This window comes from Emys orbicularis, chromosome 11, assembly GCF_028017835.1.
Source record: "Emys orbicularis isolate rEmyOrb1 chromosome 11, rEmyOrb1.hap1, whole genome shotgun sequence".
Classification (NCBI taxonomy): domain Eukaryota; kingdom Metazoa; phylum Chordata; order Testudines; family Emydidae; genus Emys; species Emys orbicularis.
The window spans coordinates 44717936-44825759 of record NC_088693.1 but is presented as its reverse complement, the minus strand read 5'-3'; the positions used below and the strand labels follow the sequence as shown (position 1 = coordinate 44825759).

The 107824-nt window shown below is 41.5% G+C and overlaps 1 protein-coding gene across 1 annotated transcript; it reads left to right on the top strand.

The window, feature by feature from the left end:
- Nucleotides 1–1991: 1991 nt before the first annotated feature.
- Nucleotides 1992–106180, top strand: CCDC141 (coiled-coil domain containing 141). Its single transcript, XM_065412914.1, has 12 exons — nucleotides 1992–2093; nucleotides 4183–4305; nucleotides 31500–31691; nucleotides 36219–36327; nucleotides 43096–43349; nucleotides 64763–64882; nucleotides 80389–80583; nucleotides 94014–94186; nucleotides 99658–99799; nucleotides 101616–101735; nucleotides 104178–104369; nucleotides 105992–106180. Exons 1-12 carry the CDS (start codon nucleotides 1992–1994, stop codon nucleotides 106178–106180), a joined length of 1911 nt encoding a protein of 636 aa, XP_065268986.1.
- Nucleotides 106181–107824: the final 1644 nt, after the last annotated feature.

The window sequence follows — 107824 nt, the reverse complement described above, 5'->3', positions numbered from 1 at the left end:
ATTTTACTTGGCCACACCTGTTACACAAGTACCCATTTAATCTAAAGTGTTGTAGACTTTTTCTCTTCTCTGAGCCTCATGAGTTTCTATAGAAAGTGTTTGTTTTACTGAGGAGAGTCACTGCAAGGTATGTCAAGGGGTGTTGGGAATGAGTGAAAAGATGTGATATATGCTCTTTTTGGCTCTCTGCATCACATAGCTGAAGAGTTACTGCTTCGTGATTTGTTTTTGGCTTTGGGCCTGGGTATTCTTTTAAAAGAATTGTCATTGATGCCCTCCTCAGACCAGTTAGCTCAAGACTGCTTGCTATCCATAGTTACAAGCGGGCACAATGTTTCAAGTGCTTTAGCACAGAGGGCCAGGGGTCACCACATCAGCTCTTTCACTGTAGCTCTGCCCTCCTCTTCCTTCAATACAAAATATTTTATCACTTTCTTTCAGATTTTAGCTTCACTGCTGTCTGAATTGTTGGTTATAATAATTAATAATCTCACAAATAAAATTCAGCCAGTCTATGGTGGAGCCAGCATTGCACTCTGCTCCTATCTGTCTGTACTGATGGAACTTCTGAGACACGTTTCACGATGTCCATTGGCATCAGTTCACACATCAGCAGGAAGCTTCCATGTGAGGAGAAACTGAGAGAGACACTTCCTGGTCAGAGAATTGCAGAGCTTTTTTGCAGAGTGCTTGAGTAGCCAGAATTTTTGCTGAATACAAAAGTAATTTTTTTCTTTTGATTTTTATCTTTGAATACTTGACTACATGGATAACTTAATACTCATAGTTCTCTAATGCTATCAAGTTTTGAGCCTGGATTATCTTCTAAATTGATCTAAACTGTTACACAGTTTTAAAGAAATAAAGCAAGCAGATGCTTATAAGCCTATTAAGTCTGAGGTTTCTCCAATGTGCTTGTGGCATCTGCGCAACCTGTGTACACTCCAGTGTCACTTTCTCAGCTGTTCTGTCACAGGGAATCAAATAGCAGCTGTCTAATACCACAGTCTCTCTGTGCTTGCTCTGCGTTTCTAGCAGTAGAATTAATGTACTGACCTGTGCCACAATTTAAAACTGTCTGTGATTTCCCTGCATTGAATAAAAGCTAATGTGCAGTGCAGCATTTTAATGAGTTGGGAAGTGTGCCTCTTACAAGCATATTACTAAAGAGGGATTACTTAAGATTAAACAGAATATAGGAACAATTTGCTATGAAGTGGAGTACTGAATAAAAATCCCAACAATACTAAGTGATAAAATGTCTTTCAAAAGCCTACACAGGATATTTGGATTCCTTTCTTAGTTAATAGGGTCGCTATACATTTTAATGTTTTCGGTAAGAAATCCATTGTCTGGTTCCATTCACAGGGTTTTCTTATATATGTCCTACTGTTTTTATACATATATATATATATATATTTATTTATATATATTTATTTATATATATATAATAGTGCTTTATAATGTACACTGACTCGGAGAAAAAATTATATTAAATTTATGTAGCTCATTAATAACTAATAAATGGGGAGAATAACAAGAAGTTGTACAAGTTGAATATTTAGATCAGCTATTTGCTTGTTTTAAAGCCTTATAATATTTGTATCTATCTGTACAGCATTAGTTTTGAAACTGATTCCAGGTATTTTGATTTGTCTTTTTTCCATTTGCTTATCCAGAGTCAGATGATGTTCACAGAGGCAGCCCTTTACACTTCAGATAATGACAAAAAAGAACAGGCAGCTTAATGCTTCCAAACTAGGGGTGTGTCAAATCTCTCTCTCTCTCTCTCTCGTTCTCTCAAGAATGATAAACTCAATGGGGTTGTCTATTTTTAACTCCTGTTCTTTCCTTTTGGCAGAGTAATCAGTGTTAGCTGAGCTCTTTTGCTGAATGAATCCAAGTAACCCTGTTTGTTGCCTTCCGAAATGACCAGCGCACAGAAGTGTATTGAGGCTGTGGTAATGTATGAAGTCCAATTCTGAAACACCATGTCAAATGAAGGCAGCTCTGGTGAGCACCTTTCTACAACAACAGTCAGTTCAGTTGCTGTTCAGGCTGGAGATTCCAGGATTGTTATCGCTATACTTAAGGTAAGACAACATTTGCTAACAGTTATGCTCTTAGCTCTGTGGCTTGGTCTGCATAGTATTTAGTAACAGTCTATTCCAAATTCTACTCATATTAGCATCTATTCAGCATAAAATGTCGACCAGGCAAGTACATTTATTTTATTGCTTAAGTTAGTATGTAGAAAACCGTCTAAGAAGTTCATGCTACTTATAGTATATCACTTTTTTTCTTTTTTTACATGAACCAAAACTATTCAGCTAAACTATGTAAGTTCTTAGGGGTCAAGAATATGTCTGAGTCTAAAACGTGGCAGTGTAAATTTAGGGCGCTGTAAAAATGTTGATCATAATACATGTGAACATCTCTTTGGGGAGTTTAGTCTTTTTTTTTTTTTTTTTTAAATAAATGTATTTATCCACTCTGTTCACTGTACGATTTTCATTCGTGACAAATGCACAAAGAACCATTTCAGATAGCCACATCTTGTTCAGAGTGTTAGCTGAAAAAAATACCAATTAAAATTGTAGTCATACTTTAAAAACCAAAAGTTAGTTGCCTTTGTCGTATATTTTTAGTAGTAGCTCTTGTGTATGTCCTGGTGTTTATAAAGACCTGAAGGACCATTTCAGCAACTAGTTCCAGCTCACGCAACCTGCATGCAGTTTGGGATGCTAAATTAAGCTGGGGTTTTCAAAGCTGCCTAAGGGAGTTAGACACCAGCCACCAATTGGAATGCAATGGAAGTTGGGCACCTCACTCCCTTAGATACCTCTAATCTCTCAGGCTGGGATTTTTTTAGCATTTGATAACTTTAAAGCAGATTAAAGATAGTGACTGTGTGTGTACTGACATCAGTGGGGGTCAGATTTTGCATTTAGAACAGCAGAGGGCTTTTTCCTCCCAGGAAAATTTTTTCCCTCCTCCTTAGCAGATGTAGAAAGACCCATCTGCAGCAGAAGTGTTGCAAGGAAGGGCAGGACTTTGGAGAGGCCACATACTGCCCCCCTGTGCACCATGGAACATCTAGTCATGAGTGGCTCTGCAGTTTAGTGGGGATTTGGAAGTGCTGGTGGGAACAAGCTAGTGGGTTTGCTACTGTGCTAATCCACATGGCATTTCTCCCAGCATGGCACCAGGTGCCTTGGAGTCTACTCCAACCCTGAGGCTGAAGTAGCTGTTATACAGTGGCAGCCCAGCCTGTTGTTCAAGATTCCTGGCTCCTCGTTGTGGAGGTTCACTCCAATACATAGCCTGGCTCATGAGCTATCTGCTGCAGACATGATTGTGGGTTAAGTGCTTAGTAACATTGTATATTTATATCAGATGCGTTAAACAAATCTTGAACAAATGAATGTTGCTAGTATCTTCATATAGGGTTGGAAATCTCTCAATTCAGTAAGAAACAAAATGAGCCATACTTGCAGGATTGGGCCCATCACTTTCTAATGTTTATGTTCCTTTCCTCATTTTCTCCCCCAGCTATGTAAAGGCCTTTTGGTTGTTCCTTTATAAAAAAATTAACCACTTGTTAGAGAAAATGCTGTGATGGATTACTTGGCACTAGCAGAACTCTGGGTGCTGAGGACAGCTGGGTTATGTAAAAATGACAGCCCTCATGTCTGCCTTAATTTGTTTCTGCTGTGAGAGAAATAGGAAATCAGTTCACCATGCCCCTTAGCTGAGAGAGATCTATGCAAACTGCAGCTAAAAATATGTTCTCAATTCCCAGGACAGAGAAGGGAAAAATGTTATTTTTAGTCCCTGGTATGATTTTCTTTCCTTTTTAAATACCATCTCAACGACTGTATGGGTAGAGATTGGACGAAGCAAGAATTTGGGGCCTGGGTATGTTGCCTCAAATGACACTTGATTTACTATTCTTTATGGCATCCCATTATTGAAGTTTGTATTCACTGGATTTTGTATACTTTGGGGCCTGATTGTGCAATTGGATACATGTAAGTGGATCCCTGTGCCCATTGGATACAGGGGTCTGCCTGCAAAGATTCATTTGGGCCTTAACTGGTATGTTTTGGGGTAGGGGATTTAAAGAGCCCTTGTGTTTGCTGGATGACACACACTGGGTGTTTGCCTGTGTTTGCATTTTAGTGTGGGAAATGGGTGCAGCTTCAGCTGACTGAGTCAATTCCAAATGTATTAGAAATTGGCAGCAATCAAGATGAGACCAAAAAACTACTACAAGATCATGAACTCCTCCTGGCTAAACTTAAGGTAAGGTGTGTGATATGGACTCATACAGATTTTTCTGGTCTCCTTACAGCTCTGATATAGACAATGAGCCTCTAGGTTCACAGGCCTGTTGTTGTGATCTGTTTGTCAGCAAAAGGCCAGAGTGAAAAAACATGTCCAACCTTTGTTGTTGTAATGAATGAAAATAAGACAGACACACACACACCCCTCCAATAGTTCTGCAATGGAAAACTAAGTTCACTAGTAATTGTTTTTCTGGCAGAACCAGTAAAAATATCATATTTTCCAACTTTATGCATTATTGTCAAATAAAATAAAAACTAGCAGTACCTGCTAGAGACAGAGGAATTTCAAGGTTTTCATTTGTTTTGCTGGGCTGTGAGACATTAGAATGGTTCATAACTATGGTAACAACTACAAAAACAATCAAGTGTTTTGTAAATGTGAAATTAACATTCCAGTCACTTTTTTACTGTTATGATTGATGTATGTTAAGGTAGGAATAAGGTGATAACATTCAGCAAGTGATTGGCTTGAGGTGGGAAGATAACAGTTAAATCATAGAGCTATAACCAGTGTTAGGAAATAAAGGGCATTCTTAGGAGCAGAATATGATTCAGGGACATTTCAGAGACAAGAAGGTAGTACAGTAACATACTGTCACATTAAATTATTCCTATTTTGCTGACATGAGACAGCCTAAAATAAACTGAGATGAGCATTCACTTTCCTGATCTGAAGGGATGGATGCATCTTGCATATAGGCTTAAGTAAATGAATTTCTCTAGATTCTTGTGGGTGCCCAAGACCATTGTACTTTGTCAGGTTCCATTCAAGTTTCTTAATGTTATTATGTATTTTATTAAATTCAGATTTTGTTCATATTTTAAGACAGCGCAAATATGAACTGGAAAAGATGTTTTCTCCTTTTAATATTAGTTTTCAGGTGCTGCACCGCTCATATTAAGGTATGTCTCAACCATATGTGAAGTAATAAAATAAGGTATATGCAGAGTGTAATCTAATATGGTGTATGCAGTGGAATTTGGATATCACAAATGGTAACATTTAAAGAAAAACACATCAAGGGATTAATCCTGCTTTTCTTGACCATCCAAATGTCATATCACCATTGACTTCAATGGGAGTTTTGGGTATTCAGGAAAATGTAGTTTAGTCCAGTCATCCAACCCAAATATTTAGAAGTAATTAGGAGCTAATATACTGGCATGATAAACTGAATTTCACCCTCCAATAATAAGAATTAATATTAAATCCGAGAAGCAGAAAACATCATAATCCAAAACTCTAGCAAGTGAAAATAAAGTTGAAGATTTTAAACCCCATCTGCCAACACAAACCGACCCGATATTACATATATCATATATTAAATATTTTCATTGCTTGGAATGTCCATCCACAAGAGATCTTACGGATTTCACCTGATATTTACAGTGATAAATGTAAGGAATAAAAATGGTCTCTTTGCAGGCAGCAGCATGTACTAAACAAAATCAAGTGCAACAGTCTCTCTCTCTCTCTCTCTCTCTCTCTCTCTCTCTCTCTCTCTCTCACACATATATCCTGGAGCATCTTTGCAGACAAGGTCAGCAGCACAATGTCACGCTACATTGCTCTCCATGGCTTGTTCCTCCATTAATCCCAGCATGGTCAGTCCCTGTGTACAGCAACAATAACTTAAAAAAAAATTCCCTTGGTCCAGTCTCACTGGATTTTCCAACCCAAAATGGATTTTTTTTTAATTTTATGGGCTTTTGACTATAAAATCTCCACAGATACCTCCATTTTTATTGGGCATGGTAAGCAAAATCGAATAATAATCCAAGAGCATCAGCTATTCTGTGATGTTAGCCAAGGTATTTGGCTAGTATTAACTAATATTTCATCCCTCCTACTCTGGGTACATTTGTGTTCCTGGACCCTTTGACTTGTTCTTCACCTGGCTTCACTCAGCTTGCTTAATGCTCATAATAAATAGTCAAATAATAGAAAAGTAATTCAGTACTATTTTCACATTGTAAACACAGTGAGATTACTCATCTCCTATTTGTGGGGAAAATGTTTGCAGATCCCAAAAGTTCACAAATGCTTATACACCTGAAAATTCATATTGTAAGTGAGCAATTTCTTGTTTGCCATTCAATATGCATTATAGTCTCCTATTTAAAAAGTCTGTCATCCAGTCAGGAAGCAGAAACAGTATCATATGACTTAAGTGACCAATCATATACCACTAATAATGAATAGTGAACAGTCAATTGATCCACACATAGTGACTCTTTTTGTGTAAACTCTTGATGAATATTTTGAGTAACAAATATTGTTGCAGAAATCAACATTGAATACTGAACCATCCACAGGAAAAGGGTGAACTCAAAATAGATATTATTCCCCAGGAATAATTTTGCCAGCTCTAATACGTGACCACAAGTGTCATAATTCTGAATGACCCTTCATTCCTTAACAGATGTGAAACTTTCTGCCTGTAATGAGCTGGTAACACTTATCATGGGTAGATATTTATTTATAAATTACCAGACCATGTCATCAAAGGTTTGTATAAGACAATGATTCTCAACCTTTGAAGTACTGATTACAATAATCTTTGGCACTTATTATTTGTTCATGAATTATACCTTTACTCTGTGAAGACAGATAAAGTCAAAGAGCCAGTAATGTTCCACAGACTTTAACATTTAATTCCAAAAATATAACTTATTTACATGAAGATAAAAAAAGGAAAATTAGAAATGTGGAACTGTAAGGACAGAAATCCAATTGTTAGATTGTACTTGTCTTTGTAAAATCATGTATGCACAGTTCTTAGTTAGTTCCTTGTTCTTTTTCCTCTCAATGATCACAGTTAACACCATCCGTTTTGGTAATGGAGGGTTATGCAAGCGCATTAACACAATAGTATACCCCTGCTCATTTTTTTCTTCTTCCAATATAGTGTTTTAGCTGTTCTCTCATGAACTATAAAGCTGACAAACCCATTGGTTGTGTACTTCCTACTGACTCCAATTTGTTGATATAAAGAAAGTTCACTATAGCCCATACTCACATATATTTTTGAAGTTTGATAGATTTTGTAGTCTGGAATGTACTATAAATACACTGAACAAGATAATGGCAAAGCTATGGCCTGATGTGCCCTACAGTTCAAACCATTTGAGCCCGAATCTTGTTTAAATCGTGGCAGCATTCTGCCATTGTATCTCAGATTTTTATTTTTTTAAACTTAATTTTATTTTGTACATAACAGTAGAAATAACATAGAAAATAATCTAATAAAAGCACATTAATAGTAAATCAATAATATCCCTAAAATCCATGAAAACACAGGCACTTGAAGGATACATAGCAAAAGTTCTCATAATTCAAAACACTCTGCATTTTATCATATATTATGTTGAGGTTATGTGAGGTAATATCAGGTTCTACAGATGAACTGTTGTTCAAACTGTCAACTTGTAGAAGTTTTTGAAAGTTACAGAGTAGCAAAAGGAAAAAGCGGGAAAACAAACCAAAAAATATTTTACTGCACACAGTAAACAAGAAAAAAGATAAAAAGGGAAAAATGAATAGTTAAAATTTTGACTGACTTTTTAAAAAACATTTTATGAAAAAAAAAATCCTTTCATACTCCATGAAATGAAAATAACTTTGACATTTTGAATTTTTTGTGAAGTTTTTTCCTGTTTTTGACCAAAACTACTTACATTTTTATGTAACACTGTGAGATTGTTTTGAATTGTCTTTGCATTACATTCTTAAAGAATTTGTTTCACTAGATTTAAGGTTCTAATAGGTCTTTGTTCATGTTAATTATAAATGTTGTTTAATTTGCCATTTTCTCGGTTATTACTGCTGTTCTATTAAATTGGATATTTTAAAACTTTACAATAAAAATCGCACTTCCACATACTAAGCTAAAGGACCTGATCCTACAAACACTTAAACGGGTGCTTCATGAGTAGCAGGGCCGGCTCCAAGGTTTTGGCTGCCCCAAACAGCCAAAAAAAAAAAAAAAAAAAAAAAAAAAAAAGCCGCGATCGCGATCTGTGGCGGCAATTCGGCGGAAGGTCCTTCGCTCCGAGCGGGAGTGAGGGACCGTCCGCCGAATTGCCGCCGAATAGCTGGACCTGCCGCCCCTCTCCTGAGTGGCCGCCCCAAGCACCTGCTTGCCAAGCTGGTGCCTGGAGCCGGTCCTGATGAGTAGTCCCATTGAAATGAAAGTTAAGCACATGTGTAACTGAGTGCAGGATGGGGCCCAACGCCCCAATCTGGCAAAGATTTAAGCACCTGCTTAATGTTAAGCACCTGAGTCATCCCACCTGTTTAAGTCTTTGCAGGATTGGGATCTAACGATCTGTGCAGTATTTGCAGATAGGTTTTTGAATATGGATGTGACCACGCTGGCAAATAAATAGATGGTGTGTTTTTATTTCTAACTGTGCTGAAATCTCAGCCTGAGATTTGAACATCATGCTGTTTGATTTTAGTCTCTTTCTCCTCCCATGATTTGTGCATTGTTAGTCTTAACAAAGATACTGCAAGCTGTATTCTTCCCTCAGTTACATGTGTGGTGGGGTTTCATAGGTGTAACTATGAACAGAATTTGGCATTGCCACTGAAACTCAGTTTACAATACTTTTGATGATGCATGAACAGTTATACAATCCAGTTTGCTGTTCCAGAGACATACTGGCTCTGCAATGCTAACAGGAGTTAAAAAAATAACACCAACCTATTTGTCACTAATGTAAACAGATAAGACTCAAGACACTGAGGAAGCAGATGTCTTGAGCATGAAAGTTTTGATTTTTTTTATATATATATAGCAACTTTTCTAACTATAACCAGCAGTGTCATTTTTCTAATTATAAATCATACAGTAAAAATAATCATTTGTATATTTTAAAACGTCTTAGACAAAAATTATCCGAATATATTTCCTTTGATAGACCATATTGGGCCATATTCACTGCTGGTATAAATTGGCACAGCTCCACTGAAGCTAAGAATGTGGCCCAGTATTATGTTACACTGAAAAACTTGAGTACAGTCATTTTTAAAAGACCCCCATTTTAAACATTAATGGACTATGAAGAGGAACATTTTGTTAACCAGGCTGAAAGACTAAACGGGAAATGATAAACATTAGACTAAACAAAAAATATGAACATGCGTATGATATTAAATCATCTAGTTAAACTTCCTTCTAATATTACTGTACTGTACTGTACCATAGTTGTTGCTTATAGATGAAATATTTACTCTCTGGATTTTGTATTTCTAGCATGGTCATAGAATCTAATAATATGAAAAGATTAATGTGATTTGTGGGGAAACAATGATTTAAGAGATTAGGATATAGTGTGGTTACTTAATTTTGTTTAATGATAGCTAATTGATCATTAAAGCTTGTATATATTTGTCACTTGTGTGTGTGTGTGTGTGTGTGTGTATATATACACACACACACACCAGGGCATGGATCTGTTTTGCATTCAGTACGACATATATTCAGTGTCTGGAAATGCAAAGCCATTGCACATTTTTTATTGGTAAATTCATTTTAAAACATTTGGCCCTGATCCTGCAAACACTCATGCAAATATTTGACCCCAAACACATGAATAATCCCATTAACTTTGACCGAACTTCTCTTCTGAGCAGAGTTAAGCACATGCATAAGTGTTTTCCAGATCGGGGCCTTAACTCTCTTTTTCTGGGATATGACTCGTCAGTAGTCAAGAATTACAGGCCGGCTGCTGATTCATTAAACTAGCCAGAACCAGCAATGGCCAGAAAGTCTTGCTGAAAACTCCACCCCTCCTTCTGTGATGTCATAGACCTCTCCTCCTCATGGTCTCCTACGCCTCAGCTTTGGGCCAACCTGCTTCGGCAAAGGGTTTTTTTTGTTTTTGGTTATTTTTCCCTGGGATGAAAATTTTTTCAAGCTTTACTCTCACTCTAGTTTCTAAAATGGGGGGGAAAGTTCAGCGAAGGCTTCCAAGGGACAAAATTGCACTTATTGCAATGCAGCTCTGCCATCCTCCCTCCACCACAGGTTCCTAATTCAATCACTGTCTGGAGAAAATATTGCCTTTGATCTTATATTTCACAACACTAGTGCTTTGGTTTAGAGTGTGTTGCCAATCTTTGGATTATGACAGTGTTACAGCCCCCAGTAAGACAAACACTGGCATTCTTGATTTGTCTCCAAAGCTCTGTTATTTGTCATGCTAAAGGCCACAGTGAGCTAGAGCAGAGACTGGAAAATATAAATAAATCCATTCTGCAAATTTAACTTTCATTAAAACAAAAGCACCATTAATAATTTGGCCCACGTACCTGTACATTGCTCCTAATTACTATATTTACTCCAATTCACAGAGCATAAAGTGCAAAGTAGTCATTTATATGCAAATATCCAAGAGGAGAAATTAGAAAAATATATTTCTCAAAAAGTAATATGTTCATCTTTTGCATTTGAAATTTTTTAAAATGAGCCTTTTATTTGTTTCATACAAAAATAAATATTTTCATATAATGCTTATTTTTCAGTAAATTAGATATGGGACAAATTATCTGTTAATCTCTGTTTTCTGAGTTATTTACATTTAATTACGGAGATGCTCAGCAATGCCATTAAAAGAATAATGGAAAAGATCAGTTGCGTTTTCCATTATAAAATTTTCTCAGGGGTTTGAAAGTGCAGTTGTAGTCAGAAAAGCGAATGTAAAAGTGACATTGTGAGGTTCTATATTCTCTTTCAGTGGTTTCCTCAGATAACATTAGCTCAGTTCACCGAGCCCTCACACTTGCATACCCTAAATTCCCACTGAAATATTTTGGGGCTCAAATATTAATGGTGGTATTACTATATTTTGGGCTTCAAGATAACAGCTTTATTAGCACTTAACAGTTTCAAAACCGATGTGTAAACATTGATTAATCTTAAAAGTGCCCCAGTGAAGAGTGTAGATAACCACTCAAAAATGTTGGTCCACAAGTCTCCACTGTAGGTTTCTAAGACACAGCATCTAAACCTGGTGAAATCTGAGACTGTTGAGGTATTATGTGAAATATGAGACTGTTGAATTATTTGGAACTCATCTTTGAAGAAGGCAATATACTATGTATTCAGGTTCATTTGCCTGTGAAGAATCTGGGGGAACTGAGAAATGAGAACCATAATGCTTCTGTAATTATTCAGTTGCATTTGAAGAATCTAAGGACTCGATACAATTGTCCAGTACATTGCTGAGGACACGGGGGGGAGGGGTGGGAAACAAGGTGCAAGGGATGTGGTTTAATTAGGCCTCAGCTTTATTATTTAACTCATCTTTCAACTGTCTGGCAATAATTCATACAGTGCAGGTCAAGATTCCTTCAAGTAATTCTTTCTACCTGGTGAAGGGCTGCCAGCAGCCTCCCCATCCCCCAGCTCTACACAATTGGTGCTAGCTTGTTGGTGGGACCCCTCTGCCCTCATATGATGGTTAAGGGGCTGGATAAAGGGGCCAATATCCCCATTTTACCAGACATTCGCATGCCCAAGTCCATTCTCCAGCTTCTTCAGGGGATGCCTTTCCCTAAGTCTACTTCCAATTCTGGTTTATCGCAGAACCAGACTCCCCTACGGACCAAGCACCTGCACTGAATACTTGCCACAAGGAGGTACCAGCAATAAGCTTGACTGCCTCCCACCGGGGGAAAACACCTACACTCACGGTTTGCTCTGGGCCTTGCTGCTTCTCTGGCTGCCTCTGTTGTGATCCTGGGGTGATTCCAGTCTGTCCTCACTGGGACCTTGCTGGTCACCCTGAGGCTCCTAGAGATCCCTAGCCCCACATGGTGGGGGGGGGGGTTTGTCCCTGGCCATGTGTACTGCCTCCTTACAGCTGCTCATCAGGCAAGAGAGGTGACTCAGGCCAGAGTGACAGGGTTTATATGCCCTGCCCCAGGTGTGCAGGGGCCAAAGGCTCACTTGAGCCCCACTGGGCTGCCACAGCTCAGGTGATGCCTTCTCCCCTCCCAAATCCCAAGGGGGGGGACCCTTAAAGGAGCCACTATCTTTTTTTTTTTCCTGCCAGTCCAGACAAAGCCCACCTGCCTTGACTAAATCATTTTGCTGATCTCCTGATCTGTCGCCCTAAAGGGTTGACTACAGTTTTTTCCAGTGAATAGAGCTTCCAGTGGAAGGAATTTTGGACTATACTTTCAACTACATCAGGGATCGGCAACCTTTGCCACGTGGCTCTCCAGGAAAGCCCCTGGCAGGCCGGGCCGGTTTGTTTACCTGCCACGTCCGCAGGTTCAGCCGATCGCAGCTCCCACTGGCCACAGTTTGCCGCTCCAGGCCAATGGGGGCTGCTGGAAGCGGCGCGGGCCGAGGGACATGCTGGCTGCCCTTCCCGCCGCCCCCATTGGCCTGGAGCGGCGAACCGCAGCCAGTGGGAGCCGCGATCGGCCGAACCTGAGGACGCGGCAGGTAAACAAACCGGCCCAGCCCTCCAGGGTGCTTACCCTGGCGGGCTGCGTGCCAAAGGTTGCCGATCCCTGAACTACATATTAGATTGTAGGCACACTTTTGGTGCATATATGCCACATGCAAACTCTGATGGGCATATATGGGTTTCCATGTATCGGAGTTTGAGTGTAACAAAAGAGTTTGCGTATGTGCAAGCTGGGTAAGTGCCCTTTGGCACAAACACTTCAGAACATTTAGGTTTGTAAGCGTGGTGTGGTGTGGTGTGTGTGTGTGTGTGTGTGTGTGTGTATATATATATATATATATATATATGCTTATTTTTTATTATTAATAAAATTGAGGAAATTAAATACAAAAATGTGCTGAAATAACATTAAAGAAATTCAGAGTTTTCATTCTTACCTTAACTGAGAATAAAAATTAAAGGATATATATTCTATACAAGGTCACCCACTGTTCTGAGGGTTCAACAATAATGTTCAATAATTTAATTCTGTATCTTTTGCTTCTGACAGGCTTAAATTAGACTTGTATTGTTTCATTTATTTTTCTATGTAGTATATTATATAGAATTAAGAGTCAGGAGTGGGGTCAGAGGAGTGAAGGTGGTTTATGATCTCCCTGTTGCATCATTTGGTAATTCAACAAGCAGAATAGGGGAAGCTAGTGAAAAGGACATCAATAGTAATGTTCTCTAGTTTTTTAGATATATGATATTACAGACTTAGAGAGGCAAATCTGTGAGGAAGCACAGGGAATGTCGGCTGTGGGGGCTGCAAAATACTTACGGGACCCTAGAGCAAACAATCTAATTAACTCATGTCCCCTATTCAGTGCCTGAACTCAGAATACATGTTCTGCACACTACAAGAGCAGAGGCTCAAACTTGGTACCTTTGGTGTCAACACCAGTCTCCCCAGGGTAGCTGAAAGGAGGCTGCCTTTTGGCCAGGATATGAGGAGCTGTGCTAAGCCCATTTCTGCTAGAGCTGTCTCATTATTATTTTATAATTTGTAGTAGTGCCTAGATAGCCCCAGTCAGATCAGGACCCCATTGTGCTAGGTGCTGTGGAAGCACATAGTAAGTGGTGGTCCCTAACCCGAATAGCTCTTATACTGATAAATGCAACAAAAGCTCCTTTGTACTATTCTGGGTTTCAGGGTAACTACATTTGCATCCTTCCTTTGTGGTGCACTCCAGGAGAGCCCAGTCAGGTCTCAGGATTCCAGTTGTCACCTGTCTGTGGGCAGGGCCCTTGTCCCACTCCCTTCTGATTGGGGGTTTTAAGGCTTCACAGCCCTTCTGCCATACATTGTGATGTCCCAGCAAGCCAGTCTACCTAAAGGCCAGCCTCTGTGTGTTGCCTTCCCTCTGAGGGCTAAGAACAGCAGTTAGAAGTTATCACACAACTCTTTCTCAGCAGAATACATTTATTCTTAGGGTAAAACATCACGGAAAAAACATATAAACCAATAATAGTTCCTACATGCTTACTAATAAACATACCAGGAATTGCCCACCTTCCTTATGGGGCCCTAATAGGCCAACATCTTGTCCACCCCTTCCTCAAGGATTGTGGAAACGTGTCCCCCATATTGATCATCAGCAGGGTTGGGAACTTCAGATCTGCAGCTCCGTCATTAGCCACATGAGCTAATGGAGTAACTGGTAGCAGAAGGTGCTTATCTTTTATGTGGACAGTGCCACTCAAGAGGGATGGAGCCATAGACTTTGCCCATGGGTTTCGTAGCTATTCGCTAGATGGCAAAGGAATAAAACAAGATGCCATAAAATATTTCTTTTTTCCCCTCAAAATAGAATTTCACACTTTGCCGCACTTCCTCCCCCAAATTACACTGGCCTGGGGCCCAAGATTGGTAGTATCTGGTCTTGGATTAATGACAAATTGAAGGTCTGGTATCTCATGAATTGTCAGGATTAGAAATGGCTGCTTTATACAGTATCTCCTTTCCAAAGGTATTTGTTTCTAGCCTGGGTGAATCACAAGGTTTCAGACCTTAAAATCAGATGATATGATTTATATAAAGTGATTTTAGAAGTTTCCAAAATTTGTTATAATTTTTCTCTTCCTATGAGGCCTGAACAGTTGGACTCATGGCACAAAGGGAGCCTGGATTCACAGTTGGAAAGGTATGAAAAATAGAATCAGATATAAACAATAGCAGCCCGCCAGTGAAACTATTCCTAAAATATTTTTTCTGTTGAATAATTTTGGCATATACAGAATACAGAGTACAGTGATGTGATATGATATGGGATGACTAATTTAAATCTTTGCCAATAATGAGTAATTGCGTCATCTCAAACTCATGTCAATAAAACCATAACACAAGACTATCATGTATTCCCACTCTTCCTCTCTAGGTAAAATCTCCTGCAAATGGTTCCTTTAAGTACTATATCTAGTTTAGCCTGTGAAAATAGTACTGTACTCTGTTCCAAGGGAAATGAACAATATCAAACATATTTTGGAGATATATTAGGTGTCTGTAATTGTACAGAAGACACAATTCCAAAAAATGAAAATAGAAATGAGCTAATCTATAGCTTCTTCCTAGAAGTAGTACATATTTAAAGGAGAAAGTTGAAAAAGAAACTGTCAAGATAAATTCTGTAATGTTTAGTACATACAGCACCTTGACCAGTATAAGTTGTTGTCTAGTAGGTTATTAGATTGTTGATCTGACTTGGAGGGCTAGCAGGAAGTTCAGTCCTGCCTGTGTGTACTGGAGTTGGTACTTGTAGTGTTCCAGTAAATTTCTGTGATTCTATAAGTTTGTATTACAACTGGTGGCAGCAGCTTCAAGATGACAAAAGCATTTTTCCTGAGAAGAAATTTGCTGGTCAAGCTGATGAGATTGAAATCTGAGAGTACTTGACAGACTTTGAGCTGTTGCTCTCTGTGAACGAGTGGACTGATGAATAAGCAGCACAGTACTGAGCAGTGTTTTTGGATGGTAATGCCAAAGCGTGTTACCAGCTGCTTCCTTGTGCAGCTCATGCATCATCTAGACAGTTGTGCTAATAGTTACATGACCATTAGGAAGGGGGATTGGCCTTTTTGAAATACTAGAAGGAATGTTAATCCAGGACTGAATTATTTGTGTACACTAAGGAGACTGTTCAGTAGGTCTTTCCCTGAGCCACCATGTCGGGGGTGGCTCAAGTGAAACAGAATTTGTGGTGCCAAATCTAGAACTAGCAGTACAGGGAGGGGCCTATGGCCAATGACAAGTTATGAGAGAATCCTATGTGCAAAGTCAGTTTATAAATGGTTTAGCAAGGGAACATCATAACTTTCTGGTGAAAGAAGATACCTTACTGGATAAACCGATGGACCACATTATACACAGAATTCAAAATGTGGAAGCAGAAATTGGGGTTTCCTTAAAGGTGTCAGCTGTTAATTCCCAGCCTCAGGGTGATTCCTTTATACCAGATGCAGCACTTCAAGCAATTATTGTTAGGGAAGTAGCTAAAAAATTTCAAGGCACGGGTGTAAGCTATTCACAAATGTCTTCTGGGTCATATGAGGGAGACTGTTTCCCGAGTGGGTCCCAGGCAATATGGAGGAAAAGGCCATTGGAGATGGAATTGCTCAAGCAGAAGCCACACCAAGCCAAACTAGAAGCTGTTAATGAAATAAGGCCACCATCTGCAGTTAATAAAATGGCCCCTGTGAAGAGCTGCTCAGTTGCCTGTTGTCGTTTGTCTGGAGACATTGACAGCTGGAAAACCACAATGCTGTTGGACCCAGGATCCGAAATAAGTCTGATCCATGGAGAACAACCCAGTGCTGAAAAAGAAAGAAAAATTGTACTGCAGAGATCAATAGTTGTGAAGGAGCCCAATGAGTAAAAGAGCTAGGGGTTGACTTGACAGAAGCAGCCATAGAAGGCAACAAAAAGAAGCTATTAGAATACCTGGCAGTGTATTCTCCAGTTATAATGAAGAATTTGGGAAATATGATCGGGTGCATGGTGCTGGAGACCAGGTGCCAGCTCTTTCCAAGGCTGTAGGCATCAGCTGAGAACTGACAAATTCATAGCTGGAAACCAGACCAGCTCACCTCTATATTAGTATTGTTCAAGATAAGTGTTAAACTTGTAAGGATGTGTTTAGGTTCTATAAAATGATTGTAAATTGCTGCATGCATTAATCCTACTTGTAATGTCTATACCCCCACGAAGGTAATACGCAAAATAATATGCTATAAAAAGCAAGAAGTCCCCCCTTTGTAGTGAATTGAGAACTGAGGCACAGATTCATTGAAAGAAAGGGGAGGCAAACACTGAGGAAGCTCAATAAGTATCCCAGAGGGATGCAGAAGAGGATTTGGAAGAACCACAACAGGTTTCTGTGGATTGTAAAGGGAGATTGCCTGTGGAGGAGGAATTGCCATGGTATTTTCAGGATCTCACCACACTTCCATCTTCAACAGACTGACTGTCCACAACAGATAGGCTGACATAGAGGACATGAATGCTGCACTCGCTGATAATATCCAACTACGAGTGAAGTGTCCATGACTGAATATAGGACTCAAGTGAGGAGATCAATATGGAAACCTGTGTAGATGGCAGACTACTTGGCTTCCTAGGAGTTATTGTTTAGATTCTTATGTAACTGGGGGAGGCTATAATGTTTAATATAGACAGCACCTCCACCAGCTGATATTTGAGATACATACTGTGGAAACTGATGTTTTAAAAGTGCTGACTGATGCATTTTATGTTTTGGAATAAAACAAGAAAACCTGAAATAAGGGTAGTAGGGCAAGAGGAGGCCTCTCTTTCAGAAGTTTCCTTTATGGTTTTCTCCCTTCCAGTCACGTAAATTGTGTCACCCAGTGGGATTAGAATCAATAGGTAGGACTACAAATAATTGGCTTAATCAGCAGCAAGGGAGATTTAGGTTAGATATTAGGAAACACTTTCTATCTATGAGGATAATTAAGCATCAGAATAGGCTTCCAAGTAGGTGGAATCACCATCAGCAGAGGTTTTTAAGAATAGGTTAGACAAACACCTGTCAGGGATGGTCTAAATATACTTTGTCCTGCCTCCATTCAGGGGGTTGGACTAGATGACCTCTTGAGGTCTCTTCCAGCCCTACATTTCTGTAATTCTATGTATAGTCAACTTGATTTTATGTCAGCCTCAGCATGTTAAAGGGAAGCTCCAAATATTAACAACTTTTCTGATGACTTTAGACAGACAAGGTGAATATTTAGTGTAGGCCCCTTTTTTTCTAAAAAGGCTTTTCACAAATATGTAATTAATAAGCAAGAGGTGACTGCATGGCAAATTTGTTTCATTGTCCGAGTAAAATATGAAAATGTTTGAAAGGGAGAGTATAAATTGTTAAAAGTAAATGAAAAAATTAAAAACAAAAAAACCCTCTCTGATGTTTAAATAACCCAAGGTGGTGTTAGTAACAGAGAAAAAAGTTTTGAAATATATGATAATTTAATACTCACTTATAGAATCAGAGATTTATTGGGACACTGCAAGTACCAATTCCAGCACATACAGGCAGGACTGAACTTTCTGCTAACCTCCCTCTTCCCTGCTCCCAGGTCAGAACAGCAGCATACAAGACAACAACTTAACACTAGAAACCATGAATACCAAATGTTCATTTAATTCTTATTACACTACATTAGTTAGAGAGCTGATCCAGAATGTTAGCAAAACTTCATGCTGGGTAATAAATGCTACCATTCCTAGAAAATGGCTGTGCAGGAGAGCATTTTATGTTGGATAAAAAGGAAATATATAATATTCCCTTCTGTTACTACTTATCTTCCCATAAACTTTTAAAACTAGTAATATCAAACAGCTATTATGAAATCAGAATGTATTTGTTATATATACTAGTATTTAATAACAGCTCTCCACACTTTTCCTGAACTCACCTTCTCCTCCTCCAGCCCTTCCCAAACACACAGTATTGCTAATGCTACTCATAGTGGAAACAAAATGCTCATTACTGCACTACAGCTTGTTTAAAAAAAATACTAGGAACTATCTACATGATTGAGGCATGATATTGCCTCAAGCTACACTGTTTCTTCACATACCCAACTGCTTGCTTTGCTCTAATATATTTAAAGACGTTTAATATATTTAAAGACGTAATACAGAGGCTGGCGAGTAAATATTAGTATACCCGATTGGCTTTGGAATCAGTAGGTAAACCTGGTAACTGAGAACGGGGTACTCCGGTGGCATATGCAGGGGTACACGCTAGGCAAAGATATTTTAATGTCATCCATTCCCCACCTCAGGTGCTGGATCCCTCCCCCCAGATGTCTACTTGAGGTTGTACCTAGGATTTTGATTAATCACTATTCATAGCTACTCCACTAACATGAAGGTGGAAAAGCACCAGGACCAGGTTCAGCCTAGGGTTTTTTCTGGTTTCTTCCAGAGTAAGCTCAGACACAGGTCCCCAGGAGCAGGACGCCTGACAGTGGAAGGCTGTAGTTGTACAAAGTCGCGACTACTTTCTCTCTTTACCCAGGGCAGATGGGGCTGTGCTGACTCATCATATTCCCTGTCAGCAGCCTCCGCCAATTGGGATTTTATGAAGTTAGCCATAATTTTAAACTGCTCCTCATCCCTGTAGAAGCAGCTTATATTTGGTGGGCAACCAGCAATCAAAACTTTCGTGGTGGGAGGGAAAGATTGCTGACAGATGTTTTACAGAAGGAAAATGAATAATCACATGGTTTTAAATGAAGTCATTTACAACTTCTGGGAGCAGTATAGCATTGTCCTATGCATCTCCATTTGTGGCGGATCGCCAGCTGGCTAAATGCTGCAGGGTATTAAAATGCTCTACCATACCTGGAAGTCAGAGACATACAGATCAGACAATGGAGGCACAGGAAGAGTAGTTCCCTTCCACCTTGAGAAGCTTTTTGACTAGATGTTTGGCTGGGCTTGGGCTGCATGCTGACTTGTCAAATAGTGGGGGAGGGATTTGCATGAGCTGCTAAACATTAATTTTTGCTAAATTCGGCAAAGTAAAAATATAGGCTTTTTCAGCCTTATTCACAACATGCAAACAGGAAATGTTTGTGCAATCATTAAATTTCACCTGACTGACCACGTAGCAAAATGGAGGTTTCTGTGCGTGATCACAAGAATTCAGACGGGTTCTTCTTTTAATTCTGTAATATTATTTTAGTAAATTTAGTGCTCATGAAAGATTTTGGACTGAAAGTCCTGGAGACTTAACATCCTCTAAGCAATACTTAGATTATGAGCTTTGCAGTACAGAGACAATCCTCCTTAGTGTTTGGAAAGTGGATACTATTGTAAACAAATAATCCTCTATCAACAGAACAGGTATGGCATAGGCAGCAGCACTGCATATCCTCTCCCACATTGCCCCTCCACTCTGTCCTCAACATTATACTCGTGTGACCAATTTTAGAGGGAATGGGTGGTTTATTCTCCTGCCCATTCCATCTTTGGCCCCTGTGTTAAGGCTACTACTAATTAGCTCCAGAGTGAAATTTTGCCACCCCAAGGAAAGCAAAACTTTCTAGGCTATTTTCGTTATCCAAGATGAGTGAAATGCAATGTATTAAACACCTTTTTTTTTTTTTTACTGCACCTTTATACGTTTGGGTAAAATTGCAAAATATTTTTGACTTGTGTAGCTCTAACACAGACATGCAAACACATGAGAATTGAGAACTCCTGGTCTTGTGGATAGGTTGTTTAGGCAGCTCGAACCAGCTATTCTGACATAGTAAAAGTAATTCAGTTCCTCTTGGATCTAAACAACCTCTTGGTTCGAAAGCAACACATATGTACATTTAAAAATGCATTTAAAATTAACTTTTCATTCCAGTGCTGCTTTGATATATTGGAATGATTTCTCAAATATGCTGTAGAAAGGTTAAAGCAAAGCAGCTCCCTTGGCTGTGGAGCCAGGAAGGAACTTGTCTTCACTTCTATTAGTAGTATATATTATCTGGCAAATATCTCATCAGCTGTGGAAAGAAGCAGAGGAGTTGTCAGCTACAGCATGAGGCCCTTTCACCTAGCCGGAGAGTGTGCTTCTTTAATAGTAGAAAAATAACAGCCCAATCCTACTCCCATTGAATTAAGCAACAAAAAGTCCTATTGACTTTGACTAGAGCAGGATTGGGCCATAATAAGTACATTAATCATGCCAGTTGTGGATCCTAATTATACTGTTGATTCTTTTAAAATTATGTAAATAACTTTTGATATTCTTGGCTGTGTGCATGCAAGTGAAGGGACCCAGATGAACACTTTTGCAAACTGAAATTAATGCAAAAATCTCCAATTGAATCCAGTGTTTGCAAGACCAGGCCTTCTGAGACCTGACAGCAGATAGAGGTTATAGGAGACTGGTAAAAACAGGAGATCTGTGACAAAAGTTCAGGGAAACAAAGGTTCAGACAGATAATCTTGCAGTGGGGGGGGGGGGGGAGGGGGGGAGTGTCTCCAGAACACCTCTTTAGTGTAGTTCAATGAGGCGAAGAGAAATGGGAAGCAGCAAACCCTGTTCCCGCCCAAGCTGTAAGATATGGATAGAAAAAACAAAGCTGGAAGGAGCCTGAAACTACAGGACAATCGGCATGAATGGGGTAGAGGAGTAGTTGTTGACTACACTGCTCTACAGCCAAAATGCTTCTGAAATAAATGTAGTCAAACTTTACTAATTCTGGGTCACTGAGAACGAAAATGATGCTTAAAATTGTTGATTGGCTCTAGTTTTCAAGATATGCTATTGGGTCAGTATATACGACCCTTGACTTGGGAATGGCGGAGGATAAGTGAGTTATAAAGGGAAGGGATCTCAATTTAAACTAGAAATGACTAAAATACATCTTTGACTGGATCTATGAATAAATCTATGACTGGGTTTGGACAGTACTTTCTTTTGAGGCAAAACAATGAATGATGCAATCTGAAGCTGGTATTGCGTCATACATGATATGAATTGCATCATGTTATTCCTAGAAGTCATGGATGATGCAATCATAACGAAGCTTACATCACTCTGCTGAACAAATTGCCCTATATCAGCTCTAGAAATCATACAGTGGCGTGCTCTCTTATTTGTCAGTGTTTGATTTTGCAAAGGGACACATTTCTGTTTAGCCAAAGTGAGCAGAGATGCCTCGTACTTGTGTGAACAGTGCAGATAACTTCTGCTATGTTTGTGGTGAAGTGACTTTTGCATCACAAAAGCGCAGTATAACCACTATGGTTAAGAAAGCCTATCACCTTTATTTTGGCTGCAAAATTGGAGATCAGGACAAGAGGTGGGCCCCACACATATGCTGCAACACTTGTGCAACAAATCTTCGCCAGTGGTTGAACAGGAAAAGGAAATCTATGCCTTTTGCAGTGCCAATGATTTGGAGAGAGCCAACAGATCATACCAGCAATTGTTACTTCTGCATGGTGCCTCCAGTTGGGAAAGGTGTGTCAAAGAAGAAAAAGTGGACTGTGCATTATCCAAACATTGTATCAGCTATACGCCCAGTACCCCACGGAGAAGGACTGCCGGTTCCTGATGTACCAGAATCATTCTCACTTGAGTCAGACGAGGAAGAGGAAGAGGATGAAACTTCTGGTCCTGAACCATCAATGCCACAGGACCCACATTTTCTCCCATCCTCCTCCTCTGAACCACACCTCATAACACAAGGTGAACTGAATGACCTTGTCAGGGATTTGGAACTACCCAAGAGTAAGGCAGAGCTGTTGGGCTCCAGACTACAGCAGTGGAATCTCCTGGCAGGTGATGTTAGGGTTTCCATGTTCCGTGACCGTCAAAAGGATCTTGTCCCATTCTTCTTCATGGAAGGTGATCTTGTAGCCTGCAACAACATCGATGGTGTGATGACAGTCCTCAACATCGTTCACGATCCAGATGAGTGGAGACTGTTCATTGATTCATCGAAGACGAGTCTTAAAGCTGTTTTACTGCATAATGGAAATGTTTTGCCATCAATTCCAGTTGGTCATGCAGTCCATATGAAGGAAACCTATGACAACATGAAACAACTTTTGAGGTGCATAAACTATGACCAACATCAGTGGCAGCTTTGTGGCAATTTGAAGGTTGTTGCTCTCTTGCTTGGTCTGCAGACTGGATACACAAAGTACTGCTGTTTTCTCTGCGAATGGGATAGTCGTGCAAGAGATTCCCACTACATCAAGAAAGATTGGCCACTCCGACAGTCATTGGAGCCTGGGAGGAAAAAAGTGTTCAGCATCCACCACTTGTTGAATCAAGGAAGATTTTGTTACCACCCTTACACCGCAAGCTGGGTATGATGAAATTTGTCAAGGCCATTGACAAAACACAAGCAGCTTTCAAGTACCTCCGTGGAAAATTTCCAAGGTTAAGTGAAGCTAAGATAAAGGAAGGTGTCTTTGTTGGTCCTCAGATTCGTGAACTTCTTCGAGATGATGCATTTGACCATGCACTGCGTGGCAAGGAAAAGACGGCATAGAAAGCCTTCCAGTTAGTGGCAATAAATTTTCTCGGAAACAACAAGGCAGACAACTACAGGTTGTTGGTGGAAAACCTCAAGGCACACAAAAGCCTTGGTTGCAACATGTCACTAAAGATACATTTTTTGCACTCTCATCTAGATTTTTTTCCACCGAACTGCAGAGCAGTGAGCGACGAGCACGGCGAGCGATTTCACCAAGACATTGCAACAATGGAGAAACGCTATCAGGGCAAATGGAGCCCATCAGTGCTTGCAGACTATTGCTGGACAGTGACAAGAGATGCTCCATTTAATGAATACAAGAGACAAGCCAAGAAGCGCCGAGTAGACACTGAATAGGACTAAACTATGTACATAATAGTTTTTTGCCTTTTGTTTCATAATAAATTTTATTTATATAACCCTTTTGCGGATTTTTAAAGTGTTACATAAACAGGACAGGTGAAATATTATCATGTAAAGCAACCATAAACACATGAAAAGACCTAGGTTTACAATTTATGATTAAAACTCTACTATCTACACAATATACATAGACATAAAATGTAAAAACTTAAATATCTTAGAAACAGTAGCCAATCAGTTGTTTTAATTGTCATATTTGAATTCAGCACATCAAAATACATAACAAATAGCACATTTTATCTCTGAAGCAGACGACTTCTCAAAAATTATAGACCAGTGCTATCCAAGAGGTCATGAGGTACAACATGTAGTCATGAGGGAACTTTCAGAGATCTTGTTCTGCACAAGTAGTTTGGTACTTACGATACACATTTTTCTTTAATTTTTTAATAGTTTCCTGAACTGTGATACTGTAACCAGGTCTCCTCCAAAATTTTACCACAAATGTACCGGTCTGTGTATATGCATTCTTTAAATGCAGGAGAAAGGAGAATAGAACATGTTACTAAAGCCACTGTTTGCTACAAAAATATGACTGCATTTTATGTGCAATTTTGCTGAAATCAGATCGTTTTATGCCAGAAAAAAAAACCTTATGTAAAAATCTCAACAACCTTAATGGCATCTTTAATAGAGAGATGTATCCTTTGGAGACTACAGGCCCCATCACATAATGCCTGCTTAGAAATAGGGGAGAAGCTATTTTGCAATATGAAATCTAATTTACAGAAGTAGCAAGGAATCACACAGTTTCATACAATATTTGGCGTAGTAAAAATTTTTGGGGGTGAGTGTCTGTGGTGCATCTTTAAGATGCAGCCCAGAACTCTCAGCCAAGAGGGAGGAGGGCTATGGTGGATTTAAGCCATTTTGCACCTTCCTGGTCCCGGGCCAAGCTGGGGGCTGGAGAGACACCCTCACTCTGAGTAACTTGGACAGCCCTGGGGCCCAGTTACAGCTCCCAGGGCTGCTCTATGAGCTACAGCGCTGCCTAGAACCTCCACAGTGCTTCATGCGATGGCCCTAACCTTGTTACCCCCCTCTCACCCTCAGCATGCCCCACAGGCCAGGGCTTGCAAGGGCATCCTCAGGAAGCAGCCTTAAGGCTTTTTGTCTTCATTCCTGCACTGGGGGAATGCTCCCTTGGTTGGATACAGGGCTCTCAGGGACCTTTTATGCAGCTCCAGCCCTTTTTCCTGTGTAAAGGGAGGAGTGTGAGGATCTCACCCTTGGTATCAAACCCTAAATATTACAGTCCTGCGATTGATTTACCGACTGTGCTGTACTGTACATGGCTCTGTTACTGCTTAAAGAAGCAGAAATCTTTGGGGCAGGGGGAAACACACAATTAACTAGAATCAAATTCTGTAGCATTCTGATTATACGTTTAAACATTTTACAAGGGAAAGTGCACGGTGATATTAGCAGAGAGACTTTTACTTAATTATTGTTAAAACGAAGGTGCTGCACATGGACAATCCAATTACTGTACCTGAATAATCTATTTGTAGGATGCATCAGTTATTTTCTGGTGGCTGGGTTTGAGCTGATAAGAAGGGAGGGATGGACACCAATCCAATCTTTAAATGAAATGTCTCTTTTGGCTGATTTTCCCCTCCTGTGTCCTCCTCACATTTGGTCACTTAGCAGTAACTGAGCCCATGGCAAGGATGAGTAAAAACCATAAACCATTTCCCCCCAGTTTGTTTTCTTATTCATGTCTTATTTTTTGGCTCATGACCCTAGAACCATTCCCCCCCCCCCCCGAATAAAAAAGCTTGAGTGTTAAACCATAGTCTATTATTGCTCTGAATTTGTTGAGTTAGCTGAAAGAGGAGGGCAGTATTTAAACTGTGGCCATAGGCACATCAGTTTCTGGGCATTCAATGTTATGTTACCCTGTATAGTTAGTTTAGGCCCAGATCCTCACAGGTATTTTTGCCCCATTAGGAAATTAGGAACTTAAATACTTTTGGGGCTTTGGGACTAAGCATCTATTATTTAGGTGAAATTTAGCACTACACAGAACAGCAGCACGACATGTATAAGTACTTGCAACTTTCTCTTTAATTTGTGCTAGTCTGAAATAGGAATGAATTGTCCTGGCATGTGTATTCACGGTAACAAAAGGCTCAAAATTTTTATATTATACTTTTACTAGGATGGCCTTGTAAAATCACCATGAGAACAGACCAGCTGTGGTTTCAAGATAGTTTTTGAGAATCAATATCTAGGTCTGTTTTTGAAGGAACATAAATGCCAGATTCTATCTTTACTCTGTCTGTAAAATGTAATGAATGATAACTGGAACAGCTGGCATTAGAAACAAATTGGCAGACTAAAATATATTTATTGAATGCATAAACTGTTCTATCTAAAGAGAGAAGCATATAATAGTCAAGTGTGCCCATTTACCTATTGGCAAATGGTTTCAATTAAAAAAAATTGTCCATTAGTATTCAGCATGCAAAAGCTGAGAAACAAATGTATTAGAATAATTAGCATCATTAGAAAGAAATAAACACAAAATGAATTTAACCACTGATTTTACCAGCATTATATAACACTGGTAAAGTGACTACATTAATAATGCAAGCTTGCCTTCAGTATGCATAATCTTTTACTATGAATACCAGGGATGCCTGAAATTAACCTAACCAAGGACCCACATTGGTAACTGTGAGGGGCTGGATTAGAGCTGCCCTCCTCTTTTGTGTGTGTGTGTGTGTGTGTGTGTGTGTGTGTGTGTATATACATATATATATATATATATATATATATATATATATATAGCTATAGCTATGACCAGTGGAAATTTCCCTGTGATCCACTGCAGTGCTCCATGTAGAACTGAACGTGGTCTGTAAGGGGGACTCAGACCAGTGATCAGTTAAGTGCTTCCCAGTGGGGTTGGATAGAGGACACCAGGGCCCAATAAAGAGACAGGAAGAAGAGAAAGCAGGGAGGGAGTTCCCTGGGAAAAATTTGCAGAATCCCCTGGAGATGGGGAGGCAGGCCAATCTGGCTGAGGAAAAAAGCTGGGGGAGGGGTAGCGGCGTCTCCTGCGGCTAGCCCTGAGGAGGCAGGCAGGCAGCCAAAAGGGAGGAAAAAAACCCCTCCGGATTAACAGCTTGGGGAGGCCTTCAGAGGAGAAAGCCCTGTAAGGCACCACTCTGTAAGGGTGGGAAAGGGACTCCACAGGGCCCAAGTAGGGGTGAATCCTTTGCGGAGGGTTACTTTAGATTTTGGAGTCCAAGTTTGAAGAGGAGCCCAGGTGGGGCAGAAGATTGTGTTCATTATTCTTAATTTGTTGGACACTATTGGTTTGGACTTTCATTTGCACAATAGCATCCTGAAACAAGCCTGGAAGGGTGTTATTGTCATGAGAGAGTTATGGAGTCTCTGTTCAGGAGCTTTAAAGCTGGAGAGTGAGGTGGGACCAGGCAGCAGTGCCATGGATGGCTACATGAGGTGCCCTGTAGGTGCCAACTTAATTACATGTGGGACAGGATTGTGCAGCCATAGAGCCTGCTACCTACTTATTCCAAGGGACTCCCTCACCACCATTTGGAAGCATGGTAAAGTCATAACTGTTTCCAGCCCAGCTGTCAAATGTGGCCTTTTAGAGGGGTTCAGTCTCTGAGCATGCCCCTCTTCAGCATGGTGCACCACTGCCATGCTGTCCGCAGTGTCCCTGCAGCTTGCTGGAAATAATCTACTCACAGCCACAAGTCTTGAAAACAAGACTCCACCTCTCCTGGGATCCAATTTATTCAGCATGGTCCAGCTCCCAAAAGAGCCTCCTTTTTGTTCACCCCTAGGTTTAGGGTTTCTACAGCCCTCCTTTCTGGGATTGCTTGGTTCAAGGCCTGGCCTCCACAGCCCCCAGGCCCACCCCATTAGTTCAGGGTTTCCACAGCCCTTTATCTGTGTGTTTGTCCTGGCAGAGTCCTCCTCTTAGCGAGCTCTCCCTCATTGGGCTTGGAGCCTCCTTTTTGATGTACACACCCAGTCCTCTTCCCAGGTGAGCCTAATAAACAAACACCTGTTGGGGCCAGCTGGGAGAGAGAGGAGCCTTGCCCCTCCCACTCTCCAAGGCTCCTGGGTCCAGGCCCTTAAGGGAACAATAGCCTAGCTTTTTCCTATATCTTCTCCCTCCCAGACACAAACTGTTCCTAGGGACCATCTTCCTCTCACCCAGTGTCCATTTGAATTGTTCTGGACACCTTGAATGGGGTAACTGGCCTCTCAAACTACCTCTTCTTGACTTACAGGCCTGTTCAATGCATTGCCTGACATTTCTCTACTTGAGAGTGAGGGAATTTTAAAGTGGTCCCAGGGTTGTGAGTTCAATCCTTGAGGGGGCTATTTAGGGATCTGGGGCAAAAAAAATTGGTCCTGCTAGTGAAGGCAGGGGACTGGACTTGATGACCTTTCAAGGTCCCTTCCAGTTCTATGAGATAGGTATATCTCCATATATTATGAGTCCCAATGACACTTTGCAGCTGTCACCATGGAGATGCGGAAGGGCCATGTACTATAGTTGGTCAGAAAATTGTTATTTTTCCTGCAGAAAATTTTGACTCTTTGGAGAAAAGTAGGGTGAATATCAGGGGGGAAGGAATAATACTTTTTGTAAACATGGGATTTTTTCAGTAAAAATCTGTTTAAACTGAAAACGAAGGGGCTTATCAATAGAGGAGGAAGAAGTCAAGAGGTTCCTAAGCTACAGGTCTTAGGAGGTAGCATGGCAGCATTTTCAAATCAAAATATTTTTGATTTTGGGTGTTCAGTTTTTCCACAAAAAATCAAAACTTTTTGTAGCAAGCTGACACTTCTCATGAAAAATTTCATTTTGTCAAAAACCCAATTTTCCATCAAAATGTTTTGACAGAAAATGTTCAACCCACCCTACATATACCCTGATGTAAATCTCTTCTCTGACTCTGCCCTTCCAAGTGCTGCTGTCATGGGGTGGAGGATGAGAGCAGGATGTTTCTCTCCAGACCTCGGTCATGAGAACTCTCAAAGCCCTATCAGTAGGAGCAGATGGTATGGTTCCCTGCATAGCAGCAGACCTGATGGGAGGATGCTCTCCACAGCACCCAACTCCAGTGGGAGGGAAGAAACTAATCACTTTGTTCCCAGATAATTAAAGCAGTCACACCACAAGCTTGAGGGTTGAATAGCCTCCGCAGTGAAGAAAGAATATGGAGTTGCGACTCCCACCATTCACATATGTTGTCATCTTCTCCCCTACTCTGGCCTCTCAGTTTCACAAGTTTCTGGTATGGAATTACTCTTTTTCCTTTTGACTTGAAGAACCCAGCTAACTTCTCTTAGACGTATTGGCCTGGCACTTGCCCAGCATCTGTGGCATTCTGGGGTTAACACTCAGAAGATAGCTAATATTTTAGACTGAATAGAACACTTAGGAGTATCTCCTTGACTTTGTACAGATTGTGCATATGCCTAGGCAAATTGAATACATAGACAACATTATTTATATAGCTACGCCACTATAAAAAGATAATGTAGGAAATAATGATGCAAGCCCATAAAAGGAAAACAAAGAAAGCAGTTTAAAAAAAAAAAAAACACACACACTGAAGATTGTCTTGCAAGATTAATTTTCTTTTAAAATTTGCATGAGCTTGGTAATGGCTCATTAAGCCTGACCATTAACATTAGTTTGATGAAGCTGGTTTCTAAATTTCATTTAATCATCCAGCCTTAAAATCTCTGTGGTGTAAAAGTTATCATGAGATGAGCCGGTACTTCTCTTTTTACGACTAATAATAATGGCACTTAACACTTACTGAACACAGAACTTCACAAGTGTTAACTGATTAGTCCCCACAGCACTCCAGTGAGGTAGGTAACTAAGCATTAATGAAATGAAGAGAAAGGAAGTATTATTATGATTAAGTTAAATCCTCAAAGCCTTACTCAATTTTTACTCCAAGCCTGATTCTGATCTCATACCTGTGTCATTAAGGAACCACTCCTTTGATATCAGCAGTGTTACATGTGTAACATTGGTGTAATTGACATCAGGATCTCTGTTCTTACTCAGGCAAAACTCTATTGAAGTCAGTGGGGCTTCTGCTTAGATAAGGAGTAAGTGTGAACTTCAGGGTTTGGTTTTTTATTATCAGTAGATGGAGAAACTAAGGAGAAAAAGATGGGGATTTGCGCAATGGCACAGAAGGAGTCATTTTCAGAGTCAAGATTAGAATGCAGTTCCCAGTACTGTGCTATCATTCAGGAGATAAAATGGGGAATGTAAATAGTTCTTTAAAAGATTGACTTTTTGTATGTCCTTTGAGATGGGTTTGTTACTATAAGGCTAGCACAGATACTGCTGAGAACATAAAGCTATTTACCACACTTGTCTATGTATTGCGCAATATTTGTTTCAAATAATGGGTTTGTTGGATCTATTCCTATGTCTAATAATTTTATTTTTGCAATATCAGATATGTAGTTCCTATTTTGAATACTGAGTAAAAATTACTAATCTTTTCTTTAGTCTGTCTTGTGCTGAGATAGATTAAAATATTTGTTTTTGTTTAAAAAATTTTGAGTCAGGAATAATGGTTCCATTGTGTATTAAAGTGTTTCCCAAAGCCCTGCTTTCAGTGAGGAGAGATTAACACCTGATTCAGACTCAGACTATCACATTCACAGAGAGTATGTGAGTAGCATCTAGGGAGGTTTCTGAGATTATGATCCTGTGCTTAGCACAATAATGAATTAGTTTTCTATTATTTCTGATTCTCAGTTCGATCTCTGTCATGAGAATTTTAAGTTCTCCTATCTTCCATTCTTATTAGTCTGTCATGAGAATGAGTTGTTATAGATTTTAATTTGCCTTGTATAGATTCCTCTTCTCATTATACATTCTTGTGATAATACCTGTAATAACAGCAAAAATTGGCACTTTATTAATCTATTCTCATGATAAAGACCTGAGATGAAAAACATGTATAATACAATCAACTCTCTAGACACACTGAAGATTTTAACATGAACAAGAAATAGCACAGTAGTTATCCTTTCTTATGGTAAAGGGCATGAAACACTCTAGACTTGTTCTTGTGATAACCCGAACATTGTAATTTTGTGGTTCATCTTGAACACTGCGGCAGGCAGAGCTGGAAATATTGCAGGTAATCTATGGCCTTCCTTAGACAATACATATATAGTTTTAATCTATATAGCCCCTGCATTTTAGGTGTGTTGTGAATTAATTACATTTGAGTTGTATGCTATATCTTTAAGGCTCTAATTTGGGTTTGTTTGTTTTACTGGTCTCCAACATTGCAGGAGAATGTGTTGATTGGCTGTATAATGTTCTAACAAATGAATATCCAAAATACATGAGCATGTACTAGCTTCAGTAGAGATTTACATTCAAGTACCTGAGCATATTTGAATGTAAATTTTAAATGTGGAATGATGGATTCCCCCCTAGAACTGTTTCTCACCAAAATTTTATGAAATTGCTTGAGTGTGTCAAAGTACAGAACTGAATTCAAAGGGTAAGTTTTTGATACACTATCTGGGAATAGCCACACTTCCATTATTATTAATAGTTTATGTTGAAAATATGCCAATAGGAGAGTTGTGGATAACAGAAAAGATATCATACTGAAAATGTATCCCAAAGTAGTAATATTGTGCTATTTGGCATTCTGCTTAGAAAAAACAAATTTGTTTATATCTCCCCACCTCCCCCACGTATAGTCTTTGGAAGATCAAGTATGGGACCTGTTACGTGAAGCAGACAAGACTGCAGAGGAAAACAAAGAGCAAAGCCAAGTGTATGATGCCATGGCACAGACTCTGGGGGATGCCTGGGATGCCCTCATCATTATGCTAGAGAAGCGAAGAGCACTTCTGAAACTTACTGCAGTATTTTTTGAAAATGCTCTGGAGGTTTGTATTTAAAATGAAATGCTGCTTAATTTGAAACAAATCCCAATTCCTCCAAGAGTTTGTTGCATTCTATTTCTACTGATGCAAAGGGTCAATTAATTTAAAAAAAAAAAAAAAAAGCTGCATTCCTGTTTTTGGGTATTCCAGGATGAAAATGAGCAGAACATTTAGAATGAATATCTGTAAAAATGTGATGTCTCTTACTAATGTTTTACTTAAAAAAAGTAGTAGTAATGAAAAATAATTAAAAATTAGTCTGTACCTATATACTGCACTGGGCATGGACATGACCTAATTGATCTCTTTCATTGTCTAACATTCAAATTATTTGACTCTTTGAGGGCCAAATTCTTAAACCCATGACTCAAGGCTGTGCATTAAAATGTGTGTGTGTGTAGTTATCATAGTTGTGCTTGCAAATAAGACCATTGCCTGTCTAGCCATCTGCGCACAGACAAATATAAGAACCACATGCAAAAAGCATGCACAGCAGCCAGGGGCGGCTCTAGGCACCAGCAAAGCAAGCACGTGCTTGGGGCAGCCCATTTGCAGGGGCGGCAGGGATCCAGCCTGGGAGCTGAGAACCAACAGGGGGCCCTGGGAGCTGTAGTTCCTTGGTTAGCTCCCTGCCTATAGAGCCAGCCCTGGAGCAGGGAAAGAACTACATTGAATGCCCAGCATTCCCTTGGCCACTACCAACAGGAAAGAGGGGGAGGGAGTGAGGAAGCTGAGACTTCATGCTGCAGCCTGCTGTGAATGGAGAGCTGCACGGGGAAGGGCAGGGATACCATATTTTAACATTCAAAAAATAGGACACTCCACAGGGAGGGAGGGTAGCCCCACCCTGCCACCATCCACTCCCTCCGACTGCCCCCCACAGAAACCCCAACCCACCCAACCCCCCTGCTCCCTGTCCCCTGATCACCCCCTCCCGGGACCCCTGCCCCTAACTGCCCCCCAGGACCCCACCCCCTATCTAAGCGCCGCTGCTCCTTGTCCCCTGATTGCCCCCTCCTGGGACTCCTGCCCCTAACTTCCCCTTGGGACCCCATCTAAGCCTCCCTTCTCCTTGTCCCCAACTTCCGCCCTAGGACCCCACACCCTACCTGTCCCCTGACAAACCCCCGGGACTCCCATGCCTATCCAACTGCTGCCCGTCCCCTGACTGCCCCCCCGAAACCCCTGACCCATCTAACCCCCCTTCTCCCTGCCCCTGACTGCCCCCCCGAACCTCCAACCCCCCAGCCCCCTTACCATGCCACTCAGACCAGCGTGTCTGGCTCCGCGCAGCGCCAGACACACTGCTGCATACATGCTGCCGTGCTCCCCCGCAGAGCCACAGCCCCCTTCCTCCCCGCCCCCCCCCCCAGCACCTGCCTTCCAGATTTGAACACCTCAAAATTCAGGAGTGCTCAAGCTCAGTTTGGGCAGCTGTTACTTCATTTCTTCCAAATCAAATATACTGATCCACTGTAACTTGCTGTAGAAAAAGTAGGATAAAATTGAGCAAGAAATGCTTCCCAGTGGTTATTAGGACTGGAATTGCTATTTTCAACAGCCATTGCGTTTTTGTTTGTTTGTTTTGTTTGTTTAAAAGGAAGACAGTGATATTACATTGGCAAATTCTCCATAGAAAGAAAGAGTGGAACAAAAGAATAATAAAGGCACCTCAACTTTTCCTCATTTATGTAGGACAGTCTTATAATATGCATCCAGATATCCTCCAATCACACAAGCTGAAAATGGTTCCACTTTACTGCAGTTCTGTAACCATATGGGAACCAATCCTGTCTGTGTTCTGTGCATATCTAAAATTCCTGCTGAATGACCTGCCGTGGGAGTGAGTTACCAGTGACCCAGGGCTGCAGCGGAAGAAGGGTGCAGGTGGGGGGGGGGGGAGAGAGCCCAGGGCTGGGGCAGCAGGGGCTATGGGGGAGGGGAGAGCCCAGGGCTGGGGCGGCAGGAGGGTGCGGCGAGGAGCCCAGGGCTGGGACGGGGGGCAGCCAAAATTTTTTTTGCTTGGGGCGGCAAAAAACCTAGAGCCGGCCCTGACAGCAGCACAAAACCGGAGTCCAACTCCTGGAAGATAGGAGATTAGTAACAATTCTCCCAGTCTTATCCCTCTCCCAGCCTGCCCATGCCCCTGTATGTCCCACCCCTACTCACTTCTGCACAGGCAGCTCATGCAGGGTGAGACTCCAAACCCAGCGGTATGTACACTCCCTGCACAGCCCACTGAATTCAACTATCCCTTACCTTTGCATTTGCAGAGGAGTGGGCTGGATTTGCCCCAAAAGTTGAGTGCACAATTACATGGGGCTCTCAAGTCTTTGTTTCAAAGAGTTTACACATGGCACAAGACCAGGAGTGGGAGAACAAGGGTTGTTTTAATCCACCTTCTTGGACCCCAGATCCTGGGGCTGATTCTGTCCTGTCCTGATGCCTGGTAGAAATTAGAACAGCAGCAGGGCTGAGGCAAATTCTGCTGATTCCCAATAGTATCCACAAGCTATTCCAGCAGCCAGGGATCAGCCAGATGCCCAGGCCAAGTCCTAACATCAAGGAGCCAGGAAGAGATTGGCATAGGAGCCACTATGGTAACTCACCACTTCCATAGTGTTCCCCAATGCAGGGGAAATCCTTAACAGACTGGTTGAGCTGCCTTTGAGGCTGCTGTGTGCCATGGGAAAATATAAAGCAACTGGAGCAGGGCCAACGGTCTGGCCCATTATGTTTAGTCATGCCTAGGTTAGACATAAATGTCAATTGTCCTATAGACTTAAACGACAATACTAGAATTTTATTTTTGAAATGTTTTCTTGTAATGACAACATGCAATTCTGTGAAATCTTTGCTTTCTTATGATAAAGCACAAACATTATCTCAAGGATATTCTTTAATGAAAATCAAATTTAGATCCCAAATGTTGAAGCATAATGGATTTGTTGTATAGGATAAAGATCATGAGTAAAAGGGTGGAATGTGAGAATAGGCAAGCAAAGCAGAGAGCTTAATTTTCATCTTCTTTTTAAATTTCATCATAGGTTTCAATATCCTTGATGACGCTGAAGTCCAAGTGTGAACTTTAATGATTTGGTCTTCCTTAATTTAGCAATCCCGTTACTAGAGATGGCACAAAGCTGCAAAATTCAAGTCTAGATTTTGAACAACCCAGTGTTTGATGTGGTCAGGTCTGGGTGCTGGTCACACTTATAGGGATAGAAATCATCTGCAGAATTCAGATTCTGGTCTGGGTTTGGATGCTGATCCAAAGTTCAGGGGTGTTTGGAGTCAGGGTATAGTAATGGCTCTAATAATTACAACTAAGCATTTATCCCACTGAAGGAACAGTATGACACCAGAACTAGAATATACAATTAACCAAAAGAATAACTTGATGTAAGCTGTAATGTTAATTCACTGTCACAAATCTTTGCTAATGCAGTTAAGGTTGACCAGCAGTGCCTCGTACCCTTCCAGAACATCAAAGGCACCTATACAAAACCCCCAAAATACCAACTTAAAGCACACATCAGCATTTTCTATGGTTTGTCAGCTTCGCTTGAGCAACATCGTCATTCTAACTTTTACCCTAAATAACTTTTTAAATATGGCTTCCTGTAGCTGAGATCAGTCCTCAGCAGGTGATTTCAGTTTAGAGAAGTTCAGAGTCATAGTTGACCAACTGTGTACAAAAAGTTATAAGAACTGTAAAATGTTGACATCACAATAGGTGGCTCTATCTCCAGGACCCCTAGATCAAATAACCTCAATTTTGGACCATTAACTCTCCCCTGCAGCCCCAGGAGACCCAGCAATTTTCAGGACAATCTGAGAAAGTATTTGGATTTTAGAGCACTTAGAAAAAACAGCTGTTAAGGTTGAGACTAGCTTACTGCTTAACGATCATGGTGCTATGACCTCACTGTAATTTGCTTATTAATCTTTTACAATAACATTAGTGAGTTTAAATTTACTACCAATTTTTATCTTCAAAAAATGAGATTGAAGATTGTATCTGCCTCCAAAGTTTTCCCCAAAGATGGCTGGAATTTGGATTTTAATATGCCAGAGAGGATATGGAGGGGAGCCTTGAATAAAATCTGATTGTGAGGGGGGGGAAGCTTCATTCAATATCTGATTAGGGGGATTAAAAAAAAAAAACAACAACTTTAAAATTCATAGGGGGCCTTTAAGAGCACTTTATCAATGGACCGGAGGCAGAGAAACCATAAGAGAGAAGCAAAGCCTCATAAAAAGACAAACTGTAATCACAATCCCATCAGAAAACATCCAATAAGACAAGGGAATCGATTCAAATCGGAACCTCATGAAAACAGAGGACAAACAGCTGCTCCCAAAAATGTATACTAGGAAGTTGTAATTGATAGTCACCAGAAATATTTGATACCCTTTTTTGCTAGTCTGAGAATTTGTCCCCAAAGGCATAGGTTAGATGTACTGTGACATTCTGTACTCTAAGGATTGTTGTATTATGCTTTCTCTCTCTTTGTATTCCTAATGTAGTTTGCTATTAAAATTGACCAAGTGGAGGATTTCCTTCAGAATGCCCAGGAGTTTGAGAACACTGAATCTTTGAAAAAGCTCCTTCATCAGCATGAGCATCACACAAAAGGTAAGGAATAGATTCCTTTCTTTGGCCAATAGCTCACAGTCACATAGTTAGCCGGTTGAATTTCTAGGCTTTGAAAGATATTTTTGGTTTTCCCAAATAAATTCTTCTCTCATGAAAATGTAAATGTAAATGAAAATGGAAAATTCCATCAAACGTAGTGAAGTTCTTGGATTTGTTTTAAAAACATTTCCTTACTTAAAAAAAAATAAAAAAAATAAAATAAAAGCGCAACCCTATGGTAGTTTCTTTAATTGCAAAGAGAGCTCAGAGAGTGAGTATTGCTCAGTGCTTGGCAATGTCACACCTGCTAAATACAGATCTGACAAGCATTGTTAATTAATAATGGTTCCCTAAACAACTGTTCCTGCTCTCTCTCTCCTCCCCTCTGCTGCCTCCCTATTGTTTCCTCTGGCTCCTCTAACTCTTCCCCCTCCTGGCTTCCCCACATTACTTCTTCATCCAGCTACCCTTTCCTGTGGGATGAAAGTGGAGGTGGGGAGCATTCTGGGTGGCTACCAGCCAGCCTGCTATAATCCTGTGCCCCAGGGTTGAGCTCTTCTAGAAGGTTGGGGTGGGGAATGATGCATTGGTGCTGATATCTCGTAGCAATCCCACAGCCTCTTGGGTGTGTACACGGGGAAGTACTGTCTGACGTATGCAGCCTCCTACACAACAGTTGAGCTTTTGGAAGTGTATGGGGCAAGAGGAGTGGAGTGGGCTGGGAAATGAGCTACTGCTGGCCTCTAGACAACCTCAGACTCCAGCTGTCTGTATTGGCTTCCCTGATGTGTGCTTCTGGCTTTGTAGAGCTGCACTCTGTATAACTCCCTTGCTGAATTGTCTTGTCCCCGTGTGCAGGGAGGTTCCATTAACAGCCTAAAGTGAAGTTACAGGCAGTCAGATGGCAGCCAGGAAATAAAGTCCTCTACCCCACTTCAAACACCCCCCCCCCCCCCACAACACCTCATGTACCGCTCATTTGCACATCTATGTTTTCTTCGCGATACTAGACAAATTTCTACAAGAAATGCAGCAGATGGGTCATTAATCTTAAAATCAAGATCTTTGTGTGAAGCATTTTCTGCCATGCCAACATACTAATCTTTTAAAAGTGGGGGGCAGGTGCCTTCCCACCGTCTCAGAATCGATCTCTTTGCACAACTAAGTACAATTGCAATCTATTTTAAAAGACTAATCCCATATAAATCTGTTTTTTCCCCCCCACAAATCCATACACTCCAGCCGTGTAATTTTAACTAAATGTTAATGGAAACCTGTTACAGGAAACCTAACAACTGGCAGAAAATATAAACTGCAGTTGATTGTTCAGTAGTAGGGTAGCAACTTGAACATTTTTGCATTGTATAAGAAATCTAGCTGCTTCAAATGCTGGCACTCTGAATCAGATGCAATTCTACTCAAGAGACTTTAGTGAATTGAGCTCAGGTAACTTTAATATGGGCTTGGTGGTCCCAATTCAATCTTTATTGAACTGAAGTGCTCATCACACAGCAATTTTAGCTTGGAATACCTGGCAGTGACCGATTGTCATTGCTGAAAAGAGGGTCCATAATTGAAACAATCAAATGAAATTGTTTTCGAGGGAAGATAGGCTTGAGAAGGATGACTTTTACCTATAGGGATAGAAGAGGTAGCAAATGCTCCCTTTCTTCTTTGTTTATATCTTTCCAAAGTGCTAAGAATTTGGAGGATGGATAATCATAATTAATGAAAATCATGTTTGTATTTGTCTCTATGAGAAAGGCACAGCCTACTTACTCAGCAGTAAAGTTGCTGGAAAGAATGGCCTTCTTTACGAAGTGTTGGAGCTACCAGGCTATGGTGACGAGTCTCTTAAGTTTAAAAAGTAAACTTCGCTGTGTGCCAGGAGCGCACCTGACTGGGGGTGGGGAAAATGAGTAACTTTGCTTTGGAATTATCCCTGTTAAATTCCAAGTTTTTATTCTAACATTTATGGAGAAACCTCCTAAGAAACAAAGCGTTGGTCACTTCATCCAAAAGTAGTAGCAGACTCAGGACCGCTTGTGCAGGATGTCATCTTGTAATAAACGTTTTGTGTACTACTGTCCTCTGCTAGATGGATTGTTTCAGACTTGTTCAGATGCTTATTAGAGCTGGTTGGAAATTTTCTGATGGAACATCTTTCGGTTGGAAAATGCTGATTGGCCTAAATCAAAATGTTCCACAGGTATGTGATGATTTCAGTGCAATACAGATGGAAACAAGGCAGGTTTCCTGATGGCTTGGCAGCCCAAATTTACAGGCTCACAGATCCTTGGTAGCCTCTCAGGTGGCCTGCCAGAATTTCCAGACTCCCAGACACTGGGGCAATCCTTCTAGTGGACTGCTGGGGCTCCAGACAGCTCAGGGAGTCTCAGAAAGATTTTGAAAAGGTCAAAATAAAGTGTCATTTCACCTGTTTTCAAAATAAAATGTTGGAATTTACATTCAATGGAGAATCCTGATTTTTTTAAATTTTTGGATTTTTCCATGGAATTGGAATTTGTTTCCAGACAGTTCTAGTGCTTATATTGAAGGTTCTTTGGGCTCAACTAGAGAGTGGAGTTTCTTCATAGCCAACTATGATTGGCCTTGGAAATGCCTGAGTATTTCTCTCACCACCTCTACTCTGAGGAACTGGACTCTCACCGAGTCCCTCTCAAATACACCCATATTAGTGACAACAAAATCATTTCCATAATACTTAGCCTGTCACTTTGGCCTTGTTCAGACACATTCCAAACCCCTATGCTGGCTTCCCCATATGCGCTACATCAAATTCAAGCTTCCTGTCTTTGACTACGAATCCCTGCATAGTCTGACTTCTGTCCGTCTCTCTGCTCTTGTCTCCGTTCATGCTCTGAACTCTCACTTTCTGCTTTTCACAAGCTGTATGCATAACTACCCCCTGCAGGTACTTTTCCAATGCTCATCTACACACCTTATTGCATGCTTGAGACTCCCTTCCTCAGTCACCACATCACTCTCTCCTTCAAATCCCTCCTGGAAATACCTTTATTCCAAAAAACCTAAAGCCCTAGTCCTGTCCTCATTGAAATGTCTGCTAAGGGTTCTTGTGCTGCTGGACAATAGAAGAAATGCAGCTAGTGGGTCAGTGAAGTATGTTGATCCAACCTGCCGTGTGTGTTGGTGGAGGGCATCGATGGGCAGCGACTCCAGCTACAAATAGTCCATATGGATTATAATAGCAGTTGGAGCTAGGTAGTAGAGGTGCTCCCAATCAGAGGAAGGATTCTGTCCTTCCCAAACATCTGTATAGTTATTGTATACAAAGCCCTTTACTTGGGTTTTGTACAGAAGATCAGAATTTCTAGAGGCTTCTGGTCTACAGAGAAAGCAAGGTAGGCAGTTATTGTTCTGCTTTGCAGTGGTCTGCAGAAACCTCTTACTCCAAATGAAATAAAAGGAACTAAACCTTGAGAAAACAGTGCCACTGTTGAGTTTTCAGGTCAGCTTTCATATCATGAGTCAGAACAGAGAATGTCACCTATGGAATCAATAACTCATTGTTCCTCACAATATGTTTGCTAGTGCTTTGTCTAATCGAATTATGAGGCCTCCCTCAAGTTCCTTGGAAGACTATTTCAATACAGACAAATTTTACAAAATGCACTTTCTGGAAGTCATCACCTTTTATTGCATTCATATGGAAGGTGTATGTACATATACATACACACACACACTCTCTCTTATTCTTATTCTAAAATAAATATACACAGAGAGAGAGAGATGAATGTACACACCCCCCCCCATATGAATGCAGTAAAAGGCGGTGACTTCCAGAAAGTGCTGAGAGAGAGAGATGTAGGGTTAGAATGGACCTCAAGAGGTCATCTAGCCGAGCTCCCTGAGCTGAGGCAGAACCAAGTATACCTAGATGATCCCTGACAAGTGTTTGTTCAACCTGTTCTTAAAAGCCTCCAATGATGGGGATTCTGTGACCTCCTTGGAAGCTTGTTCTAATACTTAACTATAAGGATAGTTAGAAATTTGTTTCTAATATATAACTTAAATCTCCCTTTTTGTAGATTAAGCTGATTACTTCTCATCCTACCTTCAGTGGACAAGATCACCGTCCTTTTTATAACAGCCCTTAACATAGGCCTGGTCTACACCTACAACTTATGTCGACCTAGCTACATCACTGAGGGCTGTGAAAAATTTCATACCCTGTGCGATATAGTTAGGTTGACCTAACCCTCATTGTAAACACAGCTAGGTCAAAGGAAGAATTCTTCTGTCAACCTAGCCACTGCTGTAGACACAGCTAGGTTGAGGGAAGTATTCTTCCATCGACTTAACTACCACATGTGGGAGAGGTGGATTACCTACATTGATGGAAAAACCCCTTCCACCAATGTAGGAAGCATCTACACCACAGCAGCACCATAGCTGTGCTGCTGTAGTATAGACATATCCATATTTAAAGACTGTTATTAATCAGGTCCCCCCTCAATCTTTTTTTCTCAAGACCTCATAGGTCATTTTGTCTAGACCTTTGATTACTTTTGTTGTTCTCCTCTGGACTCTCCAGTTTGTTCACTTCTTTCTTAAAGTGTGGTGCTCAGAACTGGACACAGTACTCCAGCTGGGGCCTCACCAATGCTGAGAAGAGTGGGACAATTACCTCCCTTGTCTTACATATAACACTCCTGTTTATTCATCCCAGAATGATATTAGCCTTTTTTGCAATTGCATCACATGGTTAACCCCCAAATCCTTTTCAGCCTAACTAGTTATTCCCCATTTTGTAGTTGTGCATTTGTTTTTCCCTTCCTGAGTGTAGTATTTTGCACTTATCTTTATTTAATTTCATCTTGTTCATGTCAGACCAATTCTCCAATTTGCTAAGGCCACTTTGCATTTTAATCCTATCCTCCAAATCGATAGCAACCCCTCCCAGCCCCGTGTCATCCGCAAATTTTATAAGAATATTCTCCACTCCATTATCCAAGTCGTTACTGAAAATATTTAGTAGTTCCAGACCCAGGACAGATACACACACACACACCCGTTTGACAGCGAACCATTGATAACTACTCTTAATGTATGGTTTTTCAATCTAACTTATTCTAGATCACATTTCCTTAGTTTGCTTACCAGAATGTAATGCAGGACTATATCGAAAGCTTTACTAAAATCAAGATATCTACTGCTATCCATTAGGTCAGTAACCCTGTCAAAGAGGAAATTACATTGGTTTGGCATGATTTGTTCTTGACAAATCCATGTTGACTGTTACTTACCACCCGACTATCCTCTAGGTGCTTACAAATTGCTTGTTCCAATATCTTCCCACAATTAAAGTTACACTAACTAGTCTAATATTTGCTGGGTCTTCCTTTTCCTCCTTTTTAAATATGGGCCCTTCTCTGGTCCCCTGGGACTCACCTTTGAGTTATCAAAGGAACTCAGTGGTTCCACGGTTGCTTCAGCTAGTTTCTTAGGTACCCTACAGTGAGTTTTATCAGACCCTGCTGACTTGAATACATCTAACTTATCTAAACATCCTTTCCCTATTTTGGCTTTTATTCTTTTCCCCCTTATTAATATTAATTGTATTGATCATCTGGTCACAGTTTACCTTTTTAGTGAAGACTGAAGCAAAACAGGCATTAAATGCCTCACCCTTCTTGATATCATATGTTATTAGCGCTCCTTCCCTGTTAAGTAGAGTACACTTTCCTTCATCTTTCTCTAGTTCCTGAAGTATTTATAGAACCTCCTTGTAGAGCAGCGGACTCACCCCTGCGGCACCTCCTGCTGGTCACTTCTGGGAATTAGCTCTTCCAGCATCCTGGAGTGCCCCCTGCAGGCTAGTGATCCACCTGTCCTCTGGCCCCCATGTCCCTCCCAGACCCCAGTGCCCTTTGCTCTGGGTGCTGCCCCCTGGCAGTACCCACACACACTGGGTCTCCCCTCATAGGGGAACCCCCACCCACTAACCCCACCTCACCTCAGTACCAGGCCACTGCCAGTCACTATCAAGCCCCCGCTCCCTGGGGCAGACTGCAGTATAGGCCACTCATCACAGGCAAGGTTGGGTTTGGACCTGATGCCTTGGCCTACCTCTGGGCTGCCCTCTGCAACCCCCAGTACCTTTGGCCCAATGCTAGGCCCACAGCCTGGGGCTTTCCAGGCTGGAGCTCCCCAGCTCCTCTGCCTCTCCCCAGCCCTGCTCCACTCAGGTACTCTGTCCCAAGCTCCCTGCAGCCAGGCCCTTCTCTCTGAGTGCAGAGAGAGACTGGGTGGGCTCCTGGCTCCCAGCCTTCTTATACAGGCCAGCTGGGGCCTGATTCGGGCGTGGCCCAGCTGTGGCTACTTCCCCAATCAGCCCAGTAGTTTTTCCCTTTGCCCCAGCCCTCTGCCAGGGCTGTTTTAAACCCCTCAGGCAGGAGCCGGGTAACCACCCTGCTACACTCCTATTATTGCCTTTTATGTCCCTGGCTAGGTATAACTCATTTTTGCCTTCACCTTTCTGATTTTGTCTTTACATGCGTATGCTATTCTTTTGTACTTATTATCAGCAATTTGTGCATGATTCTACTTTTTGTAGGATTCCTTTTTGATTTTCAGTTAAAGAGCTCTTGATGAAGCCATATTGATCTCGTACCATTTTTCCAGTATTTAAATATATATATTTAAATATGCTAAAAGAATGCTTTATAGATTGAGTGTATTGATTAAAATTAGCATTTTTTTTCATGTGTAATCTTATTCTTACAGAGCTCTTGGAAAAGTCACTGGCCCTTTTAAACAAAAGCCATGAGCTGACTGAATTCATAGAAGAATTCAAATCTGATGGGTCTAATGTAAACCCTGAGTTGATTCAAGGAGCCCACAGCAGCTGCTTGAAAATTGGTAGTCTCCTTGAACTGTTACAAGACAGGAGAAGGCAACTGGACAAATATCTGAAGCAGCAACGCCAAGGACTAGAGCAGGTTCTGCAAATTTGTCATTGGCATCACCAAGAAAACCAGGTATGATATACAACACTTAGGCCAGCCACAGTAAAATCAGGACACTGTTATATGTGGTGGGGAGAGTTACAGGAGAAGGGATTCCAGTGTATTTGGATGATAGTTTGCCTCACTGATTTGTTTACTTTGATTTATATTTTAAGCATGTCTCCCTACACAACCTTATTTCTGGCCTTTCCTAACTTTTGGCTGCTTGATTTTGCAACCTAAATGCTCTTTTAATGTAGTTTTTTTTGTTTTTTTTTTAAATATAATTTTCTAAGTCAAAAAAACTGAACTCCCCCACAGAAATCCTATCATGTGGAATCATAGTGACCCCTATACACATGGGTTATCCACAGGGTTCAGACCATTAGCTTCACTGCCCTTACCTCTGTCACATGAGTTAATGGAGCAACTGGTGACTGCAGTAGACTGTCATCTTCTTTGTGGACCAGTCAATAGAAGGAGAGAGAGGGAGATACTTTGCCAGTGGTTTCACAGCTATTTGCTAAAAGCAGAGGAATACAGAGACTCGGGACTCCTCAATTCAGTGCCAGCTTCTGGAGGGGAATGTGTTCTAGTGGTACTCTCCTGTCTCTGTGCTCGCTGCCTGTCCCTTTCCCTTCTCTTGCAGTCAACCCACCTCCAGCTCCATTTCCATCCCCCTCTGCTCCTATCCAACTTCCTCCCCCCCACACCCCAGTTCTTGTCCTCCTCCCCCTCTGTGTTTATATACACCCAAGCCACTTTCTTTCTGCTCATCCTGCCTCCTTGGCTTCCTCCCCCCTTCTGTTTCTATCCTCTCACCCCTCTGCATTCAAATTAGGTAGGGCCAAGTCCTGCTCAACTCCCGCATCCCTGGGGTGGAGTTCGCTCAGTGAGGATGCAATCTTTGGGCAATGTGGCTGCCAAACTCTAACAAGTCTCTGAGTCTACTGAGTATTCTGCAAGCAGAGTTTTTTAAAGCCTTGGAACTTGGTCAAATTTGGGTGAATTTTCATAGGAGAAGCAAACAACACATCCTGATACCAGAGCAAGCTCCCTGCCAAATTGCAAACCCTTTCTCCAAAGCACAGGGGTGATAAAGCTTCACAGTAAAACAGTTATAAGACATTTTTTTAAACATGGGCAAAAAAAGTATTTTTCCTGAATCTTGTTCCCTGGGCCTGTCTACACAGTGGGGTTTATTTCACACTAACTGCAGTTTTTTCCAGTTAAAATGGGCTCACATTCACCCAATGCGACTCTTTTTCTGAATCAAGTGGCCAATTAATATGAATTGGATAATCCACTTTGAAAATGGATTAGGTTCATTTCAGAATGAGTTTGTGCAGAAAAAGGAAGCATCTGTATTTTGGATTAACTTTTCAGTCCTCCCACACTGCATTGCTTCACACTAGGACTGCCCTGTCTGTTTACCTGTGTGCCCTCTAGTGCTCTGGGGTCATGTTGGCCAGATGTCACCGCTCTGTTTAAATGCTGGCACACAACTAGGAGGTCCCTATTTGCAATTACACGGTACTGGAGCTGTATATCCTTTTCAGTGTAATCAGCATTGTAGCAGCCATGTCTGGTGGTGCTGCAGTGCAGAAGTCATGGATTTCCTTGCTATCTGGGGTGAGGAGATGGTCCACTCCTGTCTTAACAGCACCTGCCATAATGCAAAAGTACATGAGCATATAGCAAAGTATATGACCAAGAGAGGTCACTCTCAGGACACAGCTCAATGCCGTTGCAAAGGAAAGGACCTTTGGCAGGCTTATAAAAAAGACCAAGGGCAAAAACAGGACTTCTGGCAGTGCTCCACTACTTTGAGGAGCTGGATTGGATTTTTGTCAGGAAGGCCACCACCGAGCCCCAGTATGTTCTGGAAAGTGCTGAAAGCACCAAGGAGGACCCCGACCAGGACTTTGATGAGGAGATTTCCCCTGAAGGCCAGGGGAAATCTAAGAGCCGGAGCCAGACCCAGAGAAACAGACAGCACCTGAAACCCAGATGGACTCCCAGCATGATAGTGCTGAGAAGGGGACCTCTGCCAGTAAGTATTATGTGCTACATTAATATAAAACTGTATAAGTCATTTTAGCAAATGCTTGACCCAAGTGCCTGATGGACATGGCCATTTTGGGCAAATGTGAGCTAGGAGCCTTTCCGAGCCTGCTCAGCTTTACCCCGGCTCCCAGCATGCTCAAGACGGTGGCCACATGGGGAATTCCAGCTCTGCAGGGATTGGTTCCCTGATATTTTCATTTCCCACTGCCCACTACCATGCTCGCATCTACCCCCCCCAACCTCCCTTCCATTCCCCATCAACCACCACAGGTGAGGGGAACATTTTGTCCCCATTGCCTTGATTAAACCAGTGGTGCCACAGTAGTTTTGTAAAACAACATTGTAGTTTACTGAAACATCAGTTTCAGAAAAAATACGGTATAAAAAATACTGTTTTTCACAATGCCCTGAGCTTTCCACTATCTTAGCATTCTATGAGGTATATTTCCCAAAGACAGAGACACTAAATCACAGAGATTGTAAGGCACTCAGCTAGTTGTAATCAGACTCTCAACATCATTAAGCCCTCAGGTTCAGAACACATACAGCAGAGTGGTACTTATTTAGCAGTGCATTTTGTGTATTGAGTGCAGGTAACAGAAAACAGAATTTAAGGCAAAGATAATGCTCTATTTTGGCACAAACACTGCAAGACACAGCAGCCTTCTCAGGGCTACCTTTATAGGTAGAGTGGCCCTTCCTGTCCTGCAGCACTTCTGGAGGGACCATTCTGGTGAATAACATCACTGCATATCTTCCGTCTGCCTGTTCCCCTTTTGAATAAGCCACTTCACTGCTTCTTGGTGACTCAGATCAGAGGAACATCTTCCAATGTAAGGACTGCCTGCATAGTTGCCCATGCAATTACTAACCTGCCCCCCTGCAAGCCCTCACCCACCCACCTACCTCCCAAGCCCTCCAGCCCATCCAACCCCCAAAATCCTTCTGCCTAACTCAGGTGAAGACCAAGCCCAAACCTCCAAACCCTGCTGCCAGTCACCAGCCATGCACCATACCAGCCGCCTTGGATTAGAACAGGGTTCCTAGGCAATGAGCAAGTAATGTGGAAATGTCTTAACATTTGCCCCCTGTCAAGGCTGCTTCCCCACTTTGAACTTTAGGGTACAAATGTGGGGGCCTGCATGAAGACTTCTAAGCTTAACTACCAGCTTAGATCTGGTCCGCTGCCACCATTCCCAAAGCTAATTCCCTTCCCTGGGAAGCCTTGAGAAACCTTTCACCAATTCCCTGGTGAATACAGATCCAAACCCCTTGGATCTTAAGACAAGGAGAAATTAACCACCCCCCCTCCTTCCTTCCACCAACTCCTGGTGAATACAGATCCAACCCCCTTGGATCTTAAAACAAGGAGAAATTAACCATCCCCCCTCCTTCCTTCCACCAACTCCTGGTGAATACAGATCCAACCCCCTTGGATCTAAAAACAAGGAGAAATTAACCATCCCCCCTCCTTCCTTCCACCAACTCCTGGTGAATACAGATCCAACCCCCTTGGATCTAAAAACAAGGAAAAATCAATCAGGTTCTTAAAAAGAAGGCTTTTAATTAAAGAAAAAGGTAAAAATCATCTCTGTAAAATCAGGATGGAAAATAACTTTACAGGGTAATCAAACTTAAAGAGCTCAGAGGACCCCTCTAGCCTCAGGTTCAAAGTACAGCAAACAGAGATAAACACTCTAGTAAAAGGTACATTTACAAGTTGAGAAAACAAAGGAAAACTAACACGCCTTGCCTGGCTGTTTACTTACAAGTTTGAAATATGAGAGACTTGTTTAGAAAGATGTGGAGAACCTGGTTTGATGTCTTTTCCCTCTCAGTCCCAAGAGTGAACAACCCCCAAAACAAAGAACACAAACAAAAGCCTTCCCCCACCCCCCACCCCAAGATTTGAAAGTATCTTGTCCCCTTATTGGTCCTTTGGGTCAGGTGTCAGCCAGGTTACCCGAGCTTCTTAACCCTTTACAGGTAAAAGGATTTTGGAGTCTCTGGCCAGGAGGGATTTTATAGTACTGTACACAGGAGAGCTGTTACCCTTCCCTTTATAGTTATGACACGCCCCCCAAATCACAGATAGTGTTGGACGTCCGGTTCCACACTGGCTGTGATTTCTTCCTGGAGCTCTAGGAGAAAACAGAGTTAATAAGACACATGTACCTTTAGATATACTACTGATTATATAAAAACTAACAATATGTTCCAGTCCAAGAACAATTTTTAACCAGTTGACTCTGGGAAACTTTCCCGGGAGAGTGCATCAGCCACTTTGTTAGAAGCTCCTAAAATGTGTTGTATTTCAAAATCAAAATCTTGGAGAGCTAAACTCCACCGAAGAAGTTTTTTGTTATTCCCCTTGGCGGTATGAAGCCACTGTAGCGCAGCATGGTCTGTTTGTAGTTGGAAACGCCGTCCCCAAACATATGGGTGTAGCTTTTCCAGCGCGTACACAATGGCGTAGCATTCCTTTTCGCTGATTGACCAGTGGCTTTCCCTCTCAGACAGTTTCTTGCTGAGAAACACGACAGGATGGAATTCTTGATCCGGTACTTCCTGCATTAAAACTGCTCCCACGCCCCGCTCGGACGCATCTGTGGTTACTAGGAACGGTTTGTCAAAGTCTGGGGCCCTTAGCACAGGGTCAGACATGAGTGTCGCCTTAAGCTGGTTAAAGGCCTTTTGACACTCATCAGTCCACTGAACTGCATTTGGCTGTTTCTTTCTGGTTAGGTCTGTCAGCGGGGCGGCGATTTGGCTGTAGTGTGGTACAAATCGCCTATAATATCCGGCCAAGCCTAAGAAGGATTGGACCTGTTTCTTTGACTTTGGAACCGGCCACTTTTGGATAGCATCCACTTTGGCCTGTAGGGGATTTATAGTTCCTTGACCCACCTGGTGCCCCGGGTATGTCACTCTGTTTTGGCCTGTTTGACACTTTTTAGCCTTAACAGTTAGTCCTGCCTGCCGGATGCGCTCGAAGGTGTTCTGTCCATGAATCAGAAAAAATGGCCACATCATCGAGGTAGGCAACTGCAGATTCTCCCAATGCCGCTAGGAGACCATCTACAAGTCTTTGGAAGATGGCGGGTGCATTTCGCAACCCGAAAGGGAGTACATTGAATTCATACACCCCTGCCTGGGTGACGAAGGCTGACCTTTCCTTAGCGGGTTCATCTAGTGATACTTGCCGGTACCCTTTTGTTAAGTCTAAAGTAGAGATGAATTGGGCATGTCCCAATTTTTCCAATAGCTCATCTGTGCGTGGCATTGGATAGTTGTCAGGACGAGTTACAGCATTTAGCTTACGGTAGTCCACGCAAAAGCGTATTTCCCCATCTGGTTTGGGAACTAGAACCACTGGAGATGCCCATGCACTGTTAGAGGGGCAGATTATACCCATCTGTAGCATGTCCTGGATCTCCCTTTGTATAGCAGTTTGGGCATGAGGTGACTCCCGGTAAGGTGGGGTTCTAATTGGGTGAGCATTACCTGTGTCAATGGAGTGGTATGCCCGTTCGGTCCGTCCTGGAGTGGCTGAGAAAATTGGTGCAAAGCTTGTGCACAGCTCCTTGATCTGCTGTCGCTGCAGACGTCCAAGGGTCGTGGAGAGGTTCACCTCTTCCACGCCACCATTCTTTTTTCCTTCGTAGTAGACACCTTCAGGCCACTCCGCGTCATCTGTTTCCTGGGCTGTAAACTGGCAAACATTTAATTCTCTGGAATAAAAGGGCTTAAGAGAATTAACATGGTATACTTTAGGCTTTATGTTGGAGGTGGGGGAGGCTATGAGATAGTTAACAGCTCCTAGGCGCTCCTGGACCGTGAATGGTCCTTCCCACGACGCTTCCATTTTATGGGCCTGGAGCGCCTTTAAGACCATGACTTGGTCTCCTACTTTGAAGGACTGTTCTCTGGAATGTTTATCATACCAGGCCTTTTGCTCTTCCTGAGCATCCTTTAGGTTTTCTTTAGCAAGGGCTAAAGAGTGTCGGAGGGTGCTTTGTAGGTTGCTTACAAAGTCTAGAATGTTAGTTCCTGGAGAAGGCGTAAACCCCTCCCATTGCAGTTTCACCAACTGTAATGGCCCCTTAAACCTCGTGGCCATACACAAGTTCAAATGGTGAAAACCCTAAACTGGGATGTGGTACAGCCCTGTAGGCAAAAAGCAACTGCTGCAACACTAGGTCCCAATCATTGGAGTGTTCATTTATGAATTTACGTATCATGGCCCCCAAAGTTCCATTAAACCTCTCCACCAGGCCATTGGTTTGATGGTGGTAAGGGGTGGCAACCAAGTGATTTACCCCATGAGCTTCCCACAGGTTTTTTATGGTCCCTGCCAGGAAATTAGTTCCCGAATCTGTAAGGATGTCGGAGGGCCAACCTACCCTGGCAAAAATGTCTGCTAATGCCTGGCACACACTTTTAGCCCTGGTGTTGCTTAAGGGTGCTGCTTCCGGCCATCGGGTAGCAAAATCCATGAAAGTCAGTATGTACTGCTTTCCTCTGGGTGTCTTCTTTGGAAAAGGACCCAGAATATCCACAGCTACTTGCTGAAATGGGACCTCAATTATGGGTAGTGGCTGGAGAGGGGCTTTAACCTGGTCTTGGGGCTTTCCCACTCGTTGGCATACCTCACAAGACCGGACATAATTAGCAACGTCCTTGCCCATTCCCTCCCAGTGGAAGGACTTCCCCAACCGGTCTTTGGTTCTGTTCACCCCAGAATGGCCACTGGGATGATCATGGGCTAAGCTCAAGAGCTTTACCTGATACTTAGTGGGAACTACCAACTGTCTTTGAGGATGCCAGTCTTCCTGGTGCCCACCAGAAAGAGTCTCCTTGTATAAAAGTCCTTGTTCTACAACAAACCGGGATCGGTTAGAAGAGCTGAGAGGCGGTGGGGTGCTCCGTGCCGCCGCCCAAGCTTTCTGAAGGCTGTCATCTGCTTCCTGCTCGGCCTGGAACTGTTCCCTTAATGCCAGAGACATCAGTTCCTCCTTGGACTGTGGACTGGGGCTTGGTCCCTCTGGAAGCGATGCAGGTGCTGGGGCTGTTTCCATTGACTGTGAACCGCTGTCCGCTGGTGCACTATGTGGTATTTCAGGCTCTGGCTGAGCCTCTTGGGTAGGGTTATCTGCTGCTTCCGCCAGTTCAGGCTTGCTGGTGCCCTCTGGCATTGGAGTTGTAGACGGGTTTGCAAGCGCTGGACTCAGTGCTGGCAATGGTTCTGGTGCTGGTTGCGTTGCCAGTTCCGGTTCTGGGACTGGCTTTGGCTGGGTCTCTGGGATTGGATCCACTACGGCTGTTGCAGTCATTGGCAGGGGATCCGGTTTCACCACCTTTGTTTGGGTCTCTGGTAACACAGATGGGGCCCTGGTGGACGGCTCAGGAACAGGGATGGGGGTGAAAGCTTGCTTAGCCTGGCTGCGGGTGACTATTCCCACCCTCTTGGCTAGCTTCACATGGTTGGCCAAGTCTTCCCCCAGCAGCATGGGAATGGGATAATTGTCATAGACTACAAAAGTCCACATTCCTGACCAGCCCTTGTACTGGACATGCAACTTGGCTGTAGGCAAGGTTACAGACTGTGACACGAAGGGTTGAATTGTCACTGGAGCCTCCGGGCTGATGAGTTTGGGGTCCACTAGGGATTGGTGGATAGTTGACACTTGTGCCCCAGTGTCCCTCCAAGCGATAATCTTCTTTCTGCCCACTCTCAAGGTTTCCCTTTGCTCCGAGGGTATGAGAGAGGCATCTGGGTCTGGGGATCTTTGGTGTGATTGTGGTGTAATGAACTGTAATCGGTTGGGGTTCTTGGGGCAGTGAGCCTTTATATGTCCCAGTTCATTACATTTAAAACATCGCCCTGCTAAGGTATCACCGGGGCGATGTTGGTTGGTGGAGACTGGTGTGGTGGGGTGAGAAGGCGTCTGGGGTTTCCCTTGGGATGTGGGTGGGGCCTTGGGTTGTCCCCGGTGGTAAGGTTTTGTTTCGGCTTGCCCCTTCTGATATTCGCTCCAACTGCTACTAGTTTTTTTCTTTTCTGCCACCTCCACCCATTTGGCTCCAATCTCCCCCGCCTCGGTTACTGTTTTGGGCTTCCCATCTAGGATGTACCTTTCTATTTCCTCAGGAACACCCTCTAAAAACTGCTCCATTTACATTAGGAAGGGCAACTCTTCCGTAGATTTAACATTTGCTCCTGATATCCAGGCATCCCAATTTTTCCCAATGTGGTAGGCATGTCGGGTAAATGACACATCAGGTTTCCACCTTAGGGCTCTGAACCGCCGACAGGCATGCTCAGGTGTTAGCCCCATTCTGATTCTGGCCTTGTTTTTAAAAAGGTCATAACTGTTCATGTGTTCCTTAGGCATTTCAGCTGCCACCTCTGCTAAGGGTCCACTGAGCTGCGGCCTCAGCTCTACCATGTACTGATCTGCAGTGAGGCTGTATCCAAGGCAGGCCCTTTCAAAATTTTCTAAGAAGGCCTCAGTATCATCGCCTGCCTTGTAGGTGGGGAATTTTCTGGGATGGGAAGTGGTACCTGGAGAGGGGTTGTTAGGATTGGCTGTTGTATCCAGCCTAGCCCTTGCTACTTCCAGTTCATGCGTCCTTTCTTTTTCTCTCTCCTCCATCTCTTTTTCTTTCAGCTCCATAGCTCTCTTGTGGGCCTCCTCTTTGGCTTTTTCTTCTTTTGTAGTCATTTTCCTGTTTTCTTGTGCTGGGTCACACCCCTCTGCAGTTGACTGAAACTGGGATGCACTCAGCTCAGGCTGCTGCTGAGTTAAGAGACTTTCTAACTAGCTACTCCCGAGGATGTAAAAAGAAAAAAAAAAACAATTCAGCTTGTAAATTCCTTTTACCAGTTGTTTGCTCATTAATTGAACCCTTCTCTTAACAAAGGCCCTTGTTAAAAAAACTTATCTCTCCTTGCCTGAAGGCAGAGGTGTTAAGATATGCATCTACCTTCAGCTCTGCTTTCCAAGCAGCTAGAAGGAAAAAAAAAATCTTACTGGCTTTTGGGTTTAAAATGATTTCCACCGCTATGCCACCATGTCAAGGCTGCTTCCCCACTTTGAACTTTAGGGTACAAATTTGGGGGCCTGCATGAAGACTTCTAAGCTTAACTACCAGCTTAGATCTGGTCCGCTGCCACCATTCCCAAAGCTAATTCCCTTCCCTGGGAAGCCTTGAGAAACCTTTCACCAATTCCCTGGTGAATACAGATCCAACCCCCTTGGATCTAAAAACAAGGAGAAATTAACCATCCCCCCTCCTTCCTTCCACCAACTCCTGGTGAATACAGATCCAATCCCCTTGGATCTAAAAACAAGGAGAAATTAACCATCCCCCCTCCTTTGTTGAGAAAACAAAGGAAAACTAACACGCCTTGCCTGGCTGTTTACTTACAAGTTTGAAATATGAGAGACTTGTTTAGAAAGATGTGGAGAACCTGGATTGATGTCTGGTCCCTCTCAGTCCCAAGAGCGAACAACCCCCAAAACAAAGAGCACAAACAAAAGCCTTCTCCCCCCCCCCCCCAAGATTTGAAAGTATCTTGTCCCCTTATTGGTCCTTTGGGTCAGGTGTCAGCCAGGTTACCCGAGCTTCTTAACCCTTTACAGGTAAAAGGATTTTGGAGTCTCTGGCCAGGAGGGATTTTATAGTACTGTACACAGGGGAGCTGTTACCCTTCCCTTTATAGTTATGACACCCCCAGACTGGGAAGAGATTATGGGAATGGCATTGCAAAACTGAGGAAAGAGTAATTTCATCATTGCTGCCCTGGAGACCTGAATTACTTCAGTAACTGCTTTTTCTGTTTGTCAGCTACCCTGGCTTCTGTACGTGACACCCTGCAGCCACTAAGAACAGAACCCTTATTAACTGCAGAGTGCCTGACTAATCTCCAGGGCAGGAAAAGGAAGACCAAAGATGAAATGTTTGGGGACCTTGAGACAGCATCCCAGAAGAGGGATAAAAAGAGAGAGGAGTGGAGGGAAGTTCTCCTTGTGGAGAGGCGGAAGAACAGAGAATTGGCAAGAGACCCCATCAAGCATGACACGGACATGCAGAAACCGCTCCTGAAGCCAATGCAAAACCAGACTGTCTTGATGAAGAACATTTTGGGACAATGTTCTGCCATAGCACCACAACCCCAAGTGCCTTGTTCTGTTCATTCCCCCTGAAGCATCTGGCACCGGCCACTGTCAGAAGATAGGATACTGGGCTAGATGGACCGTTGTTTTGACATAGTATGTCCAGTAAAGCCATGTCCTGTAGCCCATGGAGAACAATGGATACTGGGAGCAGCAGTACATTCTTAATGCTCCTGCTACAGATAGTTCTCTGAAGACAGTGAATTCTGGGATCCCTCCTTCATCCCTACAATAACAAATTATAGTTTCTTCTGGCACCATTCTACATCTCCGTACAGAGGCAACAGTCAGAAATCCTGCATGTACACATGCTTGTGAGCAGTACAGCACATATATGTGTACTCCACACTGTATGGCATGGGCCCACATCTTCACTGTAATCTTGTCTAACGTTTGCACTGGTTTATGTAACAATGGATAAAAGTTTGCACAGTTTTGTTCAATCCATGATTTTTATATTGGCATGATTTGACCAATACAGGTTATTTTTGACAAGATGTACCAGAGTTTCATAAAATACACGTCCCAGAGACCAAATAAAATGTCCTCTCCAAAAATCATTGCACAAAGCATTTTTAAAAAGCAAAATACACTTCTGTTTCACTAAATTCATACACATAGAGTAAAGAAATCCAGGTACAATGTGTAATTAAATTACATTGCGCATGGGGGATCCTGATCCTATGGCCCTGATGATTTGCTGCAGTTTTCAGAGGAAGCCTTTCTGGCTGATCACAGCATTCAGCAAGTCTCTGCACTTCTGCCCTCTACCCACTGATGAGGCTCTCGCCCTTGCTCTCACAGAAGTTGGGCAAAATACAGCAAGAAGGCATCCCATCAGGTAGATATTTCTCAGCAGCCTCCAGCCTCATCATGAGACAACTCCATCTCCTTTAAAAATGCATACTCCACTGTCATTCTACAGCTGCTCAGGGTCTGTAGTTGAACAGGTCCTTCCTCTTGTCCAAGTGTCCAGTAAATGGCTTCATAAGCCAAGGAAGCAGACAGTAAGCTGTGTCTCATAGAATGACAGAAGGAATGACAGTACCATTTATATCCATAGTAGCCATGGGAGCAAATTTTCCATATTTCATTAAAGACAACAGATGTGAGTTTCAAAAGATCCTAGCAACTTGGACCTTTTCAAGACCACCCCACATTAACACTGATGAATCTTCTAGGGCCTAGAATCTAGGCCTTGGAGCTCCATGGAGATGCACCCCTTTCTGCTGATGAACTCTGAGGCCTGAGGTGTGGGTAAAGAAATAGGCACATGGGTTTCATCAATGGCTCCAATACAATTCAGAAATTCCAGCTGTGCAAATCTACCACTAGCCTCCTGTGCTTTGCCAAACCTTGACCCATGCTAGCAGCACCTTTGTAGCAGCACACTGCTCCATGACAACAGCCTGGACAGTTGATCTACCAACACCAAATTGCTTGCCTACTGACCGGTAGCAATCTGAGTTGGCAACTTTCCAAATGGTGATGGCCACATGCTTCTCCACTGACGGAAGCTCTCATGTTGGTATCCTGAAGGATGAGTTCAGTGTAGATCTCTAGGAAAGTGCCCTTTGTCACCCAGAAATTCTTCCTCCACTGCAGGTCATCACTATCCATTTCCACCAGTCAATGCTGCTTTCATGAGTCCAGAAATGGCACTCAGTCAAGTGAAGCTGCTCCAGGCAAAGTTTTTCCACAATTAGCTGCTTGATTTCTTCCTCCTCCTTTAATGAAATTAGGTTGACAGTGCAGTGGATGGCTTCCAAAATGACCCAGGTATGTGATCGCATATACATGTGCAGCTACCTCTGTGTATTAACGAGTGCCTGGACCATGGCACAAAGCAGAGTTCCCTCCATGCTGGCTGACAGCAGTTTTGAAATTGGCCCTGACTTGCAAAAGATAAGTGAATTATAAGATCACAGGAGAGGAATCATGAGAATTTGCTACTGTGACCCCAAGTCCCAGAATTCTGGGAGCTTGCAGTAGGTATCTGACAGTGCACCACAAAAAAAAAAAAATCATCCTAAAATGCATAAAGCCCAATAGTGGGGACAATACACCATGGGATTCCAGCCAAGAATGCCTAGTGCTTACTCCAAAAAAAAAAAAAAAAAAAAAGTCAGTACCAGGTGTACACACTGATTCAGTGAGAAGTAGGTAAAAGCAGCCATATGGATGCAATTATCTTGGAATTGTTAGAACATAAGAACATAAGAAAGGCCGTACCGGGTCAGACCAAAGGTCTATCTATCTCCGTATCCTGTCTACCGACAGTGGCCAATGCCAGGTGCCCCAGAGGGAGTGAACCTAACAGGCAATGATCAAGTGATCTCTCTCCTGCCATCCATCTCCACCCTCTGACAGACAGAGGCTAGGGACACCATTCCTTACCCATCCTGGCTAATAGCCATTAATGGACTTAACCACCATGAATTTATCCAGTTCTCTTTTAAACTCTGTTGTAGTCCTAGCCTTCACAACCTCCTCAGGTAAGGAGTTCCACAAGTTGACTGTGCGCTGTGGGAAGAAGAACTTCCTTTTATTTGTTTTAAACCTGCTGCCTATTAATTTCATTTGGTGACCCCTAGTTCTTGTATTATGGGAATAAGTAAATAACTTTTCCTTATCCACTTTCTCCACATCACTCATGATTTTATATACCTCTATCATATCCCCCCTTAGTCTCCTCATTTCCAAGCTGAAGAGTCCTAGCCTCTTTACTCTCTCCTCATATGGGACCCGTTCCAAACCCCTAATCATTTTAGTTGCCCTTTTCTGAACCTTTTCTAGTGCCAGTATATCTTTTTTGAGATGAGGAGACCACATCTGTACGCAGTATTCGAGATGAGGGCATACCATTGATTTATATAAGGGCAATAATATATTCTCAGTCTTATTCTCTATCCCCTTTTTAATGATTCCTAACATCCTGTTTGCTTTTTTGACCGCCTCTGCACACTGCGTGGACATTTTCAGAGAACTATCCACGATGACTCCAAGATCTTTTTCCTGACTTGTTGTAGCTAAATTAGCCCCCATCATATTGTATGTATAGTTGGGGTTATTTTTTCCAATGTGCATTACTTTACATTTATCCACATTAAATTTCATTTGCCATTTTGTTGCCCAATCACTTAGTTTTGTGAGATCTTTTTGAAGTTCTTCACAGTCTGCTTTGGTCTTAACTATCTTGAGCAGTTTAGTATCATCTGCAAACTTTGCCACCTCACTGTTTACCCCTTTCTCCAGATCATTTATGAATAAGTTGAATAGGATCGGTCCGAGGACTGACCCTTGGGGAACACCACTAGTTACCCCTCTCCATTCTGAGAATTTACCATTAATTCCTACCCTTTGTTCCCTGTCTTTTAACCAGTTCTCAATCCATGAAAGGACCTTCCCTTTTATCCCATGGCAGCTTAATTTACATAAGAGCCTTTGGTGAGGGACCTTGTCAAAGGCTTTCTGGAAATCTAAGTACACTATGTCCACTGGATCCCCCCTTGTCCACATGTTTGTTGACCCCTTCAAAGAATTCTAATAGATTAGTAAGACACGATTTCCCTTTACAGAAACCATGTTGACTATTGCTCAACAGTTTGTTTTTCTATGTGTCGGACAATTTTATTCTTAATTAGTCGAAACAATAGTTAAGAATAAAATTGTCCGACATATAGAAAAACATAAACTGTTGAGCAATAGTCAACATGGTTTCTGTAAAGGGAAATCGTGTCTTACTAATCTATTAGAATTCTTTGAAGGGGTCAACAAACATGTGGACAAGGGGGATCCAGTGGACATAGTGTACTTAGTGTACATAGTGTTATTCTGCAACTGTTAGCGCACCCAGACCTAATCCACCAAAACAACAACAAAACAAAAACGATCTAGACAAACCCTCAGAAATAGCTAAGCCCTTTAAACTGAAAGTTTCCTAAAAATTCAGCTGAGGCAGGCATTCATCATGGAAAATTTCAGTCTGAATGTTTAAAGTTAATGGAAAGTGTTGGGCAACCTTAATTGTAGGCAGCGCTATGCACTCCAGCTCTGCCTAGAATATTGATTCTGCAGGGTTATGTACCTTGTACATCAAAACCAGCTCTACCTTTTTTTGCATAGTGTGTATATGATCCTCCAAGTAAAACATTTTACAACTGGTGAGGTACTTTAGGGAGCTGCTAACCTTATTCTGAAACATCAAGTATTATAATTACCAGAGGCAATACTGGATTTATTGGTAACATCATGGCTAGATGGATTACTATCCTGTATGAAAAATCCTGTGTTCCTACAGAAGTGTTCTCTTTCTAACTTGTGGCTATAGAATGATAGCTTGGAACAAATCCCCTTTTTCAACCAAGATACTGTAAAAGAGAAACTGCTAAATAAGAGGCCAGAGCTATTACTATGAAAATCATGAAATATCGTCTAACACTTGAGAGGCATGATGCTGCTCAATTCTGCTTTGGCTGCTGCTTTGTCTATATCACCAGGAAACTGTCCAGCAAAGGAACACACCTTAAAAAGTAATGTTATTTCAATTCTCAGTATCTGTGATAAATTCTCAATGGCTACAACTGAAGTTTCAAAACAAATTTAGCCAAGTCGGTTGGAAATGTATCATATTGCAAAGTACACTTTCCAAGAAGAAGAGTCCTTCTCTATATCCTTCTTCAAAGCTTGGAAGTACCAGGAGTTAGTACTCCTAGCTGTGATGCTTTCATCAACTACATGGTCATCCCAGCTTTATCCAAGTATTTCAATAACTTACAAGCAGAGAGAGGGGTGCAAAACACAAGAATCTCTGCAAAATACTTTGCTATCTTACATTGGGTAAAGAAGGGGAAAATACTTTGAATGAATTTGCTATAAAACCATACTGCAGAATCTCCCCAAGACCTAGGGTGGGGTGGAGGGAAATGCAAATTTGGTCAAACTTACCACAGATTTCTAGTTGCCTTAAACATTAATGGAGAATTATCTTTCACTTACAGAGTGCCGAGTTGAATCCAGCCCAGTTTGGGAACATCCGGAAAATCTTTACTATCTGGTTTAGGGTGACCAGATAACAAGTGTGGAAAATTGGTACAGGAGAGGGGGTAATAGACTGTAAGGGGTGTCTATATTAAACAAAGCCCCTAATATTGGGACGATCCTGATAATATTGGAATGATCCCGATAATATCAGGACGTCGGGTCACTTTAATCTGGTTGCTGTTTGGTGTGTGTGTGTGTGTGCGTGTCCATTTTCTGCGGAATGGGTGTTGACATCACAAACACCACCATTACAGCTGATATCTACTGGCAACCTACCTACTGGTGATAGCTTGAGGAGACGGGCTGTAGCTCAGATAGAATGTTTATTCAACCACCTGCCTTCTCATGCCCAGCTGTGGTCCAAGGTTGATGCAGACAAGCAGGCAGAGTCAGGTCCTTGCAATACTGTTCTAACTATGGACCTGTAAGGTGTCAGTCTGGCACCTTACGTAACATTCATGCACAATTATGGAACAATAAATACTCTGGAAAATTAACTGGTAGAAATTTTATGACAAAGTATCTTTTTTTAGACTTATGCATGTGCATTTTTAAGTACTGGTTCTCATGGCCTCACGGCAAATCTGAAGCCTAATATTTTGCTCTCCCTTTGTGTGCTGAACTCCCATTAATGTCAAGTGGAGTTCTACACATATAAGGAGAGCAGCCTATTGAACTCTCATTGACGCTAATGGAAGTTTGGGAGACATAGGGAGAGCCGCATATTGGAGTCAAGAAGATGTGAGAGTAGATTTTTACCCTTAATACTGCCTGTGTTTTTTAAAGGATAAGTATAAAGCACAGAAGTCTCCCTGATCTGGTTTTGAAAGAGAAACTAAGCAAATGTAAAGATTACAATATATATTTCCTTGCCCCGAAGCACTAAAAATGCAACACCTTCGTTCTGCCTTGAATTGGAATGTGATGGTCTGATAAGCATAATCATAACATGTTTTTCTTTATCAGTATTTTCAATATGTAAAAATGTACCTTGTTTTACATTTAAAGAGCTGACCTTCCTTTTCAGATACCGCAGCATCTTATTTTGCTGATAATCTCCTTCATTAATGAAAATCAGAGGCAGATTGGGCTATTTTGTGCATAATTAATTTTCTCGGCAAGAAGATTTATGAATGTAATTTTTCTCAATTGTGCCAGTAATGCATATATGAGACAAACAAATAAATTAAACTTAAGCTATTCATGGTCCCTGGGTAAAAGGTTGTGTCAAGGGCAGAGATAAGAGCTAAGTTAGATTTGTGGGACAGCATAGCACACCCTCATCTGCAGTCCATGCAGACACACAGAAGGGAAATGATCCTTCTTTTTAAAGGAAAAATATTAACTAACGGTAGTTATCAGTTCTTGTGTCGTTAAGAAGGTAGAACTAACAGCCCTGTCACCCCTTGGTGCTGGAATTCATTTACTAGCAATTTAATTGATGTAAAAATAACGATGGCAGTGCAGTCATTTAAAGGTTCTGCTGAGGGATCTTTACCTGAATGAATGTAAACCCACTCTTTTCTCCTGCTGATCTTTACACGGTGGGCTTGGTTAATAGCTGTATGTTCTTTTTTACTGAAAGATGTTCAGCATGCAAGACTGGGGGAGTGATTTGACCATTATTGTCTTCATGATATAGTTTGGGGCCATAGCTGTGTTTGGAAGCTGATTTCAAATATAGGCACGGGTTTCCATTTTTAGTACGAGGCACAGTGTGAGCTGAGCACACCCTGAATGTCAGCATGCACAAGTATAATTGGGAATCTCCAACAGTGACTAATGCACCAGAACTGCTTGGATTTATGGAAGAACTGTCTAAACAATCTACGTATACTCCTGATAGGCTCTTTTCTGATTTTCCAAAAGCTGTGTCCCCTATGGTCTTTGCTGCTGCTGCCTGCTAGAGTGAAGGAAAAACACTGAGTTTCAACACTGGCAGGTGGGAGACAAACCTAGACATTTTCACCTCATTCATAAGCAATTAAAAATGTGCATAAAATTTCTGAGTGGACCTTCATATATCTTCAGATGTGCTCCCAGCGCTTTCTGCAAATGGTTTTCATAAAAATGAAACATTGATTACATTTTACCCTGAGTGCAGGAATATTTAGACTGGAACATACCAGTAATTAAATTATTAAAATCTGTTTAGTCAGATTTGTTTAAAATGATCCTTTGCTAGCTACCTGGGGTGAAATCTTGGCCCGATTGAAGTTAATGGGAGTTTTCTGAACACCCCTGCCCCTGGTGTATTTATAATTGTCTCATCTCCTGTGATGTCATTTATTCTACTACTGATATACTCATGCATACACAAATGTTTCATGCAAGAACACACCTTTCACAGATCCATCACTGATGAAAATTAAGCTTGTATTCTTGACCAAATTTTATTTTTTGCATATCCTCATCAGACTGGGATCAATAGTAATAATACACAGGACTTTTCATCTTCAGACATTAACTAATAAACTCTCCCAACACTCCTGTGAGAGACAGAAAGAGAAGATTGTCTTCCTATTAGAGAAGGGGAAATAGAGGAAGACTTGGGATGACAGAAGTCAGTATCAGAACCAGGAGTGAAACTCAGAACTTCTTAGCTAAGTTCTTTAGGTCTTGTGTCTCCCGCCGCTGGATTCCTTATTTTAATTTTAACAAGTCTGCTATTTATGTTATAGGCGAGAGAGGGTGTTTTGCAGAAGTGGAATAATGGAACAAAATCAAACACATTTATTTATTTATGGTCAGTATTGGCAAAATTGTCCTGTTGCAAAACTCCAAGGAAGTGAAAATCAATACTGTTCTAGTTCACTGACTTTCAAATTGTCTGATGCCATGAACCCCTTCTCTAATTGTTGAAAACATCATGGACCCCCCGTGCATTTACACTTGTATCAGGGAAAGTCCAGGCACCATGTGATCTTTCCAAAAGCCCTTTTTGGACACAGTTTGACAACGCCTGTTCTAGCTGGCACTATTTTAGGGCTTATCTACATGGGGAAATTTGCTGGCAGAACTGTACTGCTATAATTATATCGCTATAGTTATAGTGGTATAACTACAGTGGTATCATTCTAACAGTATATTTTTGTTGGTGTCCCAGCGTATAAAGCTCTTATTGTTCAACAAAAGCACTCCTTCATGTTTTACTTCAGACAGTTACAGAAAACTACCTAATCTCCTCCCTGTTCACATATTTTCTATTTGTCTCCGATCTTTATCTTCACTACAGGGTTAACTCAGGTGATTGGTACCTAGGTCTGAACAGCTGGATTAGTCTAGCCCAGGTGTGAGCTGCCACACGGCAAAGCCTTACCTGAATTATTATGTCCTTACTAGTGCTGTGCTCATCTGTGTCACTAAGACTTCAGGGGGCATGTCCCATAGTTATCCTTTAGCAAACTGAGCCACTCTATGATGCTTTTCCAGTGACTCATGGGAGCATTTGTCTGTCCTTGGCACAAGGGGGGAACTGTGGGGAGGCACTGGAGGACTGTCTGCACTTGAGTGGTTTGGCCTGTGTCCTCACTACAAAGTGGGCAGGTTTCAATCCCAAGTGAAAGCCTCATTCAGATTTTAGCCTAGGGCCCCAGCCAAGCCAGCTATCCTGGGTTTAAAGCACCACTGAACTTGGATGAGATGTTTTTGTGTGTGGATGGGTAAAGGTTAGGGGTAACACTCATGGAAGTGCTTAAGATAACTCTGCAATTATCATATTTTAACTTATAACAGTTTCCAGGTACAGATAGGAATCCTTTAACTCCTACTTCCATGGGTAATTTACAGCAAATATTGTGGTCAATAGCATGCTGTAAGGCAGTCATGCACTCAGGGTTTTAAAAAAATTAGTGGTTTTGTTTATCAGGCAATCAACATGCCCTGTAGCTTGTGCAAAAAAACAAAAGCTTACCAAAAAGAAATTTCTGAAAAAATAGAATTCTGTGGGCTTCTGTCTTAAAAAACACCAAAGATAGCTCTGACATAATCTTACACTGCTAATATCACTCATTGACATCTGCAGTACTTAAACCCCAACTGCTTACACTCTTGATAATTAAAATAGACATTGCCAAGTGGCTAAGGGGTGAGCTTCTTACTGTAACAGAGTTAAAGATTTTATTACTCCTCTGCTCAAGTCTATAGAAGCATGAATTTGTTTTGGCAAACAGCCAGTATTTTCCATAGAAAAGAAAATTGCCTCAATTTACAGGGAAATTCTTCTTTCCCCTGTATCATACACTTTCAGTTTTATTTTGATAGATGCGAAGTACATGTTTTGTATGTCTTCTTCCAGTATAAATGTTTTCATAATTTTGCATTGGTAAGTGTATGTTTGAGGGGATAAGAAAAGAGGAAATGAAAGGCTTCACGATTCAAAATTTTGGTCTGATCCTTATGTTTTAAATTTGATTTGATTCAGTCAGGTATGTAAACATTACTGCAAGACTCCATTGGGCTTCCACTCATCCCTTCATTCTACATAATCAACTTTCCTCCTTATATGTCTTTCTTCATCAAAGGGTGACTTGTACAGCTCTGACCCCATTTTTGAGAGCACAAAATAACCAGTGTCATGCTGTATTCCAGAGATGGGCCTGGTCCAAATGCCTCTAATGCTGATCAAAGTGTCAATCTGAACTTTGTGACTTGGGTCCACCTCTACCACAAACCTTCCACTGAGAATGAGAGCTTGTGAGAGCTCATCCCCCCTTGAAAATGAAAATATCATATGCATTACCAAATGTGAATGGCTTTTGTGACAATAGTTCTCACTTAGGATGACCAGACAGCAAATGTGAAAAATCAGGACAGGGGGTGGGAGGTAATAGGAGCCTATATAAGAAAAAGACCCAAAAGTTGGGACTGTCCCTATAAAATCGGGACATCTGGTCACTCAATTCTCACTTCACACTACCTTGGTTTTTGTTCAAATAATTAAAAGAGAATTATTTTATGAATTGTATTTTTTTGAAGCAGGGCACATACAAAACTCCCATATGCTTTTGTTTGTAACATATATCACCAGGATAGTGTGCAGAAAAACGAGGTCCCCTGTGTGTCAATAAATAACTTGGAGGTGCTTTAGAAAGTAGTTTTGAGACTCTGCCATCAAATTAAAATTTAATTACATTAATAATCTGTTTACTTTCCTAGCTCCGTTGAAGTCCTTAGGTAATTTGTCCACTGTATTATTTCAGATGTGTTGAAAGCATTTTTTGTTATAAAGGTTCTTTTGCTTTTTAGAAAAATACAGAATGAAATAAAATTTTAAAAAGGCCTTCACAGAAGCAGATCTCAGGAAATTCTTAGAGACATGCTTTCAAGTCTATATTCTTCCTACTGTACAAAGGAGTTTTAAATGTGATACATAGAATATGATGGTGGCTTTGCAAGACTTGGAAAAGATTGGAGCAGGTTTCGTAGGTACTAACTGATTCCCAGTACTATTTTAAAATGCAAAGCTTCACTCAGGGATCTTTGCCTTGTGTTGTTTACAAGGGATGTATAAGGTACCTATTGTGCATCAAGTAGAAGTACATGCAAGTCATTCTGTGCAATTTATGAGATACATTAACTACTGCATTTGTTTGCTCAATATTCTTGTTACAGTCAATCTAGCAAGCTGTAATTGTTTTTTGGAATACAAAAGATTACTCTATATAATGCAGTACAGTAGCTTCATTGAATTATTGAAGTTATAGTTAGAAAAGACCTATCAGGTCATCTAGTCATTGCTTTTTATGCATCATTGTAAATATGTTCAGATTTATAGTCACCTACTGTACATGAGAGCATTTTTCCTAGGAAAAATGTATGATTTCTTTACCATTTTAGACTATGTATGTCGTCTTCCACAAGTTACTACTACCTGATTTTTCTTTTCCTTCAATCTCACCCACTGTACTGATTGATAAATCATTTGACATACTTTATGAAAAACAAGTCTTGTTTTGTTACATATATTCCCATTTCATGTAGGTATATGAACTTTTGAATTACATAGCACTGTGTTTTCATGTTTTATCTAAAATTGGGGCTTAATTTATAGACAAAGTTGGTTCACTTAATACACCTGAAAGGTTGGACAATTATTTCTCACCTTTTGAAATTCTTCTCAACTCTTGAAAAATCTCATTTTTGTTTTTTATCTAGGTAACATCTTGGTACAGGAAAAATATGAGTGATTATCTACATAAGCAAAATCTAGGCTCATCTTTAACAGAAAACGAAGAGCTACTTCATGAACACATGGAAATGGAATTCAAGGCTAAGGTAAGAAATATGAAAATATTAAAGGAAAAAACTAACATACATTTTATATATATATATATATATATGTGTGTGTGTGTGTGTACAGTCTGTATGTTTGTGTATATGAGAAAGAAAAGTTTTATTTTAAATATAACTAGTATTACACACACAATGTTCTTGGTACCATTTTTCTCACCCTAGCTTTTCCTATATTCATGAGATTATAAAGCAATGACAAAGTAATTGTACATTTTGTTTAACTACCACCTTTCAATATAGTGGCCAAATAACTAGATGTGTCGTTTAGAAATAAAAACAACATTGCAAGGGCTTAAGGGAAGTAGTTAAACAATTTGGGAAAGTTTTGATAATGGTAAAAATAGGTGGCCAGTCACTATTACTGTAATGCTTTCTCACTGAAATCTGCAGATCATGTGGCAACAAAGTGGGTATAACATAGGTTTCAACAGGAATTTTTAGCAATATGTCTGAAATAACATGATGGGACAATTTTATTCCTCTGCTGCATAAATGATGAGGGTGGGGTTAAAGATTATGTTGATATGAAAAAGAAATGTATTTACAAACCAGAGAGCATAAATATTAGAACTCTCTTGCAGTTACTTAATTTTGATGTAAATGTAATAGTTCTCTGAAGTGCTGGTACAATATAGTGAAAATTGCTCGGTGTGCCATTTTGGACTGGTTGTGTTCAGAGAACTTGGCTCACAGAGCAGGCCTGTTTTGTGCTAAAGACCTTTGTTCATATAAAAATGTAAGTTTTTGAAAGGTGACTGAACTTACCAGACTGACGAGGTTTCTGAATGGCTGGAGTTATATCTTTTTTAAGCTTTAGACCATCAATTTGTTTCTATAATTTATAGTTACCTGCTTCAGTGCTACCAGGTAAGCAGGGAAAAATGCACTTCTAATGCCATCCCAAGTATCTCATACATCCTATTTGAAGTCACAGTATTTTTGTCTAGAAAACATTGGTTCTTAACGGCATAGCACCACATTCTGCTGCAGGCTGCACACTGCTGTGAATACTAGCAGTGATGGGGTTAAACAATAATGATTGAGTCACAAGGCATTTCCAAAGGAATATTATGACCTGCTGGGAGAAGTTGATGGTCTGGAGTGCCATCAGGGATCACTGAATCGAGCTAGTCGTTAATCCCGAGGAAATTCACTGCACTGAAGTTGTTATTGCAGTTTACTATATCAGTTGAAGAAATATCATAACCCATGTTTTAAAAAATAATAAAATATGCATTTTCAGTCTGTACAGCAGTGGACCCTGAGGCCTCAAGGAACTATCACAATAAAATAATTTTATTTATTTATTGCTTATCTAAATAACTCTTCCCCTATATATTAGCTAATCAGGTTGTTTGAATCATCCCACAGTATCTCATTCTTCGTCTAATGTTGATTAGCATTGGAAGCTTTCCGTACAGAGTCATAACTTAGTGCAGCTTACCTTTATCCTTCTGTTGTTATTGTTGTCAGCATGTTCTAGCTCAGGGAAATCAAGTGGACTGAGTAGTTCTTGCGGAATATATGCCATGCTTCTGATGTGAAATGTGGATACACAAGCTAGCTTAAGCTGCACACAGCAAATGTATTGCAGAAAGATGAGCTACAGGTCTGTGTATCTGTTACCTTTTCATTGTACTGATGATATTACAAGCAGTGGGAAAGAGAAATTTGACACTTTGCTACATTTTATTTCCAGCTTGAGTATTCAAATGAGTGTTTCTGTAAAATTTGTTAGAATGGTAGAAGCTTATAGTAAGCTTATACTAGACACACTGATGTTTTGCCTCGATGGCAGAAGCACACTGAAACATAAGCTGATACCAAGTTCAGAGGTGCTCCCAGTTCAGGCTAAGTAATATCAGCACAATTTCTTCTACAGCACCTCCCTGTTCGTGACTCCACAGTGGAACATGTCCTTGTATCTGTAAGTCCCCAGTCCCTAGTCTTTTATGAAACCTTCCATCTGATATAAGGTTATCATCTCTTATCTCCAAACTGCAGTGATGTCCCTTTAATGATGTAGCAGGCTCATTTCTGTATCTCAGGATCCACTAGTCACACCATAACTCAGTTCGATGAAGGCCAGCTCTGATGGACTTCTCAAAAACAATTTACACACACACACAGGCTGTCATCTGAAATGTGCTCCTGCCCTCCCCTTTCATCTCTTTCCCACATATATATGAATATGTATAGGATGACCATGCATCCCGTTCTGGCCAGGACAGTCCCTTTTTATAGCCCTGTCCCAGCCATCCCAATATTTTTGGCAAAAGAGGGCATTTGTCCCATTTGCTGTTGCCAACTGATCAAGTTGGCAAGAGCAAATGGGACAAATGCCCACTTTTGTCAAAAAAGTGGGGTGTGGTGCAGAGGAACGTGCACGGGGGCAAGTGGAGATGCTAGCCCCATGCAGGGGGGAGGCTGGGCTGAAGGAGGGGGCAGGCAGGGTTCCAGCGACCAGCAACAGCCTCGAATGGGGAGCTGGCAGGGTTCAAGTGACCAGTGACAGTTGGGGAGGGGCACCTCGGGTGAGCAGCAGGGTGGGGCCTGAGGGAGCGGGGCCTCAGGCGAGTGGCTGGGGCCAGCCCCACGCAGTGTCCCATTTTCCCTTTTGGAAATATGGTCACCCTAAATATGAGCCTTTTTACCACTTATTTAAATGTCCCCAAAGAGCTATGGCCTCAACCTTCAATTGCAGGATTTTGAATCTGCAATATTTTGCAGCTCTTAGGACAGCCTCCAAAATCTGATGCTCTCCCTGGATAAGATCACTACATTTTAAACTTCTGCACTGTACATGCAATCCTGTTCTGATTGTTTGTTTGTAACTGGAGAAAGCTTTCTTCGTGCTAAATCACGTTTTGGTTGTCATTACATTGTAGCAGCTCCAGATGTACGTCTGATCATCATTTCTGGTATAGTTTACAGCAAATGCTGTGCTAGGTTCGATCATCATTACAGTTCAGTCTCTCCTGCCTGGTTTGCCAGATGTTACACTTGCAGATTCAGGGGGTATTGCCTAATCAAGTATCCTTTATTAGTACTTTTACAAATTTAAAATATGTATGTTTATAAAACCTCACTATGAAAGTGTTACAGGAAGCTCAAATCTCTGCAGAAAAACACGTCCTACTTCCCAGAACTGAGCTAGAAGCAAAATTACATATATTCATAGATTTTTAGACCAGAAAGGATCATTCTGATCCTCTAGTCTGCTGACTAAAGAATTTCACCAAGTAATTCCTGCATCAATCCCTTATCTTGTGGTTGAGTTACAGTTTATTTCTCAAAAAGATACCCAATCTTGATTTTAAAACTTCAAGCAATGGAGAGTCCATCATATCTTTGGTGAGTTGTTATAATGGCTAATTACCATCAGCGTTCCCCTATCATTTTTGTGTCCTATTTATTGTCTGAGTTTGTTCAGCTCCATCTTCCAGCCATTAGATCTTGTTAATGCCTTTGTCTGCTAGACTGAGGAGCCCTCTACTGTCAGAAATCTCCCAGTGTGTATACTTGATCAAGATCCCTTTTACCCTTTTACTTAGGAAACTCATTCGCTTTAAGGCAGCTTTTCCCTATCTCAAATAATACTTGCCTCTCTTTTCGGAACCCTTTCCAATTTTTCAACATCCTTTTTGAAGTGTGAATGCCAGAACTGGACGCATTATTCCATGAATGGTCTCACCAGTGCTATAGACATAAATAATATCCATTATGACCCCTAAGTCCAGAGTCACTCCTTCACTGGATGCAGTCCTCCATCTTCTAAATGTGATCTACATTCTTTGTTCCTAGATGTATGAACTTGCAGTTGGCTGTATTGAAATACATATTATTCAAATGAATCCAGCTTGCGTAGGGATCCAGATCAGTCTGTAATTCACCTGTCATCATTTACCATTCCACTAATTTTTGTATCATCTGTGAACTTTATCAAACAATTTTTTTGTATTTCCTTCCAAATCATTGATATAGATCAGGGGTCGGCAACGTTCGGCACGCGGCTCGCCAGGGTAAGCACCCTGGCGGGCCGGGCCAGTTTTATTTATCTGCTGACGTGGCAGGTTTGGCCGATCGCGGCCCCCACTGGCCGCGGTTCGCCGTCCCGGGCCAATGGGGGCGGCGAGAAGCGGCGCGGGGCGAGCGATGTGCTGGCCGCGGCGCTTCTCGCCGCCCCCATTGGCCCGGGACGGCGAACCGCGGCCAGTGGGGGCCGCGATCGGCCGAACCTGCCACGTCAGCAGGTAAATAAAACTGGCCCGGCCCGCCAGGGTGCTTACCCTGGTGAGCCGCGTGCCGAACGTTGCCGACCCCGATATAGATCTTGAATAGCATTGAGCCAAGAAATAGAGTAGTGGAAAAATAGAACACTAGCATTTCACGCTGCTTTCTGTAGAACAAACATTTTTCTCTAAAAGAATTAAGTCTATATTCACATTGAAAGACTATTAACGTATATCAGCACTTTCAAGTGCTACAACTATCCAGCCTAATGCACTTTTGAGAGGATGGCAGTATCCCTGAGGAGCACTATTTTGCAGCACAGCCTGCTACAAGATGCTCAAATGGGGATGAGTTTGCTTTTTTGAATGGCAGAATTGAACCCTGTATTGTTGTAAATTCCAGCTGGGAGCACAGGCTTAGAAACTATGTAAAAAATGTGCCTACCCCATTCAGGTCTTTGCTGTGCACCTTGTATTTGGGAGTTACCTGGGTTGTTTTCAAACTGATAAAATTATTGCTACATGCCATTCTTTTCCTAATCTCTGACCTGCCTGTTGCTTGAACTGAACATTCATTATATATCATGACTGCTTTACCAGTGATACGTAATGAAATTGAAAAACACCCATAGAAAGTATTGCTTTAGTAAATCAAGCTCACATTGTCTGGGATGATTACTAGATGAACCAAGAAAGCTATAAAATACTATATAAGACGACGGTACTGCTGCATATCATCGTATTTAAACAAAAAGATAATATCTGAAGCTGAAAAATCTCAAAGCAGAAGTTGTCTAAGTCTCCAAATAGTAAAACAACTATATTAATTTTTCAAAATTCTTCTAATTTCTTTTAATGAACAGCTTGTTTTGTGTGTCTGATTCTTTAATGTTCTAACCAATTAAAAGCAGGCATCAGTTTTTGCAGCACATAAATTGGAAGCAGTCTCATTAGTAATAGGGAAAAAAGTAAAATTGAATTTTTCTGGAATCATTATAACTATAGTTAGAATTACTTCCCCCTCTGGAACTCTCTTTAGTGTCCAACTTGTGTTCTAATTAAAAAATGATCAGTGTTCTGCACTAACTTCAGAATGTAGTTTCTATCACCTCAGAATTAGGTATATGAACGGTCATAAATGCCAGTTCCTGTCAGATAATATAGGGAAGGTGCGGGAAGATCCTTTCAGTTCATGTTTGAGAAATACTGTAAGGGGGACGTTACATCAGACCCAGATAAGTGTACTTTCTGTAGCTTTGTGGTTAACTGGAGAATGTCTGAATAGCCCTTAAAAGGCACCAATAACTTACTGTCTTAGTTGCCTTCCTGGAAAATATCATAGCATTCCATCAACTCAGTAATAAAATGTGCTCGCTGCATCCTTCCATCCAGCTAGCTGGAAGAAAAGGGGCATTGCCCCTTTAAAGTGTCCCCTACAACGGGTGGGGAAGAGAGAGTTACTCATGGGCTATCTAGTAAGTATTTGCAGAGTTGGGCTCTTTATACATACAAGTATGTGATGTTTTGTGGGCCTATAGAGAAGATAACGGTACTTATTGAAAATAAGCACATCAGTACTTCTCCTTTGGCTCCAGTGGTAGAGACCTTACTGCTTGGAAGGGTTTTCAGTCCCTCAGCTCCCCAGCTATGCAAGTATGATTTATATATAGCAGTACCATGCATAGCCCCATCCTGGAGCTCTGCAAAAGTGGTGTAGAGTTCATTTGCTCCTAAAAAAACTCTCTGACCCACCTTAGCATAGTTGTATTTAGATTATATTTACAGGCCCAAAGAGTCAAAGGTGTTGACAAGACTGTGTCACTGTCTATGACATACCAGGGTACAATCCAGACTAATGAGTAGCTGTGTCACCCCTCCCCTGTAACCTAGGGTTACCATATTTAAAAAATAAAAAAGGAGGACACTCCCCAGGGCCCTGGCCCCGCCCCTTTCCCAACCCTGGCTCCGCCCCAGCTCCGCCCCTTCCCCAAAGTCCCCGCCCTAACTCCCCCTCCCAGCCACGCGAAAAGGGCTGCCCAAGCGCTACCGGCTTCATGGTTTGCCGGGCAGCCCCCAGACCCTGCGCCCCTGGCCGGTGCTTCCCCAGCGCAGCTGGAGCCCAGGAGGGGAAGCGCCCAGCCGGGGGCGCAGGGTCTGGAGGCTGCCCGGCAAACCGTGAAGCCGGTAGCGCTCGGGCTTCGGGCAGCCCCCATGCCTCCGGACCCTGCGCCCCCGGCCGGGCACTTCCCCTCCCAGGCTCCGGCTGCTGTGCTCCTCCCCTGACTCTTCGGCTCTGTTTAAGAGCCGAGGTGCCCGAGCGCTATCGGCTTCGGGCAGCCCCCATGCCTCCGGATCCTGCGCCACCGGAGCAGAGCAGCTGGAGCCCGGGAGGGGAAGTGCCCGGCCGGCGGCTGGGGTCCGGAGGCAAGGGGGCTGCCCGAAGCCAGTAGCGCTCGGGCAGCTCGGCTCTTAAACAGAGCCGAAGAGTCGGGAGGAGCAGAGCAGCCACGGGAGGGGAAGTGCCCGGCCGGTATTTTCCCAGACATGTTCGGCTTTTTGGCAATTCCCCCCAGACGGGGGTTTGATTACCAAAAAGCCGGACATGTCCGGGAAAAGCCGGACGTCTGGTAACCCTACTGTAACCTGGGGTGCCCTTTAGAATGCCTTGCTGCTGTAGCCACCAGCATGCAAGTCACTCCCAGCTATGCTTCTCTATGTGTTGCAGCCTGTCAGCCATGCTCTTGCTCTTAGCAGCTTTGGTTACACTGCAGGATGATCACCAATATAACCAACATAGCCCAGAAACATATGTCCTGTACTGCCCAGCCCTCTTCTAGACAGTACAAATATACTGAAGCCATTATTCCTTTAAGGGAATAACATGCACACAACTTGTTATCCCAGATGGAGTTACTCAGACACTTCCGCGTGAACACACTGGATTAGATAAAGCAATAAATGAAGTTTATTAACAACAAAGAGAAAGCTTTCAAGTGAGTACAAGTAATGAGCCATAAAAGTAAAAAATGGTTACAAGAAAATAAAGGTAAAATGCTTACTAGTGCCTAACTTAACAAACTACATTAGATTCAAAGCAACAAGTTTTCTCACCACATGCTTTCAACAGTCTTACCCTGACCAAACTCTTTAGGTCAGGGCACCTCCCCCAGAGCATCCAGCGGCTGCTGCCTTTGTTTCCTCAGGTGCAGTGAATGCAATGGGCAGGGAAAGGGAGACCAAGGGGTGCCTTGGAGTATTTGACTCTCCTTTTTAGTTTTTCCTCCCTCTTGAAAAACATTTCCAGCTAAGATCCAGGGGACCAAGAGTCCATGTGGAAGGATATTCCCTGCTGAATTTTTTCACCTGTTTGAACTTTCTTTGTCTTCCCTTCCTGCTTGATGACTCTGTTCACTGCTTAAATGCAAATTAAGGCAAGCACACAGTCCTTTGTTTAGGACAGACCTAGTTGCCAACTTCTGTTTGGGCAGGACCAATGGTGCACGTAAAATTCATGTCTTACCCGTAGGTGGGGCAGCCACCAGCTAAGCAGGGGCACGTGACCTTCCCATGTGACTCCTCAACCCCCAGCCCGGGGCACCCACACTCTCCCCATCCCCTCCCCACATCCATCCCATATTACCCGGGGGAGGGGGGGCTCTGTCCTCCTGCTGCTGCACCGGAGAGACAGCTGGTGGGGCGAGGCTGGGAGCTGGCGGTACAGCCGCCAGAGGAGCTGCCGGTGTTCTGCTCCTTTCCCTGCTTGGAGGGGGAGCAACGGGGAAAGGAGCAGAACTCCCAGCACTGCCCCCTGCCCTTCCAGGCACGGAGATACGTCTCTGTCCTTCCTCGTACTACAGCAGCAGCCTCGCTGGAGACAGGGCTGGGAGGTGAGGCTGGCAGGGCTGCCCAGAGGGGAGGCAAGTGGGTCAATGTGCCACAGGCCCCCGCGAGCCGTGGCCCGGCGGCGGTCCGGGTCTTCGGCGGCATTTCGGCGGCGGGGGGCCCTTCAGTGCTGCCGAAGACGCGGAACGACTGAAGGGCCCCCCGCCGCCGAAGTACCGCCGAAGACCCGGACCGCCGCCGGGTGAGTACAAGCGCCACAGCTCCCCCGCTTTGCCCCAGGCCCCCTGAATCCTCTGGGCAGCCCTGGAGGCTGGGGGTGGTACAGCCATTGGAGGAGCTTCCGGCATTGTGCTCCTTTCCCTGCTGCCCCTCCCAGAGGGGAAGGATCAGAACCCCCAGCCCTGCCCCCCAACCCTCTCCTCCGGCGGGGCTGCTCCTGTGTCTTTCTGGTATGCCGTACCAGCTATAAATAGCTTGCTGGTACAGTGTACCAGAGTGTACCAGCCTATTTGCACTGCTGGGCAGGACTGTGGGGTTGGAACATGTGTTAATAATGCCACAGAGGGGAAACTTATACAGTGTTGCCACACACATTTTGCCATGACAATACTGACCTGCAAATAGAGTTTTCAGATGATACCTTACAAAGTGTACTTTGTACAAAGATTATTACAGTAGTGTGTAGGGTGTGAATACAGGGGTGTATTACGTCTCACTGTCCAACATTAAACAGTGTTAAACAAGGTTCAGGGCTTGATATACATAGACCTCAGCCTGATTAGTGCCATGGCAAACACACCATTAAACATCATATTAGTCTTTTATTAAAAATACAGAGAAGGAGGAAAAACAATTAAAGCATTTGAAATGTAAAGTATTAAGTAAGGTTTTCATTTTTACAACCTCCCTGGTTCCCATTCTCTTTAGCTGGAGAGGGTTTTTAGAAGGACAGTTTGACAGTCTCTTAGAGGGTATTAAAGATGGTACTAACTGTCCTTTTGGGGAAAAGAGAATTTAGTTGAGTTGGAGCTGTCATTGTTGCTGCTGTTGTTGCAGTCTGATCCCATTTCCTAGAAGACAAAAAAAACCAACCACATACACAGACTGGGAGAGAAAAGAACAGCAAAGAGAGAAAATACAGCTTTGGTCTCTGGCTCTCACTTGCAACCTCTCTGCTGGAAAAACAGACATAGCACATGGTCTTATCAGCCACTCTGAGGCCTTGTCTACACTACAGGGGAAATTTGATCTAAGCTACGCAATTACGTGAATAGTGAATAGCTTAGATCTCCTTACCACGGGATCCACACTACACAATGTCGACAAGAGACGCTCTCCCATCAACTCCCCCTACTCTTCTCGATATGGTGGAGTACAGGAGTCGACAGGAGAGCGATCTGCGGCCGATTTAGCGGTTCTTCGCTAGATCCGCTAAATTGATCTCCAATGCATCGATCTCTGCTCATTGATCCCCAGTAAGTGTAGACAAGCCCTGACAGCTGGAACACTTGTATCAGCACTGAGCTGTTTAGGGCATTGCATTTTGTTGCTTCTTTCTAGTGACAGGTTTATAAGAGCAAAATACACAATTTTGTTTGGCTAAACCAGACTCTTATTAGACAAAAGGAAAAAGGAGAGGGATGGGAAACAGCAGAAATAAGGTGGGAAGGAAAAGGCCACATACGATGGGGGAAAGGGGGAGAAAAGAGAGAGAAATCTAACATCCTGGTTGTGTTTGGGATTCAGCCGAAGCTCATAGAGGTGGTGATGTCATCTGGGTCCCTCTCTCTAGCCCAGTCTGGTCAGGATATCTCTCAGGTTCAGGAAGATGAAGGCCCATGGTCCCAGGAGACGGTGTGGATAGCAGCCATTATGGTGACTCTTGCGCCAGTAGCCAATTTTCCCCCCAAACTCTTTCTTTAAGGACCCCAAAAGGGAGTAATGGGTGGAATAGCTAATCCCCTGATTATTTTGTCCACCAATTACGCCTAGTTTCTGATATATCAGTTTTGGTTCACTGACTTTTGGTCTCATGGTGTCTTGTTTACCAGGCATGATCTTAACACAGTCCTTGAATTATATAGGTTGGCCTTTTTGTTTGGACTAATTTAGTCTTTCTGTCTCACTTTTGTCCCATCAATCTTTGTTGTTATTGGTTATTCTGACCTTTCATAAACTTTCACTCACTTTTTACAGTTGAGCTCACAGTTAGGGTAAGTTTGTCAGGTCAGTTATCTCAACAGGACCCACAGGTGCTGCATTTGTTGAGCTCCTTGGGACAAAGTCTGGTCTTGACCTTTAGCTTGCTGGTCCAGTGCTTCTACCTAGTGATTTGGGTGACTAAATGATACACAGCCCTATGGCTTCTAGAACATTAACACTATACTGAACAGAAATCAAGGACCAAACAGTTATTAGAAGGAACAAATGCTTATGAAAGGAAAGGGCAGGGTTAAATTAAAAGACCAGTAACTACAAAAAAGAAAATGGGTGTAACTGATTCTAGCTGAGGAATAGTCCCTGGAGTTGGAAGGTTAGAAGGAAATATGACCTCTTGAACATTGTGACCTAAACTTTCAGCCAGGCTGAGTCTCAGCCTCCCTTACACAGATGCAGTTTGCGCCCGTGTAATCTGGGCATGAAACTTTTCATCCTGAAAGTCTGTTGTGGGCACCGTTAAAAGTATCTGTGCCCCTGTCTGACTTGCACCTGTAACCTGGCAGTGGCAGATTCAGTTATTTAGGTTGGTGCCTAGAATTTAATTACAGATGCAAAATTACAGGAAGAAATTTTACAGGCACAAACTGGGCTTTAGAAAGGCACTCACTGATTTGAAAATTTGGCCTTATGTATACTACTGGGTACTGTAGAAGGGATTACTTCACCACATAGCCTGACAAATATGTATTTAATTAGTTTGAACTTTAATTATTACCTGTAATATCACAAACCTATGTCACATTCATTTTTTTGCAAAGATTTCTCATTCTCATGTCAGATTGTTCCAGGATCCATGTTTGTTTGGGGTTTTAGGGTTGTAAGAAGCAAAGGTTTAAAAAAAACAGCTCATTTGCCCCGCAGTAGTACACTACAGCTTATGTCCACAAAATTTGTCATTCAGGGGTGTGAATAAACCATCCCCCTTGAGCGACATAAATTACCGATACAAGCACTAGTGTGCACAGCACTATGTCGGTACGAGAGCTTCTCCCGCCGACATAGTTTCTACCAGTCACAGAGGTGGTTTTATTATGCTGATGGGAGAATTCTCTCCTGTTGGCGTAGAGCAGGGGTGGGCAAACTTTTTGGCCTGAGGGCCACATCTGGGTATGGAAATTGTATGGCGGGCCATGAATGCTCATGAAATTAACAATTCAGAGATATTCAAATAAACTTTATTTAATAAAGATACATTTTAATGGAAATAAACATTAAACCTTACTTACTATTATAAATATACCATCATAACAAAGTATTACAATAATTAAACCAAACTTACCTCCTTTCCACGCCCTCTTTGATTAATGTGAACAATGCAACTGGCACTTCCTGGCCAACTACTCTTTGTTTTATCCTCAACAATGGAAAATGAACACTAGTAAAACAGCAGGGTGACCTAAGAGAACAAGTAGCAGGCACGTGGGCTTGCACGTTCCAGGCTCTGATGGCATGTGAGGCACATTTGGTAATTAGGTTGTGCAACCGCAGTAACGTGTGCCTTCACGCAGGTCCCACCTGAACATGTGGGAGCATCAGGTGGGCAGAGCGGGGCAAGCCCCCATCCCTGATCCCTGACCGCAGCGGGGCAAGCCCCCGACCCTGCTCCCCGGCCGGATCGCCGGAGTGGGGCAAGCTGCCGACCCCCTCCTGGGGGGCCGGTTAAAAGGTCTGAGGGGCCAGATGCAGACCACAGGCCGTAGTTTGCCCACCCCTGACATAGAGCGTCTTCGCCAGACACATGGCAGTGGCGCAGCTGCGTCGGTACAGCTGCAGCGCTGTACGTGTAGACGTGCCCTTAGGAATAACAGGGATTTTTATGTTTTCCTTCAGCTGAAGCAGTAGGTGTATCTACTTACTTCAGGCAATTACGTGAGAAGTTTTTGAAAACCCACAGCATTTTGTGAAGAAAAAGTTTGAGGCTTTTATTTTAAAAATAACAAAATAATTTCACTTTCTTGTCTATCAGCTCTAATCCTCTTAAAAGAACAAAATCAATCAAGGGATCCAGAAGGAGCTCAATTTCCTTTCCAAATGGAAGAGTGAAAGCTACAGTTTAAAAGGCTACTACTGTGAGAGGAAAAATGAGAATAATGGCATGACCTGTGGAGACACACTGAGCACAGGTATATATAGTGCCATGTGTCTTTAATGGGTCAGAGATATTCGCATATCTCTGTCAAACTGAAAAGTCAAGATAATGGCAGGCTTTGTGTTCTTTCTGGTGGAGACAAGTAACAGAAATATTGTATTGCCAAGTGACAGACCGTTATAGCATTAACGCTTAGAAGGCCGAAGAACAGACAGAACTGACAAGGATTTTCTCCATTGAGTTTCCATGCCCTTGATAAACCTTTCCTTATAAAAAAGAAAATTATAAAATTGCATACTAAAAATAGTATATAAATGCTTCAGAAACTCACTGTAGGGACTGTAAAGAAAACAGAGTGATTTTTTTGTAGAGATCTGTAATGCTGCCTGTAGTTGGTACTCATGGTCTTGAGTCACCTCAGGGCAGACTGTTAGGAACTAGGGTACAAACCCCAAATGGATTGTGAGTTCTATTTCACCAACCAAATATCAAGTGTGAACTCCTCAGGCACTATAACAGCCTTAACATGGAGTCACAGACAGTCCCCTTGAGTACTCTGATCTATCTCACCACCCAGGTGAGTGTGTCTTTGTGATAGATGATTCCTTACACCAAGAATCACAGCAGTCTTCAGGTTACTCCAAGTCCCAAAGGACCAGGCAGTTACCCCAGGTCAGTTGTACCTCAAACCTCACACCAAGGACAATGCTTGTAGCCAATCCTATAATAAACTATTTAAAGAAAACCAGAGAGTTATTTACAAGGTTAAAGCAGGTAAACATGATTCATTTATGTATCTAGTCTTAAGTTTTGAAAGGTAATATATGCTTCTATAGCAAACTGTATGTGTCCTTTAGGGCTAACCCAAGCTAAGCTGCTGGGGATCTCTTGCTTATACCTAGAAACACTTTGCCTCCCAGAGTCCAAGCCCAACAGAGATAATTAGTTCTTTATTGTTTTATTTCCCCTCCTGTCATGTGCTCTGAGCTGCAAGCTCAGCTGATAGGAGAAGTACACTTGCATTACTCATCTTCATGGGGAAGAAGGCAGAACAACAAAAGTCTTTTGTCCTCTTATTGACAGTACATAGGGAAATTCCAGTTGCAATGTTCCACAATAGTCTATCTGGTATCAGTGGACCTTTTCTTGTTTCAAAATGTATTTAATTAATTAGCAGAAAAAGTAGCGGAAAGATGCTAATTAAGGCAGGAGGGTTTGCAGCATAATAATATATATTGATTTTGTTTTGAATAACACAATAGGTTTCTAATATCAAATGTTGACAGGAATAACAGTAGATGAAATAAAAGTTTTTTTTTTTTTTTTTATCGATTGCCCATTCAAAAACAAACAAAAAACCACAAAACAGTAGTACTGAAACAGGAAGTACTATTGAAATCAAGAATGGTGGGACATTTTTTTCCTTTACCCTTTTAAAATAAAATATTACTTTCAATTTACATTGAATATGAAAACCAAAATGCTCCTTTTAAAATTAACAATGTCAGTTAGGATTAAGATGGAAATGAGGGAATTTACCATAGGTAGAAAAATGTAAGTGAAGGACTTGTCTATATAAGAAAGTTGCATCAGTTTAAACCCTGTGGGGGCATTCCTATAATGCTTTAAATCTGGTTATATTGTGCATCAGTAACCTCACAGCACAAGGTAGGCCAATATAACCAGTTTTAAATAGATGTAAGATGTGGATATGGGTTTGCACTGGGTTAACTAAATTGTTTTTTAAACTGATTTAAATTTCAAGGCAATCCAAGTAACTACATAGATTTCATAGCACTTAGAAGAGTCAAACTTTAAATAGAAAGCTGGTTTAGCTCCAAACTGTGGTAGATCTGGCAGCCCACTGTAAGTAAATCCGTGGAACTTCTGCATGTAGGCAGTGTCCACACACAAACTTGCATCGGTCCAACAGTTTTGGTTTTGATACATCTGCATTCACCAATGAAAAATGTTTAGTCAGAACCCAGTTCTAGTGCTCTGATACTATAGTAATGAGTGCTATGGAAATGTCTGTAAACAAACATCTGTTCCTGGCTCTGCTATGGACTAGCTGTGCACCTTTGGGAAAGGCACTTAACATCTCTGTGCCTCAGAATAAGATTTCCTGTCTGTGAAATGGGAATAGTGCTTACTTCACTCTGCAAAGTGCTTTGAGATCTATGGATGAAAAGTGCTTGTAACAGGATGTCCTGCCCCTTTGATGGCCTGGGGCCTGCCAGCCCTGTTTATTTCTCAGGCAGAGCTGGAGAAGGGCTCAAAGTGATTATAAAACTCAGCAAGTGGCCCAGTTCATAGAGGAGTGGCAGGAGACAGATGGGCTCTGGCAGCAGGCCCTGCAGCAGGGGGATTGAAAGGAAGGTTGTGCAGTGACATCTGTAACCCATGACGGGTGGAGGAGCTTCTTTGTTTTGATGTTTTGCCTAAGTTTTATGTTTGAAGAATAAAACTGGCATGTGTGTTTGTGGAGTTGGAATGGGGCAATAGTTGATGGAGGCCATTGGAGAGGAACCTGTGATGTGTCCCTTCCAGGCCATGATAAATGGGGCAGCATCCTGACTCAAATGATCATTCAGCTCAGAGCTCTCAGCAAACATAGTTAATATGCCCCCACCATGTGGCACTGAAGCACGAACAGCGAGCATCGTGGCAATATTTCAGTTTGTCTTTGGCAGGATGAGGCCCCCAAAGAGCCTGCAATGGCAGTGTGATCTGAACTGGCCCTGAGTGGTGATTAGAAGTGTTCATTATCAAAACCTGGAAAAAAAAAAGTCAGATTTCTGTGTGGTTGGGGCTGCTTTTTATTTTATCCAGAACAATTTGCCCAGTGGGCATGCTGTAGTCTACACTTCTTTTGCTTGTGGGACCGTCCTCTGGCAAATTTGTCACTAGACTCTTATTCATTAAAGCTGTCATTTTGCTAAGAAATCATTGGAGAGAAATTCTGTTTTAGTTGGCTATAACCTTCACTCATATAAAATTAAATGATTGTATTTGCCAATAACTGTAATATGTTACTATGCAACAGTTTCCTTCGGATCATTTTAGATACATGGAGTTAATTAAATCAGCACTCTTCCTTTTAGGAATGGAATTCCACTGTGGAAAAATTAAAAGCAGAAGCGCTCAAGATTCTGTTTTCAGAGGACTACGCAGAAAAGGAACATCTGAAGCTTTCAAATCAGAAAATAAATCTGTTGCAAGAAGAGTTGTGCCATCGTATGGAGGAAAGGAAAACCTTGTTACAAGAGGCCAATGACTTCTTTAGTGCTGCTAACAAGGTTAGTTAGAGGCCAAGTCTATAATTATAATCTGATCGTATGACTGCTACTTTGCTCTTGAAGTCTGATATGCAAGGCATTGTGCAAATTAATGGACACGATAATGGAATAGCTGATATGGGACTCAATTAATAAAGAATTAAAAGAAGAAAATATAATTAGTGCCAATCATCATGGGTTTATAGAAAATAGATCTTGACAAACTGACTTGATTTTTTTTTAATGAGATTTGGTTGATGAAGGTAACATTGTTGATGTAATATACTTAGATATCTGTAGGGTATTTGACTTGGTACCACATGACATTTTGATTAAGAAACTAGAATGATAGAAAATCAGATTGAATTGATTAAAGACTGGCTAACTGATAAGTCTCAAAATGTAATTGTAAGTGGGGAATCGTCATTGAAAAAGTATGTTCCACAGAGATCAGTTTTTGGCCCTGCTCTATTTAATATTTTTATTAATAACCCGGGAGAAAACATTAAATCACTACTGATAAAGTTTGCAGATGACACAAAGATTGGGAGAGTGGTAAATAATGAAGAGGACAGGTCATGGATAAGGAGTGATTTGGGTTGCTTGGAGCAGACAAATGTGTGTTTTATTATGGCCAAATGTAAAGTCACACATTTAGGAAGAAAGAATATGGGCCATATTTACAGGATGGGGGAATCCATCCTGGGAACCTGGACCATCAGGTTCTTATATAGCGCATTGCATCAGTAGATCTCAAAGCACTTCACAGTCTTGAATGTATATCTGTACAACATCCTGTGAGATAGGGAAGTAATTAGTCTCCATTTTACAGAGGGGAACTAAAACAAAGAGAGGCTAAGGGACTTGCCAAGGTCAGTCACACAGGAAGTCTTAGGAAGTGAAGGGAATCCATGTCTCACCAATTCCTAGACTCGTGCCCAGGGCCTCCTTAGGCATATGCAGCATACGCAGCTGCGTAGGGCACCATGAAATTTGGGGCACCAAATTGCCCCAAATTTCATGGTGCCCTAGGCAGCTGCATGCTGCATACGCAGCAGCACCAGCCCTGGCAACCAGCCCTATCCCTTGGCCGGCCCCCCCTGCAAGGGGCAGAGCCATCCCTAGGGGGGTTTGGGGCCCCGGACAACTCCCTCCGCCATGCCTCTTACCCTTCCCCCCTGCTCTGCCCCCGGCCTGCCCCCATTCCACCTCTTCCCCCAGCAACCCCGCACTCACTGGCAGCGGCGGGAAGCGGAGCAACCCGGCCCCAGCCTGCTCTACTCCACCAGCTCCCAGCTGCGGCGCTCCGCTTCCCGCCAATGGTGAGTGCGGGGAAAGGATGCCCCCCCCACACTCATCGGCGGCGGGAAGCAGAGAGACGCGGCCCCAGCCCACTCTGTTTCCCTTGCCCAAGTCCCACCCACGTCGCTCGGGTTGGGGAAAGGACCGCCCCTGGCTCTCACTGGTGGTGGGAAGCGGAGCGCTGAGTAGGGGATCCCTTCCCCCAAGCCCCCTCCCCTGAGCCACACGGCTAGCGCCGGGGCAAGGGAAGCGGAGCGGGCTGCTCCCAGTCCCCCGCTAATCCCCCAGGCCACTCTGGGCTGTGGGGCCCCCAAAAGTGGCTCCCCACAACTCCTGCCCCCCACACCCTGTGGGGGGGAAGCCTGGGGCCCCACACAGCCCCCCTGTGGGGGGGTGCTGCGTAGGGCACTCAAATGGCTACAGACGGCCCTGCTTATGCCCTAATCACTAGACCTTGACTCTGAAAAACACTTGGGGGGACATGGTGGATAATCAGCTGAACATAAGCTCACAGTGTAATTCTTTGGCCAGAAAGGCTAATGTGATCTTTGGATGAATAAACAGGGGAATAGCGAGTAGAAGTAGGGAGGTTACATTACTCTGTGTTTGGCACCAGTGCGACCACTGCTGGACACTGTGTCTACTACTGGTGTCCTTAGTTCAAGAAGGATGTTGATAAATTAGAGAGGGTTCAGAGAGGAGCTATGATAATGATTAATGAATTGGAAAGCATGCCTTCTAGCAAAAGGCTTAAGCATGGCCGGCCCTTGCTGTTCTGCCAGCCACGTTAGACGCACACACATGCATGCACATTGACCAGCTGAGGATAAAAAGAAGGCTGGACTGCAGATTGGCCAAGCACATAAATAAAATAGATAAATAAATACATAAATAACCAGCTGAGCAATGTGGCACCCTCTCAGAGGCTGATTTGGCATCCACGGGGACTGCCCTGATCACCTACCCTTTGGCTGGCCCTGGGCTTAAGGAACTCAGTTTGTTTATTTTAACAAAGAGAAGATTAAGGGGTCTCTTGATCACAGTCTAGTGGTCTCTGCATGGGGAATTGAAATTTAATAATAGAGGGCTCTTCACTCTCACAGACAAACGTATAATAAGATCCAGTCACTGGAAGCTGAAGCTAGACATGAGGTGTAAGCTGGAAATGAGGTACAATTTTTTAACAGAGTTCATTAACCACTGGAACAACTTAGCAAGTGTTGTGATGGACTCTCCATCGCTGGCAATTTTTGGTGTCACTTTTGAAAACTTACAATCTCTCTCTGTGCCCCCATTTCACAGCTGGAGAAATGAGTACCTTCTTCACAGTGGCACTGAGTCTTCATCCATCCATACTTGTTATGTTCTTGCAAAACCTTGGTTAAAAGGCACTATTTAAATACAAAATGTCATTTAAGAGTGTGTGTGTGTGTGTGTGTGTGTGTACACACAAATGTGTTTATTTTAAGGTGCCCATAGACACAATCTTTTGATAACATATTTTTGTATTTTTTTTTCACAAATTGTTTACAGAAGCCTTAGAAGATGGCTATTTCCAATAACATTTATAGCCACCCTGTTAAAAAAAAAATCCATATAAATGCACAGTGAACTAAAAAAGGACTTTTGTCCATGGTTATTTATATTTTGAGCACCGGGTGGACGGGCTATTATCACAGCTGTATTTTAACCTATAACCCATTCTCTTGGTTTTCATATATATATATATATATATATTATAATGCACTGAATTAAAATTATTTAAAACCTCCAAAACTGCTATCTCTTCTTGCACACAATGGGTCTGTTCCTGCTCCCACTGAAGTAAAAGGTAAATGTCCAATTGACTTCAGTGGAAGCAGGACTGGGACCCAGTACGTAGAGGACCTGATCCTGCAAACCCTTACTCGTGTAAGTAATCCTTGCTCATGCATAGTCTCATTGAAACCAATGAGATTATTCACATGAGTAAAGGCTACTTGCACAAGTGATTGTAGGACCAGACCCTAGTTCAGAAAATATTCACATGCATCACAACCCTTGGTCTTTGTGACCTTGTGAGATCAAATCTGAACCTGGATTGGCTTGGATTATTATTATTATTTTGCTAGGTACTTCACAAACACAAGCAAAGACACAGTTGCATGTGTGTGTCTTGCTGCCTTTTCTCATACATGTCTATCTTTCCCCAATTATTTGTCCTTTGGTCACCTCCGGTTTGAATTTCTGCAATGGTCTTTATGTTGAGCTACCCTCTGAAGACCCCAGGGGAGGACAAGTAAGGCACAATGAGGCTGCTCACATAGGGGGAGATCCTACAAACATTTACTTACATGAGTAGCTTTGCAAACCATAGTAGTCCTATTGAGTTAAATAAGTAAATGTTTATAGGATCATATTCTTCTTTAGCTGTAACTCTGGTATGGAGCATTTTACACTTGCACTTTATAGACTTTGGGCTCCTGGTTTGTTTTCTAGTGCAAATCATATATATCATTATATATAAAGCCATACATAGTATGGTTCTAGCTACTTGGGAGAACATCTCTTTTCCTATGTATCATCCCAACATTTAAAATCATCTAGGTCATTCTAGCTCTGAGTCTCCTGATTTGACATCTGGGAGGGGATTAGCAGCAGGGTGCTCTTAGTTGTGGAGGCTGGGTTCTGGAATTCACTCCTCCTTGTGGTCCAATGAAGCCCAGTTTTGTTAGCCTTCAGGATGTGTTGCAAAACTTAGCTGTTCAGCTTTTTACTTGAGGATGGCAGCTTGAATGAGAGGAATTTTATTTTTGTATTTTAGTTGACTTTTTTGTCAGGTTTGTGCGTGTTGTAAGTTATGATTTAGTATTGATTGTACATGCCCACAGAGACTCTAATGCAGGGGCGGGCAAACATTTTGGCCTGAGGGCCACATCGGGTTTCGGAAATTGTATGGAGGGCCAGTTAGGGGAGGCTGTGGCCCAGCCCTGCCCCCTATCCAATCCCCCCCCAGCTCCTCCCCCCCGACGCCCCATCCCGGGACCCCTGCCCCATCCAACCCCCCCTGTTCCCTGACACGCCCCGCCCCTGGGACCTCTGCCCCATCCACCACCACCCTGCTCCCTGTCCCCTGAGAGACCCCAGAACCCCCGCCCCTGACTGCCCCTGCTCCCCCATTGAATCCCCCCTCACTCCCCTCTCCTTCCTGACTGCCCCCCGGGACCCCTGCCCCATCCAACCACCCCTTCTCCCTGTCCCCTGTTTGCCCCCAGAACCCCTGCCTGCCCTTGCCCCCCCATCCAACCCCTCCTCTCCTTCCTGACTGCCCCCTGGTACCCCTGCCCCCATTCAACCCGTTTCCTGCCCTTTGATTGCCCCGACCCCTATCCACACCCCCACCCCCTGACCACCACCCTGAACTCCCCTGCCCACTATCCAACCCTCCCTGCTCCCTTTGTCCCGGTGACTGGCGGCGCTACAGCCACGCCACCACACAGCACAGAGCACCGGGTCAGGCCGGGCTCTGCAGCTGCACTGGCCCAGGACCTCGCAGCCCCGCCACCCAGAGCATTGCGCCGGCGGCAGAGTGAGCTGAGGCTGTTGGGGAGGGGGAACAGCGGAGGGCCGTAGTTTGCCCACCTCTGCTCTAATGGGTGTAATTAAAAATAAACAAATAGATATACGTGTTGCTTAATTAAAAAAACATAGTTAATGAAGTCCCTGCTCCTATTTCAGTATTATAATTAGTCGTGACTAAGCAGACACAGAGAAACAATTGGAACAAGCCCTGGAGCTTTCCTGAGAGCAAAACGACTGGGAAGAGCCAGATGGCAGTAGAGCGAGGCAGAGGATGTGTCCAGGGAATATCTTCCTTTATAGTCAAAAGATCTCGAAGCAGGGAGGGCAGCTAGGAAAGGCAGAGGCAGGATCAGGGAAGAACTAAGATGGATCAAAGAATTTAAAAAAATAAAATACTGTTTTTAATATGAGTGACTCAAAGTGGATCTGAAGCATCAGATACTTAAATGAACAGTGACCATAAAGTGGAGAGGTTAGGGGGTGTAAAGACATACACAGGTCCTCACATTTGGATTCCTTTCTGTACGACATTTGGATTTTTTCATATTTGTTTTCCAAAAAGCCAAAAATGGCTCTAGAGGCAGGAGAGTTATCCATGCTCACAGGTATCATGCCCATGTTGTTGCTTGCAGACATTGTTTTAAATTACATTTTGTAAAACTCTTGTCATTTTTGCTAGTTTTGTTATTGTTTTTCCACGTTAATCTTTCACACTGAAATGAACAAATATAGTGAATGAACAGAAGGTTGGGGATGGGTGTATGGCTTGTCATGCGGACGGTGGTTGGTAGAATGTCCTGCCTTCGTGAAAAGTAAATGATGCTGCAAGAGTTTATGTTGATAGAGCTGTATTCATAATGTGCATTGTGTAATGCAATTTTTCCATGCAACTATTCATAACTAAAAAGAAAAGACATGTATGTATCTCATTCTCTGTTTCACTGGTCAACAGGAGTATATACAACAATTCTGTCATTCCATGGAGTGTAATTGTGATGAAATGTGTACTACTGCAGAGATCTTGAGGTCCAGGGCTCCAAGCAGTTTACCCAGGCAGCTAGAGGTGGCGACAGTATCGGGCTAATGGGGCTCAGAATGTATCCAGACTTCATTGCAGGAGGGCTTAGAAAGAATTGAACTACTTCAGGCAGTGGAACCCATTCAGGTCACCTACATCCATGGGGACTGCTTGTTTTTAATTCCTTGAGGAGTAGGGTTCAGATGGGCTGACTCTAAGTGACTCCCACCAACCTCTGTCTTGGCATGAGATAGAAAAAAAATTGTTCCCTCATGGGCTCCACAGAAGTATGAGGTGCATGGAACTTGCCCATGGCCATGAAAAAAATTATTGCTGGAGGCAATGAAGAGGTCAAATCATTTAACATGAGACTTTGGTTATTGGGTCATGAATGGGTTGCTCAGAAGAAAATAAACTGGAGAGTAAATCCTAGGCATTGCTCCAGGAGAAAGTGTATCACAAGATAACAGTTCTTCAGTTCTGAGGTATCCTTGATGTCAGGTGCTTGAACCCTGCATGATGGAGCAGTGGAATTACGGCTGAGTCATACTAGCAGATGAATCTCACTGGATCCAAGCAGAGTATAAGAGGTACTGAAGTAAACTGGTGAGACAGAGGAGATCCCACAGAGAAAACCTTAGCAACAGCCAAGCTTTGAGGAGAAAGCTCAGGCTGAGGTTTATACTCTGCTTTTGTTGTTAATAATAAAGTCTAACCTTAGGAAGGTGATAAGTTTGGACTATGTATAGTGTGTGTGCACCCTCTTCAAAGGCAGGGTGGAAACTCCATCTGCTTATTTAGTCATAACCTTGTCAATAATTGCTGCTTACCAGACAGGATAAAAACCTCCAAAGGCTTGGACCAAAGTATAGCAGTGCTTTGCTGAAAAATCTTGTGCTGTGCATAAACCTGTCAGAATGAACAAGTTCCACAAACGAGAACTGTCCACCCCGAAAACCCCACCTGAACACCTTTTGGGTGCTTATAGAATCGTTCAGAAACCTCCATCACTAGCAACCTGTGACACTATTTGGCACTCAAGAACTTCTAAAACTAAGCAAAGGTTGTTCATAGATTGGATTATTCCATTCTGGGTATATTGAGAGGATTATATACAGTTAGCAATTTAGGACTCAATCTTGTATGAGGATCTGTTAATAAGGATTCCTGTAAAGTCCCACTTACTTCACTTGGAATCTTCCCAGGCACAATGGCCTGTAGTAGTGGGTCCTGAATCAAGATTGGGAACTTATTTTGGATTTTTTTACATGCATGTCTTTCTATTAGTTACCTCAAGTGCACTGATGGTTGGTTTGTTTGATGATAGACTACTGTATGACAGCTCCCTTTAATTTATTTTAGTCATCATAGTCAATGCTGTCATTGTGTCTACAGTGGTGTAAGCTGATTATTTTCTCTCCATCTATGTTGCTTGCAGATAAAATAAGCATTGGAATTACTCTAGTAACAAAGGGCAGTATAAACAGTTTTTGAATGGTTTTCCTAAGTGGTTATAAATTTTCACGGCTGATATCATCTCTGATTCTGCCTTACAGCAGGCTATTAACTCTGTATCTTTTAGTTAAAATACAGTAAAGTGAAACATTTGTCCTTTTGATGATTGTCTCTGCTTCTACAAACGCTAGTTTTGGAGAATCTCAATTTTTACTGTGTGACAGAGATAATAGACAATATTTAGTTTTTCTCCCTCTTTTCTTTTTCTGTTTGTGTGTGCATGTGTATTATAGGCAGGGCTGGTAGCGTCACATATTATTAAGGTTATCGGACACTTCCCATGATAAGATTCTCTTTTCAGTTGCTTATAACACCTGTTTGGGCTGAAATTTTATGTGCCAGCTATCTGGTTTTTTTTGTAATTTCATCCAAACAGTTCCACTATTTCCAAAAATAAAAATGCTAGGGAAGAATAAGTTGTTTTGCCCATATTTTAAAAACTCTTTGAAAAGCTCTAGTGCCCCCATGCACTAGAACAGGGATTTCAGTTTGGGCAGGGGTGTGGCCTTTGTGTCAAGGATTTCCCTTTTTGTTTGTGAAAAGCTACCCAAATTTTGCCAATTTATAAGCCATTGAAAAATCACACTTTACCCATGCTCAGTAGAAACATTTTAGATTATAACAGCTACATTTCTTGAAGTGCTACGAAAATGATTAGTACTCTGAGAAATCAGGCCTTACATATCTCATATTGGGCTCTCCAAATTAGTGGAAACATTTTGGCTTTAATCTCTCTGTGTCTCAGTTCCCCAAGTGTAAAATATTTGTGTAAATCTCTGACAATATTCAGAACAAAACTTTTGGGTAGACGGATTTCTATTACACAACCGATCTGAGCTTACTCTAGGGAATCATATACGGGTCCACATTTAAAATGTCAACGTGGATCTGAAGAAGAGCTCTGTGTAGCTTGAAAGTTTGTCTGTTTCACCAACAGAAGTTGGTCCAATAAAAGATATTACCTCACCACCATGTCTCTCTAGTATCCCGGGACCAACATGGCTACAACAACACTGCAAATTACCTGAAGTTTGTCATGTGCATTTGGACTATGGATATTTCAAGTCTGTATCTTTCCTCCTCACTTTTCCAGGCCTGTATAGCTCAATACATTTGCATCCACTCAACCAGCTAAGGTGAGAAGAGGATAAAAAGTAATACAGCAGCTCTCACTAACCAAAACAGCTTCTGCATCTTCTCTTGAGCACAAGGCATCATTGGACCCCTGTTTTTTATTCTGAGCTTTGCCACTGACCTTAATGTGAGTTACTTAAACAGTCTGTGCCGCAGTCTCCTTATCTCTAAAATAGGGTTTAAAATGTTACACATCTCCTAGGGGCTTGCAAGGGTTAGTTAATGTTTGTTAAACTCTATGAAGTCCTTTGATTAAAAGAGCTAGAGGAATATGTGAATTATTACCAATCTAACTGTTTAACGTTAATGCTAATGTTTGAAAAAAGACTGCAATGGACACAAGAGGTTGCTTTTGCACAGTTAATTTAAAGGATTTGCAAAGCTCTTGAAACCACAGCGAAATAGGAAGGGTATAGGCTACCAACCAGCACAACAGCTGCCATGGAACAATCAACCCAGATAATATGAGTGAACCATGGCTTCCCACTTGTGACTGACACTGAATATGGGATAAATATGAATCTCTATGTAGCAGCCATGACTTGATCTAGTTAGCGAGATGGAGTTGGGAATGCAGACAGCGCAACCCTGTGGAATTATCTCACAGCCTGGATGAGTCAGATTGAGGAACATCGACAGCACTTAAATCTGGCTAGTAAGGGAGCTGCAGAGACCACCTGATTTTTCAGCTGGTCCTTTTTCAAAAAAGTCACCAGCCCAGCTGCCATTCTGTTCAAATTCCTCCTTGAGAAATATAACATGATAGTGATAATATATATTCTTTACTTTACATTTTACCCCCATTGATCTTTACCAAGAAACAAATATATCAGCTGATTAGTTATACAGGCTCTCAATACTTACATAAAATCTGATGGTGAGAGGCCTTTTCCTTCTGCCTTTTTAACTACCTATGTTTGTTCTGGAGTGCTGTATACCTTTCCTTTTGGTTTCTAAATTTAATCTCTTCAATATGGTCTTCAAGAATAAAATTCCTTATGTAATTCCTGTTACACACAATAAGCAAATCCTATTGATTCCTGGGCCCATGCCAGGTGCTCAGTTCTGCAGAAGAATCTTGAATATGTCTTTAAAGTGCCCAAACTGTGCTTAATTATTGCTTTGAGCTAGTGGCAATTGAACTTCTTTGTAGTTAAGCACAGGTGAAAGGATTTCACATTTTAGGACAAGGGGCCTCCTGAGTACCTACTATCACTTCCTTCAGATGGGACAAGAGGTTATTGAATTGTTTATTCATAATAAGTTTTCTTAATTAAATCAAGGTAACTTCAAGTTATTAGTGTTGAATTGTTCATTCTGCAAAGAAAATTGTCTAAAAGAGGCAGTAAAACAGTATTTGTTCAATTGCAATCTTTTCTGTTGCGCTCCTCTTGATAAAGATTCCAACAGAAGATTTACACCTTCTATAAGAGAGAGTCCCAGTTACTGTAGCTCTGTATTCCTTCACCTCAGTCAGTTTGCATGTCATCTCCAGGTATACATTGTCCTGCTAATCAGAGTTAAACAAGAGAAACTGTTAATAAATCTCTGACGGTTTACTATAATATCTCAATACTGAATTAAAATAATTTTCAGTACGAAAATTAACTCAATTCGTGGCAGTGCCTATACAAAACTTTATCTCATCAGCTGAAGCTTAAGGATTGATTATGGCATCTCCTTGCACAGCAGTGCTGAGGGTGAAGGACTCTTTCTGACCTTCTTATTGGTGCTTGCTTTGTGCCTAAGCTGCTTCTTTTACTGTGAGTTTCTTCCAATGCTGTGAATTTCTCTTCTGTTGTGCATTTAGTGTTTTCCATTCTTCATCACGGAATGAGCTGCTTTTTTTTGTTCCCTCTCATCTGTCTTTCCATGACTGCCTCAGTTTCAAGGATTTTTGTCCACTTTTTTCCTCAACTTCAGTGGTGATGGAGAGCTTATCTCTTAGGTGTTTGGGTAAATTCAAGTATCAGGGCTTGTCACTTCTCCATTGACTCAGCACCAGATGGACTGGTCTCAGTTGCTTCTTTAGTGCAGGCATAATATGCTGTAGCAGTCTGGCTGAGAAAGCTCTTAGAAATCTCTGTGAAGTTTTACTTTTAAAAATTTTCTTCAGTACATTTTTTTGATGTCATTCCACTTCCATAAATGTTTTAAGAATCTTTGCAGAGCTCTTTCAAACAAATAAAACATTAGTCTGTATCAAAGTCTATTTCCTTTACGATATTGCTCTTTAAAGTACACATATTTTAAAATAATGTTTTAAAAAGTAGTTTCTTTTATTAAACAATCCTTCAGGAGTCATCTTGGTTCTTTCTAAAACCTTGAATCAGCAGCATTCTTCAGCCAGTTAAAGCCAATGAGACTGTTCCCCTGTGTAAAGCGAAGTATGTGTGTGTTTGCAGGATCAGGGCCTAAGTTTGCTGAGCATTGTATAAACATGCAATTTAGTTAGTTAATTTTCCATTTAACAAATATACATCTCTCCGTTCCTATTATAGTAATTTTTTTCCTTTTGTGCATAAGTTAAATATGTTAAATGGGAAATTAATTCTGTTGGAAGTTCTCCACATGAGAGAAACAATAGAAGAGATCATAATAGAACTAACACACTGTTTTTGAATATTTTGAACATAATGGCGTTGCACAGCAAACAAAATTTGCGAGCAAAAATTGAGTACAATGGGAATACTCATTGTATTACTCTGGGAGCATAATGTAGTAACTGAGAACATAATTTGGCCTGTGTAGTCTGTATTATTGATTATAATGGATGAACTGAAAGAACTTTAAGATCCCAGTCTAAATTTACAGGACTTGGGGGGAAAAATGAGATCTCTCTGCTTGACGCATTAGATATAAAAGCCTATAAAAAGGAAAACAGCATGGAATGCTGCAACACTATTTGTAGTCAGTTTTCAAAATCATTATTTCAGGTAAAAAGGGACAGGATTTGGTTAGAGCTGGTTGGGAATTTTCTGGCAAAATGGTATTTGCGGGGAATATACCAGTTTCAACAAAACTTTCATCAGGAAAGTTTTCTCAGGTTGAGGATGGAATTTCTGATCAAAACCGAAAAGAGAGAGAACCCCGCTAAGAATAACCAATAGCCCAGTGGTTACGGCCGTCACCTGGGAGATAGAGGTTTTAGCCCATAACCCGAATCAGGCAGTGGGTCCTCTCTCAATCTCTCCTTTTGAAGCTGTTCTGCTTTGGATAGCTAATTCAATGTTCACTGGAACATGGACTTGAAGCTGCATCACCCAGATCCCGTTAGCGATTGCCCTAACCACTGGGCTATAGCGTAAGTCTCTTTCTCACTAGCCCAATGCATATTTAATTTTTATTTATGCAAAGGGCGCCAACAGAAGAGACAGACTGAGACTGACTAGAACCTGGTGGTTAGGGCACTGAACTAGTATGTGGGAGGATGACAGAGTAGGGATTTGAACCCTGGCCTCCCGCATGCTAGATGAATGCCCTAAACACCAGGCTTTTGTCTCTCACTGTCTGTTGTTGGAGCTCTTCCACTTTATATAAATAATTAAACATTACTCATGCCAGAGAAAGAGACTGAGTCAATAGCCCAGTGGTCAGGCATTCGTGTAGGAGTCTAGGCCTGGTTCAGACGAGGGACTGGAACCTGCATGTCTGACATCTCAGCTATTGGCATCTGAGCTATTGGTTATTCTAGGGTTGGGTGTGTTCTCTCATTTTTAACAATAAAAAGAAGAAGAAGAAATGTCTTGCTTTTATCCCAGTGTGGAACAGGAAAATGTTTGAAATCTCCAATATTTTCACAGGATGGAAAAAAAAATGCCTGCCCAGCTTTAGATTTGGTCTTACATGTGGAACTTAGTTAATGATTCTGTTGATAATGAATTTGCTAGAACAGAGTTTTAGATCTTAGACTGATACTTGCATTGATTCTGCAGTGCTAACATAAGTAGAAAGTAGTAAAAACTTAGTTTTGTTACTAAAGGCAGCTTATGATTCAATACACAGTGCAATAAGATCTCTTGGGTAAACATATGATCTCTTGGATCACTTTCTGTAGTACTGCACTAAGCATTTTCTTCATAATTGTCACTACAACCTAATCCTGGGATCATGTCTTAGTGTTAGAGCAATTACACTTTTTTTCTGCTTTGTTAACTGAGTTTCTTCTGAGGTTGCACAACTATAAAATATCTACTAGCAGAGAATATTTCCCTGGTACGGTAAAGCCAATTATGGGCATTTTGGACTTGGCACATTTCTATTTATCTAATAATATTTGGGTATTAACATAATCTTTTCTTGCCTGTGTCTGCTGTCTTTTTTAAGTCATTGTGCCCCATTTGCTCCTTGCCTGTGGAATAGGAACTTCTGCTTGTGCAGTGGGAAAATAGAGAATATGAATAATACCAACTTCCTGATATGGAAAATTTATGTTTCCCCTGTTTCTCAAAATAAGAGTTCAGTGGGACTTAACTCTTGTATATACCCAGGATGAATTTTAAACACAAAAAACACAGGATTTGTAATAAATTTGGGTCTATGCACCATACACTTTTTGATGAGTGTGCCAAAGTTCCAGTAATACATGGGGTTCTAAAATATTTTCATCTGCATTGCTCAGGCCACTTTGGCTGAGACTCAGAATCACACTGGTCTGATTATTTCTAGAAAACAGATTCTGCTTTTAAACTCAAAATCTGATCCTGCTGTCATGTACTCCCACATAACTCTGTAGACTTCAGCGGGGTTACACCTGTTTATTCCTTTGTGTTCTCTAAATGAGATCAGAATCAGGCCCTAAATTAAGTTAGTGATGTTCATTTTTGAGAAAATATCGAGTGTCCATCTAATATATTTGCTTTGTACAAAATAAATGGATATTATAAATAGAAATACTGAAAAAGTGTGTTTCATTTGGCAGGCATTTGATGTTCTTGGAGGTATTGAAGCTTACCTTAAGCTCCTTAACTCAGAGGGTTTAAGTTTGCCTATCTTGGCAATGAAGCATGAGGAATTACAGGGAGAAATTAAAGACTGCACAGCTGATGCTTTGCAGAAGGGAAAAGCCTTAGTTAGTAAAGGAGATTCCCACAGGTGAGTAAAGAGTGCTCTATTGCTCCATATTTTTCAACTGTTTCAGATCTTCCACTAACCTGATCGAGGATAAAAACTCATTTAGGGCCAGTCTGTGCCCAGTAACTCTTTGTGTATGGGGCTAGGCCTCAGTGGCATGACTGAGTCCGCAAAATTTGTCATTATTATTTTTCACTGATATCATTTGAACAGACTGCTCTGTCTCCTGTCACAAGTTTTTTTTTTTTTTTTTTTTAGAACTGTATACACTATAACATCAATTATATACATTAAAAGCTATATTAGTGCATGTGGCTGCAGTTATGTCAGGGAAATATTTAGGAAAAGACAGTCTGGTCAAGATAAAATAAAATGTCAACAGATGGTCATTTTTACAACCCCAAATGCAAATGCCTACCTGTATATTAAATTTAATAATTAATAACAGATGAACATAATACATATTAAGCTAAATGTAAGAATATGAACAGTTTCTCTGCTTCTTAGTGACCTTCATTTATTAATAAAATAACCTTTCTTTTCCCCCATCTATTGTTAATAGCAAGAATGGTGTAACTCTATGGACCTGAGTGGAGTTACTCCTGGTTTATACTAGTGTAACTTGGATCAAAATCAGGTTGATTGTTTCCTATTCTTCACAACTTGGTAGGAGATTGATGTAATGGTAATTAGCCCCATTCCAGGGCTGTAGAAAGCTTTGCTTCAGTGGGGGATTTCAAAATCTATGTAGGAACTCTCTTCACTTCAGGATCCTGTGCTATCACTTACAAACAAACAAACAAACAAAACCCTAGCAACATTGCACTGACTTTCATCCAGAGGGGGCCCTCTAGTCCTACTGCATTCTGTGAGTAGCTCCCACTGGAGTTATTTAAAGCTTTGAGCCAGGCAAAGAGGGCCTATAATAAGTTCAGTGACTTTACCCATAACACACACAGCTGGTTTTATTGTTCTTGCTGCTGCGTTAACACCTACTGGTATTTAAACAGATAAACAGAATAGAAGAGAGGGTTTTCCTCGGCTTGCTTTCATTTCAGTGGTTTTCTTAAGCCAGCAGCAATCACAGACCCCAGTGGCAGCAGATACAATGCAAACAGTATTCCACATTGCATGGCTTTCTAGTACAGCATTGATTGATGGTATGGAGTCTGCAGACCTTGTGAGAATGGATCCATAAAATCACTGCAGCCATTAACTTTCTCTCTCTTTTTTAAACGTATTCACTGTGTTTGAGTACTCTGCTTCAGACTAGAAGCCTATGTCGCAGTGCTGGGATATTGAAACCCCAGGACAGGTCGAGAAGGAAAGTGACAAATTGATATGAAGTAATTGTGTTAGAGGTTTGTGGTGAAATTAAATAAAAATCCCCCTGTATAGGCAACACTGATAGCAGCAGTTCTACTGTTTGCTGTAGGAATGAGCCCTTACTGAAAGAAGACAAACTCTTTTCCAGGGACCTCTAGTTAAAACTTCTCATATCCAAGTTAACTATCCTTTATGGTATTAATATTTTAGTTTTTGAGCATCCAAAATTGTGCTCGACATTTTACAAACAAATAAGAAAGATGTGGTTCCTGTCTAGAAGACCTTATGATTTAAATATGATAAAATGCAACAACTAAGAGCAACAACCAATATGTGTAGCGAAGGTTAAAGAAACAGAGTCACAAGAGGTCACTCAAGTTAATTATACACATCTTAATAGTTTATCAAAATATGTACATTTTGAATATTGAAATTTTCCATATCCTAGCTTTTAAACAAAAACAGACACCTCCCACTTCCTCAAGAAAGAAAACAAAAACCACACGTCTTCTGTTTTTCCTCCTTCCCCTGCTGATTTCCCTCCAATCCTGACAAGTTCACTCACTACCTAGTTTTAATCTTCCCCGCACTGAGTCAGCCTTTATTTATGCTCTATCATCATCCATTATCTGAGACCAAAGTGATCAAATCCAGGTGCCAGAGTTAGACTCCTAAATCTGCATTTGGGCACCTAAATCAAAGTAGCTTGGTTTTCAAATGGCTGAGTACCTGAAGCGTCCATAGATTTCAGTGGGTGCTGCAGGTGCTTAATGCCTCTTAAAAGAGAGCAACTTTTATATAGATGCCTAAGTATGGGTCTGGGAACTTAATTTTTTAGGCACCCAGGTTTGGAAATGTTGGTCTAATACACTAGCTTTTTTCTTTCAACTTCCCCAACATACACTCCAAAGAACAGCTCTCAGAGTCAGGAACTGATGACATCATCGGGGTGCCCAGAAGGTTCCACCTTTATGGTGCTCCTGGCAGCCAGTCCTGACGTGTCATCTTCAAGATAAGTCACTGCCCCCAGAAATATTTTGAGCTCTAGCTAACATGATGCTTCTGAAAGGAGAGCAGGGAAGTCTTCCCTCTTGGTCATTATGAAACCAATGTGCTATTGGAGGTGCCATCTTTCAAATGAGACATAAAGCTGAGTTCTGACTACTCATCTTAGGAGACTGGCTAGTACTTATAGAAACTGTCCCGTCTTAGGTGATCTGAGTCACTAAGAGCCTATAGGAGTGCTGTGTCAGGAAAAGGGAGAGATTTTTGGTGGGATTATGTTTGCAGAAAGTAGGTGATGAGTGCTTCTCCCCACCCACTTGAGGTAAGTTCCTTTAGTTACTTGGTGTTCAACAGAGAAAACGATTTGGAGATGGAAGGGGTCTTAGTTGTGACAGGTGAGTGAGAAGACTTAGTGGGAGCTGAGGTAAGGACACTGCAGGGAACAGGAGAGAGACAGCAGCAGAGCTCACCTGGCTTCCATCATTTACCTTAGAATCTTGAAGACATGTACTCTTGTCTTTATGGTATGGCCTTTAAAGGTTCTATGGAACTTTCAACAAGTGTTCAGGGTGATAGCCCCAAGTTTCAACTTGTGTAATTGTATTCCTTTCTAAATTCACTCTATTCATTCAACTGGATATACAGTATTCTTCCTATTTTCCTCTCTTGGGCTGTTGTCAAGTGTCTCTGTCCTGTGTTAAACAGCAGTTACTACATTTCAGTCCAGAGATGGCTTCTTTACTGTGGTGAGTGAAATGATCCCTGTATAGGCCATATCATTTTCAAAGTATTTTTGAATTCTTCAGTATGAGAGTCCTAGGGTGAAATCCTAGCCCCAGGGAAGTCTATGGGAATTTTGCCATTAGAGTCAATGGGGCCTGGATTTCACTTCTAGAGTCCTGGATAGAGCCAAACTTAATACAATATACTAAGAAACCAGGTTTTCTAAAATAAAACATTGGGAGTCAAGGACAGAGAGTAGAAGGGGAAGGAAATTTTAATTTCCCATCAGAAAGACAGTAAAAATAAAGGTCCAGTTAGGGAAGGAAATATAAAAGAATGACCAATGCAAGAGGAGAAACAAAGAGACAGTGTTTTTACAGAAACATACATGGGAATCTCTGTTAGGACTTAGTGCAGCATGTGGGTATTGAAGAAGTTTAGTCGTATGTTTAAGTGGCTGCTTTGTTATACAAAGGAAAAGAAAGGTGTATTCTGCTAATGTAATAGATAGTTAGCTGTCAAGTGCTTACCATCTGCTAAGAGGAGCAGCCAGTAGAAATTTATGTGGAATTTGAAAGCAGGTTACAGCTCCCTGAAAGAGTAATTGGAACAGAATAGTAGAGACTGTGCCAGCAATGCCCCTCTGCCATGTACATTGGCCAAATCCCCCACTTGGTAAGGCAACGCCCATCTTTTCATGTACTGTGTATATATACCTGCTACTGTATTTTCCACTCCATGCATCTGATGAAGTGGGTTCTAGCCCACAAAAGCTTATGCCCAAATAAACGTGTTGGTCTCTAAGGTGCCACAAGTACTCCTCGTTGTTTTTGCTGATACAGACTAACACGGCTACCCCTCTGAATCAAATAGATTAAAAAATCTAATTCAAATTTTTGTTTCAAATGAGACTATTGGTAGAATATAGTTACTGAATTCATGTGAGTTTCCATTTTTGAAATTAAAGCCTGTTGAAGATTCAGTTGCGCTGTAGAAAATGCATTTTATATTAACTCAAAATTTCTTCAATCAATTGATTTTTTTTCTATTAAGAAAACCCTCATTATGATCCTGGCCAGTCTGCTTGCCTATCAGTAGTTTAAGTTTTTCCCTCATTTCATTGCTGATTAAGCTCATTTTCACCAAGTCATAAATTAATTATTTGTATTAAAGGTATGCAGAATCAGTAGTACTTTCCAAGATTTTATGAAGCTCTAAGTAATCATCTACAGGAGGTATAACCTTAATCTCTATTAGTGTTTGAAGGAGCTGCACTGATAAATTAAAAGGAATATCTCTTCTTTAAGAAATGTTGAAATAGAGGGACAACTTTTTGTAAATTTAAGGTTAGACTGAAAAATAAGAGGTTACAAGTATGATGAGAAATTAATTTGCAAAATTCTAAACAACTTATTCCATAAATAATGTCCTTTTTGCGATCTTGGATTTTCTACGGTCCACATTTTCTCACCAGATTCAGTCTAATGCCATACTCCATGGCATTAGATAGGCATGGTTGATCGGGTATTCCTCAACTTCAGTCAGGATGGCTGAACTTGGTCTTCTGAATCACTGGAACTGGCCGTATATAAATAGTTGAATTAAGATAAGTACATTAGGAAGTCAGCAGAAATTAAATTGACAAAGTTCACACTTTAAAAGTATTCGTCTTCTAAATTTTTGATTTATTTATGTATTTATTTATCTTTGTCAGAGACAACTTCAATAATAAATTAATATGAGTATTAATTCTTTTTTATGCACCATCTTCAAATCCTAATTCTATGTGATGACTTGTTTACAATTTGGAGAGAACTGCCTCAAGCATTCATATTATTGCGAATTGGCACCCTGGTGCTTAAATGTTTCAGATTATAAAACAATCAGTGCTTTCTCAATTGATTTATTCTACACTTCTATTCAAACAGCATCTTTAAACAAATGTTAGCTTAGAGTGTGGAGGGAATGAGATGATAAGTTTTGTGCACTTACTATAAGAAAATTGAAACATTTGGAGGCAAAGTGAAATATCCTTTTAAAAATAGAAATCTAAGCCACTTGGTATGTCAGATATTTTCAATTGTTCATGTTTCATTTCTCTCCCTTCTGCTCAGTTCCTTTAGGGCCAGAATCTACCTTACTCCATAGGTAGTGCAACTGAAGTCATTAGGATTAACAGTGCAAGTAAGGGTATCTCCGTCTGAGCCTTACTTATGCATTGAATGTGAAATAATTTGTTAGGCAATGTCATTTCTCTGCTCTGCTCCTTAAGAAATTTATCTGCATTATTACTGTTACGTTTTTTTAAGACTTGAATTTTTAAAATCTTGCTAAATCATTTCTGATATGAAACAGAAGAGCTATTTTTATTCACCTACTGTCATCTTGCTGGTGCACAAGCCAGGAGAAGTTTTAACAGCTGTATTGTTCCAATTTAGCTCTTGGATGACTGGAATTCAGGAAATGATAGAATATGTTCAGAAAAGAGTGGATCAACTAATCAGACAGTGTCCTGCTTACAAAGAACTTGCTTTAAAGAAACAAGGGCTCACTGCCTCACTAGAAGATTATCTAAAGAAGGTACATTATAAAAGGCATCGTCATTAATGTATTCATGCAGACTGCATTGAATTTCTGTACTATAGCTGTTAGAACATTAGATTTCGCTTCTGGCTGAATAATACCAAATAATGTACTTAGCTGGTAGAGAGGATAGGTGAATTGTACCTATGAAATGCTTAGTGCAGCTGTAGGCACCAGTAAACTTAAATGCCTTGCTCTGAAAATGAAGCTGATTCTACAAACACATTATACCTATTAAATAATAAATCATGAATTTGCTTTAATAATGAGCCCTTTGTTTTGGCAAAGATGAGCAAGCAATCCAGGACTGTGACTTGCATGTAAGTTTCCTGCATTCTTTATTGATTTCTCTGTGCTGCCAAAGGAAAATATATCACATTCACAATAACAGCTCCTTTTACTCATTAAGGAACTGATCCTGAAAGATACTGAAAGCCTGCTGAGTGTCTTCAGCTCCCTCTGGCCTCTGTTATGTTACATTAGAGCTAGAATAGGCACTTGGGGCTTCCCTTCGAGCCTATGTGCCTGTTCTACCTCTAATGCAATATAATATTTGTAGCAAGGTTTATAGCAAAGACATCCCAAAGTGCAGACCAAAACAGTTAAATCATATTTAATGATTCAATAATTATTCAATATGCAATTTGACATTTCATAATGTACACATGATGCTTATAGTGAACTATTCTGAATCAAATGGGAAGAAGTCAATTTGCTATCCATGGATTTCTTTACACACATTTTCTATAAATGAGGTTTCGGGATATTGGAGCATGATGAACATACTGCATAGTTTAAATAGTCTAGAAGAAAAGACTGGTATCTGCTGTTGGTCTCACACAAAAGGCCTCACTAGAAAAATGTGAATCTAAATCAAATGAATTCTCTAAATGTAACTGTTTTTGACTTCATCATTTTTAGACCCACATTTTCATATGTGGTCTCTGATTCTGGGTGCCTCAGTTTTGGGCACCCCGCCTCAGACACCCAGAATTCAAGGACATTTTGAACATTTGAGCCAAAAGGTCTCAGCTTTTCTCACAGAATGCTACCTAGTGTCTCATCCTCCCAAGTAAAACACTTCCCATTGCAACCTCCCACTAAAGCCAAGCATTCTGAAGGATCTGGTGCTAAATTAGGCTCCCTTTGACACATACAGTTCCTGGACCAAATTCAGAAGCCCCATTTTAAAATGGATGGTAGACGTGAATTCACATTCTTAGCAGTGGCTATGTATACCACATATAGAGTCCTCTGCAGCTGCTCTTCATGACCTATCCTGTTGCCAGCATGCATGCATAACTCTTGTTGTCATTAAGGGAAGTTATGTGCACATATCTGCATAAAATAGACCTTTTAGATTGCTAGATAAGTTTTAAAGATGTTTTTTTTTAAATGGCCTAGTCTATAAAACAAAACTTTTTTTTTAAAACATGAAGTATCTTGAAAGTATTAAGTTAAAGGCAGTAAATTCTAGATTATAACATTGTGAAGCTTCAAACTTATTAAAATAACAATGCTGGATTAATTAGGGATAGAGAAAAACAATTTAGATAAAATGAGAGAGCGCAGGCATGAATCTGTGTCCCAAGTGCAAACCAGACCTTTTAGTTAGATTTGAAATAGTTAGAAGAATTTGGTTGGTTGGTTGGCTTTTTTGTTTTTGGCATCCTCTGTATTTCCTGAAATCAAAGTGGTGAAATGCCAAGAGCTAAGTCTGTTCCCTCACTTTGTTCTATTCAAGTTTGTGTTTTTATAATGGCTAGTGATGTAAATTAATATAATTATGTATATATTTTATTTTTAACTAAAGGTATCATTGTCAATTAAAAAAGTCAGTCCGATACTTGAAATCAGTATGGATCCTGGTTCTTCTTTGACTGAGTCAGAGAAAGTTTTGAACGAATACCTAGAACTGTCTAATCAAGCTAAGGTAAAAAAAAAAAAAAACTTTTCATATGCTATTACCCTAAGTATTTTTAGACACAAATGTATACTTTAAAAATTCCAAAAATGCTGAGATGCTCAGCTGGGGATGGGCATGTTTCCTTAGAAGGAAAATAGGTCTTCATTTTTATTAATTCTTACAGTCCATCAACAATAATGTAACTAAAACTGCAAGCAGGTAATTCTTACAGTTCTCATCTCAGCCCTATCTTTTTTAGTATCATCCTATCCTCTGTTAGTATCTCAAGACCCAAACAGTCAGATTTTAATACTCTTGGAAATGTCATGTTCTTGATGTATATCACTGATCCACCAACTTTTGGGGTGTCAAAAATTACATGTTCAAGAATGTGGTCATCAAAAATTCCAGTTGTGAGATTATCTCTCCCACTCAGGTTCCTTCATGCTGGGTAAAAGAGCTGGAATGGTATAAAAGCCCAGGTCCATGCACAGGTATTGTAGAGACAGCCATAAGGCTGCCTTCCAAGAACCCCTGCAGCATGAATCATTGCAGGGAGGCTGTTATAACCAGATAGGCCCCAGTGCCCCACAACATACAAAAGGGGCTTTAAAGCTACTTTAGCACTCCCCCCACCCCTACCTGCCCACTTTCTACTAATCTGTTGGAATCTCACCCCAGCTTCATATTTCAAGGCTAAGCTGGGAGCTCTTTAAAAATGCAGCTATACATATTCTGTTTGGAACTAGTCCCAATTTGAGCATATTTCTGAAAACTCAGTATCTTTGTTGTTCATTTTCCTTGTTGCCTTGTACCAGTTTATATAATCCAATAATTTGATTTGTGCAGTAGCACTGAAACTAAAATTCACATACAAGCAATTCTGAAGAGCACTCAGCAAGAATATAAAAATACCAGAAGCTTTGTAAGAGCCATTCTTTGTGGCAAATGAGCATGAAATAATTTTTGCCAACATTTCTGCTCAATTTGTGTAACACTATTCTGACGCGGATATTTCCTTTGCCTGTTGTGATCTTTCTCTAGAAACTGTGTAATGTGCTTTGACTACAGTATCCTCGCCACCTACCCATTCCTTCTATGGAATTTCACAGGGTATATAGCTTGCATTCTGGCTGAGTTTCAGAGATAAATATACCATGTGCTATGAATCCAAAATATGGACGAAAGTATCCAAAGCTATCTTAGGCCTCTAGATATAGAAATATATGCATCAAACACTTTTCCTACAATAGTTCATAGTTCTGATGCCATCCTCACAGGTGCAGTTTTGGATGATAACATTATGCAAGCAGGACAATAATTCCATAAATTCACATTTTAAAGTATTTATGTATTTTTTTAGAAAAATTGGGATCCAGAAGTCATTTGAAAAGAACATAAGCAAAAACCTCTGATTTGTTCCCTGAAATGATTTACCATCATGTTTGCCAGAGTTTTCACATTTAAGTGAAACCCTGGATCCTTTCAATGCTAGGGCTGTAAATGCTAGCTAGGCTTTTCACTAGGGTTGGATTTTATTCGTGACCATTCTTATGTGTTCTTGAGAACGAAGTGTTGCTGTCAAAGTCCTTTCTGGCAATTTATTCATTAGGTTCCATGTAATATCAAACCAATATCTAACTTGAGGAAGAGGTGTTTCAGATTTTATAGGGCCCACTAGAAAAAGTAGGTGTAACACTTGAGTAAAACATTTGTGCTTGCCCAGAGTTGTGAGCTAACACAGTAGAGCTGAAAAACAGAATCCTGGCTGATTCTACCAGTATGGTGGTAATGTCCAGGAAATCTGCACAACCATCCCACAGAGAGGAGGGATAGCTCAGTGGTTTGAGCATTGGCCTGCTAAACCTAGGGTTCTGAGTTCAATCCTTGAGGGAGCCATTTAGGGATCTGGGGCAAAAATCTGTCTGGGGATTGGTCCTGCTTTGAGCCAGGGGGTTGGATTAGATGACCTCCTGAGGTCCCTTCTAACCCTGATATTCTATGATTCTATAAGATACTACTGTGTTTGGGGAGCGGAGACATGATGTGCTGTTTGGTCCCTATTCTGATTTTGGGGGCTTGCAGATTTGCACTGCATGGGAACTTACTGACCATACTCTTGGTTGTGGGTGGCACATCCCTTTCCTCTATCAGCGTTCCCAGGTGCAGAATTTCCATTGCTTTTTTGTCAAGTGGCTACACTGATTTTAAATATTCAGACCCACATTTTTTCCATTTAAAATTAGCAAATTTTATTATGTTCAGGCTTTGTGTTTGGTTTCAAAACTGTCACAGGAGGTGGATGTTTAGCTTTGGCATTTAATGTACATTTTGAGTTGTTCCTTTGCTATCTAGGTGGGTGGGTTAAACAGAAAGAACCAATACTACCAGAAATTAACATTAGGATGTGAATTTTCACGAGCCCTTTCCAATCACCATATACTGTGTTCTATGCTTATGCCCTCATAGGAAACATCACATGAACTGGAAGCAGCTGTGAGAATTATTAATGAAGTGGAAGAATTTGAACCTGCAGAGGTGGCAGCTTTCTCTAGCAAAGCTGATCTTTTAAATGAAGAACTGACAACACTTAACAAAAATATTAGTTCAAAACTAGATGTTCTAAAAGCTTATGTGGCATTTTTAAAGTCAGCGAAGGAGGTACAGATTCCCTACTGAATTACTGGACTTCATTCTGTAATTTTACAAGAAGGAGAGAGAACAAGGGTTTTGTCTAGCCTAAAATAGCATCTAGGGCTGCTATACCAGGGAAGTTGTGCAGGCCTCCTAGCCATAGGTGGCAAGTTATATGGGCCCGTGGTGCTCATGCTCCACCAATATTCAGGAACGTGAGCCTGGCTCCACCAATGTTTGGGCTTATATTTTACATACATTTTGATGAAAACAGTATCTCTGTTCACAATTGTCCACTGAGCATCAACTTGAAGGGCACACTTAACCTTATTTTCATAGGTGAAGGAACTAAGGGTGCGGGGGGTGCTGCAGCACCTCTACTTTTTACATGGGGTCCCAGCTGCTGCCCGGGGCTCCGCTGCCGGCCCCGCGCCCAGGGTGGAAGGAGTGGACGGGGTAGGATATATATCGGCTTACAAGACAGGTGGGGGGGGCAGGACTTGGACCCGTTCTGGGCACCACCAAAAATTATACAAACTTGGCACCCATGCTCCTAGCTACACAGCCTGTAGGCTGCAGTCTATTCCAAATGAGGTCATTTTCCTCAGATAGGGCCTCAATTAAATCAGTGCAAGAACTGTGTGTAGTCCAGCCCTGGTCAGTAAATTTACACAAGCATAAGGATTTGCATGCATGCAGTTTTTGCACTGATTTAACTACATTGGTTTAAGACACCAATGTAGTTAAATAAGTGCGACCCCTCATGTGGGTATCTATATAAAAGTGCTAACATTGGTACAGCTTGCCTCAGTAAATTAACCAAAACCAAGCTATATGATCTAATTTCTTTATATTAGTATAATTCTGTCCACACTAGGGTCCGGTTTTTCTACCAATGTAATTAAATTGGTAGAAAAAAACAATTTAGTTAAATTGGTGCAAAAAATGAGTTAAAATGATGCAAGCATAAACCACTCCAGTTGAGACCATAATCAGTCCTTTCATTTCTAACATGCATTTGGTAACTGATAAACCTGGGCTAGGGATAGAACTAGGGTTTTTTGGATCCTTGTTTTTAAATACTTTAACACTATTAACTAATATTTTCCTTCTATGTTTTAAACTAAAATGAGAACAGAGGTGGAACTGGATCTTTTACATAAATTTGGCCATAGTAACTAAGCTCTCAATTCTAGTGACACTAATTAAGAACAAGATCACATTTACTTGTTCATATCCTAATGTTTGACTGTCAGTATTTTTTTGTTTGTCACATGTGTTGTTGTATTTATCTAATGTTAATTTTTGTTACTTCACATTAAATGGAGCTAAGCAACTTATAATATTTACATAATAGATGACAGACATTGAACAAATTGCTAACAACTTAAAAACATATTGCTGTGTGCTTAGAAGCTCTCGTTGAATAATAAACTTTTCACTTTAGTCCCTAGCCTATTTGCCAGCTGTTAAAATAGGTTTCCGGGTTACTTAACACACTTCTGCTTGTTTTATGATAGTCCAATTTTCTGTAGAGGAGGATGTGGTTTAAAACATGGAAAGCATTCATTAATGTATTACTCAAATCTACCACCATGTCTGATTTTAGAGATTGAGGCCTGTACTTTTATTCTTGCATTTTTCTGCAGGTAAATGACCAAGCTCAAAGTCTGAAGGAATTCTATAAATCTGAGCCTGTGCAAACAGAGAGTGAATCTGAAAACAAGACTGTGATTGAGTCAGCTGATACTCAGTGGCCGATCGTTTTAAAGAAGATTCTTTCCACTCAAGATATGGGGCATGATTTTATTAATTCATTAAATATGGTGAGACTGTAGTTCACTGAGTTATCACTGTAGCAAGGATTAATTGTTAAATTCACAATCATAACTTCAAATATGCACTAAACTACAATAACCACTGACAGATTAAGAGTAGACCTTGTATCCTACTCCCATGCCCCGAGGAGCTTGCCCAGGGCACAGTATTTCTATTGTGTGTCACGGGGGGAGAGGGATTATAATTAGAGCTGAGTAAAATTTGGAATTTCCACCTGTGGGAAATTTTGACACTTTATTTATTTATTTATTTATTTATTCATTTCAAAATGGGATTGATTTTTTTTTTTTTTTTTTGGCAGCACAGAAATTCTAAAAAAATTTGATTTGGAAATGGCAAAACATTTCATTTTGACATTTGCAATAGAAACAAAACATTTAGACGTTTCTGAAATTGAAATGTTTCAATTTGTTTTGTTGAATTCACTCCAAAGGCTCCTTTTCAAGTGAGATCAACATTACACTGCATTTCCCAAGCATATTGCCTTATGAGAGGCATAGTTTGGGTCCCCCATTGTCTCCTATGAGCCCGTCTCCTTGGAGGACTATCTATGTGTCCATGCTGCATTGTGGAGGATGAAGTCTTCCAGGGAGACCGACTCAAAGGAGACAGTGAGGGACCCAAATTAGACTTTCCATAAGGCAATGCTAAAATACCCTTTAATTTTTTTAACTGATTTGAAACCAGATGTTTTGGGTCAACTCAATATAACAAAATATCTTGATTCAGGCTGAACTGACCCAAAACAAAATATTTCATGTTGATTTTCTCATCAGAAAAACTAATGTTTTTAGCAAATTTGAAAATTTTGATTCTGCAGAAACTGCATTTGCTATCAAAAAATCATTCCCATGGAAAATTCCTGACCAGCTCTAATATTGATGTCATGGCTGTAAAGCAAACACAATATTGATGGCTCCAACCCTAATAACAGTAATGTGGTTAAATTGGGAGGAAATTCTTAAGTGAGAATTACTTTTAACTTGAAATTTCAAAGGAAGTTAAGGCAGCTTAAACATTTTATCACCACCTAATTCTTGTAGATTGATCTTGCAGAATTTGAAAACCTTCCATTACAGTGCAGTAGGGCATGCCTGGATATGTAACGCTCTTCAGGCCATGCAGGAATTGCTAGCAAGTGACCAGCTGATCCAGCTGCGTATAAGGATAAAATGCATTTGTAGACAATTTAAAGGTGAAATCATCCCTCCCATAGTTTCCATTGATGGATCACTCCCATCCCATGCAGAATGTGAGTGAGGAAAGCTAGGTCTGCACCTCTCAACCCTCTTCTGCACCTTGTGGAGGGCAGTCGGCATATCTGGGATCTGCATGAGTAGGCTGGACACTTGGAAGCCAAGAGCAAGTAGGCCAGCCCTATGTAGTTTAAGCAGAAAAGATGATATAGCTTGGGATGGTATTATTTCTCCTACTGAGGTGCCTTCTGAGAGTCCCAGGGGCCACCACAGTCAGGATCCCTGTTAGCATGATTTTGATGGAGCTGTGCCATCTGGGGTTGTGGAAGCACAGGGTCTCCATGCGGATAACCCTGGCCTTCTGCAGATCGCTGATCCTGTGTCAGGTTTGTGGGCTGGTCCTAACTCCTATTCCACTGGGGATGCAGCAAACCGCACCCATCAAAG

Bases quoted from the DNA above. Each gene is read 5' to 3' on its own strand.
- CCDC141 (XM_065412914.1), top strand. From the start codon at position 1,992: ATGTCAAATGAAGGCAGCTCTGGTGAGCACCTTTCTACAACAACAGTC. The intron at 4,306-31,499 runs GTAAGGTGTGTG...CCCCACGTATAG, and splicing joins TCCTCCTGGCTAAACTTAAG to TCTTTGGAAGATCAAGTATG. The intron at 94,187-99,657 runs GTGAGTAAAGAG...GTTCCAATTTAG, and splicing joins AGTAAAGGAGATTCCCACAG to CTCTTGGATGACTGGAATTC.